The 144,179-nt window shown below is 42.7% G+C and overlaps 1 protein-coding gene and 1 pseudogene across 1 annotated transcript; one reads left to right on the top strand and one right to left on the bottom strand.

The window, feature by feature from the left end:
• Window positions 1-37,981: 37,981 nt before the first annotated feature.
• Window positions 37,982-128,004, top strand: LOC124554793 (ITG-like peptide). Its single transcript, XM_047128445.1, has 6 exons — window positions 37,982-38,106; window positions 62,187-62,379; window positions 85,460-85,583; window positions 122,606-122,749; window positions 126,828-126,916; window positions 127,038-128,004. Exons 2-6 carry the CDS (start codon window positions 62,209-62,211, stop codon window positions 127,176-127,178), a joined length of 669 nt encoding a protein of 222 aa, XP_046984401.1. The 5' UTR covers window positions 37,982-38,106; window positions 62,187-62,208; the 3' UTR covers window positions 127,179-128,004.
• Window positions 73,686-73,803, bottom strand: LOC124557591 (annotated as a pseudogene).
• Window positions 128,005-144,179: the final 16,175 nt, after the last annotated feature.

The following is a 144,179-nucleotide window of genomic DNA, read 5'->3' as shown; positions in this document are numbered from 1 at the left end:
CAGCATCATCCGCGAAAAGCCGCATGGAACTTCCGACACTATCTACTAGGTCATTTATATATAATGTGAAAAGCAATGGTCCCATAACACTCCTCTGTGGCACGACAGAGGTTACTTTAACGTCTGTAGGCATCTCTCCATTGAGAGCAACATGCTGTGCTCTGTTTGCTAAAACTCTTCAATCCAGCCACACAGCTGGTCTGATATTCCGTAGGCTCTTACTTTGTTTATCAAGCGACAGTGCGGAACTGTATCGAACGCCTTCCGGAAGTCAAGGAAAATGGCATCTACCTGGGAGCCTGTATCTAATATTTTATGGGTTCAAATGGCTCTGAGCACTATGGGACTTAACAGCTGAGGTCATCAGTCCCCAGAACTTAGAACTTCTTAAACCTAACTAACCTAAGGACATCACACATATCCATGGCTGAGGCAGGATTCCAACCTGTGACCGTAGCGGTCGCGCGGTTCCAGACTGAAGCGGCTAGAACTGCTCGGCCACTCCGGCCGGCTATTTTCTGGGTCTCATGAACAAATAGAGCTGTTTCCGGAATCCATGTTGATGCCTATAGAGTAGATTCTGGGTTTCCAGAAATGACACGATACGCGAGCAGAACACATGTTCTAAAATTCTACAACAGATCGATGTCAGAGTATAGGCCTACAGTTTTACGCATCTGCTCGACGACTCTTCTTGAAAACTGGGACTACCTGTGCTCTTTTCCAATCATTTGGAACCTTCCGTTCCTCTAGTTGATAGAATACAATCTAATGAAAGATATACTCAGATAGACGTACGTCGTTGAACATTTTACACAATCGCTTCCCTTCCGCCACTGCGTTATTACAACACGTACTGCTTTGAACTGTAACACGGCTGTTGCGAATCCCGTGAGCAAGTCAGTTTCTCCCGCGGCCGGGGCTACAGTTCGCTTTGTGTGTTAGGGGGGCGCCGTGTTTTTGGATGTGCTGCAGAGGCGCGGAGCGCTCCAACTTGAGGCGCCGGCGGCGCTTGGCACAGCTCAATGGTTCTCAGCGTCAGGGAGCGCCTCTCCTGCCGCCACCACTGCGCCACACGCAGCGCTTCCTCTGCACTACAGCGCTGTTTCAACTCCAGAGACCTCAAAGTGGTGATTAACACCACACGAGGAACTCGCACACCGTCAAAATACATTATGTAAATAGTAAGCACTGTTTGTTTTAACTAGGCTGCTGCGTTAAATAAAAGTGAATATTATGCCGCGAAGCAATGTACAGATTGAAAGTGCACCACAACAGAGATACTTATCAGTGACTGTGAGGACTTTATACCGTGTCAACTTTCACAAAGTAATGCGCTTGATGCATTACCTAGACTTGAAACAAAAATTGTACTTGTTGTACACCAAAAGTGTCGTCAAACAGGTAAATGTCGCAGGAAGAGAACCGCCCGCCACCGAAATTAGTTGGTATTAAGAGGTGACCTGCTTGCTCGTAGTTACTATCCAGCCACACATATAGGTTTAGGTAGAGTTACACACTACCAAAGATACGGTTCTGTAGCTTTGGTGACGTAGTAAATGTTAGGATTACCAGTAGTATGGGTAGCACTGGTAAGGATAGAAACGTAAATGAATGTGTGAAAGAGAAATTGGGAGCCGACGACTCCTCTTCGTTTGTTTGTTTGTTTTGCACATAATTAGCGCAAAGAAAGTTTATGTAATTATTGTTGTTATTTTGTACTCAGCAGTACGTTCTTCATCGTGATCAAAGACGATAGTTTCCTTTATGATTGATAAGTACGTAAGTTGTTAATGAATAACATGTTTTGTATAAGCTCGACAAAGTATTGAAGAAATGGTTGATGCTTTTGTTTTGCGTTTTTTATACGAGGGTAATACCAATTTAAGGTTCAAAAATGGTTCAAATGGCTCTGAGCACTATGGGACTTAACTTCTGAGGTCATCAGTCCCCTAGAACTTAGAACTACTTAAACCTAACTAACCTAAGGACATCACACACATCCATGCCCGAAGCAGGATTCGAAACTGCGACCGTAGCGGTCGCGCGGTTCCAGACTGTAGCGCCTAGAACCGCTCGGCCACTCAGGCCGGCCCAAATTAAGGTATCCTATTTTTTTTATAAGTACATAGACCTGTTTATTTCTATAATGGTTTACATCAGTTTACAGCTTGAACATATAGCTATTTTTCGACATAATCACCATTTGTATCGATGCAGTTTTCTAGACGCTGTGGCAGTTTTTGTATGCTCATGTCATACCACCTCGCCGCCATGCTGTTCAGAAGGTTATTAACCTCTTCTTTCACCTCGTCGTCGGAGCTGAATCGGTTTCCGGCCAAATGTTCTTTTAACCTAGGGAACAGGTGATAGTCACTGGGCGCCAAGTCAGGACTATAGTGTGGGTGGGTGATTATGTTGCACTGAAAGTGTTGCAGGAGAGCAACGGTTTGCTTAGTGGTGTGTGGGCGAGCGTTGTCATGGAGAATGTGTACGCCCTTGCTCCACATCCCTCTTCTCCGATTCTGAATTGCCTGTTTGAGTTTTTTCAGAGTCTGACAGTACCTGTCAGTGTTAATTGTGGTCCCAGTGGTTCAGCTCCGACGACGAGGTGAACGAAAGGGGTTCATAACTTCCTGAACAGCATGGTGGTGAGATGGTATGACATGGGCATACAAAAACTGCCACAGCGTCTACAAAAATGCATCGACCGAAATGGTGATTGTGTGAAAAAATAGCTAAATGTTCAAGCTGTAAACTGATGTAAACCATTGTAGAAATAAACAGGTCTATGTATTTATTAAAAAAATAGGAGACCTTCATTTTGGGATTACTCTCGTTTTACCTTTTTTCAGAATTTTACGTTTTCTAGCACTTTTTTTGTTCTTGTTTTTACTACAACATACCTTTGTTTCACGTTACAAAACAACAATTTGCAAATAAAACCAGAACAAAACATTAACACCTTCAGTTTTGTTGTACTGTTTACTTTTAAGCAACAGACGGGAGAACAAGTATGTAGAACAAAAATGTTTCGTAGGTTATGCTGTCCTTTATATATCCTCACTCAGTTTCTAGACGGTTAATCGCTTCCGTTTTCTAGGAGAATGTAGTAAGACACCGATCGCATACACAAAAGAATCAATCGAAATGCGGTAACGCCCGATAGGTATGCAACACACCGAAAGTACGGTTAACGTGGTCGTGCGACTAGGGCCTCCCGTTGGGTTGACCGTTCTCCGGATGCAAGTCTTTAGATTTGACGCCACTTCGGCGACTTTCACGTCGATGAGGATGAAATGATGATAATTTGGCCAACACAACACGCAGTCCTTGAGCGGAGAAAATCTCCGAACAAGCCGAGAATTGAACCCGGGTCCTTAGGATTGACATTCTGTCGCGCTGACCACTCAGCTACCGGGGGCGAACGTTAACGTGTTTACGATCTGAATTGACCAAGACTACTAGGAAAACTACAGTAGTTCAAAGTGACCGCTTTATTCACACCTGCAAGTAGAATCGAGTCAGATGCTTCGAAGGTGACGCGGTGTGGCATCACCTTCATTGGATGTCGTTTGTTAGCGGGAGCGATAGGCAAGCGAGGTGTAACGCCACAAGTGCTCTCCGAGCGTTCTTTTCTAAGGCCATGTTACACGTTGTCAAACTCGCATAATAGATTATAGTGACTGCATAGAGGAGAAATGGGAAGTTTAGGTAATATTTAATCTATGTACTATTGGTTACTATTTAACTGTATTTTCTGATAACGTGTTCTGTAATTTCGTATTTAAAGTTCCAGTTTTTTGAAATAGTAATCAGTAATGAAAGAAAATTTTACTTCATTTAACCCTTGTGTTATTCTATTCAATACTTTACTGTAGATAGATTTTAAACCGAGAGATGGGGAGATGGGAGCCAATGGAGAGTATCTGCTACAATCGTTTCATCAAATGTAAGTATCGCCACCTCAAGGTATCGAGACTTTTCCTTCGACACTTTTATGAGCAGGATAGTTTTCTTACGATAGGGTAGAGTCGTGCAGTATCGGCCGGCTTACATTATCGGCCAATACTGTGATTTCCCTTTCCGTCTCCAAATGGCTAAAGTATACAGTAACCAGGAGAAGCGTGCGTATTCATGTGCACTGAAGTACAACACCTTCCTCCTCTCTTCATTGCTTTGTCTGCTCTGAGTGCTTCATGGTCTTGCTGTAGCTCTTAGCGCTCGGGAGGTATTTAGAGGCCTGTGGTACCCATTTTTAAGGTAAATCATTAATTTCGTTGCTATGTTTCGGTCACCGCTCTTATGCCGGGAAATCTTTCATCATAATTTCCATAAAAGAACGTATACGCTATGACTAGATCCTATTACGTGTCTCTCGTGCAGTTCAGGTCACCCGATTGTCTTTCAGTATCGGCCAGAAGTAATATCAGTTTTTAAATCATATTTTCTTCTTCTTACTTCTCTTCGGATTGAAATGGAGGAAAAAGAGAAAAAAGTAAGAAAAAATGGAGTGAATACTCCATGAAAATGCTGTGAACAAAGTTATGCCTAACAAAATGACAGCGAGGGAGGCAGCTGAAGCGTTTTCAACAATTAAGAAAGGAAGATCGTCACCGAAGCAGGAAAAAATAAAGTCTGAAATAAAATTGAAGAAACTTGAACTTCAGTAGGGTGTTGCTAAATAAAATAAACACGCAAGGAGTGGTCATGGGTAGCCAATTACAAAGCAGTGAAGAAAACTGTTTTTTACTGGAAATAATGAGTCAACGCAAGAGACTGGAAAGTGCATTATGTGCTGGAGGCATTTAAAGAAGACTGAGTGCTGAGTACCCAGTGCAGAGGGCGGACAAATGTTGGACGTGTGGATCAGGAGACTATTTTGCACTTTACATGCGATCTCTGTAAAACAGTGAGCTGAAATAGTACCAATAAGTTCCCATGTTTATGTGTTCTGTTACTATTCAATAAGTATCAGTACAGTGTATTATTAACAAACGATATTATCACAGAAAAGACAATAGCCGATACTGCAAATCTCTTTCCACAAGATTTGTAACTATAGCTCTTTCACTTTAGATGTCTTTAAGTACTATTAATAAAGAACAAAAATTATTATACTGTGCTATTCATAGAACATTTTTTTAGGTGAGAAAATAGTACGTTTATATTCCCATTAACGAGCACAGTTACTGTGTAAAGACAAAAACCTTACGCTGCGCAATACTCTCCCCTACAGTATCGACACTTTTAATGCGATACCGTGGTGATAATGTTACTCAGACAGTGGTTCAAAAATCAAAGTGCATAGCATTTCAGTGCTTATATTAGTGAACTAAAGTTTTATTACGTGTTACTTTCACAGATTATGCGGCAGTAGAATAATTGATTTTAAAAAATACGAGCGGAAGCACGGCAGTGGTGGGTGTTATTCCGGAGCCAAGGTAGCCTCTGTGGGCCGGAAACCCATGTTACACCACAGAGGATGGGGTTGTCTATGTCCAAGGCGTACCAAAAGCACCATGGTAAACAACAGCTATTTACGAGGGCTGTCCAGAAAGTAAGTTACGATTGATCGCGAAATGAAAATCACAGTGAAAATCGGAAATGTTTCATTTGTAACAGTTAGCTACATCTTTCAGCTACTTCTCTACGTAGTCGCCGTTCTGACTCAGACATTCGTCGTAGCGTTGTACCAACTTTGCAATACCCTCATCATAAAAGGCAGCCGCCAGTGCTTTCCGCCAATTCCCTACGCTGGCCTAGAGCTCGTTGGCTGTGCCAAAATGTTGTCTTCATAACCAGCGGTTCGTTTGAGCAGAGATGAAACTCAGTGGGAGACAATTACGGGCTGTGTTGTGGATAAAAAAAATTTCCAATTGAAACGATGCAGGAACATCTTCATTGCCCCTGCAGAATGAGGCTGAGAATTGTCTTGAAGAAGAAACCGCACGACAGTTATGTAATGTTCGTTGCATAGCTTCGGGGGAATATTCTCACCAGGCCCTCGTACTTGGCGGGAGACATTATTTTCTATAACATCTTTACGCGCTCACTAAGAGCTCAGGAATGAACAGAGCGACATAATTCTACCTAGAGTCATACTAGAGACACTGCCCAACACATCTTTGCAAAGCTTTATCGGATTTTCATAGTCGTTTCCATTTTGCGACCGATCGTAACTTACTTTCTGGACAGCCCTCGTACATACAAGATAATGGAAACAGACCTTCCGAGCACTACTTCCTGCAGGGGGAGCTCGAGCCACGGCCTGCAGGAAGTATCACTACCCCACACCAAAACCTGATTGGATGGAGACAGTTTTTTTTATGGCTCTGAGCACTATGGGACTCAACATCTTAGGTCATAAGTCCCCCAGAACTTAGAACTACTTAAACCTAACTAACCTAAGGACATCACACACATCCATGCCCGAGGCAGGATTCGAACCTGTGGGGCTAGAACCAGCCCCAAAGTTCAACTCCGGATGTCGATCTCGTGGACTTCGACCGCTGAAGATTACGTCTTCGTCTCTTAATTAGACTTTTACTTGTGTGTGTGTGTGTGTGTGTGTGTGTGTGTGTATGTGTGTGTACATGAATAAAATTGTGTTTGTGAAAAATTGCGAATTGTCAGTCGCAACAGTGGGTGAGGAAAGAAGGCCTGGCCTACCGCAGAGTTGAGAAAATCCTGCGAGACGAAGTGTGTCGTCTAGTGGGATAAGCAGGAGTTGATATTCCGGGAAATCATCCCAGCCCGGCGGCAGTCCTTTTAATCGGGGTAAGGCAGGAGCGGAAGCTCAGAGAAAGACCGACGGACAATTACCGGGCCTGTCGCGTTCGATCGCTTAGCTCTTGGAGCGGGTTAAGTTGCGTGAGCGGGTCAGCTCTTTGAAGCTGTGCAGCTGCAGCGGCAGCGGATGTGCTATCAATGAAATTTTTCTCGCATGTTTTTTTTACTGACAATGAAGTCCACTTTGAACAAAACCCCCCAGACTGTATCGAAAAATTTAGAAATATTTCACCCTCTTTAGCACAATGCGACGGTAATGTGAAGAGTTTAAGGAACAGCGCAGAGGTGTCAATATTGTCACTAAAATTTGTCTTCGTTATTGTGGTAAAAGCTCTGCAAGACAAATACGGGGTGTTCAAAAAATCTCTCCGCAGTGCCGTATGATTGTTAGCCGCGCGTGCCGTATACCACAGTGTATATACCGAAATGAAACTCAGTGAAATACAAGTTATTAATTTATTGAATATTCATTTTTACTTACAAATTTTCTCATTAAATGTTGAAAATGTCCCCCCTGTTGTTGACTACACAATTCAATTTGTCTAATCGTGTTTCCAAACACAAGCTGTAACATTTCTTCTTTAACAGAAACAGTGAACGTGGATATTGCACTTTTCAATTCATCGATGGATTTTGGGCGGTTTTTATAGACAGTTTCTTACGTTACAACCCAGAAGAAAAAGTCAGGTGGTGTTAGGTCAGGCGTTCGTGGAGGCCAAATTCCCTGTGAAATTATGCGATCACCAGAAACATCAGCAAGCAGTGACATTAAAGCGCGAGCTGTATGCGCGGTTGCACCATCTTGTTGAAAATAACAGTTCAGTATTTCACTTTACACAAGTTCCTCATGAATGGGTACAGAATATCACTGCAGTATCGTTGGCGTTTATTGTTTCGTTGAAAAATATGGACCCACAATCCGACGTCTAGAAATTGCAATCCAAACTCCTATTTTCACAGAATGAAGTGGTTCCTCATGAATACACAATGGATTTGCAGTACTCCACATACGAGAATTTTGCGAGTTCATGTACCCGGATAGATGAAACCAGGCCTCATCAGTGAAAAACGTTTCAATAAGAATATCCCTTCCATTTTGTTGAACGAAATTTTTGAACCATTGACAATAATGCAGTCTCCTGCCATGATCAGTATTTTTCAGTTCTTGCACGACTGTCACTTTGTATGGGAAAAGTTCAAATTCTTTCCTTTCAGTTGTATGGGCCGTTCCGACACTAACATAGATTTCCTGGGCGAATTTTCTTACTGACTTGTTCGGACTCATGGACATTTTATCGGAAATATCGAGTAGTTTATCCTCAGACAAAACGCTAGGACGACCACTTCTCGATGCATCTGTCACTGAACCCGTACTTCGAAATCTGTTAATCAAATCTCGCGCAGAATCACGATGTGGGAGTGTTGTCTCCTGGAAAACTGAATTAAATGTTTGACTAACTGAAACTGTGTATTTACTGCCAGCTTTGAACACTTGTTCGACTCAAAACACACGTTCTTCAATGGTTAGCATTTTAACAGTGATAAAAACGAAACAAACGAACAAAGGAACTAAAACGTTCACGTCAACACGTAACGACACACACCAACGATACTACTGACGCTGGCTGAGATAAACAAACAGCGGAATGTTGGGAGAGTCCACTTGAAGGGAAGTAACCCAGGCTATCGAACAATCATACGGCACGCGCGGCTAACAATCATACGGCACTGCGGAGAGACTTTTTGAACACCCCGTATTAACTTGAATATGCAAAGGTAGTCGTACTGTGCTATGTGTATTTCGTTCAGACACTTTGGGTTACTGTGCCGTCAGAAAATCTCTTTTTTTAGGGGGGGGGGGTGTATTAATCGGCGAAGCAAATTCTTTTATAGTTGGCGAAGGTTTATAAGAAGTCAGCTTCTTCTTTTTCAACATTTAAGAAAAGTACTTCTGCCGTGACGGTCCTTCTTCTTTAGATTATCCACGTGAAAGGGATGACATGCCGAGCGTAACAGAATCTTTGCACAGCTGTGCGATTCAATTCATAGTATGTGTGAGATAATAATAGATAACTATCACCATATAGGCATGCACCATTCCACGCCTTTGTCAACCTCTGTCTGCTCTACATACACTTCAGTTATGACGTGTTCAAGTTGCAACAAGTTGGTTACGCTGAAGAGAGTTAAGCGATAATGCAGACATATTGAATGAAAATTGAAAACGTTCTTTTATAACTACGCAGATGCATGAGTTAAAATTTGCAGCTTGTGTATTCTATTGACGAATCCTTTATTTCTTCGTTGATTTCGATTTAACACGCTCACCTATCTCGTCTCTACTGCGGACGTGTGAGTAGAAGACAACTATAGAATATAAGTGCACCGTTCTACAGAAAGTATTGTCGATGATTTTTTTTTTATTTAAGGATACATAAACTTATTATCATCAGCATTCATATCATATTAAGTGTGTAAAAAATTAAATGTCTAGCTCTTTTCGTTCATATTAATCAACCCAACAGCTGATGACGAAGATGACGGCTCACCGAGTGATGTCGACGAACTGCTTCTGAAAGACCATAAAATACCAGACAGGGGATGATTCTAGGAAGTATCATTTTCAAATCAAATGGTTCAAATGGCTCTGAGCACTATGCGACTTAACTTCTGAGGTCATCAGTCGCCTAGAACTTAGAACTAATTAAACCTAACTAACCTAAGGACATCACACACGCCCATGCCCGAGGCAGGATTCGAACCTGCGACCGTAGCGGTCGCTCGGCTCCAGATTGTAGCGCCTAGAACCGCACGGCCACGTATCATTTTCGTATGATGCATTAAATACAGAAACATTGATACCATAAAACAATGAGTTACGTTCAATTACTTTAATACTTTCAGTCACTTTCTAAACCCACACTACACGTATATATTTTCTTGTAATTGTTATAAATCGTGATCTGTGTGGTCCTAACCTGCTAAATAATTTTTGCGATTTCATATAAAATGATCATAATGTTTCACCATTTTTATCATAACACTTGCTTTCATAGGGCGATAAGCTGTTAACGGTTTCCAGACTAACAAGGGGAAGGCCTCAGACACGGCCAACCGATTCGGCTCATATTTGGCGGGTCGCTTGTATACAACCTAAACCGAAGGAATCTAAGATATTTTGGGTCAACACCCTCGCGTTTTTGAGAAAATCACCCCTAAAGGTTATGACGAGCCATCGACTCAAAATTGGAGGGATCGATAAATAATTGTAAATAGAGCATTTTTCATCATCAGGTATGTGGTCCGCAAAAGCGAACTTTTCCAGAAATCGAGGTAAGAAACTTTTACAACTGCCGCTTCTGTACCCACATGGTAAACGCTTTTCGCCGACAGCAGCGATACCGCAACGCCCAAGGTAACTGGCTGCGAAACGGAGAACCCGGGTTCGAATGTTGAAGAAACCTCGCGGATGTTTTTCTTTTGGTTTGTATTTTTCATATATAAATTGATAGTGATAGGAGGGTTAATAAGGTAATCAAATCAATAAGGATTGATAATAATTGGGTAGGCAAATAAATTTCTCAAACCTCTTGGGATAGTAAACAACTAAAATGTTAATCCAGGTAACTTTTCAATGGCTCTTCCAGTCACTGTTACGTGTCCTCACTTTTCTTCGAACAACTAGTCATATAAATATTCGAAACAAATGTACTCACGGCACCAAGAACATCTAATCAATGCAATCTTTCGGCAGCTACACTGTTGCTTCCGAAGAGAAAACAAACTTTTTCGGGAATTAATTTTGATGCGTACCACGCATACGATATCATTGCCTGAAAATCGGTGCTGAAAGTTGGTTATGAATTATGCTATGAATAGTTATTTCATCCGTGCGGTTGTGCATTCCCGCTGGGTTTCCAGAAGCACACTGCAATTCTGAAGCCTCGAAATAAAGTTTTTAACCTGGCGATGGAAACAAACATCACACGGCTGGCACACAGGTGTACAGTTTGACGGTATCACTTTTATTGTGCACGTCAGCTGACCTTCGCCATCTATAAACATTGTCTCATATATTGTAGTATTAATATGTCCACTCCAGGAATCCAATATTAGATAAAACTTGTTATCAGAAACGTATGGTTTTAAAACATTCTCATGAAATGTTGTGTAAATCGCATTCGTCAGTTTCCCGGATTTGGAGCAGGTAATGTAAACATTTTTCAACGAGTCGGTTAAACGATTGACCTCTTCTATAACCCGAGGACCAAATGTAACATTCGTTTCGTGTAAACACAGGAAAACCTTAGGCAACACTTTTGCAGAGGCTGTGATGGCATATTGCGCGGTGTACGAATGTGTTAGTTTGTTTTTACTACCAACTGCAACAAGGGTTCGTTTTTCTCCCATATGCGATAACGTGCGTCGAATGTTCACCCGATACTCGCATCCTGTTTGATCGGTGTTGATCACGTAATCACGATTAAAACCGGTCATATGTGACGCCGTTTGCGTGCTGAAAAGAGCCGCCACTTTCTGTATATCTTCTATATTTTGTACCTCCTTATGAGAGACGTATTTAGTGATGTGCCGTTGACGAATTTTATACTCAGATATGAAATTTCTTGCCCAAGATAATGATGCAGCAAACGTAAAATCCTTGTTGGCCGTATACTGAAGCGCTGCAGCTGCAGCCCACTCCTGAAGTATTCTCGTTGTCACATTTTCGTTACGACAACGGGATTCGACATATCGGTTGCAGTTCCACTTATTTATCGCTGCTATTTATCGTATCTTGTCCCTCCTTTAACGATGTCACTTTTCCACAATTTCAAGTCCTTCTTTCTTTTTAGGACTGTTGTTGCTCCATTGTTTTGCAGTGTTTGTAAGTTCCAATTTGGATGATTCCTGGCTAGCGCTACCGCCTTTACTTTTACTTCAAGGGGTACAGCGCCGTAGTTCAATAGTTTAGTAACGCGTTCGTAATACTCATCGGGAACAGATGAAGCACATATTCCCAGTGACGTGGAGATTTCCAAAGTGTTATGACCATTTTGCGATTCACTAGTCGGGATATCTTCCACTGAATCACCTTCTGCTTAGTCTTCGTGGTATAATACTTGTATCAACAAAAGTCATTTCGTTCGTCAACTCCAAAAATCGCTCGACGATAGCCGCTCCTATCAATCTGGAACGCCGAGAAACAGAACTGCCTGCTTCCGGTAGTGCATTGATGATGCATCTGTCTTGCAACACTCACAAACCAAAACACAGCGTCGGTAACTTCCCGCTTGCCAGCGTCTGTGACAGGCTCCCAACTACACTCCTGGAAATGGAAAACAGAACACATTGACACCGGTGTGTCAGACCCACCATACTTGCTCCGGACACTGCGAGAGGGCTGTACAAGCAATGATCACACGCACGGCACAGCGGACACACCAGGAACCGCGGTGTTGGCCGTCGAATGGCGCTAGCTGCGCAGCATTTGTGCACCGCCGCCGTCAGTGTCAGCCAGTTTGCCGTGGCATACGGAGCTCCATCGCAGTCTTTAACACTGGTAGCATGCCGCGACAGCGTGGACGTGAACCGTATGTGCAGTTGACGGACTTTGAGCGAGGGCATATAGTGGGCATGCGGGAGGCCGGGTGGACGTACCGCCAGATTGCTCAACACGTGGGGCGTGAGGTCTCCACAGTACATCGATGTTGTCGCCAGTGGTCGGCGGAAGGTGCACGTGCCCGTCGACCTGGGACCGGACCGCAGCGACGCACGGATGCACGCCAAGACCGTAGGATCCTACGCAGTTCCGTAGGGGACCGCACCGCCACTTCCCAGCAAATTAGGGACACTGTTGCTCCTGGGGTATCGGCGAGGACCATTCGCAACCGTCTCCATGAAGCTGGGCTACGGTCCCGCACACCGTTAGGCCGTCTTCCGCTCACGCCCCAACATCGTGCAGCCCGCCTCCAGTGGTGTCGCGACAGGCGTGAATGGAGGGACGAATGGAGACGTGTCGTCTTCAGCGATGAGAGTCGCTTCTGCCTTGGTGCCAATGATGGTCGTATGCGTGTTTGGCGCCGTGCAGGTGAGCGCCACAATCAGGACTGCATACGACCGAGGCACACAGGGCCAACACCCGGCATCATGGTGTGGGGAGCGATCTCCTACACTGGCCGTTTACCACTGGTGATCGTCGAGGGGACACTGAATAGTGCACGGTACATCCAAACCGTCATCGAACCCATCGTTCTACCATTCCTAGACCGGCAAGGGAACTTGCTGTTCCAACAGGACAATGCACGTCCGCGTGTATCCCGTGCCACCCAACGTGCTCTAGAAGGTGTAAGTCAACTACCCTGGCCAGCAAGATCTCCGGATCTGTCCCCCATTGAGCATGTTTGGGACTGGATGAAGCGTCGTCTCACGCGTTCTGCACGTCCAGCACGAACGCTGGTCCAACTGAGGCGCCAGGTGGAAATGGCATGGCAAGCCGTTCCACAGGACTACATCCAGCATCTCTACGATCGTCTCCATGGGAGAATAGCAGCCTGCATTGCTGCGAAAGATGGATATACACTGTACTAGTGCCGACATTGTGCATGCTCTGTTGCCGGTGTCTATGTACCTGTGGTTCTGTCAGTGTGATCATGTGATGTATCTGACCACAGGAATGTGTCAATAAAGTTTCCCCTTCCTGGGACAATGAACTCACGGTGTTCTTATTTCAATTTCCAGGAGTGTATATATTACAGAGCTAGTTGAAGGGTGTACATCCTCCATTATTCAGATTATGCACCTGAAAGATATGACACAACAAACAATAACTAGTTACTGCGGCATAAACAGACGAGCTAATTACTACAAACTACATACAGTACTCGTCATATATAACTCACGGAAGAACACTGTATTCATTCACAAAACGTATTTCATTCGGCGCATTAACCATGAAAAAGTCATTACATGCATCCGCGAGGTTGGCGGCAGCCTAATGACGGAAAACCACTCTTTCAGATTGACTTCTATAAGGCTCGTGCTGGACACCTTTACTCTTCCAGCTTCACAACTATGATATGACGAAGAGGCAACCGGGACAACAACTCTCGCCGCGTCCATTTTCTCCCGAGCCCCGCTGTAAACAAGCGTCGCGCGACTGGCTATCTGTGATCCCTCGTAAGGAATTCGCAGCACTCTTACTCGAAGTTGTTTTCATGTGACATGTCTTGTAAGTTTAATACTTTACTAACTCACGGCGTTTGGGAAATTAGTTTGCCTATCTTATTATTATCGTTCCTTATTGATTTACTTACCTTATTAACCCTCCTATCCCTATCAATTGAGATATGGAAAAATACAATCGAAAATAATAACATCCGCGAGGTTTCTAAGAGATTCGAACCCGGGTTCTGCGTTTCCCAGCGAGTTACCTTGGCTGTTGCGCTAGCGGCGGTGTCGGCGAAAAGCGTTTACCACGTGTGTAGAGAAGCAGCAGTTGTAAAAGTTTCTTTCCTCGATTTCTGGAAAAGTTTGCGTTTGCGGACCCCATATCTGCTGATGAAAAATGCTCTATTCACAATTATCTATCGATCCCTCCAATGTCGAGTCGATTGCTCGTCATAACCTTTAGGGGTGATTTTCTCAAAATTGCGGGGGTGTTGACTCAAAATATCTTAGAGTCCTTCGTTTTAGGTTGTACACAAGTGACCTGCCAAATTTGAGCCGAATCGGTTGGCCGTGTCTGAGGCCTTGCCCTTGTAAGACAAAGTCAACTTCTTTCAACGAAACTCTGATCGATCGTTGTAAGGCGAAAAAAGTTTTAACGTTGAATAGTCTTGTGATATACACTTTCGGGATGTCACCAAGCTAAATTTTTCACTGTAATCTGACATACAGCGGTGCGAAATATAATGAGACGGATAATACGAGGTCTTCCAGGAGCGCTAGTGTTGTAAGATTCGCAGGAGAGTTTCTGTGGAGTTTGGAAGGTAGGAGACGAGGCACTAGCGGTACTATTGTCCGGTGGGTGTTTGAATTCAGAGTCGTGGCGCAATTCACGAATCAATTAATAAATTTCGTGAAACGTGAACTGTTCATGACAAGACGAGTAAACGACGATGTACAGTGCTGAAAGAAGTTCATCTCGATGACATTGAACACCGCCTTCGAAAATCCCATAAAATTTCTCTTAGACGTCATTCATAGCTAACCAAATTTCTTGCGCTTCTGTACAAAGTGCTGCTAAGTTACTTGGGCTAAGGCACTGTAAAGTAATAGTAGTGCAAGAACTTAAACCTGGTGGTCCCCCGCAAATGTCAGGTTTTGTGAATGGGTTTTGAAACAAGTACATGATGGTAAAATGGATCCTAACCTCATTCTGTTTTCAGACGAAGCTTGGTTCCATTTACACGGGTATGTTCATTCCCAAAGCTGTCGACACTGGAGCTCCAGTAGACCTATTCTGTTTCACGAGGAACCCTTTCACTATCAGAAAATTGAAGTGTGATGTGCAGTTAGTGGTGACAGAATAACGGGCACAATATTTTTAATTACCCAGTTAACAGTGAAAGATATACTCATAACATTTTTCTACCATTTTTAATGAACTGAGTGAAAGAGAAGGAACGTTTACGTTTTTTCAACAATATTTGGCAAGGGCTCATATGGCCAATGTTTCTCTGCACGCAATTCACGAATTGTTCCATGACGGAGCCATTATCAACAATATCTTACGCGCTCGAAGTCCCGATTAATCCCGTGCGATTTGTATTTGTGGGGAGTACTAAAGGAGAAAATGTACACAACAAATCTGCACACGTTACAGGAACTCAAGGATAATATCCGCGAGTCAGTTAATTCAACTTGTCAGAGGGTATTACATTGTGTGATGAGTAGTTTATAGAGTAGATGTTAGAAATGCGTGGAAAACAATGGCAGCTATTTTCAGCATCTCTTTTGCGTGACATCGCTGGGTACAACATTCATTTGCATATATTTTAAATTTAATACTGCGGTAATAGACGGACGACATGTCATCTGATTTGCCGCACGATGGAGTACTCGGTGCGTGTCGTCTACCGCGCCTTGCGTGCGGTCATCAGATAAATGGAAGACCCTGTATATCTAGCAATTAAAGCATTAGCTCCCACGCCAAAAGTTTCAAATCCCTCATTCCCCACACGTTCCGTGTAGTTTTACAAAAAACACTGTTACTCATGATTTTTTGAAGATTCGTCTATGGCTGTATAGAGAGAGCGAGAGAAAGAGAGGCGGTGAAGAAGAGAGAGAGAGACTGCATTCCAAACACAGAGAGAAATGAATGTCAGATGTCCACATCTGCATGCCATACAATTTCTTGGAAAGCATACCTTCCGCAAGCGCGTCCAGATAAGCGAATACATGATGCAGTTTCCAAGTAGGAACTGCTCGCTTCAGCCTTTACCATTAGAGGTAAATGACATCACTTTGTGGGACGTTTTTGATCCCTATTTACAATCACTTCTTTAAATTAATTCTATTATATTATTAACCTACGATATCTACTGTATAGATTGGAAGTGCGGCCATCCCTCAGTCGATCGATACTTTCAAAATGGACCTCAGCAGGTCTCGAAACCAGGACCTCGAGATCCTAACGCTGGACTGATGGGTGCGTCAGAGATTACGTAGCTCTCCTATTCGCGTCTTGCATTAGCCAAACGGAAAATTGACTAGCGATCCTGATCAGAGTTTGAAGATGCGTCGAACGCTGGTGAAATCATCTCAGTACATTCGAACTCACTGAGTTGTATTCTTAAATTAAAAAGGAGCATGAATTATAGAGAGTTTTTGATTCCGTGTATCACAGGGACGACCCTAAGAAAATGCATTTGATGCATGAATGCAAATGCTGCATGTCGCTTCCGCTACCAACGTCGCGATACATAAATTGCGCAAAGGAATTACTTGATTATTTACAAGATGGTGGTGTAGTTTTATGAGTTCATGCTGTCCTGCTACCATACGCGAAGAGAATTTTTGGTGATACTACATTACTGGCCATTAAAATTCCTACACCACGACGATGACGTGCTACAGACGCGAAATTTGACCGACAGGAAGAAGATGTTGTGATATGCAAATGATTAGCTTTTCAGAGCATTCACACAAGGTTGGCACCGGTGGTGACACCTACAACGTGCTGACATGAGGAAAGTTTCCATCCGATTTCTCATACACAAACAGCCGTTGACCGGCGTTGCCTGGTGAAACGTCGTTCTGATGCCCCGTGTAAGGAGGAGAAATGCGTACCATCACGTTTCCGACTTTGATAAAGGTCGGATTGTAGCCTATCGCGATTGCGGTTTATCGTATCGCGACATTGCTGCTCGCGTTGGTCGAGATCCAATGACTGTTAGCAGAATATGGAATCGGTGGGTTCAGGAGGGTGATACGGAACGCCGTGCTGGATCCCAACGGCCTCGTATCACTACCAGTCGAGATGACAGGCATTTTATCCACATGGCTGTAACGGATTGTGCAGCCACGTCTCGATCCCTGAGTCAACAGATGGGGACGTTTGCAAGACAACAACCATCTGCACGAACAGTTCGATGACATTTGCAGCAGCATGGACTATCAGCTCGGAGACTCTTGACGCTGCATCACAGACAGGGCACCTGCGATGGTGTACTCAACGACGAACCTGGGTGCACGAATGGGAAAACGTCATTTTCTCGGATGAATCCAGGTTCTGTTTACAGCATCGTGATGGTCACATCCGTGTTTGGCGACATAGCGGTGAGCGCACATTGGAAGCATGTATTCGTCATCACCATACTGGCGTATCACCCGGCGTGATGGTATGGGGTGCCATTGGTTACACGTCTCGGTCATCTCTTGTTCGCATTGACGCCACTTTGATCAGTGGACGTTACATTTCAGATGCGTTACGACTGGTGGCTCTACCCTTCATTCGATCCCTGCGAAACCCTACATTTCAGCAGGATAATACACGGCTGCATGTTGCAGGTCCTGTACGGGCCTTTCTGGATACAGAAAATTTTCGACTGCTGTCCTGGCCAGCTCATTCTCCAGATCTCCCACCAACTGAAAACGTCTGGTCAATGGTGGCCGAGCAATTGGCTCGACACAATACGCCAGTCATTACTCTTGATGAACTGTGGTATCGTGTTGAAGCTGCATGGGCAGCTGTAGCTGTACACGCCATCCAAGCTCTTTTTGACTCAATGCCCAGACGTATCAAGGCCGTTATTACGGCCAGAGGTGGTTCTTCTGGGTACTGATTTCTCACGATCTGTGCACCCAAATTGCGTGAAAATGTAATCACATGTCAGTTCTAGTATAATATATTTGTCCAATGAATACCCGTTTATCATCTGCATTTCTTCTTGGTGTAGCAATTTTAATGGCCAGTAGTGTATGATAGTTGTCAACCGCGCTAGTGGTAGAATTTGACGTCCTACCACAAGAACATCTTACCAACCATAAGGCCAGCATGGGAGTGCGATGCAGATTGTAATGTGCAGGGAACCATCATGAATCGCGATGACTTCAGTTTAATCATTGTCTTTGAGTTAAAGTGTCATCTCATTTCGTATTTCATTTAGTTCTGTACTATACTGTAGCAGTTCTTTCTGTATATGGTCCAAATTTCATCGAGCTTTGTTACTGGGCAGTGATATAGGCCTATCAAGTGGAAGTTACTCTCGTCTTTCATTTTTGCGCAACAGTGTGTTAATGGGCTTTCCCCCTCTCCGTGTTACAAACGACTCGTATTTATCAAGAAAGAAGACGAAGTAAATATCGCAGAATTCGAAATAAGAGTAGCTGCAAACATTAGTAACTTATAAGTAGATATCGCAGGACTAGCGAATTGATAAAAACACTTAATTTAAAAATTCTACAGCAAGTAGTTTTCTTTTAGAGCATGCAGACATAAGAGCCCTATAGTTATCAATCATGTACAACCGCTTACTCGACGAAACATACGTACCTAAAGAACAGAAAATTGCACACGTCACACCAATACCTAACAAAGAGTAATCTGCTGAATTACAGACTCATATCACAGAAATCTATTGCCACAAGGATTTTAGAACATACACTGTGTTCGTACATTACGTATTAAGAGGGTGTACTGAAGAGTAATGTCTCCGAATTTTTTTGCGTGAAAACTCTTATGGCTTTTTAAATAAACCAATCGTTATTAACATTCTACATCTTTATTCTTCATTTGTACATTTTTGAAGCCTTCTGTGGCTAGAGGGCTCCGAATTGTAGCGTTTAACATGGCGATGTGTAACGTAAGTATGCCGGTGCGGGAGAAGCAGAGTGCTGTAATTTAGTTTCTAATTCGAAGAGTTCATCCACACATGGAGCATCCCCTCCTTCAGCATGATAATGGCAGACCACACACGAGCGCTGCGACCTCTGCAACAATCCGAAGCCTTGGATTCACTGTCATCGATCGTCCTCCATATAGTCCCGACTTGGCCTCATCCGATTTTCATCCGTTTCTATAACTTAATGTACACCTTCGAGGACACCGAAGAAGCGGTGCAAGCAGACTGAGGTTGTTGCTCCGTCAAAAAAGTCAAACATTCTACAGTAACGGTGTCAACAAACTAATCTATCGTTGGAACAATTTCTTCGTCGCCAGGATGACTATGCTGAGAAATAACTATGTACAGACGTGGACAAAACGAGCGAGACCCCTCGCCTTTTCGTTATGCTGATCCGCAAAGCTTTAAAGTCTGTTACACAGCATAGCAGGCAAGGCGACGAAGTGCTACCAACATACTATGCAAGTTCGCTCAGCTGATGTGCTGAGATAGCTAGCACTGGAGAAAGTCGCGTTTCGAAGACGCCATAGCAACGTCTGCCACCACTTCGTGAAAAACGAAATACCTCAAGTATAAGCCAATGTGTTGTATTCGCATATCTGTGAGTATGACTTGGATCTAAAGTGTGATTATGGATAGTACGTATGCTCAGATTGCGAATCTAATATCATGAATAAAGACAAGGGGAAATGAATTAGGCGTCCTTCCTCTTCTGTAACATCAAATATATTTTAGTTATTCTTTCTTAAATGAACTGCGCAGAAAATCATTCACCAGAAGTGAATAACTTCTTAGAAACACCAGATGATATCAACAGCTTGCCGGCGTGGGTTAGCCGTCCTGTCAACGGCGTCATATCGTGGACCGCCGGCTCCTTGCGCCGTCAGTTCGAATCCTTCCCCGGGCCTGGATGTGTGTTAGGTTAGGTAGGTTGAAGTAGTTCTAGGTCTAGCGGACTGATGACCTAAGCAGTTTGGTGACATAGTTCTTAGAGTCATTTTTTGACCTTTCGCGTAAATTTTCTTTACATAAACGGCCGTATCTTTAGGTTGTGTTGACATAGCTCACCTTTTTACACCACCAAGGGACCGTATACCGCAGGAAGTGCGGTACATTTCCGCTTATTATGTCCACCCATACTCGAGGTAAAAGGGTTTTAAGGTTTGGGTGGACAGATAGACGGTCAAGAAAGTGAGACTAGTAGGGTTCCATTTTTACCGATTTACGTGACGAAATCCTAACAGCGAAAATAGCCACCACAGTTACTGAAGATGAGGGCCGTATAATAATTTCCCCTACTCTTTATTCGAAATGTTCCAGTTGCAGTCGATACATCAGCATATTAATTGTAGCTACGCTTTCGATCCAAATCACGTTTACAGGAAATCAAATAAAATCCATTTGCCTGTACACGTTGTAATTCAGATCCCACTATTAATGTCACCGCGTTTTAGATGTGCGAGCATTCCCATTGCTAGCTACCTCAAGGAACACTTCGGCTAAAGAACGTTTTCTGGCTGTGGCACGTCTAATGGAGAATTCGAAACATTGTAGAATACGTTTGGCAGCTACGTCGTCGTTTATTTCCTGGGGTGGTGCGGAATTATCCTACTAAATGTACTCGCTAATAACAGTTTTTTGTTATTTCGCTAACATTCCTAATGATTGTCACATAAGCGGTGACATAGAGGTAGACAATTCATGTTTTTGAGTCCAGAAAGCTCTGTGCAACAGAAACTGCAGACAATTTTGCTATTTTCGTTGCGAAATTGCCGGTTTATTCATTTCTGGGGTAATAATAGAAGGCTGTTTGCCTGGGTTGTCTGCTAGCGTAGTGAAATGTGTTTGCAAGTGCAAGGGAGGTCTGGTTTGTTTTCGGTTCTAATCTCGATGGAGGCAGATAGACTATCAGTAAAGGAATTTTAAGAAATTCTCACACCCCCAAAACGTTTTATTGCTACCTTTATTCTGTACCGGCGCCCCGTGGATGTCGATATGAAACTGTTGTAGAATTTCATACTTGTTACTGCCTACTTTTTCTGCTTCTGTCAATAATTGAATTGACTTAAGTGTGGCACTGAATGATTTTTAACTGAATTTCGTTATGAATGTTCACGCATTGCTGAATTTGCCCACTTTCATGGTAGGTCAGCAACGGTAATCCAGTATGACTGGTCTGAACGTTGACACAGACCATTTCGCGACCGAATGCGCATAATATTTTGCTAATTCGTAACGATCTGGGATACTTTGTCTTACTAAAACAGTTATGTTATCTCGATAAGCTGAAATTCATTTTTGTTAGTACAGTTGATACTAATTAGCGTTTCTTCTTTTATTTATATCTTATATTTAGGTGTTGTGGTTAAGACACTAATCAGCATTGATATAGTCTTACACATGATTGAAAACAGTCTGACAAATTTCGAATGGTTTTCCAATTTCACGCCTGTGCATAGTATGTTGGTAGCACTTCGTCGCCTTGCCTGTTATGCTGTGTAGCAGACTTTAAAGCCGTGCGGATCAGCATAACGAACAGGCGAGGGGTCTCGCTCGTTTTGTCCACGACTGTGCACATGGAGAATACAGATACAAAATATTAACAACATTTGTTTTATTTAAAAAGCTTTAAGAATTTTCACATAAAAAATCAGAAGCATTGCCTTTTAGCACTCCCACGTACTTCGAAGTAAACAGTTTATTGACACTGTCAGCACAGACTCAGAAAATACCGTTCTTGTGAAACGCAACTAGGTCTTTATACACACAAAGTAATGAGTGTTATCGACAGACGATATCAAATCGGTTCCATATTTCCAGACTTACGGAAGGTTTTTGACGCCGTTCCTCACAAGCGACTTCTAATCAGGTTGTGTGCCTACGGAGTATCGTCTCAGTTGTGCGACTGGACTCCCCGTAGTAATCGACGGAAAGTCATCGAGTAAAACAGAAGCGATATCTGGTGTTCACCAAGGAAGAGTTATAGGCCCTCGCTGTTTCTAATCTATGCAGAGTTAACATCAACAAAACCGACAAACTCCACGGACGGTTTTCTATACTATGCGATCAAAAGTATCCGGACACCTTCAAAATCATAGGTTTTCCATATCAGGTGCATTGTGTTGTCACCTACTGCCAGGTACTCTATATCAACGACCTCATTAGTCATTAGACATCGTGAGAGAGCAGAGATATCCACGGAACTCACGGACTTCGAACGTAGTCAGGTGACTGGGTGTCACTTGTGTCATACGTCTGTACGCGAGATTTCCACACTCCTAAACAGCCCTATGCCCACTGTTTCCGATGTGATAGTGAAGTGGAAACGTGAAGGTACACGAACAGCACAAAAGCGTACAGGCAGACCTCGTCTGTGGACTGACAGAGACCGCCGACAGTTTAAGAGGGGAGTAATGTGTAATAGGCAGACATCTATCCAGACCATCACACAGGAATTCCAAATTGCATCACGATTCTCTGCAAGTACTATGACATTTAGGCAGGAGGTGCGAAAACTTGGATTTCATGGTCGAGCGGCTGCTCATAAGCCACACATCACGTCGGTAAACGCCAAACGACGCCTCGCTCGGTGTAAAGAGCGTAAGCATTGGACGATTAAACAATGGAGAAACGTTGTGTGGAGTGACGAATCACGGTACACAGTGTGGTGATCCGATGGCAGGGTGCGAATATGGCGAATGCTCGGTGAACGTCATCTGCCAGGGAGTGTAGCCAACGGTAAAATTCGGAGGTTGTGGTGTTACGGTGTGGTCGTATTTTTCATGGAGGGGGCTTGCACTCCTTGTTGCTTTGCGTGCCACTATCACAGCAGAGGCCTACATTGATATTTTAAGCACCTTCTTGCTTCCCACTGTTGAAGAGCAATTCGGGGATGGGGGTAGCATCTTTCAGCACCATCCAGCACCTGTTCATAATGCACAGCCTGTGGCTGAGTGGTTACATGACAATAACATCCCTGCAATGGATTGGCCTGCACAGAGTCCTGACCTGAATCCTATAGAACGCCTTTTGGATGTTTTGGAACGCCGACTTCGTGCCAGGCCTCACCGATGGACATCGATACATCTCCCCAGTGCAGCATTCCGTAAAGAATGGGCTGTCATTCCCCAAGAAACATTCCAGCACTTGGTTGAACGTATGCCTGCGAGAGTGGAAGCTGTCATCAAGGCTGAGGGTGGGCCAACACAGTACTGAATTCCAGCATTACCGGTGGAGGGCGCCACGAACTTGAAAGTCATTTTCAGCCAGGTGTCTGGATACTTTTGATAACTTAGTGTATCTCGAAATGTTGGAAAAAAAAGTCCTATGAGCATGTGTCTGGAAATGGACGGTGTGCGTGCAACGACAACAAATCGTCCTGGAACAAAGTACGGAGCTGCGTTGCATCTACGTCACAATACATGTTCAAAGTGGCCTCCATGGGATTGCAGGTCTTAGGGATAATAACGATTGCCATGCAGGATACACATAGAATGAAATTTTTACTCTACAGCGGAGTGTGCGCTGATATGAAACTTCCTGGCAGATTAAAACTGTGTGCCGGACCGAGACTCGCACTCGGGACCTTTGCCTTTCGCGGGCAAGTGCTCTACCAACTGAGCTACCCAAGCACGACTCACGCCCTGTCCTCGCAGCTTTAATTCCGCCAGTACCTCGTCTCCTACCTTCCAAACTTCTTCGGTAGCTCAGTTGGTAGAGCACTTGCCCGCGAAAGGCAAAGGTCCCGAATTAGAGTCTCGGTCCGGCGCACAGTTTTAATCTTCCAGGAAGTTTCAGGATACACATAGTCGTACTTTGGCTTACACCACGTTGGGGACCACTTGCCTGTAGCTTGTACTCGTCCCAATATCTCGTAGAAACTGGTCCTCCAAATATGGTAAACACGCAGTCCATCGCCTCCCTGTACGTTCGTCTGTTTGAAAGGACCCATGATCACACAAATGCCCAAAGAGGGATTGAAATGTTGTATGATGTGGTTGGTGTCTGTGGGGTACTTGATTTGTTTTAGCCGTTCTGCCCCTCGACCGTTTCACTTTCTGCTTAACCGTGCATAATACCATTTCGGCTTGTTCCAGACATGAATACCGGACCACTCTGCTGCTTTCAGTACGCTGCGTCAGTCACACAGCCGGCAACACACAAGGAACACACAGCACGTTGTGGAGAAACTTCCGTTCGTCAGCGCCATCTACCATGACAACGATTCTTCCGGACGCATGTTCGTAGGACCTTTTTTTCTCCATCTCCAGTAAGGAATCCATCCCTGCAGTTTGTCGGTTTTATTAATGTTCAACCTGTATAAGAGTCGAGGGGCATGAAAGGGAAGCAGTGGTTGGGAAGGGAGTGAGACAGGGTTGTAGCCTCTCCCCGATGTTATTCAATCTGCATATTGAGAAAGCAGTAAAGAAAACAAAAGAAAAATTCGGAGTAGGTATTAAAATCCATGGAGAAGAAATAGACACTTTGAGGTTCACCGATGACATTGTAATTCTGTCAGAGACAGCAAAGGACTTGGAAGAGCAGTTGAACGGAATGGACAGTGTCTTGAAAGGAGGATATAAGATAAACGTCAACAAAATCAAAACGAGGATAATGGAATGTGGTCGAATTAAGTCGGGTGATGCTGAGGGAATTAGATTAGGAAATGAGACACTTAAAGTAGTAAAGGAGTTTTGCTATTTGGGGAGCAAAATAACTGATAATGGTCGAAGTAGAGAGGATATAAAATGTAGACTGGCAATGGCGAGGAAAGCGTTTCTGAAGAAGAGGAATTACTTAACATCGAGTATAGATTTAAGTGTCAGGAAGTCGTTTCTGAAAGTATTTGTATGGAGTGTAGCCATGTATGGAAGTGAAACGTGAACGATAAATAGTTTGGACAAGAAGAGAATAGAAGTTTTCGAAATGTGGTGCTACAGAAGAATGCTGAAGGTTATATGGGTAGATCACATAACTAATGAGGAGGTATTGAATAGAATTGGAGAGAAGAGGAGTTTGTGGCACTATTTGACTAGAAGAAGAGATCGGTTATTAGGACATGTTCTGGGGCATCAAGGGATCACCAATTTAGTATTGGAGGGCAGCGTGGAGGGTAAAAATCGTAGCGGGAGACCCAGAGATGAATACACTAAGCAGATTCAGAAGGATGTAGGCTGCAGTAGGTACTGGGAGATGAAGAAGCTTGCACAGGAGAGGGTAGCGTGGAGAGCTGCACCAAACCAGTCCCAGGACTGAAGGCCACAACACCAACAACCTGCATAAACGATTTAGAGGACAGTCTGAGCAGTCCTCTTAGATTGTTTGCAGATGATGTCATTAACCTTCTAGCGAAGTAGTCAGAAGATCAAAATCAATTGCACCGGCCGGGGTGGCCGAGCGGTTCTAGGCGCTACAGTCTGGAACCGCGGGATCGCTACGGTCGCAGGTTCGAATCTTGCCTCGGGCATGGATGTGTGCGATGTCCTTGGGTCGGTTAGGTTTAAGTAGTTCTAAGTTCTAGGGGATTGATGACCTCAGATGTTAAGTCTCATAGTGCTCAGAGCCAAAACCAATTGCAAAATGATTTTGATATTATATCTTTGTGGTGTGAAAAGTGTACGGTCATCCAAATGTGTACTAAAAGCAGTCCGTTAAACTTCGGTTACACCATAAATTACACAAGTCTAAAGGTGTCAGTTCAACCAAATATCTAAGTATTACAATTACAAACAATTGAAATTGGAACGATCACACAGAAAATGTTGCGGCGAAGGCGAACCAAAGACTGCGTTTTGTTAGCAGAACACTTAGGAATGCAACAGGTCTGCTAAAGAGACTGCCACCATTGCGCTTGTCCGTCCTCTCCTGGAATACTGCAGAGTCCTATAAGAACCGTAAAAGATAGGATTAACTGAGGACATCGAAAAAGTCCAAAGAAAGGCAGCTCGTTATGCATTATCGAGAAACTAGGGACAAAGTGTCACAGATATGATACGCGAGTTGCGTGGCAATCATTAAAACAAAGGCGTCTTTGTTTGCAGCGAGATCTTTTCACCAAATTACCATCTCCAGATTTCTTCTCTGAATACTAAAATACTTCGTTTACGCGAAGCTATATAGGGAGAAATGATCATCGTGATAGAAGAAGAGAAATTAAAGCTCGTCCGGAAAGATTTAAATGCTCGTTTTTCCCACGCGCTTCACGAGAATGGACCGGTAGAGGAATAGTCTGAAAGTTGTTCGATGAACACCGTGTCCGGCACTTAAGTGTGAATTGCTGAGTAGACAAGTAGTTGTAGATGAAAATACAAACTATGAATGTTCTGCGAGTATATTACAATGTTCACTTTTTTTCTTAATTTTGCAGTGTTAAATGTAATGTAAAAAAATCTTAAGGGAGGACGTTCATGAAATTGACCGACAATTTAAATTTAGAGTTTATTTTTTATTTATTAGTTGAACTGATGGACAATAAGTACACGAAGTTTCAATGATGAAATCGCAACCGAAGTACCTGGAAAATAACCTTCCTGCCACTCCCACTTCTTGAAGCAACACTCAATATACAGGGTGGTCCATTGATCGTGACCAGGCCAAATATCTCACGAAATAAGCGTCAAACGAAAAAACTACAAAGCACGAAACTTGTCTAGCTTGAAGGGGGAAACCAGATGACACTATGGTTGGCCTGCTAGATGGCGCTGCCATACGTCAAACGGATATCAACTGCGTTTTTTAAATAGGAACCCCCATTTTTTATTACATATTCGTGTAGCACGTAAAGAAATATGAATGTTTTATTTGGACCACTTTTTCCCTTTGTGACAGATGGCGTTGTAATAGTAACAAACATATGGCTCAATTTTAGACCAACAGTTGGTAACAGGTAGGTTCTTTAAATTAAAATACAGAACGTAGGTACGTTTGAACATTTTATTTCGGTAGTTCCAATGTGATACATGTACCTTTGTGAACTTATCATTTCTGAGAACGCATGCTGTTACAGCGTGATTACCAGTAAATACCACATTAATACAATAAATGCTCAAAATGATGTCCGTCAACCTCAATGCCTTTGGCAATACGTGTAACGACATTCCTCTCAACAGCGAGTAGTTCGCCTTCCGTAATGTTCGCACATGCATTGACAGTGCGCTGATATATGTTGTAAGGCGTTGTCGGTGGATCACGATAGCAAATGTCCTTCAACTTTCCCCACAGAAAGAAATATGCTATTCAATACCGCTTCAACCGCGCGCGAGCTATGTGCCGGACATCCATCATGTTGGAAGTACATCGCCATTCTGTCATGCAGTGAAACATCTTGTAGTAACATCGGTAGAACATTACGTAGGAAATCAGCATACATTGCATTGTTTAGATTGCCATCGATAAAATGGGGGCCAATTGTCCTTCCTCCTGTAATGCCGAACCATACATTAACCCGCCAAGGTCGCTGATGTTCCACTTAGCGCAGCCATCGTGGATTTTCCGTTGCCCAATAGTGCATGTTATGACGGTTTACTTTACCGCTGTTGGTGAATGACGCTTCGTTGCTAAATAGAACGCGTGCAAAAAATCTGTCATCGTCCCGTAATTTCTCTTGTGCCCAGTGGCAGATTTGTACACGACATTCAAAGTCATCGCCATGCAATTCCTGGTGCATGGAAATATGGTACGGGTGCAATCGATGTTGATGTAGCATTCTCAACACCGACGCTTTTGAGATTCGCGATTCTCGCGCAAATTGTCTGCTACTGATGTGCGGAATAGCCGCGACAGCAGCTAAAACGCCTACTTGGGCGTCATCATTTGTTGCAGGTCGTGGTTGACGTTTCACATGTGGCTGAACACTTCCTGTTTCCTTAAATAACGTAACTATCCGGCGAACGGTCCGGACACATGGATGATGTCGTCCAGGATACCGAGCAGTACACATAGCACACGCCCGTTGGGCATTTTGATCACAATAGCCATACATCAACACGATATCCACCTTTTCCGCAATTGGTAAACGGTCCATTTTAACACGGGTAACGTATCACGAAGCAAATACCGTCCGCACTGGCGGAATGTTACGTGACACCACGTACTTATACGTCTGTAATATCGTAGTTATTACGTAGATTACCGTGATCAAGAAAGTACTACACTGTAACGTATTGTTGTGCTACAGAAAAGGCTGTCTCATTGTAGCTATACCATAGAAGTTACTACTAAAACATGTTTTACGTTCCAGAAGAATTCAGAAAAACTGTCTAGGTATAAAATAGATACAGCGCAAAAGCAATAATATAAATTGTGTCACTCATTAATAGCGTCGTGATATAATCGTGTAGCTGTCAAATAAACTGACCACTACATCATCTGGTATATCTCATAAAGTACTTTAAATCCAGAATGTACTTTCAAGTAAACCAAAATGTTGCATTAAAATCTCATTAGCAGTACCGGTATATGTTCTAAGTATGTAAACCTTATAGTCGTTACGTAATCGTGCAACGAACTAGGAAGAATGTGCATACAGTAACACTTTGCCGTCTGTTCACTACAAAAATGCATTCGTAATTACTGTCTAAATAAGTTCCCTTGGTTCTTGACTGGATAGTTAACTTTAAAACATTGTTGCATGTTAACAGTTTCTAAGTGTGACAAAGCGTACTAGTAATGTGAAGTGAAAGATTTTATGGCAAAGACTAAGCTAAAAAGCAGATTATCTCTCAATAAACGGTTTTACATGTGAAATGTGGTGTAATCCTTTACTCTTCCTAGTACGCAGAGTTTCAACTTCAACGCAACTATCATGTGGTATACGTTGGATTCTGTAAGGTCCATTGTAAACTAGAAAGAATTTGTGACTCAAGTGTTTCTTCTTATGTGACAATGAATGAGCTTTAATGAGAACTTTCTGACCAATATATAGTTTCTTTGCATTTGCTTTACCGTGTAGTTTTCTCCTTTTGTCTGCAGCAGAATTTATATTTTTAATAGCCAAATAAATTATGTCTTTGTGTCGAAGTTTACGTGTATTCAGAAAAGGTACAAGCTCTCTGATTCTGTTCGATGGTTCTTAATTCTTCAGTACAAGAATAGGTAGTAAAGCAGTGGAGTCATGAGGCATTTATTTCATTCAGCACGTTTTGAAATAAGTGTCAATATCTGTCCCAGTATTGATGCTTTCTGTGACAATAAAGTCTGCAAAGCTTATTGATTTCTTTCATAATCCGTTCAGACGGGTTACAATGTAGTGAGTACAATGAAATAAAAACAGGTTTGATTTAATGATTCCGAAGCACGCGTGACCAAACAGCTGATCTGAATTGCGGTCAGTTACCTGAAATGACTTTAGCAACGTGGCCAACTTCACGTAAGAAATTTTTAACAAAGGCGTTGGATGCAGACCGTTCAGTGGATTTACGTAACGGTGTGAAAGAAACAAATTTTGAAGTAAGTTCAGCAGCGACTAAAACGTACGAAAATCCATTCGATGTTCTGACAAGGGGTCCCAAGAGATCAACAGCAGCAAATTCTTTTACTTTAGAAGGAATGATAGGAAACCACGGAGCACGATGTGAGATAGTAGATGGTTTAGCATTTTGACAGAGTTTACAAATATACAAGATTCTTCGAATTCTCTTTTCCATATTGTTAAAATAACAAGTCGTCCGAAGAATATGATAACATTTTCGTGGACCAAAATGTGCGTAGCTGAAATGAATGTACCAAATGAGCTTATTAACAAAATCGTCAGCAATGCAAAGTACCCATAGCTTGTCATCAACAGTGCAGCGTTTCAGGAGTATGTTGTTTCTAACCAGGTAATAATGCCGAATCTGCGTGTTTGCTCTTTCATGCCATTTACTTTTAATGTCTTACCAAATTGGATCCTTATCTTGTTCATGAGCAATGTCCTTTAAAGATGTGGTAATGAAGTTTTCAAAGGCGACTTTCTGAATGTAAAGAATACCGAAATTTTTTTTCGAGGTTGCCTTCTGTGTTACTTTTCACAAGCCCGGCCGGTGCACGTGGCAGAAACTCATTAGTATCAAATATGCCGTCGATATCATCCCTGTCAATACATGCAGAGTGATTGTTAGTGTCAAACTCTGTCAAAAGTTCTGACCTAGTGTCTAATTTCCTCGTCATGGTTTGAGAGCAAATCTTCAAATTTCAAAACTATTGACACCTTCTTTCTCTAAACTTATTTCAGCATCGTGAAAATTTAAGATTGCTTTGTATTCATTCAAAAAGTCTACTCCCAATATAATTTCTGTTGACAATAATGGAACGATGAGGAAGTTCATAGAGAAACTCTGGCTTTGACAAAAGAATTCTAAGTTGGTATGTTGGTGTACATCTACACTTTTTCCAAAGATTGCACCTTGTAATTTAAACTTACGTAACGGAAGTGTGGGGCAAACGTTCGATTTGTTGCATTTGGTAAAAGCTATTTCACTAATTACTGAAATTGGATCGCCAGAGTCAAGTACTTCCGTAAATTTTACGTCATTTACTGTAATGTGAATTACAGGCTATATTGTTCTGTTCTACGTCGTGTTCCTGGAATAAGATGTCTCTAATGTCTTCCATTTTTACGTACTTAATAGCCACGGCAGCTGCGTCGTCAACTTCATAAGTACGTTTTGTGGCTGCTAGCGGTGTGAGTCATTGTCTACTGTCTCTTTGTTGGTGCGCGTCGTTATTGGGATTAGGAGACCTAAGTTCTACAAATTTACCTTGCCGAGAGGGCCCTGCCCTGTTTGAATCCCGCCAGCTCTGATGAAATTCAGGTCTGTCGTTAAGATTATATCGTCTATCGTCATGTCGGTAGTTTCTGTAATTTCTTTCTTGTCGGTCACGTGGTGGAGAATTTCTCCCTGAGTCGTAACTGCACGGTGGACTGTTGCGTCTGAAGTTGTTCTGTCTCCCTTGACAATAATAGTTCTGGTTCCCATATTGTCTGTTTTTATGATTGTCTCTGTTATAGTCATTACCGTGGAGAGGTGATCGTTCCCTCTAATTATTATTACTCTGCCAACGGTTGTCATACGGGTGGTGTCTGTTTTGGTCACGATCTGCGTTGTAAGAATAGCCTTGTCGTGTCCAGTTATTGTTTCTGTCGTCACGGAATTGTGACGAATGTGACCTGTAATTGTTGTTCTCCTGGTTTCGCGTCCCGCAATTGTCGGTGTCAATTTCCAATTCTTGTAAGAGTCCCTGAAAAGCTTCAATGTCGTCTTTGCAACGTCCTACCAAAATAATATGTCTTAAATGTTCAGGCAATTTGATTAAGCGAATGCGGATGAGATCTGAGGAGCTGTACGGGTTTGACAGGTACTCATTCACGTGCAACTTACGTCTTCAAAATATTTGACAAGACTGGAAAATTCAGATTGTTTCATCATTATGATGCTATGTTTTACTCGGTCGTGAGTAGCTTGAAACCAATATGCTGATTGAAGGCATGATAAAATTTTCCTTCACTGTGACAGTCGTGAATGACCGATCGCATTCTTACAGCTGGTTCATTCTCTAAATAGCCACACATAAATTCTAATCTGTGCTCTAATGACCAGTTGGGAGGAAAACAATGAGAGAATTAATGTAGCCACGCTTGTGGATGAATGTCATTGCCAGAATTCTTAAATGTTTTGATTTTACGTGTAGTAATGAACAGCTTATAGTCATAGTCATCGTGTCGGCGAGTCGCATGTCGGTCATTGTTACGTCGTGTCGGCGGTTCCATCTCAAAATTCGGTGCACCTTGCCAATTTCTTTCATAATTTCCTAAACGTCCTGTGTTATTATTTTGTGGTTTTTCCGTATTTCTAAGTCCCTCTTCGCGTGTTGGAGCGCGAGTCTCCTCTGAAATATGTAATTCTTGTATTACTTGTGCCAACTGATCTTGTACTTCACGGATTTCTCTTTTGTGTTACGTATTAATTTGATTTTGATTTTGTTTGAATTTCCTAATTAGTCTATACAAGGGTGATGTACTTGAGGACAATATTATGGAAATGGAAGAGGATGTAGATGAAGATGAAATGGGAGATACGATACTGCGTGAAGAGTTTGACAGAGCAGTGAAAGACCTGAGTCGAAACAAGGCTCCAGGAGTAGACAACATTCCATTAGAACTACTGACGGCCTTGGGAGAGCCAGTCCTGACAAAACTCTACCATCTGGTGAGCAAGATGTACGAGACAGGCGAAATACCCTCAGACTTCAAGAAGAATATAATAATTCCAATCCCAAAGAAAGCAGGTGTTGGCAGATGTGAAAATTACCGAACTATCAGTTTAATAAATCACAGCTGCAAAATACTAACGCGAATCCTTTACAGACGAATGGAAAAACTGATAGAAGCCGACCTCGGGGAAGATCAGTTTGGATTCCGTAGAAATGTTGGAACACGTGAGGCAATACTGACCCTACGACTTATCTTAGAAGGAAGATTAAGGAAAGGCAAACCTACGTTTCTAGCATTTGTAGACTTAGAGAAAGCTTTTGACAATGTTGACTGGAATACTCTCTTTCAAATTCTAAAGGTGGCAAGGGTAAAATACAGGGAGCGAAAGGCTATTTACAATTTTTACAGAAACCAGATGGCAGTTATACGAGTCGAGGGGCATGAAAGGGAAGCAGTGGTTGGGAAGGGAGTGAGACAGGGTTGTAGTCTGTCCCCGATGTTATTCAATCTGTATATTGAGCAAGCAGTAAAGGAAACAAAAGAAAAATTTGGAGTAGGTATTAAAATCCAGGGAGAAGAAATAAAATCTTTGAGGTTCGCCGATGACATTGTAATTCTGTCAGAGACAGCAAAGGACTTGGAAGAGCTGTAGAACGGAATGGACAGTGTCTTGAAAGGAGGATATAAGATGAACATCGACAAAATCAAAACGAGGACAATGGAATGTAGTCGAATTAAGTCGGGTGATGCTGAGGGAATTAGATTAGGGAATGAGACACTTAAAGTAGTAAAGGAGTCTTGCTATTTGAGGAGCAAAATAACTGATGATGGTCGAAGTAGAGAGGATATAAAATGTAGACTGGCAATGGCAAGGAAAGCGTTTCTGAAGAAGAGAAATTTGTTAACATCGAGTATTGATTTAAGTGTCAGGAAGTCGTTTCTGAAAGTATTTGTATGGAGTGTAGCCATGTATGGAAGTGAAACATGGACGATAAATAGTTTGGACAAGAAGAGAATAGAAGCTTTTGAAATGTGGTGCTACAGAAGAATGTTGAAGATTAGGTGGGTAGATCACGTAACTAATGAGGAGGTATTGAATAGGATTGGGGAGAAGAGAAGTTTGTGGCGCAACTTGACTAAAAGAAGGGATCGGTTGGTAGGACATGTCCTGAGGCATCAAGGGATCACAAATTTAGCATTGGAGGGCAGTGTGGAGGGTATAAATCGTAGAGGGAGACCAAGAGTTGAATAAACTAAGCAGATTCAGAAGGATGTAGGTTGCAGTAGGTACTGGGAGATGAAGGAGCTTGCACAGGATAGAGTAGCATGGAGAGCTGCATCAAACCAGTCTCAGGACTGAGACCACAACAACAACAACAATAATTTGTTCGTACTCTTCTGCGTCAGTGAAGGCTACCGGTCTTGTGTCATTCAGATTATCATCTACCTTCGTACATAAATTATTTAGCTGATCCGAAAGTTCGACTACTTTCTCTGATAATGAACTGATGTCCCCCATGTGTCTTTCTGAACCAATTTTCAGAGTATCTACTGTGCCCTTTAAGTTTTCCAGAGTTTATGCTAGTTGCGTAACCGAATTGGTATATGCAACTGAGTCAATTTTAGTCCTCAAGGTCTCGTGATTTTCATGAACAATGGTTTGCAGTACTTTTATTGCTGCTTCGTGATTCTGTAATGCATTTTCATGCCACGAAAAAAATAGGTTGAAAATGCTCACAAATTTGTGTTTTTACGACATTGCAGACTTTTTGACATTTCGATTCGATGCTATGTAGCTGAGTAGCTAAATCTTCACGTGTTTGTTGAAGTGTTTCTATAATTTGTTTCTGATTTTGTTCCGTTTGTTTTTGATTTTGTTTCATTTGTTGCATTAATTGCAATAATAATGTATTAGTGTCTGGAATCTGTTCCTCTTTGCTTTTCAGCAGTGCATTTGCACCGGCAACATTCGCATTTTGAAAAGCAGAAAATGTGTCTTGACTTAACTGAGGAAAAGGTGAGGACGCAAAACCTGAATCTACGGTATTTGCAAGATTGTGTCCTGTCATTTCGGGTTCCTGAGGTGATCTGTTGCCGACCGATCGATCGACAATACTACCCTGTTCACTAGCTGTTTCACTGTATACACGATTATTTATTGCCTGGTCCATTTCCCTATGCACAATTACCAAATTACTATGTTGAACATTAGTTAATTCATTACACGGTGACGCTAACACACTACTCTCGTCTTCACTGTCATTTCTCAGTTTACTTTGGAGCCTATTATTACGTTTTTCACACGCCATAATTGTAACAATATTTCACACGGTAACACAGAAAAGCACAATTTGATGAGTAAAATAAGAAAACACATTAAAATAGCACTGAAAATAATATCTAATTAATTGCAAGCACAGCTGCGAAATACTTGGTGCAAATCTACATGTATGCCACAACTGTTTTACTGTACAACAATGAAAAACTACAACCACAAATGAACTTCTCTCTACAATTACGCGCTAGCAATAAACAATAGCTACACTAATTACACAAACTACAAGAAAAAATCAGAAGATTCCAGTGAGGTATCCTCGGCTAAAGGTCGACATATGTAACGTCCCCTTAGAAAAATTTATAAATGACTGTGCTGGTAAACCTCTACGATATTTGATTTTCAAAAAGCTGAGCAAAACTGAACGTAGTCAGACATTTCTCTCTTTACTTATTCTGATCAACAGTAAACTGACACACAATATATTTTTAGCGCAACGCAATCTGACTTTCAATAATCCCTACAAAAGAATGGCCTTGACTAACAATAACCTATACCTTACTTGAATCACTTACCTCACAAAAATCTTTGTTACTCGAACTACTGCAATACAGCGAGTGCCAATACTGCCAGCTAAATAAAAGATTCTAACTACTGAAGGCACTAACTACTGATAGGCATAGTTAGCAAATGAAAGATTTTGATAGAGAACAATGTATTTACCTTAATATTGTTCAAAAGTCATACTATATATATGAGTTCATGACATTCAGTCTTACTAATTTCCTTTTTCTGATAGACACACGTCCAGATCGTCCGCTCTCAAAACTCTGCCATCTCTCTCCCCACATCCACCACCGCTGGCGGCTCACCTACAACTGAGCAACGCTACGCGCTGTTCACATCCAGCTGCCCAACACTACAATAGCAAATATTCCAACAATGCAAACCAGCCACAGACTGCACACAGCACAGTCAGTGATTTTTACACAGAGCGCTACGTGGCGTTACCAACATAAAAACCTAAACAGCCTACTTACAACTCAAATATCAGATTTGATTTGAAACAAGATATCAAATAATTTCGCGTACTATGTGGGTTATTCCAGTGACCGGTGTAAAGACTACAGCACTGCTCACGAGCGTTACTGTTTTTTGATTACGCTGTTTCCTTCTATTACTATGCCTATGAAGTACTGGACTCGCCGGTTCGACTTTGTTTGAAACACAGACCTTTGAATAAGAGATCTTCTTTCCTGTGATCTGAAGTAGTCCAGTTACTGAATCGGACACCTGTTGCCCCGTCTCCATCAATAGGGCAGGAGTGTAGCGTTCGTCGTCACGACAGAATATTTGCGCCATTGGAAGACACGTAAATGTTTTATTCCAAGTTTCACCGCACTTCTCCACTGTTTCCTGTGTGGTAGCATGTGAGATAACATCTGCGTCTAAATATACGGCATACATCAAGATAGCTGTGTTCCGTTTCTCGACAGAACATTGCGGAAGAAACGAACTGCGCGCAATTTTAAACCTTTCTTTTCTCCCTTGAGCCTTTCGAGCGTTCGTTATTTTTATGCCTCGGATCTTTGCGAACAACTATAAACGATTAAGTAACGTTTATGAGTGTGGAATTCCATTGATAACGTCAGCTCCCGAATGAGCTTTAGATGTTTTGATAGATTTCATTAATTCTGTGGTTGGATCAAGTAGTTACCCCACATGGAGCGCGCCTCTCCCACACACACACACACACACACACACACACACACACCAGGTATCTCTCCTGAGAGTCGTCTCTTGTATTTGGGCAGATATTTGTAATCACAGGTCTTCAGGGTAGCCTCAAGATGGAGAACCGAATCTACATTTTTCGTTTGTACTGGCCGTCGCTTGAAACAGGTTATGTATGAAATTAGATGTATCTGTCTATGCTGATATACAGGGTGTCACAGAAAAACACCGAGAAAAGACTTAGGGACAGGTTCCTTACACCAAAAGACGAAAGAAACGTCAGTAAAACATGGATTCTAAAATGATAAATGAAAGGCACCAGTTTGCTTTTGTTCTACAATATTACTTTTATTGTTAACAGGTTTTCGGCTTACTAGGCCATCTTCAGACATTTACTAAATGTTTGAAGATGGCCTAGTAAGCCGAAAACCGGTTAACAATAAAAGTAATATCGTAGAACAAAAGCAAACTGGTGCTTTTCATTTATTATAATGTTGTTCTACCAAGAAGCGACGGAAGATTCTGTTAATATGGATCTAAAATGCATATCTTAAGAGCTATGATCACTTGTTCACCTTCGATACTACGAAATATACCTCCTCCACTTTAATGTCTTTGCTTGCCACTCAATCGGAACGCCAGCAAGAGGATTGTAATTTCTTATCTATTGAAAATGAAGCTTATGAAGGTTAGCCAACTCTGATTCAATTTTTGTTGGCAAAAAATCGCCTAAAACAAAGAATTTCATGACGTAACAGAATTTGATGACGTAACGGAATTTCATGACGTAACGGAATTTCAGTTATTAATCTTCACGAACCACTTGCAACAAGTGTGCTTTAAAATACCGAGTAAATAAAAGAGTTGTGTACGTCAGATTGCCAAATTGACACCAGTCTTTTTACGTAACAATCACCGACGTGTCAAAAACAAAATTTTATGGTTTTCAACGCCACCACTGTGCAATACCGAGACATATCTGCCTCGCCATCATGCAACCGCGCCCGAGATGGGGCTCGAACCCGCGACCTCTGCTTTGAGAATCATCGATACTGCTCCTAACGAGGCAGCCCCGGATGTTAGCGGCTTACTACCTCGGAGAAGTGTCGAAAACTGCCTCTGTGTTAGCCGACAGCGAGATGGGCCACCAGTTACTTCACGGGTGGTCAGCCGTGCGAAAACAAAGGGAATCGACTTCCCACAAACGAGACAGGACGTCTCAAAAATCTGCTGCAAATTTATATTTGATACGTCAGAAAAACGAGGAGCCCCTATCAGGGACATTCGTAATTAGGGAGGATCCTGGACATACGTCGTTAGGGCGGAGCAAGCTAATAATAGAACCGAGCTCCCACCCTCGCGTGTACCGGGGGCTGCAGCTAGTTTCAATCAATAACTGCGACCCCGGCAGCGCAGATCAATCTGATGAACGTTCTCGACTGCCATTCGTCGTGAGCACCTGAAACTCGCTCGCGATTGATTCGGCACCTGGCGCGCATCGCTGCTATTCGGCGGGACCAGATCGACGCGGAGGTGCGCGAGTGCGCATGCGCGGCGACCGCTGGCCCGGGGGCGGCGCGCCCGGGCAGCCCGGGGTGGCGGAGCGTGGGCGGTGGCTGCCGGCCTATATAAGTCCGACGCCGGCGCCGGGTCGGCCGCAGTCGCTCGACGCCCTCCACCGGCTCGCCACCGCAGCGCCCGCTGCCCTCTTCCCTGAGCAGCGCCAGCTGCCTCTTCCCTGAGCAGCGCCAGCTGCCCTCTTCCCTACACAGGTAGGTCTTACAACAGAGCACCTAACTTGTAAATCCGACAGCTTCCACCTTTCAATTGCCACGTGCAACAGTCCACTACATTTGCATTCTTAGCTCGCACGCCACCTTTCAGATGGTGGATGGTTTGAATTACTACTGGTCTTTTCAAAAACGGGTACAAGAGAGAGAGAACAGTCATTTTGCTTGCATTCACTGGTTATCCGTCCTTTTTCTGCAAAAATACTTTTCTGAAATAACAGAATTATTTGTAATTTGTTTGAAACAGTAGCTTTCAGAATTTAACGCCTCACATTTCTATAGAAGAATATCAACTCTCGTTTCAAGTAATGTGCTTCGAAATAGTAACTATTCCTGAACGTTACAGAATCATTGCATATGTTATCTTAATAACGAAGATTTTACCAGATACTTCTTGTGACGTGAATCTCTCTCTTCCTGCACCCGTGGTAGATAATCTAACTGGTGACAAATCAGGAAGTGCGTCTCGAATATTTTCTGTCAGAGTAACTTGATATAGCTGTCAATAAGATATCACACTAGTGACATACGATCTGCTTCACAGATCTTATAAACGTTCGCATAATTCTTCTTACAGTGTATTTAAAAGAGCATATAACAATTAAAAACTGAATGAACAGAAAAAAATTGTTATTTCCATCTCACAAATGTATGTTCTTTTGTTTGTTTAACTTCAAAGTCTTGCATTTCAGCACCAGATACATTTTTCTTCTAGTTTACGCTGGTTCGAGGCAACACAAGGTAAGTTCTTAGAATAAGCCGCTCGTATCATTCAACTGTTATATTGAATTCACGTGCAGAAATCCTCGAGTCTCTGTTCCATTTCCATTCATAGAAATCAGTATATTCACGGGCATGCACGCAACAATCAGAAAAATGTCTTAGCAGATTCTAAAAATATGAAAAAATTGAAATATGAATGAGGTAAATGTGGCTGGCTGGTAAACTGAAAAACATTGTATGAGCCAGCTACTGTACCAACTCAATATAATCTCAAACTCAAGTAAAAACTCAGAATTTTAGTTAAAATGTGAAAGTGATTACTAGTAATATTTGCTTAGTATCTAACAGGAAACAAATGTGTTTTTAAGAAAGTTTTCATAAATGGCTGTATTAACACTAACATGATCTCTTAACTTTCATCTCTCCCGAAACTTGATTTTCAATGCAATAGTAAAGTTAAAGTAAGTGAAATGAGAATCACCATATATTTTCCATAGCAGTCTTTATGTTGACTCATTAATTAATAACATGCCAGAAAAGTAAAGTGCACATCAACCAACTGGAAGTTCTTTGTCAATGTTTCAATTGCAGCTTCTTCGGACATCGACGCAGAATGCAGAGGTCTACAACGATGGGTTTGATCAATGCTAGTTCTACAAGGCAACCTCGTTCTTCTAGCAATAAGCAGAAATGTCTTTTTATAACACAGTAACAGAATTTTTAAAACGCAATTCGAATCGCATAGGGCTTATCGCAATTTCAGCTTACAGCAAGCGGCAATCTAAACAGGTCTCATGTGTACTGTAAAACAGAGCTAAGTGTTGTATCTGCTTTCAATTCCCATGAGAGCACAAGAAGGGCATCTGTTAATAAATAGTAATGACAGCCTAAACTAATTTTATGCTAGTTTAATCTTGTAACTCACACTGGAATGTACAGAATTCTCGAAGAGATTCGACTCGAAGAGAGAAGCAATGAAAACAAATTTCCGCTTTTCTTTGCCCGTTTTAGCCAATTGGAGGCCCTGACAAGGAGTCTGATACCAATGTTTCATTTGCTTGTAAATTTCTTAGCTGTCCCCAGATGCATTTCTTTCAAATTCGTTTAATTCCTCATCTCATGCGCCATTTCGTTTCCAAGTGACCTGTCTCTGCATTTATTGTTTTTTACTCTCGCTTCGGTAAAAATCTTAGACACACTAAGATACATTGGTGAAAAAATTCACACATATTTCTCTTTGAACCAAAGTCTGAAGCTGAGCGTCTTCTTGAGACGTTATTTCTCTCTCTCTCTCTCTCTCTCTCTCTCTCTCTCTCTCTCTCTCTCTCTGCCTCTGAGCGTCCCTCCCTAGTTTTTCTTAAGGTATTCGCAGCTATACATCTCTTCAGAAGAGTAAAGTTTCCAACAGTGAGAGAGGCGATGACACAATGAAACTTGTAGTTGGCGTGGAAGACTTTTTGGGATTATTCAGATTGTTCAGCACGTTTCATCAAACGTCAAAATATCAGTTTCAAACCTGGTTTCACTCACAGTCAAGAGCCCCTTCTCCTCAATAAATGAGAGATTTTTTGCGATTTTTCGAAAAAAATAATGACGAAATTAACGTAAATCTGTTTGCACATTATTTATTGATTTTTGGGCGCCATTTTCTGATTTTTGTTAAGAAATTCAGTCATCACTAAGCACACCGTCAGAGACGTTAAAGCTGCTCTGACAAAAACGAAGTGATTCCAGTGCAGTCTCCGAATCAAATCTGAAATAAAAATAAATAAATAAATAAAAAACAGTTTTCTTAATTTATAGGATATTCCGCGTGGAGTAGTAGCACGGTTTATTGAAATTTCACAAAATAATAACATGACGGACGTTTCGACAGAGATGTTGCCTTGTCGCGTGTTTTTGGTCACGTATGTTGCAGTAATTAATAAATAAATTCAAATAAAAAATTAGTTTATTATTCTTTGCGGTCACACCCGACGAATAATTAAGCCAAATTTCTGAAAGATATCTTATTAGTGTGCTCGCCATCCATTTCGTCAGCTTGAAATACGCTGTATCTCAAGCTGACGGAATGGATTGCAGACACACAAATAAAGATATCTTTTTGAAATTTGGCTGAATTATTTCTCGGACATGACTCCAAGGAGTTATGGGCTATTTTTTATTTTGGTTTATTCATTAGTTATTATAAAAAACCGTGACCAAAAACACATGACAAAACTACATCTTTGCTTCGGACATCCGCCATTTTATTATTTCGTCAAATTTCAAGGAACTGTATTATTACTACGTGCGCAATATCATGTAGATTAAGAAAATTGTTTGATTATTGATTTCAGATATGAGTTGCAGACTGCAGGACGTTAGGTCGTGGACACGGTTAGTTTCTGACAGAACAAATTTAACTCTTCAGATGAGGTGCTTAGTGAAGACAGAATTTCTTAAAAAAGGAAACAGAAAATGTTGTCCAAGAACCAGTATATAATGAGCAAAAAGATTATATTGATTGCTTCATTAGTTTATCCAAAAAAATTGTAAAATTCTCTTACATTGTAGACTGGCTGAGGAGAATGGGTCCTTTATCCACCGACATCGATCCTTTCAGTTCACATTTCGAGGCAGAATGAGAGACTGGCTCCAAAATTGTAAATATTCGAAAGAATGAAAGGTCCCTTTTTTTACGATCTGTGCATAAGAAATATATACATTGCGCAACACAATTACGGGATCAGTTTCTCGAAAAGCCGTAATTGCCTCCCATTCAGCGCATAAGTTTAAAATTTGCCTCAAATGTGCCTGTAACATTTCTCTTTAATGGCACAAAAGCGTGGCACCCTGAGACGCCATCCTCGGGCTCTGCGACGTTTCAAACAGCAAGACACCGACACAAGCGGGAAAAAAACCGACAGCTCAAAAGTTCATGTGAGCAGTAAGGAGACTAATAATGTCACTCTGACATCAAATTTCTTCACAATTCCGCTCAGCGTGACCGCTGACGTGTCACACGATGAGAAGATCTTCACAGTCTCTCCTACTCACATTTCATCCCCTCTTTTGACGTCTCGGCGATGGAGATCAGAACCGCGACACCCAGCGTTGAAATGACGCGGTTGTCTTATGGGTGTCGGAGGGAAACATTTGAGAAACAGCGCCGGTCAGAATCTTCACGAAAGGCCTCAGGGTGTGGCACAAAGGGAGACAATGAAACCACTCCTTCCTCAGGGGTGTTGGTTCCCACACATTTCACGGTTAAAAAGACCGTTCGCAGTGTGATGAGGAACAGCAATATGTTCTTGACAAACTTTGACACAACTGATACCCCATTACGTTTTCACCTTTCTCCAAGGACATTGTGGGGCTGCATCCCCACTGTACATAATCGCACCCCTTCGGAGTGCAGCACGACTACAGTTATTGCTTTCTTGTGCAGTTTGGAACCAGTACGGACCGTTCGAAACCATTCGACGAAATCTGAACGTAATTCGAATCAGTAAGGGTACTTACCTTTTACAACCATCCTGTTTTCCGCCCTTCTGTGGCGTGATCAGGCCAGATTGAAACATTAACATGCGCCTGAATAGATCGGCAAAGGTCTCTCTAAGAACCATCCAGTTCGGCACCCACACACCTGTGTTGACCATGTTACAAATATACACGCCGGAAAATTTGACATCAATTCAGCGTGGTAGCTGCTCTAGCGCCTGAAAACGCGCAAATCCCACCCAATGGGTAGAGAAGGGATTGCGTAACCCTCAGGCACTAGAACAGCCGCCAGGCTGACTGTGTCGAAATTTCTGAAAGTATATTTCTAACGTGCTTAACTGAGGTGCGTGGATGACATCGAAAGCGTTACCGAACTGGAGGTCCTCAGAGAGACCCTCTGCGGATCTATTCACGCATATGTTAATGTTACACAACAGCTTGATCACAACACAGGAGGACGGAATGCGGAAGTGTTGAAAAAGTGCAAGTAGCCTTTGTTGCTTCGGATCACGTTCAAATTCGTCGAATGGTTTTGAACTGTTCCTAACGGCTCCAACCTGTAAACGAGAGCAAAAATTGCGATCGCACTGCACACCAGAGGGGTACGACAATGTTCAATGCGGATGCACGCCCACAATATCCTTATAGAATGGTTGAAACGTCCGAGGGTGTCAGTAGTGTCAAAGGTTGTCGAGAACATCTTCCTGTTACTCAGCGCACTGCGATCGGTCTTTTTTAAGCTTGTAATGTGTGGGGACCAACGCCCCAGAGAAAGAGGAGGTTCCATTGACGACCTTTACGCCACCTCCTGAGACCTTTTCGTCGATTCTGAATGCCAGCGTTTCTGAAATGTTTTCCTCTGACACCCGTAAGAAAACTATGTGATTTCAACCCTGAGTGTCGCGGTTCTGACCTCCATCGCAGTGACGTCAAAGGAAGGGGTGAAACGTAGGTAAGAGAGGCCGTGATGGTCTTCTCATAGTGTGACACCCCCACAGTGGTGTTGGGCAGAATTTTGATGAAATTTGATGTCAATGTGGCATCATTAACCCACCTTACCGCTCACATGAACTTCCGAGCTGTGGCCTTTTTTTTTTCGCATGTGTTGACACCTTGTTGTCTGAAGCATCGCCGAACTCGAGGGTGACGTCACAGGGGGCCACGCTTTTACGCCATTACAGAGGAATCTTTTAGGCACCTTTGAGATAAATTTCATACTTATGCATCGGAGTGGAAGGCAGCTACGACGTTTGAAAAAAGTGATCCTCTAATTATTTGGCGCAGTGTATATGTTTCTCAAGCAACAATCTGAAAAGGTACTCAAAAGGAGATATTACATTTCTTCATAAATCCTTTATTCGTTCGATTGACTGTGTATTTACAGCCAGTTTCTCACTCTGCCGCAAAGTGCCAACTGAAACGATCGTTTTCAACCAATTAAGGGCCCATTTTCCTCAGCCGGCCTATAATATAAGCGATTTTTGGGATTTTTTTGAAAAACTAATGAAGCAATCAACGTAAACCTTTTTCCACAATATTTATTGATTCTGGGAAAATAATTTCTGATATTTTGAAGAAATTCAGTCATCATTGAGATCCCGTGCGAGGAGTTGAATTTTCTCTGTCCAAAATGAGCATGACAGAAGTCCTGCATTTGCAAATGTTACCTAAAACCAAACAATCTTCTAAATGCATTCAATATTGCACAAGGAGTAACAGCAGAGTATTTTGTAATTCGACGAAACAATAAAATGGTGGACGTCTGAAACAAAAATTTAGTTTTGTCATGAGTTTTTGATCACGTTTTTTGTAATAACCAATGAACAAAGTAAAATAAAAAATTAGCCTATAACTCATTGCGGACATGTCCGAGGACTAAAGCAGCCAAATTTAAAAAAAAGTTATGTTTATTAGTGAGCCCGCAATCGATTCCGTCTGCTTGAGGTACAGTGTACATCAAGCCGACGAATTGGATTACGGACATACTAATAAAGATATCTCTCTAAAATTTGGTTGAATTACTCCTCGTGTATGTCTTCAAAGAGCGATAGGCTAATTCTTATTTTAATTTATTCAGTAGTTACTGCAAGAAAGAGCCAAAAACACATGAAAAAACTACATCGTTTGAAACGTCTACCATTCTATTACTTCGTCAGATTTCAAAAAATCTGTGCTATTACTCCATGAGCAGTATTCTATGGATATAAAAAATTCCTTCTTTTTTATCTCAGATAAAATTTGCAGATTCCATGACTTCTGTCATGGACACATCTCATTTTGTGCACAGCAATATTAACTCCTCAGGTGGTGGGGGGGCTTCAAGATGACTGAATTTCTCCAAAAAATCTGATAATGTTGTCCAAGTATCAACAAACAGTATGAAAAAAGATTTACGTTGATTGCTTCATTAGTTTCTGGAAAAAAGGTTGTAAAATTTGCTTCTATTGTAGGCTAGCTGAGGAGAACGAATCCTTAACCCATCGTCAACAATCGTTTCAGTTCACACTTCGGGGCGAAGCGAGAGGCTATAAAATTACAAATAATGGGCCGAATCAAAGACTTATGACGATACGTAAGGTCTCTTTTTTAAGAACTCTTCAGATTCTTGAAAAGAAGCATACACACTACACTACATAATCAAAGGATCACTTTCTCCAAACGCCTTAATTAACTCCCATTCCAGCGCATATGTTTGAAATTTGGATCAAAGGTTCCTACTGTAATGGTACAAAGAGTGGGACCCATCGACGTTATCTTCGCGATCGGCAACGCTTCAGACCGCAAGGTGTCGACAAATTCGAGAAAAAAGCCCTATCACGGGAGTTCATGTAAGCTGTAAAGTGGGTTAAGTATGTCACATTGGCATCAAATTTCATCATAATTCTGCTCTACGCCACCGTGGGCTTATCACACAATAAGAAGGTCGTCACAGATCCTCTTACTCACATTTCCTCTCTTCTCTTGACGTCTCTGTGATGGACGTCAGAACTGTGACTCCCAGCGTTGAAGAAACGCTATTTTCTTATGGGTGGCCGAGGAAAATATTTCAGCCACACCGCCACTCAAGAGTCGCCACAAAAAGGCCTCAGGACGTAGCATAAAGGGCGTCAAAGAAACCACACTTTTCTCTGGTGCGTTACTTCCCACACAATCCACGGATAAAAAACGGTGTTCGCAGTGTGAAGAGCAACAGAATGACGTTCTTGACAACCTTTGACACTGTTGACACCCTCGGACTTTTCAACCTGTCTCTAAGGGCAGTGTGGGGCTGCATCCCCGGTGAATGTGTTCGCACCGCTTTGGAGTGCAGAGCAGCGCAATTATTGCTCTCGTGTACATACTGGAACCACTACGGACCGTTCAAAATGATTCGACGAAATCTGAACGTGAACTGAAGCAGTAAGGGTACTGACACTTTTCAGTCTTGATGTTTTCCACCCACTCATGGCGTAATCACGCGGGAGTGCAACATGAACATGTGCGTGAATAAAATGGCAAGGGTCCCTATAAGACCCCTCAGTTTGACACTATTTTCGGTGCCACCCACACAACATTTTTGAGCCTGTTACATGTGTACCTGTCATAACCTTTGACACCAATTCAGCCTGGTGGCTGCTCTAACGTCTGAAAGTATGCAAACCCCACCCAAAGGGTGTAGAACGGTTTGCCTAGCCCTCAGGCACTAGAGCAGGCACAAGGCTGAATCGGTGTCGAAATTTCTAAAGGTACATTACTAAGATGCTCAAAAAAGGTGTGTGAGTGACACCGATGGTGTTGCTGAACAGTGGGATAATGGAAGGATCCTTCGCCGATCTATTCACGCACATATTAATATTGCACTCTCGTGTGAGCACGCGGCAGGAGGATGGAAAACAGCTGTGTGGAAGAAGTGTAAGTACCCTTTGCTGCTTCGGATCACGTTCCAATTTCGTCGAATGATTCTGAACGGTCCCTAGTCGTTCTACTTTGTACACGGGAGCAAAACTTGTAATCGCTCTTCACTCCAAAGTGGTCGGAACCACGTTCGATAGGGATGCAGCCTAACACTGCCCTTAGAGAAGAGTTGAAACGTCCGAGGATGTCACCAGTGTAAAAGGTTGTCAAGAATATCTTCCTGTTCCTCATCGCACTGCGATCGGTCTTTTTTAACCTTGTAATGTGCTGGGACCAACCTCCCAGAGAAAAAGGTGGTTTGATTAACGCCCCTTATGCCACCTCCTGAGGTCTTCTCGTCGATTCTGAGCGGCAAAGTTTCTGAAATGTTTTCCTCGGACACCTATAAGAAAACCGTGTGATTATTAGCGCTGGGTGTCGCGGTTTTGACCGCCATCGGAGAGACGTCAAAAGAAGGAGTGAAATGTGGTAAGAGGGGCTGTGACGACCTTTTCAGCATGTGACACGTTCACGTTGGGCAGAATTTTGATGAAATTTGGTGCCAATATGAAATCATTAACCCAGTTTACAGCTCACATGAACTTCGGTGCAGTGGCTATTTTTTTCGCATGTATCGACAACGTAGTGTTTAAAACGTCGCCTGGCGTGATGGTGAAGTCGCAGGGCGCCACACTTCTGTACCGTCGCAGAGGAAAGTGGAGGCAACTTTAAGCGAAGTTTCAAACTTATGCGTCGCAGTTTGAAACAGTTACGGGGCTTCGAAAAAGTGATCCTTAGTTTAGAATGAAATTTTAACTCTACAGCGGAGTGAGCGCTGATATGAAACTTCCTGGCAGATTAAAACTGTGTGACGGACCGAGACTCGAACTCAGGATCTTTGCCTTTCGCGAGCAAGTGCTCTACCGACTGAGCGGCCCAAGCACGACTCACGCCCCGTCCTCACAGCTTTAATTCCGCCAATACCTCGTCTCCTACCTTTCAAACTTCACAGAAGCTCTCCTGCGAACCAGCAGAGCTTCTGTAAGGTTTGGAAGGTAGGAGACGAGGTACTGGCAGAAGTAAAGCTGTGAGGACGCGGCCTGAGTCGTGCTTGGGTAGCTCAGTCGGTACAGCACTTGCCCGCGAAAGGCAAAGGTACCGTGTTCGAGTCTCGGTCCGGCACACAGTTTTAATCTGCCAGGAAATGACCCTTAATTGTTGTTGCGTAGTGTACATGGAAAAGAGCTCTGCCTCTAAATTTCCAGTGATTCAATACAAGGCCATCGAAGTCAATACGCTGTCAATCAGTATGTCCTAATTTAGGTACTTAAATAATTTCTGGTGTCTGCCATGATGTTTTTCAAACAGGCCACAGCGTTCAGATTTCAAGAGCCATTTAGCAACAACGGTAAGTATATCACATACAATTAACAGCTAGATACATCTTGAGGCTACTACGCATCACAGAATTCAACTTTTTGCAGCGTTTGTCACCTCAGCAGGGAAGCATCACTGGCTTATGTGCGAATTCACAGGTTCTTAATGGCATGATGATACCCATCTCATTTTCGATATGTTCAAAGAGTGCCACACCTTGCAGCATTAGTAATAAATAATTTCGAAAAAAACGTCGGAATCAACGAGAATAGTGCAAGAAATTGATCATGGCCTTTCCGGGGGAAACGACTAGGAATTCAGCAGAAGTAGTTTTAGAAACCTACAGAAAACGTAAATCTGGATGGCCGGACGAGGATAACTGCAGAACCCATCGAGAGCTACCCCAAGCTTTTACAACAGTGCAATATCTGATCGCTACAGAACATTAAGTCATTTCACGCTTTTGAGAATATACTTGAATTAATTTCAAGTGACCGATCCCGGCGCTACAGCAATGATCGGCACGTCCCGCCTTCCCAGCACCCTTTGGATGGTGCAGTCGTTCCACCCGACAACATGGCCGCCACCCGAGCTCCGGCGACGGACGCCACAGAGACGAGTACGTCTCTAAAACACCCACTTCACTCCTTCATTGTACCGACTGAGATCTTCGAATAGGTCCACGCTCCCACTAGCCGTTGCCTGACAGTGAAGAACACGTGCTCAAACAACGCTCGCCCTATCGGCGCAAACGTCGTCGCTGCTGGCTCACGAATCCTCAAGACACTCATCCGAGTCAGTGCGGACGCCGTCCAACCAGCCGACGGTCCAACGCCGATCTTGCCGCACGGCACTAGCGATGACCAACACGTTTTGCCGGATGTGCAACCAGCTCAAGCCGCCAAGAACATAGTACCCATCTGTCTTCCTGCGGACACCTAATGATCTCTCTCACCAAGACGATGTTCACATGGACATTGTACTGACCCTCAGTACAGGGGCGTCTCATGGGATGACGATATGGAGGACGAAATGCCTCCTCCACAGCACTGTCTACGCCTCCAACGAGGTTGCTCGGTAATATCGGAAACGACGCATGGCGGCCTTAGGGACCCTATTCTACATCACCCCCAACGCTGGTAGACGCGAGTCCACCAATGCTACCACAGACGTACCGATTCGCGACATCGAAAATCAACGTGACTCACGCAGCAAGAAAGCTGCAGCTCCTCTGCGATGTGCTTCATACTTCTGGCGTCGACGTCGCCCTTCTTCAGGAAGTTGGTGATGCCACGCTACAACCAGTTTACAGCTGTGACTCATATAGGTCTGTAGGCGGGGTGTGAGTGGCCTTTTAGATATGCGTATGCATCCTGGTCGCAGATATGATACTCCTCCTGCCCAGCCGAGGCATATCTGTAACCATTTTTTACATGTGCGTCATCAATATCTATGCCCTGTCTGGCTCCACGAATCGTCGGCAGCGGTCCAAGTTGGTAGCAGACGACGTGGCTTCCCTGTTTTCCAGCTACTATGATCGCTTCGTTGAGGACGGCAATTTCAGCTGCGTCTTCCACTCAAAGGACCCGACACCTGGTTATTCACCATGCCGGAGGCTACATATCTTGGTCAAAGACTTTCATCTCACTGACGTTTGAGATATGATTCATGCTGACACGCCTGATTATACCCATTATACAGCACATTCTGCGAGCAGAATCGATGGTTTTGTGTCTCCGTCCACGTTGGAAACGAAGTCTCTCAAGTAGAACGACTGTACCACCTCAGTCAGCCTGGTGCTGCAAAGGGTCCTGAGTGCTTAACACTTCCCTGTTTGGAGATCAGCGCTGCCGACAATGAATAGCCACTACATGGGGCTCGTGCATAAACCGTCTCCCATGGTAGGTGTCAACATTACACTGGTGACTTAAGTGTGCAAAACCTGCAATCACAAAGGTCTTCGTGCAGCGTGACAAGAAAGCAGCAGCATGCCATTGGGACATCACCAATCTTCGCTACACCGATCCTCGCGAGCTCGATGCGGTCTTCCCATCACCTGATGTCCATGGGGAACACCAGCATGCTAAAGCCTGGATTCTCATTCTTCAGCGTGAGAAACTGTAGAGTGTCGACGTGCGTTCGCGACAACAGAACCTTCTACACTAGGAATCGCCGTCCACAGTCAACGTTGGATCTGAGCATCGTCGTCGACGTCGACTGTTCGTCTCTACCCTCACCACCTCCGATAGTACTCTCCACACAAAGCAGGCGGCGGTGTTGTCTGCCTTTGGCGGTCACTACCACAACTTTTACGACGACGATCCGATGGCGGGGCCAGTTCCTGACGACCTCCATCCCACTCCTGAATGGACCCTCGCCATTGCAGAGTAGACACCAATGATGTCTGCGATAACAGCAGACGAAGCGGCGAACGCGATGGACAAGGTGGCAAAGACCAAGTCGCCAGAACCAGATTGTCTGCCGGTGGAGTTCTACCGGGCATTCACCACCTTGCTGGACGAAGATGCTTCGGGAACTCTTTACTCCGTTCTTCTGGATACCAGCCGAGTTTCTCACTGGCGTTCTTTTGTGCCTGAGCCATCGTATACCGCCCTCTGAACTTAATGAATGCAGATCATAAAGTCTAGACGTGCCTCTTAGCGGCGCGCATAAGCACTGTCTTAACTGTGTTCCCTTCATCAGAACAGACTATCTGTGGTTGTAGGGCTACCTTCAAACTGCCTTGGGGGAATGCCGTGACCTCATTGCGATAGCTGCAGGTGTCACCATTTGAGAGAGGGCATGTAGCAGCGCTCAAAGATGCCAGTTGGAGTAATCGTAGATACGCTCGACATTTAAATTGGAGCGATGCCACTATTAGACGATATCGGCAGGAATGGCCGAACACAGCGTCAGGAAGGAAGCGGTCGATCTAGAGAGACGACAGAACGTGAAGACGGAGCAATTGTCAGATAGTCCCGAATTCATCATTATCATCGATCCAACTTACAACTGGTGCTCAGTGACAACAAGGACCGTTAATGGGTGGATCACAGAAAGGGGACTGAGCTCATGGCGCCCCTTGCGCCAACTACCTCTGTACACCAACAAGTATGTTGTTAGTGGTGTCGGGCACATTCGGCCTGAGATCTCATTGACTGCAGTGGAACTGTTTTCAGTGATGAGTCCCACTTCGAACTGAGCCCCGATGACCAGCGAAGACGTATCTGGAGACGCCCCAGTCTATTGAGGAATACCAACCTGACTGTCACCTTTGATTGTCATCCAAGGCACTTTTACAGCACAGCGGTACGTCGGCGATATTCTACGTCCCGTTTTGTTGTCCTTCATGACAAGCCATCCTGAGTTTACATTTCAGCAAGGTAATTCCCGGCCGCATGCAGCAAGATTTTCTACGGCTTGTTTGTATGTTTTCCAGAGTCCAACTTGGCCAGCAAAGTCGCCGGATCTCTCCCCAGTTGAGAACGTTTCGATGGCAGGGCCCTCCAATCAGCTCGGTCTTTTTGGCGATGTAACGCGCCAATTGGACGGAATTTGGCAAGGCCCTCCAATCAGCTCGGTCTTTTTGGCGATGTAACGCGCTAATTGGACGGAATTTGGCACGATATTCCCCAGGAGTACATCCAGCAACTCCGTCACCCAATGCCAAGCTGAATAACTGCTTACATAAGGGCCAAAAGTGTATCAGTGCGTTATAGACTTGCTCGATTTGTGAAACTGTTTCTCTTGAATAAATCATTCTATTTTTTTTCTCAAATAGTAATAATTCTTCTATACATGTAAGTCACATCTACTGATTTCCGTTCCACTCGCATAATTCTTTTGTGATTCGTCGTTTTTTATGCCTAAGGGTGTATTATTATGGAAAGAACGAGGTCTTTACCACTGAAGAAAAAGTAAAGTATTAACTTGAGTAATATTTAAGTACGTGAGTTCAGAGTTGCTGCTGCACAAGAGAGCTTTTTCAGCAAGTCGAATTTCTCATTTCGTCCAGCAGGTGTCTTCCTCAGTGTTTTTATATGTAAATATCTAGATTAGTTCATTCGCCTACCAGCAATAATGAATAACAGACACACTACTTAAATTATAATTAATGGATTTTTGCAATCATAATGGTTGGGATGGGCAGATTCTGATCATACACGTGGTAGCAGCCAGTAGATATCAGTTAATTCTCAAAAGTATGAGGACAAGCCTGACACTGGACGAAGTGGCACAGTGTTTAAGAGCACAGTTCAAATCCGCATCCGATGATACTGGTTTGAGTTTCCCATGCGTTTCTCAAACCGCATTACATTCCATTCAAAAGGACATGTCCAACTTCCTTGTCTTCTTAGGTGTGTTCCATGTCTAATGACCTGGTCGTGGATGATACGTTCAATTCTATCCTTATTTGATTTCTGCCACAGCAGACAAATTTTTGTACTGCTTCTTATTCCAAAAACGCAAAGAAAGATATCGGGATATTCATTGTGCCCAACATGGGTGTTTGCCTTGTCGTGTTATGTCAGTATCTCAATCCACTGAGCTGAGTCCCAAGCGAATGGCCTTCACACGCATAGGTCTATGAGCCTAGACTGCATTTATAGTGATGAGCCAAATCATTACGACCACCTGCTTAACACCCCACCTTTGGAACAAAGTACAGCAGCATTTCTGCGTAACATGGATTCGGAAAGTAAATGGTATGTGTCTGCAGATATGTGGGACCAGATGTCTACAAACAGATCAAGCAATTCCCATAAATTGCCGATTGGGGGTTTCTGGGCAGGAGCTGGTGCCCTATAGTGTCAGCTCAGATCAGGTGACGTTCACGCTTCCCACGCCCGGGTTCCCGGGTTCGATTCCCGGCGGGGTCGGGGATTTTCTCTGCCTCGTGATGACTGGGTGTTGTGTGCTGTCCTTAGGTTAGTTAGGTTTAAGTAGTTCTAAGTTCTAGGGGACTGATGACCATAAATGTTAAGTCCCATAGTGCTTAGAGCCATTTTTCAGATCGGGTGATTTTAGAGCCCAAAACATCTACGTGAGTTCACTATCATGCTCCTAAAACCACTGTAGCACAATTCTGGCCTTGTGACACGGACTGTTATCCTACTGGAAGATGCTATCCCCGTCGGAGAAGACATCAAGCATGAAGGGAAGCAGGAGGTTCGCAACAATGTTCATGTAGTCCACAGCTGCCATGGTGCCTTCGATTACCACCACAAATCCCCTGAAAACCCAGGTAAATGTCACCCACAGCATAATACTACCCACACAGGCCTGGGTCCGTGGTGCAGTCCATGTTTCGAGCACCCATTCTCCAGGATGGCAGGGTATTTGGGCAAGAGCATCCACCTGGTGTAACGAGAAATGTTACTCATTCGACCAGATGACAAGTTTCCACTGGTCCGCTTTCAAATCTCGATGGTCTCGTGCCCACTGCAGTCTCAAATGACGATGTCGTGGGTCAACATGGGTACAGTAGATGTCGATCATTGAGGAACCCCAGGTTCTACAATGGATGCTGCATGATGTGCTCTAAAACACTTGCGCTGGTACCATCTTTGTACCCTGTCGTCATATTTACCATAGATCTTCCACATCCCACTTTACAGAGTGGGCAAGCCTCCGTTTTTCCTGTTCCATGATGAGATATTGGGGTCCAACAACTTATCGCCTGCTTTTGGTTTTATTGTCCTTCAAAAACTTTCCGTAGATTCTGACGACAGTAGTGTGCGAACAGCCGACCAACTTCACTGTTTGCGAGATGCTCGTTCCAAGGTGACAGGATATAGCAATCAGCCCTTTGTCAAAACAGCTTATCTCGGTGGATTTCCCCATTTGTGGCCCGCATTCGCACTACTCCATCCGAACAGGCCTTGGAAGGCCCAGCGGTACCGACCGGCCGCCGTGTCATCCTATCAGCCCAAGGGCGTCACTGGATGCGGATACGGAGGGGCATGTGATCAGTACACCGCTCTCCCGGCCGTTTCCAGTTTTCATGATCGGAGCCGCTACTTATCAGCCAAGTAGCTGCTCAGTTTGCCTCACAAGGGTTGAGTGCACCCCGCTTGCCAACAGCGCTCGGCAGACCGGACGGTCACCCATCCAAGTGCTATCCCAGCCCGACAACGCTTCGGTGATCTGAAGGGAACCGGTGTAACCACTGCGGCAAGGCCGTTGGCGTATTCCCACTAGAATGTCCCTAATTCGTCTGTGTTGCGCTTATATACAACCCGTACCGTGTCACGTGCTCCCAGCATAACCAGGTGGTACTGAATCTCACGATTGGCGGTGGTCGTAATGATATCAGTGTACTTCCACATTACAGTACATGAATAAAATGTACTGCACCCAGGCCATTTAGAGAAACGTGCAATGGTCGTTTGGTCAAGACACACATTAACCCCAACCTCCGCCGTTCCGCCGATTTTGGGCCTATCAAGGCATGAGATTTTCCAACATTACATGACGTCTGGTTTGTTAAGACCATAGGCTGGCCACAGTCTGCCGTCGGCAGTGATACAGTCACGCGCCAGAGATCCAATAGCGGGACACATGAGCGTGTTGTGTTTATTTCGGCCACTGCTAAGTGCCATCTTCCTTATAGATCAACCTAGCACACAGCTATCGCAAAACGACTTAACGATTTACTTTTTGTTCAGACTTACCCCGTCACAACTTCGCGACGACGTTAAAATACTACCACAGGATCCCACTGGCATCCTCCTGTTCATAGTAGTACACGATTAATGACTCAGCGTGCGACATGGTGCCACAGGAGGCCTAACACGGACTACTTTTCTGTCATTACCGTAGATCACGCTGATCTCGATCTACCAACGTCACAGATAATCGAAATGCTGTTAGAACTACCAAAGGACGCCATCATTACGGCGCTCCGACCCTACGGCAACGTCGTGGAATGTGTCGCCTAATACGGGTACAATTCCGAACTTACCCAGTCTTAACTGTTGTCAGGCATACTCGTATCGATCTGCAGACTCACGTGTCCTCCTGCCATAGTATCAAAGGCTGCCATGCCATCATAATATATCACTGTCAGCCCCGCATCTGTTTCAATTGCGGGAAGAAGAGCCATATGCGGTCTGACTACGTCCAACGACGTGTCATCCAGTTCCCGTTGTCAGAAGACTCCATGCGACCAGCCCGTCGTATGGACTCTCGTATCGGCATGCCCCGTTACCCCACCACCCTTCGGATGGTGCAGTCGCTTCACACGGCTGCATGGCCTCCATCCAGACTACCGCGATGGACTCCCCAACATCCCCTTGATTCCTACATTGTACTGACTGAGGCCTTCGTACAGGGTCGACGCTCCTCCTTGCCGTCGTCCGACACTGTGAAACACAAGCTCAAACAACGGTCCCCGCATCGGCGCAAACGTCATCGCTGCTGGCTCATGGGCCCTCAAAACACTCTTAGCGAAGACGATGGAGACGTCGCCAACCCAGGCGACAGTCCAGTGTAGATGTCGGCGGACAGCACTAGCGATAACCAACACGTTTTGCCCGATGCGCAATCAGGGCAGGCCGCCAAGGACATAGTAGCGACCTGGGTGCAGGTTTGCATGCCTGACTCCCTGCTCATGCCTTATAATCTCTCTCAACAACACGACATTCAGAAGGACACTGGACTCTCCCTCGTCACAGGCGCGTGGGGTGATGACGTGGAGGACGAAATGCCTCCTCCACAGGATTGTCTAATTCCCCCCAAAGAGGTTGCTCATTTATATCAGACTCGACCCATGGCGGCCATCGAGATGGACTCTCCTTGTGGTCTCCATTCCACACCGTCCCCAGCGATGGTAGACGCCCGTCCACCGCAGCTAGAACAGACATACTGGTTCACCACATTGAGCATCAACATGACGAGCACCGCAACAAAACTGCATCTCTTCTGTAGCATGCTTCAAGCCTTTGATGTCGCGTCGTAATTCTTCTGGAAGCTGGTGTTGCCACGCTACCTCCAGTTTATGGCTATGACTCATAGACGTATGTAGGAACCTCTGTTTTCCGGATACTATGATCTCTTCGCTGTGGCCCACGATTTCAACTGCATGTTCTACCCGAAGAACCAGAAGCCTGATTATACCCATTACACAGCACATTTTGCGAGCAGACTCGAGCGCATTTATCCACCATAGAAACGAACTCCTCGAAGCAGAAATATGATCCCTCACGTTTTATGACCATTGTGCCATACTCAGTCGGTCTGGCGCATCAAAGGTTTCTGGAAACTTAACACTTCCCTACTTGTAATCCCACACTGTGAACAACGTATTGCCAGTACATGAGCGTCTGGTGAAAATCATCTCTCACAGTACACGCCCATGTTGCACTGATGGCTCAAGTGTGAAAAACCTGCAGTCACAAAGGTATGTGGTCAGACAGCAGTGGTGTGGCATCGGGACACTATAAATTTTCACGACACCGTCCCTAGAGAGCTTCACGTGCTCTCCACAATATCTGATGTCCACAGGAACTCGCAGCGCACTAAAGCCTGCCTCCTCACTCTCCAACTCGATAAACCGTACGTCGTCATGGTGCGTTCTCCATGATAGGACGTTTTATATGAGGAATCGCCGCCCACGGTCCACACTGTATTTGACTATCGTCGTCAACGTCGACTCTTTGTCTCCACACTCACCACCTCCGTTGGTACTCGCCAGACAACGCAGGCGACGGCGTCCTCTGCGTTCATCGATCACTACCACCAATTTAACGACGACGATCCAATGGCAGCGCTCCGCTCCTGAACGAAAGCTCACCATTGCAGAGTCGACTCCAGTGAACGAGGTGCTGGGTATGATGGACAATATCTGACTGGTGTTCTTTTACCGGTGCTTAACGATCGGTAGTTAAAGGTCTCCGCATACCGCCCCCTTACATTAATGAACACAGAATATAAAATCTATGTGCGCCCCTTTGTGCCTTTGCGGTACACATACGCACGATCTTACCTATGGTCCTTTCACCAGAAGAGACTTCACGTGGTTGTGGAGCTACCCTTCAAACGGCTTTGGAGGAATGCCATGACCTCATCTCGATAGCCACGGTCAGTCGGCTATGGGTGGCGCTGGTCTTCATTGCTTTTACAAGTGGCTTTGGCCGCGTTCGATAGCCATTCCTCCTGATGATCGCGACTCGCATCTAGTTACCGCCACTCTTTGTGGACGCCATTCATCGGTTATGCTTCCTGCTGTCTCCAAGATCCAGGTCAACTGGAGACTTGTTAGACCGATTTCTACACTCTGCTCTGTGCGTCAAGGATGCCCCATGTCCATGCAACTGTATGCCATCGCACTAGAGTCCCTCACTGCTGGTATTACAACTCGACTACTGGGTCTCCCTTCGCGTGGTCCTACCTATCGCTGGACGGCCTATGCAGATTATTTCCTACTTCTCACCCACTCCACAGTGAAACTCAGTGATACCATCCACTGCATCCAACAGTACGGACATATTTCTGGTAGTATCCTTAACGTGCGCAAGTCGATGAAGATGCATATCAGGAACATATCTCCCTGTTTTTATACCATATCGCAACTTATTTCGTCGAACTCAGCTATATTCGGAACGATATCCTGGTCACTCAACTTCTCCCCGCGATGGACTTTTATCTTTTGTTTATATCGTCCATCCCTTGCATCCCGATGCAGGTACAGCACACAGATGTTAACTAAATTGCCCAGACCAATCACGAACTATTGTGACGTGGTAACATGGAGCACTGCCATCCATAAAAATTCCATAGTTGTTTGGGAACATGAAGTCCATGAATGGCTACAAATGATCTCCTGGTTTCCAAGTAGCTGACATAACCATTTCCAGTTAATGATACGTTCTCACCACAGCATACCATAATGGAGCCGCCAACAACTTGCACATTTGACAACTTGGCTCCATGGTTTCGTGGGATCTGCATCACACACCACCAACTGAAATCGAGACTCATCTGACCAGGCGACGGTTTTCCAGCCGTCTAGGGTGCAATCGATACGGTCACGAGCTCATGAATGGGGGATTTTTGTACTTTCTCAGTTACTCCTCAGTGCTCTGTATTTTTGAGATCTTATTCAGCTTTATGCACAGTACTATATGGATAGCTACTGTGCTTGCTGTGACAGGCACAAGGACAATTGGTTGTTGACTGTAAACAGCTGGAAGCTGTGTTGGCCACAGGAGACAGGCTTCTGGCCACATCTCAAAGCTGCACCGATGTCAGGGCGCTGGTGATGAGACTTCCGACATCCTTGGTCTCGTTGGAATCTTCTGGTGATCAGGATGTCCCCGCATCTCCTGATAAGCAACAGCTGACTGGTTCGTGTTGACTCGAGAGTGAGAGTCAGACAGTGGTGGGTTCACGTGTCACCGGGCAGAATGCGGGGAGGAACGAGCCACACGGCTGACTCAATACGCCTTAGCATCAGGTACAATGTGCTACACAGTGTTAATAATACTTCTGAGCCGGCACGGGATGTCTATTTTGTTGGACCAGCGGCCGATTTTCCTGCCGAGTCTGGATAAGTGTAGAGGACAGATATGCTAATCATTGGGAGGTCCAATGTAGGGTGGGTAATGGAGTCCCTCAGGGAAACAGCATGCTGGGCTGGAAAGACTGCCACTGTGCACTCGATATGTTTGCCGGGACTCTCGTCCACGACATGAAAGAGGCTCTGCTAGCAGCTATAGAGCACACTGGGTGCACCAGATGCAAATGATGGCACATGTCGGCATGAATGACGCCTGCCTCTTGGGTTAGTATCGCTTATTGAAGGTTCCTTTCAGAGGGTGGCTGATTTGATGAAGGCAACTAGCACTGCACGGTGCGACGGTATCGGATACGAAGTTTTCGACCTCCGCTATTGGGTGGAGAATTTTAGGGTTCCCCTTAATAGGTCAGTCGTGCGCAACAAGCAGGAAGCGGCTACTGGAGAACGTGTGGCGTGCACATGGGGTATTTTTAGGTTAGACAAATCAAACGTTGGAATCAGGACGCATTGCCTGCTAGAATAAAAGTTACATAAGCCACAATGATGAATATAGAAAATGTTAATATTATGTTAGTAAACTGCAAGAGCATCGAAGGAAAGATTCCAGAATTATAACACCCATATAGTATTAGCAAACAGAAAGTTGGCTGAAACTGGAAGTGAACAACAACGAAATCCTAAGTTCAGATCAGAATATTTATCGTAAGGATAAGTTAGTCGTCAATGGTGGAGGCGAATTTATTGCAGTAAAGAACTCGATACTATCTAGCGAGGTTATCACGGATTCCGAATGTGAATTACTCTTGGTCAAAACGGTAATCAGATGCTTTTATAGAAAGCCTGGGTCTGGAGATGTAGTGGTAGAGACCGTCAGAGAGAACTTGACGAATATTGTTAATAATTTGCTTGATCATGCCGTTGTAATAGGGTGTGACTTCAACTTACCAGCTATAGATTCCGAGAGTCTTGTCCGAAAATTACTTCGAGCAGCTAACTAGAGAAACAGCTCGTGAAGGTAACGTCTTAGACCTCCTAGCGAGAAGCAGCCCTTGACTAAACGAATCAGTTAACGTAGAAGAAGGCACCAGTGATCAAAAGCTGTGATAGCAATTATGACTACAGGCTTTACAAGGAATGTTAAGAAAGGCAGGAAAATACACTCCTGGAAATTGAAATAAGAACACCGTGAATTCATTGTCCCAGGAAGGGGAAACTTTATTGACACATTCCTGGGGTCAGATACATCACATGATCACACTGACAGAACCACAGGCACATAGACACAGGCAACAGAGCATGCTCAATGTCGGCACTAGTACAGTGTATATCCACCTTTCGCAGCAATGCAGGCTGCTATTCTCCCATGGAGACGATCGTAGAGATGCTGGATGTAGTCCTGTGGAACGGCTTGCCATGCCATTTCCACCTGGCGCCTCAGTTGGACCAGCGTTCGTGCTGGACGTGCAGACCGCGTGAGACGACGCTTCATCCACTCCCAAACATGCTCAATGGGGGACAGATCCGGAGATCTTGCTGGCCAGGGTAGTTGACTTACACCTTCTAGAGCACGTTCGGTGGCACGGGATCCATGCGGACGTGCATTGTCCTGTTGGAACAGCAAGTTCCCTTGCCGGTCTAGGAATGGTAGAACGATGGGTTCGATGACGGTTTGGATGTACCGTGCACTATTCAGTGTCCCCTCGACGATCACCAGTGGTGTACGGCCAGTGTAGGAGATCGCTCCCCACACCATGATGCCGGGTGTTGGCCCTGTGTGCCTCGGTCGTATGCAGTCCTGATTGTGGCGCTCACCTGCACGGCGCCAAACACGCATACGACCATCATTGGCACCAAGGCAGAAGCGACTCTCATCGCTGAAGACGACACGTCTCCATTCGTCCCTCCATTCACGCCTGTCGCGAGACCACTGGAGGCGGGCTGCACGATGTTGGGGCGTGAGCGGAAGACGGCCTAACGGTGTGCGGGACCGTAGCCCAGCTTCATGGAGACGGTTGCGAATGGTCCTCGCCGATACCCCAGGAGCAACAGTGTCCCTAATTTGCTGGGAAGTGGCGGTGCGGTCCCCTACGGCACTGCGTAGGAACCTACGGTCTTGGCGTGCATCTGTGCGTCGCTGCGGTCCGGTCCCAGGTCGACGGGCACGTGCACCTTCTGCCAACCACTGGCGACAACATCGATGTACTGTGGAGACCTCACGCCCCACGTGTTGAGCAATTCGGCGGTACGTCCACCCGGCCTCCCGCATGCCCACTATACGCCCTCGCTCAAAGTCCGTCAACTGCACATACGGTTCACGTCCACGCTGTCGCGGCATGCTACCAGTGTTAAAGACTGCGATGGAGCTCCGTATGCCACGGCAAACTGGCTGACACTGACGGCGGCGGTGCACAAATGCTGCGCAGCTAGCGCCATTCGACGGCCAACACCGCGGTTCCTGGTGTGTCCGCTGTGCCGTGTGTGTGATCATTGCTTGTACAGCCCTCTCGCAGTGTCCGGAGCAAGTATGGTGGGTCTGACACATCGGTGTCAATGTGTTCTTTTTTCCATTTCCAGGAGTGTATTTTTGCTTAGCAAGAGGTACAGAATACAAACTGCAGAGTATCTCAGTAATGGGCATCAAATATTCAGTGGTGAGGATGAAGATGAGGAAAACAAATGGATAAAACTCAAAAGCGTCGTTCAATATGCATTAGAGCAAGGTCTTAAGGAATGGGAGAAACCCATCGTGGTTTAACAGGCGTGTTAGAAAACTGCTACTTAAACAAACAGAGCTTCATCACAGATTCAAGAGAAGTCAAAATCTATCTGATAAACAAAAGCTGAAAGAAGCGAAAATGAGCGTAAGGAGGGCAATGAGAGAAGCGTTCAATGAGCTTGAAAGTAAAATCTTGTCACTTGGTCTGAGTAAGAACAGTAAGAGGTTTTAGTCTTACGTAAAATGAGTAAGCAGTTTGAAATACTCTATTCATTGACTCGGTGACCGTACTGACACCGAAACGGAAGACAACAGAGATAAATCCGAAACACTGAAGTCGGTCTTCCGAAATTGTCTCACGGCGGAAGATCGTATCATGGTGCCTCCTTTCAATCATAGTACGAGGGCGCTGATAACCTCGTTGTTGTGAGCCCTAAAACACTAATAATCATCAATCATAGTACGAAAATCGGAATCGCAGTTATTGAGATAACCGGTGGCGGGATAGAAAAGCAACTATAATTGCTTAGTAGTGGAAAGACATCAGGATCAGATGAGATACCTACAAGATCCTACAAAGATTATGCGAAACAACTTGCGCCCCTTTTAGCAGAAGTTTATAGTAGAAACCTCGAGGAATGAAGGGTACCTAGCAATTGGAGGAAAAAACGCAGGTCATTTCCGTTTTGAAGAAGGGTCGTAGGACAGTTGCATATAGTTGAAGATCTACACCGTTGACGTCAGTCTGTTGTAGTAGTATGGGACACGTTTTATGCTCAAGAATTATGTCGTGTTTTGGAGAGCCAAAATCTCCTCTATAAATTCAACGCGGATTCCGGAAACAGGGATCTTGCGAAACTCAGCTCGCTCTGTTCGTCCATAACATCCATAGCGCTCAAGTTGATGCCATGTTCTTTGACTTCGCTCAGCCGGGTTATCTCCACTGCTGCTGCCAGATCTCCAGTGTTGCTACCGGAGATGGGAGCTCTGTGTACTAGACTTCACACCTGTGTATACCAGTAAATGCGTATTCTTCCTACTATACTGTATACTGGATGCACAACAAGCAAAATTTCGTTATTGTGACTTCGTCTGGTGTTGCAATTGTAATGGTCAGTCGTGTACTTGTGGAACACTTCTCGCATTGTCTACAGTCACTAGAACGCACAGTTTAGATGCCATATAGTCCTATATCTGCAACTTTTACGATGTTCTTCATTCAATGTCATTCTTTGTGCATGCAGAAACATGTCGTTTAAATACACTTTCAGGGTTCTGTCCAGTTTGCAGTTGCTGCTAGAGACGAACGACTCGCCAGAGTACCATTGTTGACGGTCTGTGAAACCGAGAACTGGTTTCTTTCTTCCGCAGGGAAAGCGACTGTGACGTCAGCATGTGGCTGATTGGGAGGCTCGTGCAAGTGGTGGTGGTGCTCGCGCTACTGAATGGAGGGGCACTCGGCTGGGGCGGGCTCTTTAACCGCTTCAGCCCGGAGATGCTGAGCAACCTGGGCTACGGCGGGCACGGCTACGGCGCCTACCGCTCCTCGCAGCCTTTACTACAGGTAAAACACTCTATCCTCTCAAAATTCATTAATTTGGAAACTTCCCGGTAGATTAAAATTGTAAGGCACACTTGGGCCCAAACCAGGAACAGTGCCCTCACACAAAGAGCTGTCAAGGCACGACTCACGACCCGTCCTTACACCTCTACTTCCACCAATACTTCTCTTTCCTAACATTTGTTTCACTTTTCTTCCATTTTTCCATTCGAATCTGGACATCTGCCTTCTGCGAGTTTCTCTCTACCAAACGAGCAATCCGAAAATTATTAGAGCCATATGCGAAGCTTGAGTCCATCTATTCTATTCTTACAAACAGCCTCCGTACCCGAGGTCGATAACGCACGTTAGAAAGAGTCAGTTCCTCTTCACCAAACCGTCCATCTGTATTCAAAGTTAACCCTAAAACTTCCGCAGAAGCTATCACACTGGACTCGCATTCGGGAGGACGACGGTTCAATCCCGCGTCTGGCCATCCTGATTTAGGTTTTCCGTGATTTCCCTAAATCACTCTAGGCAAATGCCGGGATGGTTCCTTAGAAAGGGCACGGCCTACTTCCTTTCCTAATCCGATGAGACCGATTACCTCGCAGTTTGGTCTCTTCCCCAAAAACAACCCAACCCAACCCTAAAAATTCTCTGACATCTGGAAAAGTCGGTGTTTCTCGGTTCTTCGGATTTGAGCCTTAATTTCGGCAATGACCTTGATAGAGTTCGAGAAAACCAGGGTATTTGCAAGCCCTCTCTGTCACCTGGATCACCAGACAGAACAAACACGTGCCCTAAAACCAGTCGTTGGAGTGAACTGGATGATGTTGGCTGGCAATTAAGGCACAGGTCGCACATTCAGAACAGTGCGAAGGGGCTCGCAGTGATTGCGGGCTCTGGTTCTGAGCACTATGGGACTTAACATCTTAGGTCATCAGTCCCTTAGAACTTAGAACTACTTAAACCTAACTAACCTAAGTGATGTGTTGGCAGAAGAGCCAACACCGTGTTGCTAGAGGAGGCCGAAATGCACGCTTTTAAGCTCACGCAGACTGGCGTGAGGTCTGGAACAATTAAAGGGGTTGAGTCTAATAAATAAAGTACGGAGTTGCTTGAATACTTAACTTTAATCCATAATTGGAGAACATCGCTCTTGGTGATTCATTAATTATAATCTCAATATAAACTGGTAATGGCGCCTTTCCTAGGTCGTAGCAAATGACGTAGCTGAAGGCTATGCTAACTATCGTCTCTGCAAATGAGAGCGTCTTTGTCAGTGAACCATTCTTAGCAAAGTCTGCTGTACAACTGGGGCGAGTGCTAGGACGTCTCTCTAGACCTGCCGTGTGGCGGCGCTCGGTCTGCAATCACTGACAGTGGCGACACGCGGGTCCGACGTATACTAATGGACCGCGGCCGATTTAAAGGCTACCACATAGCAAGTGTGGCGTCTGGTGGTGACACCACACTAAGGACATCACACACATCCATGCCCGAGGCAGGATTCGAACCTGCGACCGTAGCAGTCCCGCGGTTCCGGACTGCAGCGCCTAGAAACGCACGCAGTGATTGCGCTGGATGCGCATTTGGTAGTATAGCGGTTAAAATCCAGCCATCTACGTTTTGGTTGTCTTTGTGTACTGGTGTAGATGGGAGTGAGCGCGTGGAGTTTTGGTGTAGGTGGAGTGGATGGGTGGAAGATGCAGGCAGCCAGTGGCTGACCATACAAGTTATTGACTTTCTAAATAGACGTGCATTCCAAATACGCTCCCACGAGTGCTGGGGGTCAGGCGGAGAACGATGAACCTCCGATCGAGACGCGCCATTGTCAGCGCTATTTGTCCACGCGGCTCGGCAATGAGTAACCACGCCTAGCTGCATATTCCAAGTTGTTTCGTAGTACCGTGTTACGCGACCGCGCGTTGGCTCACGGAACTGTGAGCGAAGTGATCCAACATTCAGCCCAGGGATAGTCCGTGGCGTTGTCTAGGGCCAAACCCCAGACCAGTAGCTGGAAAGCGGTGGCTAGTATTGGCGGACCCCAATGGCTCGGGGATGGGAGCCTCTTATTTCGACCTTCTGCCCGTCTAAACTACGGTTGGACCACCGGGCTCGCGGTCTCGTCGAGATATTGGAAGAACGTTGGCGGCCTCGCGGCGGAGGCCTGTACAAAGCGGACGCCGATTCGTAGCGCAGCTGCACCCGTGATCAGCCTGGTCACACAGCTAATTTTCATACACAACAGGTCACGCCATGTTGCTCCAGGGGTCACGCAGCTCGCCAAGCGCCGCCAAAAGGTCTCGAACACTACTCATTGCCCCAGCTGGTTGCGGAAGTGCTACCCTGGCGTAATGCTAAACCACCGCATGGTACTACTAGCCTGGATTTCAGCACCAGGCTCTGGCATGGTCCAGCGTCATTACACGTGGTTTCCCTAAATCGCTTGTGCTCCCTCTCTAATGGAGTCGTCGTTGAGAGGATGTTGAACTCTAACCTTGCTTCCTTCCATCGAGTCGCAAGGAGCGGGGTTCAAATTCTCGTCGGTGAACTAAGATTGAGCTTTGTCTTAATCGATTAAGGTGAATTTCGCGATGGTTCATTTGAAAAAGACGCAGTCGATTATCTTCTCTACCCTTACTCTAGCCGATATTGTGCCAAATTTCATATGACTTCGTCGTCCACGGGACGTTAATATTCCTTCCTTAATCGGTGTCGCCTATATCAATTAGCTATCCTTAAAATACAAGGAAAAATTAAGGCGTCATCGTACATAAATCCAGAAAACCCCCCTGGGTCTCCTAGATAACAGTTCCACAGTACATTTTTGTACTCTAACCTTGTGTTAACCTTGAAACACAAAATTCCTTACCGAGAGAGGTGGCGCAGTGGACTCGCACTCGGGAGGACGACGGTTCAAACCAGCGTCCGGCCATCCAGATTAGATTTTCCGTTACGTCCCTAGATCACTTCAGGCAAAGGCCGGGATAGTTCCTTTGAAAGGGGACGACCGACTTCCTTCCCCATCTTCCCCTAATCCGATGGGACTGATGATATCGCTGTTTGGTCCCCTCCCCCGAATCAACCAACCAACAAAGTTGCGTGATAAGTCCAGGAGGTTTCCGTGAGCACTAACTCTCCCAAAGTAAAACACTTTCAGTTTGACAATACATCAGTTCTTCTCTTCGCCGGATGAAGCAGATTTGCTTTTAAGGATGGCTCGTCCTTTATAAATTCTTCGATTTAGTAACTTTCTTTATCGTTTATACATCAGTCTTTAGACTTTCCAAAAGGAAGAAGAGAATACCTCGATAATCCTGTGGGATTTCACGGAATGTCCAGAACGGATTAAGTGGCTGCTATGTCAGTTACCTTAGCAAGGATAGAATGACAACTGATGCTATCAATAGGAACTTTGCGTGACTGTACCTCTCCAGCCTTGTTGTTTGCTAATTACGGCCATGAAAATTTTCTTACGAGACGATTTTTAAAGCGAATAATTTGCATCCTTATCGTTGCTGGCGTAGCTCTGCGAACGCTGCTGTTAATCTCACGCAACGTGACGCTGCACGCGAAGTGGGCGGCTAATTCTTGGCCTTGGAAGCCGTATCTGAGACAAAAATTTCGTGTCACCGTTTTACTGCAACTCCTTCTCGAATCAGCCTCCGGATCTGCTCCGCCCTTTCAGGAGAACTTTACGAGTTTCATGTATTCGCTTCGAGCAGTCACTTACCTTGCATGTACGCAGAGTAGCTCAAATCGAGAACAGCTTAGCTACCAAGTCACGAAACAGTAACGTGGTAACCGAGTTTGTGCTGGACGTATGGTCCCTGGATTCGAAGATTACGTTAATCCATTTCTTTCACCTTAACCGATAGAACGGGCAACCATTTATGAAAATGCAAGAGCATATGTTACGTTAATTATGGCAGAAATAATATTCACCCTTCATACCACCTCCTGTTTCTGTATCCTTTTGTTCCAGTTTGTTTCCATTGTAAAGTGTCATTTACTTTAACGATATAGATTTTTCTAACAATATTCTCCCATCAGCGTCTGCGTTTCAAACTCGTATGGTACATGAAGTTCAAAAATCATCAAAATGGTGATCAAAAAGTTCTCTGACTGGTAGCAAGGTCTTTTCCAATCTTTAAAGTGACTGAACTATAGGAAATCGTGGTGTAATACTAAGTACGTCTACCCTTGGGTATATTTGCATGTTGAGTTGCAAGTCGGAGTAAGAAAGTGGTAGCCCCTCCATTACAATTATGGACAGTGAACCTTTGATTTTATAAGATTTCGTTCATATCACTGACCAAATGTTGCAGTACAAGAGAAATAATTGTAATGTTAGTTTTAGCACAACAAATTAAATATCAGTCTATAAATTTCTACCTCAGAGAATCAGGTTTTCGCGAAATGTAATGCTGTGAGTATCAAGTTTTTTTTTCATTGGTATACACTACAGCATTACTGATTTATTCATTATGCATGAAAAGGTCCATAACCCATAAATATTGGACTCTAATTTTATCATTTAGAGGAAGTTCGATTATGAATCGCATTAATATTAAGCACACAGAAGAACGTTTCCTGACTTGGAGGGATAAACTATTGAGCACTCCGACGCACTTGAATGATTCATGAACAACGTCGAAGAAGTGTTATGAAACGGTGTTATTGGTTTTTTTTAGAACACCAATGCAATTTTCAAGATAACTTAAGTTCTGATCAAAGACTTTGAAACTGCAACTCAAAATAATATCAACGTAGATGACAGAGAAGATAAAGGACGACCAGTGCAAACTTCGAGTGCTATGATTGTGTCTTTGCTATCAGAACGAATAAAATTCCGGAGAAAAAGAATGTTACCTGAAATCACAGAGAAAAGAAAAGGTCACCAATAACTGATTAACTCCAGCAACTGAAATAACTATACAGTAAGTAAATACTCATCGCTTTAGTTAGAAAGCTGGTTCATATTTTACTAACTGAAGGCGTTAGTTGCTGTGAAAATTACTTTGCTTCGGTATTATTTTGGACTACTAATTTTTTAGAATCATTATCATTATTCTGGCTAATATAACTTTCTCACTGGACACATAGCTTGTAGGTTAGTAAATAATGTAGTGAAAATTGCAATCTACTCGTGAGTGCCTTAAAATCAACCAAACTTGCAGTAAAATGTCAAATAATTTGGGCCATAGAGTTCAGTGTTGACTGGACTGATGTAACACTAAAGGCCCAGTCAACGTACTCTCCAGTTTATTTGAATAACTTGGTATCACTGAAGGGTCAAATAAACTGGTGGCGAAGAGAACAACAGATCATACACTACTAGTCATGAAAAATTCTACATAGTCTTTCAGCACGTGCGGATACAGGGACCAGTATTCGAATTGGAAATATTGGGAGAGTCATACTTCCTTATTCACTCTCTATATATATCTCTCTCTCTCTTTCTCTTTCCTTCCCTCCCTCCTCCCCCCCCCCCCTAAATATAACTTGCCGTCATCCAAACTTTTAATATGTCACAGACGCCTACGATTTCAATAATAGTACCAAAATGTATGCAGTGTTTTAATTTAATAATAATAAATTGCTTAGTCACAGTAAAGTATATAATAATAATAATAATAATAATAATAATAGTAATTCCTTGCATCTGCACATAGTGTATTGCTTTAGCATAACCTCAAAGAACTTGCTATTCAGAGAACTGCACCATCTGAAAACAGTGTGTTGAAAATTTGAAAATTGCATGTGTCATGCACTTTAATTAAGATCTCTGATAGCAACGAACAACTTTGAAGACGTCATAATTTACACTTGCAATCACCATTACAAGCTGTTTACTAAGCACTAAGACTGTCGAAACATCTCTGCAGATAGGCAATGCGAGCGTGTAGAAGAGAGGAATGTGTTACCTTTCAGTACTTTCCATCAATGTTCGGGAAGTCAGTCCCCTGTTTTTTCACCCTTAGTGAAGGGTCTTTTCCTTTATGTATTTCCTTACTCCACTTCCCGCGATTTGGCGGTTATTCCTGTAGAAACTCGAACTACAAACATCAAAAAAGTTGTGCATCATCCCGGTTCCCAGAACTCCTGAAGATAGACGTTGACTGTGGATGTTGTATCACAGACACAGTCCCTTTGACTGTTCAGAGATGTAACTAAAGCCTCCCAAAGATGGAAAAAATCATGCATGATCAGCGCCTATTATACGTAGAGGGTCCGACAGCCTATCAGTTCCAGTCAGTCCACCGGGAACACGGCTCGTGTTGTCTGTAGTTCAATCATGCGTAGACGGTCAGTAACACGGTTCGATCGCGTCCACATTGTTAGCTTGTGCCAGCAAGGGCTCTCAACAAGGGAAGTGTCCAGGCGTCTCGGAGTGAACCAAAGCGATGTTGTTCGGACATGGAGGAGATACAGAGAGACAGGAACTGTCGATGACATGCCTCGCTCAGGCCGCCCAAGGGCTCCTACTGCAGTGGATGACCGCTACCTAGGGTTTATGGCTCGGAGGAACCCTGACAACAACGCCACCATGTTGAGTAATGCTTTTCGTGCAGCAACAGGACGTCGTGTTACGAATCAAACAGTGTGCAATAGGCTGCAAGATGCGCAACTTCACACCTAATGTCCATGGCGATGTCCATCTTTGCAATCACGACACCATGCAGCGCAGCACAGATGGGTTCAACAACATGCCGAATGGACCGCTCAGGATTGGCATCACGTTATCTTCACAGATGAGTGTCGTATATGCCTTCAAACAGACAATCGTCGAAGACGAGCTTGGAGGCAACCCGGTCAGGCTGAACGCCTTAGACACTGCCCAGCGAGTGCAGCAAGAACGAGGTTCCCTGCTGTTTTGGGATGGCATGATGTGGGGCCGACGTACGCCACTGGTGGTCATGGAAGCCGCCGTAACGGATGTACGATACGTGAATGCCATCCTCCGACCGATAGTGCAACTATATCGGCAGCATATTGGCTAGGCATTCGTCTTGATGGACAACAATTCGCGCCCCCATTGTGCACATCTTGTGAATGACTTCCTGCAGGATAACGACATCAAAAATGGTTCAAATGGCTTTGAGCGCTATGGGACTCAACTTCTGAGGTCATCAGTCCCCTAGAACTACTTAAACCTAACTAACCTAAGGACATCACAGACATCCATGCCCGAGGCAGGATGCGAACCTCCGACCGTAGCGGTCCTGCGGAACCAGACTGTAGCGCCTAGAACCGCACGGCCACTCCGGCCGGTGATAACGACATCGCTCGACTAGAGTGGATAGCATGTTCTCCAGGCATGAACCCTATCGAACATGCCTAGGATAGATTGATAAGGGTTGTTTGTGGACGACGTGGCCCAACAACAACTCTGAGGAATCTACGCCGAATCGCTTTTGCGGAGTGGGGCAATCTGGGCCAACAGTGCCTTGATGAACTTGTGGATAGTATGCCACGACACATACAGGCATTCATAAATGCAAGAAGACGTTCTACTGAATATTAGAGGTACCGGTCTGTACAGCAATCTGGATCACAACCTCTGAGGGTCTCGCTCTATGGTGTTACAACATGCAGTGTGTGGTTCTCATGAGCAATAAAAAGGGCGAAATGATGTTTATGTTGATCTCTATTCCAATTTTCTGTACAGGTTTCGGAACTCTCGGAACCGAGGTGATGCAAAACTTTTTTTGATGTGTGGATACCGGATTTCTTGTTGACAACACGTACAGTCTGCTTACGGATATGTGTATTTACCTGGCTGTCATGCTAGCGGTCAGCCCGCGAGCACATCTACTTGGCAAGCCCTCACGTACAGCACTTTAGAGTACACCTGTTAAACGTTGCTTGTAGTTTCTAGTATCCGTTGCCGTTTTCGAGACACTTAGTTTTCATGCCACTCTACTGTCCGAAAACTAGCTGTGAATTTGGAAATTCGTATATTTAATCGGCAAGCATGTGACAGCATGCGTACCTAAAATGCTCTAAAACGTCGATAATAAAAACTGGATTTTCCGGTGCTCATACATCGGGTTCTACTGGTAATAAAAAAGTAGGGTCAAGTGTTTTGGACATCCCTTGGGCTAGGGACAATTTGTATAATCAACAGAAGGATTATCTTAGTGTCAATATCCTACAGTACAGACTCAAAGTATGAATATTTCACACTTCCTCCTGCTTAGGCAAATCGAGAAAATAGGTTGGTTCTTTTTGCATTTTATGTGGTCTAAGGTGACCTTGATGGGACTTACGGGACTGTTGGGTATGAGTGAGTTACAGTTACAAAAGCGTAGTTAGCGAAATTCAGCGTCTAGTCTCAGAAAAACAAAAATATCCGTGTGGTAGTGGAGCAATTGGTTCGGCTCTGTTAGAAAGAGCAGCTTCAACTTTAAAAGCAGCAGTTGTGGTGTCACATGGGCGCCGTAGCGCCGCGATGGCCAACGCAGAGGATGCAGCAGCGTCCGTTTGGCGGGCCATAGTCCATTATAATGCTAAAGAGTCGGCCGTTTGGCGGGCCAAGGTCCAACGTAATTATTCGTTGGTTTGCGAACACTGGACCTGTGCACTTCTTACTTCAAAGGCACGTCCAGTGTTGTGCAAGAAGCTGCTCCGCAGTAGACTCGCTCGCTCCAAGAGTGTCAACGCCCTCGACAGCCTGAAATCGAACACTGTCATATCAAGAAATGACAATGACAACATACTGATAAAACAGCGTGAATCCGCTCCTCTCTCAGTACGATTGTAAATTCTTGCTAGGTGCAACGTGAAGCCATCGGACTTCTCTCGGTCAGTCCTAAAATAGCAGCAAAGTAATTGTCACCAGAAACATCACGATTACTGTCGTCTTCCGTACGAACGTCAGGAGCTGTGCCCGAAAACAAAGAAGCGGTATCATCAATAAAACGAAAACTACTATCAAACAGATGAGAAGTGCGATATTTTGCGCATCGGGAAGACAGACAGTAATGAAATGCGGCTGCACATAGGCAACGCTTTTCTTGGGTGTACACTGATGGAAAAAAAATCGCAACACAAAATATAATTAATGTAGAATAATGAAATTTCGGGAATACATTCCTGTAGGTGATTAACACTGCAAGATCACAGGTTAACGTAAGAGTGAGATAAGCCATTGCAGATGTGAAATGCTGGTACGTTAGTAACCGGTGTAACTGCCAGAATGTTGAATGCAAGCACGCAGAGGTTCGTGTATTGTGTTGTGAATGTGCCGGCTGTCAGTTTGTGGGACAGACGTCCATGACTGTTGCGCTTGGTCGGCCAATACAAGGACAGTTAATGCTGTTCGTTGATGACGCTGGAGTTTTCATCCGATGATGTCCCATATGTGCTCGATTACACACAGATCATGTGATCGAGCAGGCCCAGGCAATATGTCGACACTCCAGGCGCAACCAGCTTTCATCAGAAGATACAAGGGACTTCCAACGTGCCCTGCAATGAGCTCTCGCTTTACACCACTGAAGTCGCAGATGCGATGGTTTAACTAACTCCTCCCGAACAGGCCACGAAGGCCCAACAGTACCGACCGGTCGCCGTGTCATCCTCAGCCCACAGGCGTCACTGGATGCTGATATGTCCACATTTACATCTACATCTATACTCCGCAAGCCACCCAACGGTGGGTGGCGGAAGGCACTTTACGTGCCACTGTCATTACCTCCCTTTCCTGTTCCAGTCGCCTATGGTTCACGGGAAGAACGACTGCCGGAAAGCTTCCGTGCGCGCTCGAATCTCTCTAATTTTACATTCGTGATCTCCTCGGGAGGTATCGCACCCTCTCGAAACCTGGGCAGCAAGCTACACCGCGATGCAGAGCGCCTCTCTTGCAGAGTCTGCCACTTGAGTTTGCTAACATCTCTGTAACGCTATCACGCTTACCAAATAACCCTGTAACGAAACGCGCCGCTTTTCTTTGGATCTTCTCTATCTCCTCCGTCAACCCGATCTGGTACGGATCCCACACTGATGAGCAATATTCATGTATAGGTCGAACGAGTATTTTGTAAGCCACCTCCTTTCTTGATGGACTACATTTTCTAAAGACTCTTCCAATGAATCTCAACCTGGTACCCGCCTTACCAACAACTAATTTTATATGATCATTCCACTTCAAATCGTTCCGCACGCATTCTCCCAGATATTTTACAGAAGTAACTGCTACCACTGTTTGTTCTGCTATCATATAATCATACAATAAAGGATCCTTCTTTCTATGTATTCGCAATACATTACATTTGTCTATGTTAAGGGTCAGTTGCCACTCCCTGCACCAAATGCCTATCCGCTGCAGATCTTCCTGCATTTCGCTACAATTTTCTAATGCTGCAACTTCTCTGTATACTACAGCATCATCCGCGAAAAGCCACACGGAACTTCCGACGCTATCTACTACGTCATTTATATATATTGCGAAAAGCAATGGTCCCATAACACTCCCCTGTGGCACGCCAGAGGTTACTTTAACGTCTGTAGACGTCTCTCCATTGAGGACAACATGCTGTGTTCTGTTTGCGAAAAACTCTTCAATCCAGCCACACAGCTGGTCTGATATGCCGTAGGCTCTTACTTTGTTTATCAGGCGACAGTGCGGAACTGTATCGAACGCCTTCCGGAAGTCAAGGAAAATAGCATCTACCTGGGAGCCTGTATCTAATATTTTCTGGGACTCATGAACAAATAAAGCGAGTTGGGTCTCACACGATCGCTGTTTCCGGAATCCATGTTGATTCCTACAGAGTAGATTCTAGGTTTTCAGAAACGACATGATACGCGAGCAAAAAACATGTTCTAAAATTCTACCATAGATCGACGTCAGAGATATAGGTCTATAGTTTTGCGCATCTGCTCGACGACCCTTCTGAAGACTGGGACTACCTGTGCTCTTTTCCAATCATTTGGAATTTTCCGTTCCTCTAGAGACTTGCGGTACACGGCTGTTAGAAGGGGGCAAGTTCTTTCGCGTACTCTGTGTAGAATCGAATTGGTATGCAGTCAGGTCCAGTGGACTTGATTCTGTTGAGTGATTTCAGTTGCTTTTCTATTCCTTGGACACCTATTTCGATGTCAGCCAGTTTTTCCTTTGTACGAGGATTTAGAGACGGAACTGCAGTGCGGTCTTCCTCTGTGAAACAGCTTTGGAAAAAGGTGCTTAGTATTTCAAGGAGGGGCATGTGGTCAGCATACCGCGCTCCCGGCCGTATGTCAGTTTCCGAGACCGGAGCCACTACTTCTCAATCACGTAGCTTCTCAGTTTGCCTCACAAGGGCTGAGTGCACCCCGCTTGCCAACAGCGCGCGTCAGACCGGATGGTCACCCATCCAAGTACTAGCCCAGCCCGACAGCGCTTAACTTCGGTGATCTGACGGGAACCGGTGTTACCACTGCGGCTAGGTCGTTGGCAATGCGATGGTTTGGGGTCAGTGACATGCACGCTACAGGGCGTCTGGCCCGGAGCCGTCCCTGAAGTAATTGATTTGTAACAGTTCATTGTGTCACTGTAATGCCAACCGTAGCTCAAGTTGCTGCTGCAGATGTAGTATGATGAGCCAGAGTCACACGCCGTACTCAGGGGTCACCCGTCTCGATAGCTCCTCGTGGCATTCCGGAGCGCGGTCTTCACGCGACCGTACATTCTCGTGACCAGTCATGTACAGTACCTACATCCACGTCTTTCTGCAGTGTCTACAAAGCTTCTCGTAGCCCTATCGCACCATCTCATTCAAACTCAGTGAGTTTGCCACGAGTATGAACGCAATTTCTCCCGAGTACGTCATCCTGTACGTTAATCACTGCGCTATTTCTCTCTTTGCCACGGGACAGAAAATACAGGGTGTTACAAAAAGGTACGGCCAAACTATCAGGAAACATTCCTCACATACAAAGAAAGAAAATACACTCCTGGAAATGGAAAAAAGAACACATTGACACCGGTGTGTCAGACCCACCATACTTGCTCCGGACACTGCGAGAGGGCTGTACAAGCAATGATCACACGCACGGCGCAGCGGACACACCAGGAACCGCGGTGTTGGCCGTCGAATGGCGCTAGCTGCGCAGCATTTGTGCACCGCCGCCGTCAGTGTCAGCCAGTTTGCCGTGGCATACGGAGCTCCATCGCAGTCTTTAACACTGGTAGCATGCCGCGACAGCGTGGACGTGAACCGTATGTGCAGTTGACGGACTTTGAGCGAGGGCGTATAGTGGGCATGCGGGAGGCCGGGTGGACGTACCGCCGAATTGCTCAACACGTGGGGCGTGAGGTCTCCACAGTACATCGATGTTGTCGCCAGTGGTCGGCGGAAGGTGCACGTGCCCGTCGACCTGGGACCGGACCGCAGCGACGCACGGATGCACGCCAAGACCGTAGGATCCTACGCAGTGCCGTAGGGGACCGCACCGCTACTTCCCAGCAAATTAGGGACACTGTTGCTCCTGGGGTATCGGCGAGGACCATTCGCAACCGTCTCCATGAAGCTGGGCTACGGTCCCGCACACCGTTAGGCCGTCTTCCGCTCACGCCCCAACATCGTGCAGCCCGCCTCCAGTGGTGTCGCGACAGGCGTGAATGGAGGGACGAATGGAGACGTGTCGTCTTCAGCGATGAGAGTCGCTTCTGCCTTGGTGCCAATGATGGTCGTATGCGTGTTTGGCGCCGTGCAGATGAGCGCCACAATCAGGACTGCATACGACCGAGGCACACAGGGCCAACACCCGGCATCATGGTGTGGGGAGCGATCTCCTACACTGGCCGTACACCACTGGTGATCGTCGAGGGGACACTGAATAGTGCACGGTACATCCAAACCGTCATCGAACCCATCGTTCTACCATTCCTAGACCGGCAAGGGAACTTGCTGTTCCAACAGGACAATGCACGTCCGCATGTATCCCGTGCCACCCAACGTGCTCTAGAAGGTGTAAGTCAACTACCCTGGCCAGCAAGATCTCCGGATCTGTCCCCCATTGAGCATGTTTGGGACTGGATGAAGCGTCGTCTCACGCGGTCTGCACGTCCAGCACGAACGCTGGTCCAACTGAGGCGCCAGGTGGAAATGGCATGGCAAGCCGTTCCACAGGACTACATCCAGCATCTCTACGATCGTCTCCATGGGAGAATAGCAGCCTGCATTGCTGCGAAAGGTGGATATACACTGTACTAGTGCCAACATTGTGCATGCTCTGTTGCCTGTGTCTATGTGCCTGTGGTTCTGTCAGTGTGATCATGTGATGTATCTGACCCCAGGAATGTGTCAATAAAGTTTCCCCTTCCTGGGACAATGAATTCACGGTGTTCTTATTTCAATTTCCAGGAGTGTATGTTATGTGGACATGTGTCCGTAAACGCTTACTTTCCATGTTAGAGCTCATTTTATTACTTCTCTTCAAATCACATTAATCATGGAATGGAAACACACAGCAACAGATCGTACCAGCGTGACTTCAAACACTTTGTTACAGGAAATGGTCAAAATGTCCTCCTTTAGCGAGGATACATGCATCCACCCTCAGTCACATGGAATCCCTGATGCACTGAAGCAGCCCTGGAGAATGGCGTATTGTATCACAGCCGTCCACAATACGAGAACGAAGAGTCTCTACATTTGGTACCGGGGTTGCGTAGACAAGAGCTTTCAAATGCCCCCATAAATGAAAGGCAAGAGGGTTAAGGTCAGGAGAGCGTGGAGGCCATGGAATTGGTCCGCCTCTACCAATCCATCGGTCACCGATTCTGTTGTTGAGAAGCGTACGAACACTTCGACTGAAATGTGCAGGAGCTCCATCGTGCATGAACAACATGTTGTGTCGTACTTGTAAAGGCACATGTTCTAGCAGCACAGGTGGAGTATCCCGTATGAAATCATGATAACGTGCTCCATTGAGCGTAGGTGGAAGAACATGGGGCCCAATCAAGACATCACCAACAATGCCTGGCGAAACGTTCACAGAAAATCTGTGTTGATGACGTGATTGCACAATTGCGTGCGGATTCTCGTCAGCCCACACATGTTGATTGTGAAAATTTACAATTTGATCACGTTGGAATGAAGCCTCATCCGTAAAGAGAACATTTGCACTGAAATGAGGATTGACACATTGTTGGATGAACCATCCGCAGAAGTGTACCTGTGGAGGCCAATCAGCTACTGATAGTGCCTGCACACGCTGTACATGGTACGGAAACAACTGGTTCTCCCGTAGCACTCTCCATACAGTGACGTGGGCAACGTTACCTTGTACAGCAGCCACTTCTCTGACGCTGACATTAGGAGAATTGCCTCGTCCATTGCAGGTGTCCTTGTCGTTCTAGGTCTTCCTCAGTCGCGAGTCATAGGCTGGAATGTTCCGTGCTCCCTAAGACGTCGATCAATTGCTTCGAACGTCTTCCTGTTGGGACACCTTCGTTCTGGAAATCTGTCTCGATACAAACTCACCGCGCCACGGCTATTGCCCTGTGCTAATCCATACATCAATTGGGCATCTGCCAACTCCACATTTGTAAACATTGCACTGACTGCAAAACCACGTTCGTGATGAACACTTACCTATTGATGCTACGTACTGATGTGCTTGATGCTAGTACTGTAGAGCAATGAGTCGCATGTCAACACAAGCACCGAAGTCAACATTACCTTCCTTCAATTGGGCCAACTGGCGGTGAATCGAGGAAGTACAGTACTTACTGACGAAACTAAAATGAGCTCTAACATGGAAATTAAGCGTTTCCAGACACATGTCCACATAACACCTTTTCTTTATTTGTGTGTGAGGAATGTTTCCTGAAAATTTGGCCGTACCTTTTTGTAACACCCTGTATATGAGGAACACATCTGACACCTCTGTTGTCTGACGCCATGACGGAAAAAATATCTTATTGCGACACGTGGCGACGTCACGAAATACGAAACTTTCTTGAGATTTTTTTCTACATTGGTCTGAAACATTAGTTTTTCTTTTGTACCTGTGTTAATTAAGTATGTACCACTTTTTAAGTTCCGCTTTTTATAGGTCCCTGATCTGTTATTTTTGTCTGCTGCTGTCTGTCCCCTTAGCTGTGTGGTCAGCGCCTGTGACTCCCATGCAGAGGGCCCGGGTTCGATTCCCAGCCGGGTCGGAGATTTTCTCCGCTCGGGGACTGGGAGTTGTGTTGTACTCATCATCATTTCATCATCATCGATACGCAAGTCGATCAATGTAGCGTCAACTATAAAGACTTGCACCTCGGCGGCCTAACTTCCCCAGGTGAGGACTCAGTACCATACGATCACATGTCCTTCATTACTTAAGGCAGTAAATGAGTACACTGCACAAAAAATTAGTCTACCAAGGTATCATCTGCGCATAGCGTTAAACGTCTCATTGGACTGCCTGTGCAGTCATCGCCTTGCAATATTTGTGTAGTGTTGGCAGAAGAGCCAACACCGTGTTACTATCGGAGGCCGAAATGCACGCGTTTAGTTCTCGCAGGCTGGCGTGAGGAGGGAAGGACTATACTGACGCGAGGTCTGGGACATGACAAGGAATTAGAATTCAGAAAGCGGACGTAATTAGTGAGATACTTAACTTTAATCCATTAATGATGAACGTCGCTCTTGACGGTACATGAGTCACAATATTATCTGTTCAGAAAACATTCTTGAAGAATATGGCGCCTTGCTAGGTCGTAGCAAATGACGTAGTTGAAGGCTATGCTAAACTGTCGTGTCGACAAATGAGAGCGTATGTAGACAGTGAACCATCGCTAGCAAAGTCGGCTGTACAACTGGGCCGAGTGCTGGGGAGTCTCTCTCTAGACCTGCCGTGTGGCGGCGCTCGGTCTGCAATCACTGATAGTGGCGACATGCGGGTCCGACGTATACTAACGGACCGCGGCCGATTTAAAGGCTACCACCTAGCAAATGTGGTGTCCGGCGGTGACACCACAATTTGAAAAGAGGCAAAATCGCACGTCGTTGAAGTGCACTACGTACCTCTAGTCGGCTACTGACCTATTTCTGTGTTGCTTGTCCCGTTGAAGGCACGCAGCTTTATGTGCCGCTGCACGACACCTGACTCATAACGTCCATTATAAGCATATCCCTCCGCAAAATCCGCTCGTAAACTGTTTGAAATGGACCTGCGTTCGCTGGCAGTAGTAATTCCTGTTGGGTTTGAAGCCGATCGTCACTGGCAAGGTGTGGTACCCTGCTCGTTTTGCTTGTTACACGACTTGGGGTGGTACACCATTCACTATAGACACGATGCAGAGTCCACGCTGATATTAGTAAATCGGGTAACTTCAGATACAGTATGGTCATGGGCACGTCCAAACACAAAAGCTCCGTTCTGTCACGCATCTACATAGATACGTGTCAGTGCGATGATTCCATACAATCGTCTGGCACATGCACGCCACATAACTGCCATACATAGCTTACGTCAGCAGTACCAGATATGTAGTGATCCAAAGCCACCAATATGCTCATCTATGAGACAGGGAGGGGAGGTTATGATATTGTGGCCAGTAAGCTCCCGTGGACGTAACTTGCCTAATTCTCCTCATCCCCGTTGGCAGGCCTAGCACAATGGTTAAACCACTAGACCCGTAGCCTAGAGAAGACAGTTTCAAATCTTTGTCCGATCATAGCAATTTAGGTTCCTTATGGTTTCACTTTGGACCAATGCCGCAACAGCTTCTTCAGTAAGAAGGGGGATAACTTTTTACCACGTACGAGATCAACATTTTAACCATTACAAATGGTCGATTCCGACGAGATTAAATTGTATCATTCCTTTTCTTTTGTGACTAGTAAGGGCAAGACGCAGAGCGGGCCCTTCCCTCAAATTCGTTCTCTGTTCAGTGTGATTTAGTAAACGTTGCTGACAGTGCTCAAACATCTCATTAAGGTTATGTAGGCCATACTTAGGCGAGTGTGTAAGAACAATCTATGATTTTCCGTTGTAACTGCAACATTGTTACTATGACGCGTTCTCCCTGCACATTCGTTGTTACATCGTTTGTCGATGAGCAAAACTATATCCCTATCCCTGACGACAATTTTCTGTAAAATTAAAAAACATTATTTTTCGTCACGTACAATGACTTATTTAGGGATCGCCACGCTCCATTGCGCAAAACAACATAATTTTCATAAGTGCCTACAGTGCAAATCCAGCCCTTCGTATTCGTTATATTCAGGAGGCTATGGTCGTAAGCTCTGTTATTAATTCCGTGTTTTTTACTCGCTTAAAACGCTGAGTCAAACGTTTTCGGTTTAAGTTTGACATGTAACTGCTACAACGTTAAATCTGTGAATTGCGACGGTATTGTTGTCGGTGGCTATGAATCCAGAACAGTAGGAATAACACCAAGTGCCTTCTCTCAACTTTATTGGTGGGTAAAGCACAATTTTCTGCCGCAACTAAAAAATCTAGAAAGCTAAGTGGTCTCATACCCCTTTCTGTTGAAAACAAATAACATTATCAGATTACACGGAATAATTACATTTCAAAAACAGAATGGCCCAAGGGGGCCGATTGAGCCATTTTCGTACCCTTCTACGGATACAAATGTAATTTCATTGAACGGTTTACCACGTGTTAAGTACACAATGGCGAATATATTTAAGTGATTAACACTGAAAGATCACAAGGTAATGTAAGCGCGAGATAAGCCATTAAACAAGTGTAACCACCAAAATGTTGAATGCAAGCACGCAAACGTGCGTACTTTGCGTTGCATAGGTGCCGGATGTAAGTTCGTGGGATAAGCTCACTGCCTGTTGCACTTTTTATGTGAGTACAGGCACAGTTAATACTGTTTGTGGATGACGCTAAAGATGTCGTCCGACTATGGCCCACAGACCAGGCGATTGGGCAGGCCGAGGTAACACGTCGACACTCTGTAGAGCGTGTTGGGTTACAACAGTGGTATGTGGGTGAGCGTTATCCTGTTGGGAAATACCCCTGAAATGCTGATCATGAATGGTACCACAATAGGCCGAATCACCTGATTGACGTACAAATGTGCAGTCAGGGTGCGTGGGATGACCACGAAAGTGCTCCTGCTGTTATACGAAATCGCACCCCAGACCAGGTATAAAGGTCGAGTGGGTACAGTACCCAGACAGGTTTGCTGCAGATCGTCAACTGGTCTCCCTCTAACGAACACACGGCCGTTGCTGGCACCGAGGCAGAACCAGCTTTCATTAGAAAACACAACAGACCTCATCCACCCTGCATCCTGCCCTCCAGTGAGCTCTCGCTTGGCACCACTGAAGTCCCAAATGAAGGTGGTTTAGGGTCAGTGGAATGCCCGCTACAGGGCATCTGGCTCGGAGCTGTCCTTGAAGCAACTTATTTATAATAATTCGTTGTGTCACCACTGTGGTGCCAACTGCTGCTCAAACAGCTGGTCCAGATGCAGTACAATGCATCAGAGCCGAACCCCGAACACGATGGTCTTCCCTCTCGGTTCCCAAATGGCTCTGAGCACTATGCGACTTAACTTCTGAGGTCATCAGTCGCCTAGAACTTAGAACTAATTAAACCTAACTAACCTAAGGACACCAAACACAGCCATGCCCAAGGCAGGATTCGAACCTGCGACCGTAGCGGTCGCGCTGTTCCGGACTGAAGCGCCTAGAGCCGCACGGCCACTCAGGGCCGGCTTCCCTCTCGGTAGAGCCATGTGGTAGTCCGGAGCCCGGTCTTCTTCCGACAGTACATCCCCATGACCACAACTGCCAGCAATCATGTACAGTGCCCACATTCCTTTCAAGTCTTTTTGCAGTATCGCAGAAGGAACATCCAGCTTCCCGTGCCACTGTAACACGATCCCATTCAAATGCAAGGAGGTGTTGATAATGGTGTTTTTGTTACCTTAAAGACATTCTTGAATAACATCAACTCACCACGTCCAATCTCAAAGGTGACTAACGCTCACGGCCCTTACAGCATGTATTTAAAGTACTTTTGATTTGCATTCTCATAGTGGTGCTACTAGCACCACTCTTATGCGACTGGGGCGAAATTTAAATAAACATCATCTTTCAGTCGTAGAAACATGCTTACCAACTTTCGTTCATGTAGCATAACTCCTTCTTCATATTGTAATTTTCTCCCTTCCCTATATTTGTCCCTATAAAAGGAACTAAACATTCGTCTCTGGCGATTAGTTCATTATCTCAAATTGCTCAGTTTAGGATTCTCTACATTTACAGGAAAGAGGCTGCAGTTATGAGAGTCGAACGATATAAGAAAGCTGTAGTTCTACATCTACATTTATATCCACATACATTCCACGCAAGGCACCGTATGGTGCATGGCGGAGGGTACCTTGTACCACTACTAGTCGTTCCTTTTCCTGTTCTGCTTGTAAATAGAGCTTGGGAAAAACGACTGTTTATATGTCTCCGTACGAGACCTAATTTCTTGTATCTTCGCTGTCCTTGCGCTAAACGTATGTTGGTGGCAGTGAATCGCTCTGCAGTCAATTTCAAATGCCAGTCCTCTAAATTTTCTGAACAGCGTTTCGCAGAAAGAAGAAAAAGAAGTAAGACAGTGTTGTAACCTCTCCCCAGTATTCTGTAATCAGTACACTGAGCAAGCATTAAAGGAAACAGAGGAGATATTTGGAAGGGACTTAGAGTTCAGAGGCAAGAAATAAAAAACTTTGAGGTTTCCCGATGACACTGTAACACTGTCAGGAACGGCAAGATCTTGGAAGATTAGTTGAATGAAATGGATAACGTCTTGAAGAGAGGTGATGAACGCCATCAAGAGTAAAGAGCAAGTAATGGAATGTAGACGAGTTAAATCAGATGTTGATAGATTTGGATTACGAAATGAGACACCAAAAGTAGTAAAAGAGTCTTGCTATATGGGTAACAAGATAACTGACGATGGCCGATGTTGTGAGGATACAAAATGCAGATTGGCTTTTCCAAGAAAAGCGTTTCTGAGAAAGAGACTTTTGTTATTATCGGATGAAAATTTAAATGTTAGGCAGTCTTTTCTGGGCGAATTTGTGTGGAATTTAGTTTTGTATGAAAGCGAAGCGTGATCGATAAACAGCGCAAACAAGAAGAGGATAGAAGCAATTGGAACGTGGTGCTATACGAGAAGGCTGAAGATTAAACGAAAAGATAAAATAAGTATGGAGTTACTGAATGCAAATGAGGAAAGTAGAAATTTGTGGCACAGCTTGACTCAAAGAAAGGATCGGCTGACTGAACACATTTTGCGGCATGAAGGACTCGCCTGCTTGATAATGGAAAGATGTTGATAAAATTTGTAGCGAGACACCGTGGCACGAGCACAGTAAGCAAGTTCAGATGAATGTATGTTGCAGTAGTCATGCCGAGATGAAGAGGGTGAAACAAAATAGACTAGCGTGGACAGCTACATCAAATCAGAATTACGACGAAAGACCACAACGACAAGACGCTAGGAAGGTAGCAGCGGAGCCGTATCATTACTCCATCTTTTACTCCACACGCAGATGGAGGGCAAGAAGAACAGTTGCCTGTCCCGCTGTGCACGAGATCGAACTTCACTCATTACACCAATTCTGGCATTCCTCCTTATGTGTGATGGAGTCTAGTCCTACACTGTGGCGACAAAAGACATGGGATACCGATTTACACATATACCGATGGCGGTAGTATCGCGTACACAAGGTATAAAACGGCAGTGCATTCGCGGAGCTGTCATTTGTACTCAGGTAGTTCATGTGAAAAAGTTTGCGACTCCCATGACGGGAGTTAACACACTCTTAAAGCGGAATGGTAGTTGTAGCTAGACGCATGGGACATTCCATTTCGGAAACCGTTAGGGAATTAAATATTCCGAGAACCACAGTATGAAGACTGTGGCCGGCCGAAGTGGCCATGCGGTTAAAGGCGCTACAGTCTGGAACCGCAAGACCGCTACGGTCGCAGGTTCGAATCCTGCCTCGGGCATGGATGTTTGTGATGTCCTTAGGTTAGTTAGGTTTAACTAGTTCTAAGTTCTAGGGGACTAATGACCTCAGCAATTGAGTCCCATAGTGCTCAGAACCATTTTTTTTTTTAAGACTGTGCCGACAACTCCAAATTTCAAGCATTACCTCTCACCGCGGACAACGCAGTGACTGACGGCCTACACTTTAACGGCCGGGATCAGTGGCGTTTGGGTAGAGTCATAGCGCTAACACACAAACAACACTGCGTGAAACAACCGCAGAAATCAATGTGAGACGTACGGCGAGCGCAGTTGTCAGGACAGTGCGGCGAAATTGATGGGTTATGGTAGCAGACGACCGACGCGAGTACCTTTGTTAACAGCGCGACATCGTCTGCAGATCTTCTCCTGGGCTCGTGATCTTAGTTGTTGGACGCTAGACGACTGGAAAACCGGGGTCTAGTAAGGTGAGTCCCGATTTCGGTAGGTAAGAGCTGATGGTAGGGTTCAAGTCTGGCGCAGACCCTACGAAGCCATGGACCCAGGTTGTCAACAAGACACTGTGCAATCTGGTAGTGGCTCCATAATGGTGTGGGCTGCGTTTACACAAAATTGACTATGTCCTCTGGTCCAACTGCACCCATCATTGACTGGAAATTGTTATGTTCGGACTCGTGGACTTCATGTACGAAGGCTGTCCAGAAAGTAAGTTACGATCGGTCGCGAAATGGAAACGACTATGAAAATCCGATAAAGCTTTGCAAAGATGTGTTGGGCAGTGTCTCTAGTATGACTCTAGGTAGAATTATGTCGCTCTTTTCATTCCTGAGCTCTTAGTGAGCGCGTAAAGATGTTATAGAAAATAGTGTCTCCCGCCAAGTAGTACGAGGGCCTGGTGAGAATTTTCCCCTGAAGCTATGCAACGAACATTACATAACTGTCGTGCGGTTTCTTCTTCAAGACAATTCTCAGCCTCATTCGGCAGGGGCAATGAAGATGTTCCTGCATCGTTTCAATTCGAAATGTTTGGTTACCCACAATACAGCCCGTAATTGTCTCCCACTGAGTTTCATCTCTGCTGAAACGAACCGCTGGTTATGAAGACAACATTTTGGCACAGACAACGAGCTTTAGGCCAGCGTAGAGAATTGGCGGAAAGCAATGGCGGCTGCCTTCTATGATGAGGGTATTGGAAAATTGGTACAACGCTACGACGAATGTCTGAGTCAGAACGGCGACAACGTAGAGAAGTAGCTGAAAGGTGTAGCTAACTGTTACAAATGAAACATTTCTGATTTTCACTGTGATTTTCATTTCGCGATCAATCGTAACTTACTTTCTGGACAGCCATCGTATATAAACAACAATGGAACGTTTGTGTATTACAATGCACCATGTCACCCATCCACAATAGTTGGTAACTGGTTTGAAGAATATTCTGGTAAATTCGGGCGAATGATTTGGCCGCCCATGTCACCCATTATGAATCCCATCGAACATCCATGGGACATAAATGAGATGCCAATTTCGAACAAAATCCTGCGCCGGCAACACTATCGCAATTATGGACGGCTATAGAGGCAGCATAGCTCAATATTTCTGCACGGGACTTGCAACGGCTTGTTGAGTCCATGCCAGGTCGAGCTGCTACAATAAGCAGGGTAAATGAGGTCCGACACGGTATTAAGAGGTATGCTACGTCTTTTTTCACCTCAGTGTATGTTCCTCGACTCCTCTTGGAAGGTTTTGCGCTTGAATTTTAAGAGCGGTCTCTTTTTTGCCATACGTGAGTCTTTGCTTTACCTCGTGCCACTGAGTTTGTCGTGTTTAAGATACTGAATTGCTGCAGCATTTTTTTCATCCTCATAGACACCATAAGACTCAGTTGCCTCATATGTAATCCTTGGGAAACTAGGAGCATCCCCTGCGTTACAGCTGGTGGGTGCATTGAACTGGAAATTCCAAAGCACCGTTTCTTAATAGCACATACTCTACTGTCTTCACGGATACATTTCCTCGCATAATTCCCTTATTACAATTTCTTACAATCATAAAACACATTTGTAATGCTCTTACGTGTCCATGAAATACAGTATGCAATGAATAACAACGTGAATAATACTCTTTTCTGTTTCAGAGGTTTCACAATCCGGTGGAGGTCTTCCAGGAGCTACAGGAAGATGAGGAGCCCTGCTACGGGAAAAAATGCACTTCCAACGAACATTGCTGCCCGGGAACAGTCTGCGTGGACGTAGATGGAAGTGAGTATATTACTCACTGCTGCTGGTCTCATCACTTTCGTAGCTTCCGTAGACACCCTCTAGGCTGCCACAATGATTCTCGTCTGTATATGCACTGAAACGACATGACGTCACACTGACTTAAGTACATTCGAGACTAGTCCAGTGTAACTAAAACCGTATCTGTAAAGAAAGTCTTACTGATGTGTGGCAGTGTCACTTTCTTTTGTAGTCACTTCAATTCTACATGGTAACCAATGCTGGTAGTTGAGGGTACTTCTCAAACAACCGCCATTGTTCATGGCTGACAATGTGTGACAGCACTCGCTACCACACATATAAACTTCTTATAGTTGTCTCTCTATCACAATAAATAGCGACTTAAGGGCAATTTGTCATTCGTAACACTGAGACAACTTTTCATCTGTCCTCGGTGTAGGAAGCCGCAGGAGGAATTGTATGTCGGATGGCACTGAAAGAAATGCATACTCTAGAAAAGTTATCGCAGCGAGAACTCCATTGTAAGTCCATACTCTATCCCATACCACAACGAAATTAATATTCCTGTCAGGTTCTATCGAGACAAGTTTAGGTTATCTTCTATTGCAATCCTCTTACCAGTTTTCAAATTTTCCTTTTAAATATTCTTCATGGAAGCTTTTTCATTGACACTCTGCGGTACTTTATCACACCGATCAAGCACGTTCTTCGTCCGAAAAGATGAAAAATCGTAGCGTTAATGTAACATTTAAAAAGGTACTCCTATACCCTACATTTTGTATTCCAGCTCAAGTTAACATTTTACTACAGCTGTGTTTCTGTGCTTCTACATATACCTCTACAATAGACGAAACCCATAGGCAGAATAGTGGAGGGTCGACTGTGTACCAATATCATTTTCCCTTTTCTTCCCCACTGGCGGGTACTGACGCGAGAAGAACAACTGTAAGCATGCCTCCAAGATCTGATCGACTTTTTTTTCAGATTTCATCACTATCATCATTACGCAAAGTCTGTGGGAGTAAGGAATATCTTTCTGATACGTCTTGGTTAGTGTATCCTTGATCTTCCGAAAACCCATACTGCTTAAACAAATTCTTGCGGAATGGCATAACTTGTCTTTAAACATCTAACACCTCATCGGTTAATAAAGGCTCCCAGAGTAAAAAAATCATACACAAACGACCAACAAACGAATTGTGTATACGATTTTCATTTTGGATGGACAGTGATTTCAAATAATGCTATTGCAATCAGTATCTAGTTATTTCGCCAATTTACGAGAAAATCCTACAGTTACGTACGCAGAGCTCACTTTGCAAACTTTGCACCAAGCAGTGTTCAACAGTTCTTCGGGAGGGATTTAAAAACAATCTTCAAGTGAACTATATAACTGCGTCGAGGGAGCAGCCCCATTTGCCGCTATGCTATAGGAGACATGGTTCCATAACTCCCTCATGACATCATTTGGCATCTGTTTTATAGCCAATAGTCTCATTAGGAAGAACCAATATCCACAATTAGTGAGAGTCGATATCAGTGCCTAATGCTTTCACAAGAGACCCTTCTAATTTAGACGGCCTCTGTAATCATAATATGAAGTACCTCTGTCTTCTATAGTGTTGTGGAGCAAAGTGTGGGTGTTCAGCTGGAGAAACCATCATGAACTAATTTTCTCACATTGTTTATCTCAACAACATGCCGAATGTGCTCACAATCTGATAAAACAACAGCACGAAGTGGCACAGTGGTAAGACAGTAGACTTCCTTGCCATGTCTCCCTATACCGAATATCTACTCTATCTGCAAAAATATCATCGTTGTCAATATGTTAAACAACAATCACCATTCTCCTTTTCCTGAAACCTTCCATAATCCCAAATGAGGTTTCCCTCTGATATTTATTTCATTTCAATTTATTACTTTAGGTCGGTTATACAACTTGAGCCACATACTGAAAAACAGCTTAGTGACAATATGTAACTACAGTGTCTATGAGGAACATTATCTGGAACATTATCTTACAGGTTATGTATCTTCAAATATTTTGCAATCTTTTGTGAATCCGATTCTCTTCGCCTTGCAGTTCCTTTTAATTTCATTTATAGCTACATCTTTTTATTTTGTTTTCTACAGATATGTGATAATGACAATGTCTGAAACTTATTATACTGGAGTAGTAAATACACCTTCATCACACTGAACGACTTTACCCAAGGCTACCTACTTTAGATTTAGCAGACTTCACGTATGTTGTAACGTGGTTCCATAACAGCTGCCTGACTTCATGTCGCAACTACGTTACAGCCAACTGTTTCATTAGGAAAAACTAATATCCACACTTAATGAGAGTAGCTCTAAGTGCCTAAAGATTTCTCAAGGTTCACTTATACTTTAGATGGTCTCTGTAGTCATAATATGAGGTATGTCTGTCCTCTGTAGTGTTGTGGGGCAACATCATTCACACTCTTTAATGCCACCACTAAATTATTTCAAGTGCGTATGTTCAGGTGGAGGAATAATGTTGAACTAGTTTTCTAGCCCTGTTATACTTAATGAAATGACGAATGTACCTACACCCTGATGAATATACCGAGTGAGGTAGTGCAGTGGTAAGACAATAGACACGCATTCGGGAGGACAGAAGTTCTAATCCCTGTCTGGCCATCCACATTTATATTTCTGTGCTGAGCCTAAATCGCTTAGGACAAATACATGGATGGTTCCTTTGAAATGAATATATCTGACTTCCCTGCAATGCTTCTCTAATCTCAGCATGAGCTCCATCTCTAACGACCTCTTTGTTGTAAGGGTGTTAAACCCTCATCTTCATTCTCCTTCATAATCCATACCCAGGTTGTCGAGTTGTGAGAGTTATCATTATCCCGTTGGTATGTGATATTCTCTGTTGGTGTGGCTGTGTATCAGTCTGGTGGGAAGTGTGAAGTGTGTGAGTGGCTTGCCTCACACAGAATATAGGCGCCGAACAGATGCAAACTTATTGATGTGGACATCCCTAGATGACCACATCCGAGACGAGGTACAGCTGACGAAGGATCTGTGGGTCAGATGGTACGTATATGCTTACAATTTTCATGACATGGAAGTGGTAGTTTATCACTTATGAGGACATGCCCATTTTTTTGAATTATGATTGTGCTGTGTATACCATGTCGGTCATTCTATGCTGAAAATTTTCACTTTGTTTCATATCAAATACTTATGAATATATTGTGTCTGTGTGATTTTTTGCGATATGATACATTCTTGTTGGTGCCTTCAAACTTTATTCACCGACATTGTTGTTTGTGCCAAGTGTATTTTCTTGTCTTTGTGTCATTTCATTGTGTTCACTTTTTTTATGTCCCCATATTGTTTTTAGTGCTACGCCTAAGGCTGGTGCATGCAAGTCATTAGGACTTAACCGGCCAGTGGCACTGTCCCTCCTTTAGGTTAAGCGCTCAAAGGCTGAAAAGACTGGTGCATGCGGGTCAATGACCTAACCGGTCTCGGGAGAAAGCATGTAATACAGTTAAACTTCGTTAACCCGAATCCGAACGCACCGAAAAATCAGGAGTTCGTGTTAAAAAAATTCATGTGAAGTGAAAAACAGATTTTAATAAGTATACATGTACAGCAGTACACTAATGTGTAATACACTACACTATCACTCACGTTATTGTAGACTTATAACACTATAAAGTGACTGTAATATCCAAGTACTCACAAATCATTCACATTACCTCTGGGAAAATATTCGGTCTTTGTTCGCTGATGTTCATGGGGACGATAATATTTCGTAATTTCACAACCGATTTTAATGATAGCTTCCGTAAACCCAGCACTGACGTCAGATGTTGAAGCGAACCGTTCTAATCAGTCCAAGACTGTAAACGTCTCCCGATGGGTACGTGCAATGGTATCTGTATTCTCTCCCTCTTCACGTTCTTCTGATGGACCTTATTGCACCTCGTTTACAGCTTTTGGCACATCCAATTCCACACAAGCACATACGACAACATCATCTTCTACACTAAAGAATTCTTCATAACTAATCCCAGGGTTCGCAACGTCCTGCAGAGTTGTCCATTCATCAGGTGAAGTAGAATCTTCTAACTCGTGGAAACCATCAGTGTTGCTACGTCTCCAAGCTCTGTTAAAGCACTCTCATATTTGATGTGGGGATACTGAGTTCCAGGCTGCTGCGATGGCATTTATTGTGTCAAGCACATTCCAATTTGGGGTTGCAATATTGTTTTCAGCTGCGCGAATTACAGCTCTTACAAGTCACTTACGATAGGCTCTCTTTATGAGAGAGATTATGCCTTGGTCTAAAGGCTGAAGGCGGCTTGTGGCGTTGGGTGGAAAAAACCGAACCTTTATTTTTTGTAGGTTCAGATCATGAACGTTATGGGCAGTACATCTGTCCAATGTAAGAAGAACTTGTCTATTTTGAGCAATCATTCGACTGTTTAAACGAAGAAGCCACTTGCGAAATGATGTGCCACCGATCCAACCTCTCTTGTAGTAAGACTAGGTAAAATGTCCATATTTATGTTTTTAAAACAACGTGGTATCTCGGATTTACCGATAACCCACGGACAAAATTACTCACTGCCGTCCGCATTACAGTACAACAGTCACACGTTGTTTGCTTCTTGCTCCACCGTGACGCTTATCATCTTTTATCCCCAGGGTGTGATTTGGAAAAAGATTGTAGAAAAATCCAGTTTCATCCATGTTAAACACATCACATCCCTCACTCGGTTGAATTCATGCAACCCGCTGTTCGCACTTTCTTCATCAACTTTATTTGCTTCACCACAAATTTGTACAGATGAAATTGAGAGTCTCTTTTGGAACCGATACAACCGAGCTGCAGAACAACGGAAGTCTTCCATGCCCTTATCTTTAGCAATATCATTTGCTTTTGACTGAATCACAGGGCCAGTTAAAGGTATGTTAGATGCACGCATATGATTGAACCATTGTATCAGTAACGTCTCGATGTCTTCATACTTAGCGGTACGAAGTCGTTTAGATTTGTTTCCAGAACCTGATGCCACAGCAGTAATAATTATTTCATGATTCTTAATAATCGGAAATAAAGCAGATTTAGCTATTCCAAATTGCTCTGCAATAACTGTTTCCCTTGGTACCGCGGTCCACATCATCTAGAATCTTAAGCTTTAACTGTCCATTTAGAACTGTCTGTTTCCTCTTTGCCATTTTCGCGTGGTACGGTACCGGTTGTAACTGTAGTTTGTATTCAGTATTCCAACTTGATACAGCTACAAGTAACAGAGCCCCTGTCAAATCTGGCACTGAGTGCATTCCTAAATGCTGCTGCTCACATTATTGAATGTCTTACAATGTACAGCATACGCTGATTGTTGAGGTTATAACCGCGGCAACAGACATACTATACGTTAAAAAAGATTCAACAATAAGTATTATTAGCTTTGTAACTACATTTCCTACATTCAATTCGCAAATAACATTACGCTTTAGAATACTTTAAGATCGGAAGTTTGTGTTACAGTGAAATTTAATTACGCTCGGAACTGATACAGAGTTCATAATTCGCCTTAACCGAAATTCGTGTTAACCGATAAAACATACCATAAGAACTAAAGTATTCCTGGCGAGACCAATATTTTTTTCGCAGTAACCAAGAATTCGTCTTATTCGAGTTCGCGTTAACGAGGTTATACTGTACGTTAGTTTTAAGGCCGATATTTAACTTTTCCATGTGCATTTATATTATGTGTGTTTATTATTTCACAATATTTCCTGCTGTGTCATGTTATTGTCGTCTTTCCATTGTTTATTGCGAATATTCATACTTTCCCTTGTTCAATACCTGTAAGTGTGTTCTTATATCCGTGTCGTATTGTTTGGCGTGTTATGTCCTTGTTATTGTTTGGAATGTCGTTTCTTATTTTCTATAGCTACATGGAAAGGGAAGGTACTAATAGTTTGTACAGCGTTGTGTGTTCACCGTTCTTATGCTGTGGGACTGTTGTAGCAGCAGTCTCCTGTCGACAGGAAAAGACTTTTGTAGAAATATCTTGACACCCTTGAGTCAACGTTTTCCATCTTGTATGCCAGCTATTACATGCAGACTATCAATATGTGCTGCCCACAACGAGCTGATTAGGTCTCTGAGGAAAAAACATTTTCTGGTACCAAGCTGACTTTCATATTTTAGCAACATACTTTGGACGTTGCCATTATGAGATATATGTACATAAAATGTAGCTATATATGAGATAACACCTAGCTACAAAACCTAGGTAATCATACAAATAAAAGTATTAAATATAAGTAGAAGACACACACAAATCCTAGATAATGATAATTCGTCAAATTGTTCCCTATATGCTGGCTTCAATGAAGGTGTTATATTTTTATATTTTGAGATCTGTCAAATAGGAGAACTATCATCATTGAAAGTGTCTCTCTCTGATATTTATTTCAATTCAATATACTACTTAAGCTCGGTTATACAATATGAGCCACATACCGAAAAGCAGCGTAATGCACCTGACAAATTTAATTTGTCAATCAACGATAATCTGGTAATTTATGGCCAATGTGCGAGCGTTGACGTAGACAATAGTAGCAGGTGTAATGTAGGTCTCTGACTGCTGCATGGAAGCCCCCCAATTATAAAGGGCGAAAAAATTAGAGTGAAGGCAGTCGCTTGGTCTGGATCTATTGTTAGTACAAGCACTCAGGGTAGAAGACGCACGCCACATCAAACTGTTTATACTATATCAGGCATATATGGAAGAAAATATGGGGCAGTAAATGCTATATCCTACGAGTGATAATCCGAGGAATTGTGGCTTATTTGCCAGTGCTGACGAAAGCGAAATTGGTGACTGAAAGGTGGGAGTATGAGGGGTGGATGGAGGGTCCCACATAATTAAAAAAAATAATCATTCAAAAAGTCAGTCGCAGGGGGTACGCTGTTACTAGGTGCAAGTAGCGGAGAGGAAAGAGCCACCCCACATGGAGACACATTCGGCAATAGTGACTGCTTGAGCCAAACTATACCTCAACTTCTTATTACAAAGGTCACCAAACGTTTAATTTTTGGCAAGCTAATGCTTCTAATCGTCAATATCTAAATACTTGTTATCCTCAAACCCATTCATTATGCCTACTGAAGTTGTCTAGGTGTGACTCGTCGTTATACAATTTGGTACATGGGATCCAACATTGTTGGTGTGTGTGTTCAACAAGTTGGTTCGACACGTGTCATTAGTCTCACACAGAATATCAGTAGCCAGAACATGTATCTTAGTACAACAAATAAGCACACATTTATCGTTGTGCTTATGATTCTTATTACTACAACATTTAAGTACAGTATCTATGAGGAACGTGATATTACAGGTTATGTCTCTTCAAATGATTTGCAAACTTCGGTGAGTCCGATTTTCATCGCCTTGCAGTCCACTTTAATTTCATTTATAGCTACAACTTTTTATTTTGGTTTCTACAGATATGTGATAATAACTATGTCTGAAACTTATTATACTGGAGTAGTAAATACACCTTCCATTCACTGAACGACTTTATCCAAAGCTACCTACACCAGATTTTGCAAACGTCACGTATGTTTCAACACGGTTCCATAACAGCTGCATGACTTCATGTCACAACTAAGATACAGCCAACTGTTTCACTAGAAAAAACTAATATCCACACTTAGTAAGTGTAGCTCTAAGTGCCTGAGAATTTCTCAAGGTTCACTTCTACTTTAGATGGCTCTGTAGTCATATTACGAGGTATGTCTTTCTTCTGTAGGTTAGTTGGACAACATCACTCAACTTCTTTAATGCCACCACTAAATTATTTCAAGAGCGTGTGTGCAGGTGGAGAAACAATCTTAATCTAGTTTTCTAGGCCTGTTGTACTCAACGAAATGACGAATGTGTCTATACCCTGACGATTATACCGAGTCAAGTCGTGCAGTGGTAAGACACTGGACTCGCATTTGGGAGGAAGGCAGTTCAAATCCCTGTCTGGCCATCCACATTTACATTTCTGTGTTGAGCCTAAATCGCTTAGGACAAATGCATGTGTGGTTCCTTTGAAATGAATATATCTCTCACTTCCCTGCAATGCTTCTCTAATCTCAGCATATTCTCCATCTCTAACGACCTCAATGTTCTCAGGGTGTTAAACCCTAATCTTCATTCTCCTTCCTCTGACAAATTTTCATAATCCATACCCAGGTTGTCGAGTTGCGAGAGTTATCATTATCCCTTTGGTATGTGATATTCTCTGTTGGTGTGGCTGTGTATCAGTCTGGTGGGAAGTGGGAAGTGTGTGAGTGGCTTGCCTCACACAGAATATAGGTGCCGAACAGATGCAAACTTATTGATGTGGACATCCCTAGATGACCACATACGAGACGAGGTACAGCTGACGAAGGATCTGTGGGTGAGGTGGTACGTATATGCTTACAATTTACATGACATGGAAGTGATAGTTTATCACTTATTATGACATTCACATTTTTTGAATTGTGATTGTGCTGTGTATACCATGTCTGTCATTCTATGCCTGAAAATTTTCACTTTGTTTCATATCAAATACTTATGAATATATTGTGTCTGTCTGATTTTTTGCGATATGATACATTCTTGTTGGTGCCTTCAAACTTTATTCACCGACATTGTTGTTTGTGCCAAGTGTATTTTCTTGTCTTTGTGTCATTTCATTGTGCTCACTTTTTTTATGTCCCCATATTGTTTTTAGTGCTACGCCTAAGGCTGGTGCATGCAAGTCATTAGGACTTAACCGGCCAGTGGCACTGTCCCTCCTTTAGGTTAAGCGCTCAAAGGCTGAAAAGACTGGTGCATGCGGGTCAATGACCTAACCGGTCTCGGGAGAAAGCATGTAATACAGTTAAACTTCGTTAACCCGAATCCGAAGGGACCGCAAAATCCGAAGTTCGTGTTAAAAAAATTCGTGTTAAGTGAAACACACAGACTTTAATAAGTATACATGTCAAGCAGTACACTAATGTGTAATACACTACACTATCAATCACGTTATTGTAGACTTACAACACTATAAAGTGATTGTAAAATCCAAGTACTCACAAATCATGTACGTTACTGTGTGGAAAATATTCGGTCATTGTTCGCTGACGTTCATGGGAACAATAGTATATTGTAATTTCACAACCGATTTTAATAATAGCTTCCGTAAACACAGCACTGACGTCAGATGATGAAGCGAACCATTCTTATCTGTCTAACGCTGTAAACATCTCCTGACGGGAAAGTGCAATGGTATCTGTTTTTTCTTCCTCTAGACTTTCTTCCGATGGCCTTTCTTGCACCTCATTATCAGCTTTTGGCACATACAGTATTCCTGGCGGGAATAATATTTTTTGCGCGAAAAACAGAGAGTTCGACTTATTCGAGTTCTCGTTAACGAGGTTATACTGTAAGTTAGTTTTAACGTTGATATTTAACTTTTCCATGTGCATTTATATTATGTGTGTTTAGTATTTCACAATATTTCCTGTTGTGTCATGTTATTATCGACTTTCCATTGTTTATTGCGAATATTCATACTTTCCCTTGTTCAATACCTGTAAGTGTGTTCTTATATCTGTGTCGTATTGTTTGGTGTGTTATCTCCTTTTTATTGTTTGGGATGTCGTTTCTTATTTTCTATAGCTACATCCAAAGGGAAGGTACTAAGGGTTTGTACAGCATTGTGTGTTCACCTTTTATTTGCTATGGGACTGTTGTAGCTGCAGTCTCCTGTCAATAGGAAAAGACTTTTTGTGGAAATATCTTATCACCCTTGAGTCAACGTTTTCACTCTTGTATGCCAGGTATTCCATCCGGGCTGTCAATAGGTGCTGCCCACAATGGGGTGATAAGGTCTCTGAGGAAAAACCATTTTCTGGTACCAAGCTGACTTTCATTTTCTAGCAACATATTTTAGACATTGCCATCTTCAGATATCTGTACAAACAATGTAGCTATAAATGAAACATATAATAGTTACAAAGTCTAGGAAATCGTACAAATAAAAGTATTACAAATCAGTAGAAGACACATACAATTAGTAGCGAATAATTCCTGAATTGTTGCCTGTATGCTGGCTCCAACGAAGGGGTCTTTATTTTGACTTTTTGAAATCTGTCAAATAGGAGAACTATCATCATTGGAAGTTTCTCTCCGATATTTATTCAATTCAATTTACTATTTCAGTTCGGTTATACAATCTGAGCCTCATACTGAAAACCAGCGCAGTGCCCCTGGCAAATTTCATTTGTCTACAAGGATAATGTGGGTACTTATGGCCAATGTGCAAGCGTTGACGTAGACAATAGTAGCAAGTGGAATGTAGCCCTCTGACTGCTGGGTGGAAGCCCCCAAATTATAAAGGGCGAAAAACTTAGAATGAAGGCAGCCGCTGGGTCTGGAATTATTGTTAGTACAAGCACTCAGGGCAGAAGACGCACGCCACATCAAACTGTTTATACTATATCAGGCATATATGGAAGAAAACTTGGGGCAGTAAGTGTTATATCCTTCGAGTGATAATCCGAGGAATTGTGGCTTATTTGCCAGTGCTGGCGAAAGCGAAATTGTGAATGAAAGGTCGGAGTGTGAAGGGTGGATGGAGGGTCCCACATAATTAAAAACTAATACTCATTCAAAAAGTCATTCGCAGGGGGTACGCTGTTACTAGTGCAAGTAGTGGAGAGGAAAGAGCCACCCCTCATGGAGACACATTCGGAAATAATGACTACTTGAGCGAAACTATACCTCAACTTCTTATTACAAAGGTCAACAATCGTTTAATTTTTGTCAAGCTAATGCTTCCAGTCGTCAGTATCTCAATACTTGTTATCGTCAAACCCATTCATTATGCCTACTGAGGTTGTCTGGGTGTGACTCGTCGTTCTACAATTTGGTACATGGGATCCAACATTGTTGGTGTGTGTGTTCAAGAAGTTGGTTTGACACGTGTCATTAGTCTCACACAGAATATCAGTAGCCAGAACATGTATATTAGTACTACAAATAAGGACACTTTTATCATTGTGCTTATGATTCTTATTACTACAACATTTAACTACAGTATCCATGAGGAACGTGATATTACGGGTTATGTCTCTTCAAATAATTTCCAAATTTTGGTAAGTCCGATTCTCATCGCCTTTCAGTCCATTTTATTTTCATTTATAGCTACATCTTTTTATTTTGGTTTCTACAGATATGTGATAATCACAGTTTCTGAAACTTATTATACTGGAGTAGTAAATACAACTTCCATTCACTGAACGACATTACCCAAAGCTACCTACACCAGATTTTGCAAACGTCACGTATGTTTCAACACGGTTCCATAACAGCTGCATGACTTCATGTCACAACTAAGATACAGCCAACTGTTTCACTTGAAAAAACTAACATCCACACTTAGTAAGTGTAGCTCTAAGTGCCTGAGAATTTCTCAAGGTTCACTTCTACTTTAAATGGCTCTGTAGACATAATACGAGGTATGTCTTTCTTCTGTAGGTTAGTTGGACAACATCACTCAATTTCTTTAATGCCACCACTAAATTATTTCAAGAGCGTGTGTGCAGGTGGAGAAACAATCTTAATCTAGTTTTCTAGGCCTGTTGTACTCAACGAAATGACGAATGTGTCTATACCCTGACGATTATACCGAGTCAAGTCGTGCAGTGGTAAGACACTGGACTCGCATTTGGGAGGAAGGCAGTTCAAATCCCTGTCTGGCCATCCACATTTACATTTCTGTGTTGAGCCTAAATCGCTTAGGACAAATACATGTGCGGTTCCTTTGAAATGAAAATATCTCTCACTTCCCTGCAATGCTTCTCTAATCTTAGCATATTCTCCATCTCTAACGACCTCAATGTTCTCAGGGTGTTAAACCCTAATCTTCATTCTCCTTCCTCTGACAAATTTTCATAATCCATACCCAGGTTGTCGAGGTGGGAGAGTTATCATTATCCCTTTGGTATGTGATATTCTCTGTTGGTGTGGCTGTGTATCAGTCTGGTGGGAAGTGTGAAGTGTGTGAGTGGCTTGCCTCACACAGAATATAGGTGCCAAACAGATCCAAACTTATTGATGTGGACATCCCTAGATGACCACATCCGAGACGAGGTACAGCTGACGAAGGATCTTTGGGTGAGGTGGTACGTATATGCTTACAATTTACAAGACATGGAAGTGATAGTTTATCACTTATTATGACATGCACATTGTTTGAATTATGATTGTGCTGTGTATACCATATCGGTCATTCTATGCCTGATAATTTTCACTTTGTTTCATATCAAATACTTATGAGTATATTGTGTCTGTCTGATTTTTTGCGATATGATACATTCTTGTTGGTGCCTTCAAACTTTATTCACCGACATTGTTGATTGTGCCAAGTGTATTTTCTTGTCTTTGTGTCATTTCATTGTGTTCACTTTTTTTATGTCCCCATATTTTTTTTTTTTAGTGCTACGCCTAAGGCTGGTGCATGCAAGTCATTAGGACTTAACTGGCCAGTGGCACTGTCCCTCCTTTAGGTTAAGCGCTCAAAGGCTGAAAAGACTGGTGCATGCGGGTCAATGACCTAACCGGTCTCGGGAGAAAGCATGTAATACAGTTAAACTTCGTTAACCCGAATCCGAAGGGACCGCAAAATCCGAAGTTCGTGTTAAAAAAATTCGTGTTAAGTGAAACACACAGACTTTAATAAGTATACATGTCAAGCAGTACACTAATGTGTAATACACTACACTATCAATCACGTTATTGTAGACTTATAACACTATAAAGTGATTGTAAAATCCAAGTACTCACAAATCATGTACGTTACTGTGTGGAAAATATTCGGTCATTGTTCGCTGACGTTCATAGGAACGATAGTATATTGTAATTTCTCAACCGATTTTAATGATAGCTTCCGTAAACACAGCACTTACGTCAGATGTTGAAGTTAACCATTCTTATCTGTCTAACGCTGTAAACATCTCCTGACGGGAAGATGTAATGGTATCTGTTTTTTCTTCCTCTAGACTTTCTTCCGATGGCCTTTCTTGCACCTCATTATCAGCTTTTGGCACATACAGTATTCCTGGCGGGAATAATATTTTTTGCGCGAAAAACAGAGAGTCCGACTTATTCGAGTTCTCGTTAACGAGGTTATACTGTACGTTAGTTTTAATGTTGATATTTAACTTTTCCATGTGCATTTATATTATGTGTGTTTAGTATTTCACAATATTTCCTGCTGTGTCATGTTATTATCGTCTTTCCATTGTTTATTGCGAATATTCATACTTTCCCTTGTTCAATACCTGTAAGTGTGTTCTTATATCTGTGTCGTATTGTTTGGTGTGTTATCTCCTTTTTATTGTTTGGGATGTCGTTTCTTATTTTCTATAGCTACATCCAAAGGGAAGGTACTAAGGGTCTGTACAGTCTTGTGTGTTCACCTTTTATTTGCTATGGGACTGTTGTAGCTGCAGTCTCCTGTCAACAGGAAAACACTTTTAGCAGTAATATCTTAACACCCTTGAGTCAACGTTTTCACTCTTGTATGCCAGGTATTACATCCAGACCATCAATAGGCGCTGCCCACAGTGGGGAGATTAGGTCTTTGAGGAAAAGTCATTTTATGGTACCAAGCTGACTTTCATTTTCTAGCAAAATACGTAGGACGTTGCCAGCATCAGATGTCTGTACAAAAAATGTAGCTATGAATGAAATATAAACTAGCTACAAAATCTAGGTAATCGTACAGATAAAAGTATTAAAAATCAATAGAAGACACGTACAATTAGTAGCGAATAATTTGCGAAAATGTTCCCTATATGCTGGCTTCAATGAAGGTGTCATTATTTTGACTTTTTGAAATCTGTCAAATAGGAGAACTATCGTCATTGGAAGTTTCTCTCCGATATTTATTAAATTCAATTTACTATTTCAGTTCGGTCATACAATCTGAGCCACATACTGAAAACCAGCGCAGTGCCCCTGGCAAATTTCATTTGTCTACAAGGATAATGTGGGTACTTATGGCCAATGTGCGAGCGTTGGCGTAGACAATAGTAGCTAGTGGAATGTAGCCCTCTGACTGCTGGGTGGAAGTACTCAAATTATAAAGGGCGAAAAACTTAGAATGAAGGCAGCTGCTGGGGGTGGATCTATTGTTAGTACAAGCTCTCAGGGTAGAAGACGCACGCCACATCCGCCTGTTTATACTATATCAGGCATATATGGAAGAAAGGTTGGTTGGTTGGTTGGTTGGTTTGGGGAAGGAGACCAGACAGCGTGGTCATCGGTCTCATCGGATTAGGGAAGGATGGGGAAGGATGTCGGCCGTGCCCTTTCAGAGGAACCATCCCGGCATTTGCTAGGAGTGACTTAGGGAAATCACGGAAAACCTAAATCAGGATGGCCGAACGCGGGATTGAACCGTCGTCCTCCCGAATGCGAGTCCAGTGTCTAACCACTGCGCCACCCCGCTCTGTATATATGGAAGAAAACTTGGGGCAGTAATTGTTATATCCTTCAAGTGATAATCCGAGGAATTTTGACTTACCTTCCCGTGCTAGCGAAAGCGAAATTGTGAATGAAAGGTGGGAGTGTGAGGGGTGGATGGAGGGTCCCACATAATTAAAAACTAATAATCATTCAAAAACTCAGTCACAATGGTTACGCTGTTACTAGTGCAAGTAGTGGAGAGGAAAGAGCCACCCCACATGGAGACACATTCGGCAATAGTGACTACTTGAACCAAACTATACCTCAACTTCTTATTACAAAGGCCACCAATCGTTTAATTTTTGTCAAGCTAATGCTTCCAGTCGTCAGTATCTCTATACTTGTTATCGTCAAACCCATTCATTATGCCTACTGAGGTTGTCTAGGTGTGACTCGTCGTTATACAATTTGGTACATGGGATCCAACATTGTTGGTGTGTGTGTTCAACAAGTTGGTTCGATACATGTGATTAGTCTCACTCACACTAAGTACCAGTAGCCAGAACATGTATCTTAGTACAACAAATAAGCACACTTTTATCATTGTGCTTATGATTCTTATTACTACAACATTTAACTACAGTATCCATGAGGAACGTGATATTACAGGTTATGTCTCTTCAAATGATTTGCAAACTTTGGTGAGTCCGATTTTCATCGCCTTACAGTCCATTTCATTTTCATTTATAGCTACATCTTTTTACTTTGGATTCTACAGGTATGTGATAATTACAGTTTCTGAAACTTATTATACTGGAGTAGTAAATACACCTTCCCTTCACTGAACGACTTTACCCAAAGGTACCTACACCAGATTTTGGAAACGTCACGTATGTTTCAACACGGTTCCATAACAGCTGCATGACTTCATGTCACAACTAAGATACAGCCAACCGTTTCATTAGAAAAAACCAATATCCACACTTAATGAGTGTAGCTCTAAGTGCCTGAGAATTTCTCAAGGTTTGCTTCTACTTTAGATGGCTCTGTAGTCATAATCTGATGTATGTGTTTCTTCTGTAGGTTAGTTGGACAACATCACTCAACTTCTTTAATGCCGCCACTACATTATTTCAAGTGCGTGTGTGAAGGTCGAGAAACAATCTTAATCTAGTTTTCTAGGCCAGTTGTACTCAACGAAATGACGAATGAGTTTATACCCTGACGAATATACCGAGTCAAGCCGTGGAGTGGTAAGACACTAGACTCGCATTTGGGAGGACAGCAGTTCAAATCACTGTCTGGCCATCCACATTTGGATTTCTCTGCTGAGCCTGAATCGCTTAGGACAAATACATGTGTGGTTCCTTTGAAATGAATATATCTTTCACTTCCCTGCAATGCTTCCCTAATCACAGCATATGCTCCATCTCTAACGACCTCAATGTTGTCAGAGTGTTAAACCCTAATCTTCATTCTCCTTCCTCTGACAAATTTTCATAATCCATACCCAGGTTTTCAAGTTGTGAGAGTTATCATTATCCCTTTGGTATGTGATATTCTCTACTGGTGTGGCTGTGAATCAGTCTGGTGGGAAGTATGAAGTGTGTGAGTGGCTTGCCTCACACAGAATATAGGTGCCGAACAGATGCAAACTTATTGATGTGGACATACCCAGATGACCACATCTGAGACGAGGTACAGCTGACGAAGGATCTGTGGGTAAGGTGGTACGTATATGCTTACAATTTACATGACATGGAAGTGATAGTTTATCACATATTATGACACGCCCATTTTTTCAATTATGATTGTGCTCTGTATACCATGTCTGTCATTCTATGCCTGAAAATTTTCACTTTGTTTCATATCAAATACTTATAAATATATTGTGCTGTGTGATTTTTTGCGATATGATACATTTTTGTTGGTGCCTTCAAACTTTATTCACCGACATTGTTGTTTGTGCCAAGTGTATTTTCTTGTCTTTGTGTCATTTCATTGTGTTCACTTTTTTTATGTCCCCATATTGTTTTTAGTGCTACGCCTAAGGCTGGTGCATGCAAGTCATTAGGACTTAACCGGCCAGTGGCACTGTCCCTCCTTTAGGTTAAGCGCTCAAAGGCTGAAAAGACTGGTGCATGCGGGTCAATGACCTAACCGGTCTCGGGAGAAAGCATGTAATACAGTTAAACTTCGTTAACCCGAATCCGAAGGGACCGCAAAATCCGAAGTTCGTGTTAAAAAAATTCGTGTTAAGTGAAACACACAGACTTTAATAAGTATACATGTCAAGCAGTACACTAATGTGTAATACACTACACTATCAATCACGTTATTGTAGACTTACAACACTACAAAGTGATTGTAAAATCCAAGTACTCACAAATCATGTGCGGTACTTCTTGGAAAATATTCGGTCATTGTTCGCTGACGTTCATGGGAACGATAGTACTTACTAATTTCACCACCGATTTTAATGATAGCTTCCGTAAACTCAGCACTGACGTCAGATGATGAAGCGAACCATTCATATCTGTCTAACGCTGTAAACATCTCCTGATGGGAAGGGGCAATGGTATCTGTATTTTCTTATTCTTCACTTTCTTTCGATAGCCCTTCTTGAACCTCATTATCAGCTTTTGGCATGTACAGTATTCCTGGCGGGAATAATATTTTTTGCGCGAAAAACCGAGTGTTCGAGTTATTCGAGTTCTCGTTAACGAGGTTATACTGTACGTTAGTTTTAATGTTGATATTTAACTTTTCCATGTGCATTTATATTATGTGTGTTTAGTATTTCACAATATTTCCTGCTGTGTCATGATATTATCGTCTTTCCATTGCTTATTGCGAATATTCATACTTTCCCTTGTTCAATACCTGTAAGTGTGTCCTTATATATGTGTCAAATTGTTTGATGTGTTATGTCCCTTTTTTTGTTTGGAATGTCGTTTCTTATTTTCTATAGCTACATCCAAAGGGAAGCTACTAAGAGTTTGTACAGCACTGTGTGTTCACCGTTTTTTTGCTATGGGACTGTTGTAGCTGCAGTCTCCTGTCAACAGGAAAAGACTTTTTGTAGAAATATCTTAACACCCTTGAGTCGACGTTTTCACTCTTGTATGCCAGGTGTTACATCCAGACTATCAGTAGTTGCTGCCCACAATGGGGTGATTAGATCTCTGAGGAAAAGTCATTTTCTGGAACCAAGCTGACTTTCATATTCTAGCAATATATTTTGGACGTTGCCATCATCAGATATCTGTACAAAAAATGTAGCTATAAGTGAAATATAAACTAGCTACAAAATCTAGGTAATCGTACAAGTAAAAGTATTACAAATCAGTAGAAGACACATACAATTAGTAGCGAATAATTCGTGAAATTGTTGCCTGTATGCTGGCTCCAATGAAGGTGTCATTTTTTTGACTTTTTTGAAATCTGTCAAATAGGAGAACTATCATCATTTGAGGTTTCTTTCTGATATTTATTCAATTCAATTTACTATTTCAGTTCGGTTATATAATCTGAGCCACATACTGAAAACCAGCGCAGTGCCCCTGACAAATTTCATTCGTCTACCAGGGATAATGTGGGTACTTATGGCCAATGAGCGAGCGTTGACGTAGACAACTGTGGGAAGTGGAATGTAGGCCTCTGACTGCTGGATGCAAGCCCCCAAATTATAAAGGGCGATAAACTTAGAAGGATGCAGTCGCTGGGTCTGGAATTATTGTTAGTACAAGCACTCAGGTAGAAGACGCACGCCACATCAGCCTGTATATACTATATCAGGCATATATGGTAGAAAACATGGGGCAGTAAATGTTATATCCTTCGAGTGATAATCCGAGGAATTGTGGCATATTTGCCAGTGCTGACGAAAGCGAAATTGCTGACTGAAAAGTGGGAGTGTGAGATGTGGATGGAGGGTCCCATATAATTAAAAACAAATAACCATTCAAAAAGTCAGTCGCAGGAGGTACGCTGTTACTGGTGCAAGTAGTGGAGAGGAAAGAGCCACCCCACATGGAGACACATTCGGCAATAGTGACTGCTTGAGCCAAACTATACCTCTACTCCTTATTACAAAGGCTAGCACCCATTTAATTTTTGACAAGCTAATGCTACCAGTCGTCAGTACCTCTATACTTGTTATCCTAAAACCCACACAATATGCCTACTGAGGTCGTCTAGGTATGACTAGTCGTTATAGAATTTGGTACATTGAATCCAATATTGTTGGTGTATGTTTTCAATAAGTTGGTGCACATGTATCTTAGTATAACAAATAAGCATACTTTTATCATAGTGCTTATGATTCTTATTACTACAACATGTAACTACAGTATCTATGAGGAACGTGATATTACAGGTTCTGTCTCTTCAGATGATTTACAAACTTTGGTGAGTCCGATTTTCATCGCCTTGCAGTCCAATTTAGTTTCATTTATAGCTACATCTTTTTATTTTGGTTTCTACAGATATGTGATAATAACTATGTCCGAAACTCATTATACTGGAGTAGTAAATACACCTTCCATTAACTGAAGGACTTTATCCGAAGCTAAGCTACCTACACCAGGTTTTGCAAACTTCACGTATGTTTCAACACGATTCCTTAACAGCTGCTGGACGTCACGTCACAACTAAGATACAGACAACTGTTTCATTAGGAAAAACCAACATCCACATTTAATGAGTGAAGCTCTAAGTGTCTGAAGATTTCTCAAGGTTCACTTCTACTTTAGATGGTCTCTGCAGTCATAATATGAGGTACGTCCTTCTCCTGTAGCGTTGTTCAACAACATCACTCAACCTCTTTAATGCCACCACTAAATTATTTCAAGTGCGTGTGTGCAGGTGGAGAAACAAACTTAATTTAATTTTCTAGCCCTTTTATACTCAATGAAATGACGAATGTACCTATACCCTGATGAATATGCCGAGTGAGGTCGTGCAGTGGTAAGACACTGGACTCGCATTCGGGAGGACAGCAGTCCAAATCCCTGTCTGGGAATCCACATTTACATTTCTGTGCTGAGCCTACACCGCTTAGGACAAATACATGTGTGGTTCCTTTGAAATGAATATATCTTTCACTTCCCTGCAATGCTTCTCTAATCTCAGCATATGCTCCATCTCTAACGACCTCAATGTTGTCAGGGTGTTAAAACCTAATCTTCATTCTCCTTCTCCTGACATATTTACATAATCCATACCCAGGTTGCCGAGTTGTGAGAGTTATCATTATCCCTTTGGTATGTGATATTCTCTATTGGTGTGGCTGTGTATCAGTCTGGTGGGAAGTGTGAAGTGTGTGAGTGGCTTGCCTCACACAGAATATAGGCGCCGAACAGATCCAAAGTTATTGATGTGGACATCCCTAGATGACCACATCCGAGACGAGGTACAGCTGACGAAGGATATTTGGGTGAGGTGGTACGTATATGATTACAATTTACATGACATGGAAGAGATAGTTTATCACTTATTATGACATGCACATTTTTTGAATTATGATTGTGCTGTGTATACCATGTCGGTCATTCTATGCCTGAAAATTTTCACTTTGTTTCAAATCAAATACTTATGAATATATTGTGTCTGTCTGATTTTTTGCGATATGATACATTCTTGTTGGTGCCTTCAAACTTTATTCACCGACATTGTTGTTTGTGCCAAGTGTATTTTCTTGTCTTTGTGTCATTTCATTGTGTTCACTTTTTTTATGTCCCCATATTTTTTTTTTAGTGCTACGCCTAAGGCTGGTGCATGCAAGTCATTAGGACGTAACTGGCCAGTGGCACTGTCCCTCCTTTAGGTTAAGCGCTCAAAGGCTGAAAAGACTGGTGCATGCGGGTCAATGACCTAACCGGTCTCGGGAGAAAGCATGTAATACAGTTAAACTTCGTTAACCCGAATCCGAAGGGACCGCAAAATCCGAAGTTCGTGTTAAAAAAATACGTGTTAAGTGATACACACAGACTTTAATAAGTATACATGTCAAGCAGTACACTAATGTGTAATACACTACACTATCAATCACGTTATTGTAGACTTATAACACTATAAAGTGATTGTAAAATCCAAGTACTCACAAATCATGTACGTTACTGTGTGGAAAATATTCGGTCATTGTTCGCTGACGTTCATGGGAACGATAGTATATTGTAATTTCTCAACCGATTTTAATGATAGCTTCCGTAAACACAGCACTTACGTCAGATGTTGAAGTTAACCATTCTTATCTGTCCAATGCTGTAAACATCTCCTGACGGGAAGATGTAATGGTATCTGTTTTTTCTTCCTCTAGACTTTCTTCCGATGGCCTTTCTTGCACCTCATTATCAGCTTTTGGCACATACAGTATTCCTGGCGGGAATAATATTTTTTGCGCGAAAAACAGAGAGTCCGACTTATTCGAGTTCTCGTTAACGAGGTTATACTGTACGTTAGTTTTAATGTTGATATTTAACTTTTCCATGTGCATTTATATTATGTGTGTTTAGTATTTCACAATATTTCCTGCTGTGTCATGTTATTATCGTCTTTCCATTGTTTATTGCGAATTTTCATACTTTCCCTTGTTCAATACCTGTAAGTGTGTTCTTATATCTGTGTCGTATTGTTTGGTGTGTTATCTCCTTTTCATTGTTTGGAATGTCGTTTCTTATTTTCTATAGCTACATCCAAAGGGAAGGTACTAAGGGTCTGTACAGTCTTGTGTGTTCACCTTTTATTTGCTATGGGACTGTTGTAGCTGCAGTCTCCTGTCAACAGGAAAACACTTTTAGCAGAAATATCTTAACACCCTTGAGTCAACGTTTTCACTCTTGTATACCAGGTATTACATCCAGACCATCAATAGGTGCTGCCCACAAGGGGGAGATTAGGTCTCTGAGGAAAAGTCATTTTATGGTACCAAGCTGACATTCATTTTCTAGCAACATATTTAGGACGTTGCCATCATCAGATGTCTGTACAAAAAATGTAGCTATGAATGAAATATAAACTAGCTACAAAATCTAGGTAATCGTACAAATAAAAGTATTAAAAATCAATAGAAGACACGTACAATTAGTAGCGAATAATTTGCGAAATTGTTCCCTATATGCTGGCTTCAATGAAGGTGTCATTATTTTGACTTTTTGAAATCTGTCAAATAGGAGAACTATCGTCATTGGAAGTTTCTCTCCGATATTTATTCAATTCAGTTTACTATTTCAGTTCGGTTATACAATCTGAGCCACATACTGAAAACCAGCGCAGTGCCCCTGGCAAATTTCGTTTGTCTACAAGGATAACGTAGGTACTCATGGCCAATGTGCGAGCGTTGACGTAGACAATAGTAGCAAGTGGAATGTAGCCCTCTGACTGCTGGGTGGAAGTACTCAAATTGTAAAGGACGAAAAACTTAGAATGAAGGCAGTCGTTGGGTCTGGATCTATCGATAGTACAAGCACTCAGGGTAGAAGACGCACGGCACATCCGCCTGTATATACTATATCAGGCATATATGGAAGAAAACTTGGGGCAGTAAATGTTATATCCTTCGAGTGATAATCCGAGGAATTGCGGCTTATTTGCCAGTGCTGGCGAAAGCGAAATTGTGAATGAAAGGTGGGAGTGTGAGGGCTGGATGGAGGGTCCCACATAGTGAAAAACTAATAATCATTCATAAAAGGCAGTCGCAGGGGGTACGCTATTACTAGTCCAAGTAGTGGAGAGGAAATAGCCACGCCACATGGAGACACATTCGGCAATAGTGAGTGCTTGAGCCAAACTATACCTCATCTTCTTATTACAAAGTCCAGCAGCCGTTTAATTTTTGACAAGCTAATGCTTCCAAACGTCAGTACCTCTATAGTTGATATCCTCAAACCCATTCATTATGCCTTCTGATGTTGTCTAGGTATTATTACTACAACATGTAACTACAGTATCTATTACGAACGTGATCTTACAGGTTATGTATCTTCAAATGGTTTACAATCTTTTATGAATTCGATTTTCTTAGCATGGAGTTCATTCTAATTCCATTTATAGCCACTTTATTTTATTTTGTTTTCTACAGATATGTGATAATCACAGTTTCTGAAACTTATAATACTGGAGTAGTAAATATACCTTCCATTCACTGGACGACTTTACCCAAAGCTAACTACACCAGATTTTGCAAACTTCACGTATATTTCAACACATTTCCATAACAGCTTCATTACTTCATGTCACAACTAAGATACAGCAAACTCTTTCATTAGGAAAATCCAATATCCACACTTAATGAGTGTAGCTCTAAGTGCCTGATGATTTCTCAAGGTTCACTTCTACTTTAGATGGTCTCTGTAGTCATAATATGAGGTATGTCTGTCTTCTGTAGAGTTGTTGGGACATCACTCAACCACTTTAATGCCACCGCTAAATTATTTCAAGTGCGCGTGTGCAGGTGGAGAAACAAACTTAATTTAATTTTCTAGCCCTTTTATATTCAACGAAATGACGAATGTACCTATACCCTGATGAATATACCGAGTGAGGTCGTGCAGTGGTAAGACACTGGACTCGCATTCGGGAGGACAGCAGTCCAAATCCCTGTCTGGCCATCCACATTTAGATGTCTGTGCTGAGCCTAAATCGCTTAGGACAAATAAATGGATGGGTCCTCTGAAATGAATATATCTGACTTCCCTGAAATGGTTCTCTAATCTCAGCATGTTCTCCATCTCTAACGACCTCTTTGTTGTAAGGATGCTATACCCTCATCTTCATTCTCCTTCATAATCCGTACCCAGGTTGTCGAGTTGTGAGAGTTATCATTATCCCTTTGGTATGTGATATTCTCTATTGGTGTGACTGTGCATCAGTCTGGTGGGAAGTGTGTGAGTGGCTTGCCTCACACAGAATATAGGTGCCAAACAGATGCGAACTCATTGATGTGGACATCCCTAGATGGACACATCCGAGACGAGGTACAGCTGACGAAGGATCTTTGGGTGAGGTGGTACGTATATGCTTACAATTTACATGACATGAAAGTGATAGTTTATCACATATTATGACATTCCCATTTTTTGAATTATGATTGTCCTGTGTATACCATGTCGGCCATTCTATGACTGAAAATTTTCACTTTCTTTCATATCAAATACTTATGAATATATTGTGTCTGTGTGATTTTTTGCGATATGATACATTCTTGTTGGTGCCTTCAATCTTTATTCACCGACATTGTTGTTTATGCCAAGTGTATTTTCTTGTCATTGAGTAATTTTATCTTGTTCACTTTTTTATGTCCCCACATTGTTTTTAGTGCTACGCCTAAGGCTGGTGCATGCAAGTCATTAGGACTTAACTGGCCAGTGGCACTGTCCCTCCTTTAGGTTAAGCGCTCAAAGGCTGAAAAGACTGGTGCATGCGGGTCAATGACCTAACCGGTCTCGGGAGAAAGCATGTAATACAGTTAAACTTCGTTAATCCGAATCCGAAGAGACCGCAAAATCCGGAGTTCGTGTTAAAAAAATTCGTGTGAAGTGAAACACACAGATTTTAATAAGAATACATGTACAGCAGTACACTAATGTGTAATACACTAAACTATCAATCACGTTATTGTAGACTTATTACACTATAAAGTGATTGTAATATCCAAGTACTCACAAATCATGTACGTTACTGTGTGGGAAATATTCGGTCATTGTTCGCTGATGTTCATGGGAACGATAATATTTCGTAATTTCATAACCGATTGTAATGATAGCTTCCGTAAACCCAGCACTGACGTCAGATGTCGAAGCGAACCATTCTAATCAGTCTAACGCTGTAAATATCTCCTGACGGGAAGGTGCAATGGTATCTGTATTCTCATCCTCTTCACTTTCTTCCGATGGCCATTCTTGCACCTCATTATCAGCTTTTGGGACTTTCAGTATTCCGGGCGGGAATAATATTTTTTACGCGTTAACCGAGAGTTCGTCATATTCGAGTTCCCGTTAACGAGGTTATACTGTACGTTAGTTTTAAGGTTGATATTTAACTTTTCCATGTGCATTTATATTATGTGTGTTTATTATTTCACAATATTTCCAGCTGTGTCATGTTGTTGTCTTTCCATTCTTTCTACGAATATTCCTATTATCCCTTGTTCAATACCTGTAAGTGTGCTTTTATATCTGTGTCGTTTTATTTGGTATGTTATGTCATTGTTATTGTTTGGAATGTCTTTTTTTATTTTCTATAGCTACATCTAAAGGGAAGGTACTAAAAGTTTGTACAGCGTTGTGTGTTCATCCTTTTTTTTTTTTTTCTATGGGACTGTTGTAGCAGCATTCTCCTGTCGACAGGAGAAGACTTTTTGTAGAAACATCTTAAAACCCTTGAGTCAACGTTTTCACTTTTGAATGCCAGGTATTACATCCAGACTGTCAATAGGTGCTGCCCACAATGGGGTGAATAGGTCTCTGAGGAAAAGTCATTTTCTGGTACCTGCTCACTTTCATATTCTAGCAACATATTTTAGACGTTGCCATCATCAGATATCTGTACAAGAAATGTAACTATATAGGAAATAAAAAATAGCTACAAAATCTAGTTAATCGTACAGATAAAAGTATAAAAAATCAGTAGAAGACACAAACAATTCCTAGCGAATGATAATTCGTGAAATTGTTGCTCATATGCTGGCTCCAATGCAGGTGTCATTATGTTGACTTTTTCAGATCTATCAAATAGGAGCACTAACATCATTGGAAGCTTCTCTCTGACATTTATTCAATTCAATTTACTATTTCAGTTCGGTTATACAATCTGAACCATATACTGAATAAACCGTAGTGCCGCCGACAAATGTCATTTGTCTACCAAAGATAATCTGGGAATTTATGGCCAATGTGCGAGCGTTGACGTAGTCAATAGTAGCAGGTGTAATGTAGGTCTCTGACTGGTGGATGGAGGCCCCCAAATTATAAAGGGCGGAACAATTAGAATGAAAGCAGTCGCTAAGTCTGGCGCTATTGAGGAATTATGGCTTATTTGCCATTGCTTTAGAAATAAAAATTGGCGATTGAGGCGGAAGTGTGATGGGCGGAGGGAGGATCCCACATAAATAAAAAGGAATAATCGTTAAGAAAGTCAATCGCAGGGGGTGACGTTGTTACTAGTGCAAGTATCGGAGAGAAAAGAGCCACGCTACATGGCACCACATTCATCAATAGTGACTCCTAGGGCCACACTATACCTCAACCTCTTATTACAAAGGTCAGCAATCGTTTAATTTATGACAAGCTATTGCTTGCAGTCGTCAGTATTGAAGTTAATGGCGGCTGCCGCTCACATAACTGTGTAGAGTGTGGCAACACAATTTCTTCCCTAATCTGAACTTGTGTCCTGTCTCAAATAACTTCGTCATATTAAGACTGTTGAACTCTAATCTCTATACTTGTTTTCCTCAAACCCAAACATTATGCGTGCTGTGGTTGTCTAGGTGTGACTCGTCTTTATCCATTTGGTACATGGGATCCAACATTGTTATTTTTGTGTGTTCAGCACTCTGGTTGGACATGTATGATTTTTCTCACACACGCAGAGTATCAGTAGCCAGCACAAGTTTCTTAGTATAACAAATAAGCACACTTCTATCAGTGTGCTTGTGATTGTTACTACTACCACATGTAGCTACAGTAACTATGAGGATCGTGATCTTACAGGTTATGTATCTTCAAATGATTTGCAATCTATTTTTAATTCCGATTTTCTTCGTCTTGCACTTTATTTTCATTTATACCTACATCACTTTGTTTGGTTTCCTAAACATATGTGATAATAACTATGTCTGAAACTTATTATACTGGAGTAGTAAATACACGTTCCATTCACTGAACGACTTCACAGAAGCTACCTACACCCGATATTGCAAACTTCACGTATGTTTTAACTGCTGCATGTCTTCATGTCACAACTAAGATACAGCAAACTGTTTCTTTAGGAAAAACCAATATCCACATTTAATGAGTGTAGCTCTAAGTGCCTAAAGATTTCTCAAGGTTCACTTCTACTTTAGATGGTCTCTGTTCTCATAATATGAGGTATGTCTTTCTTCTTCTTTCTTCTCTGCGGTCGTTGGACAACATCATTCAACCTCTTTAATGCCACCACTAAATTATTTCAAGTGCGTGTGTGCAGGTGGAGAAACAAACTTAATTTAAATTTCTAGCCCTTTTATACTCAACGAAATGACGAATGTACCTATACCCTGATGAATATACCGAGTGAGGTCGTGCAGAGGTAAGACACTGGACTCGCATTCGGGAGGACAGCAGTCCAAATCCCTGTCTGGCCATCCACATTTAGAAGTCTGTGCTGAGCCTAAATCGTTTAGGACAAACAAATGGATGGGTCCTTTGAAATGAATATAACTGATTTCCCTGAAACGGTTCTCTAATCTCAGCACGTTCTCCATCTCTAACGACCTCTTTGTTGTAAGGGTGCTAAACCCTAATCTTCATTCTCCTTCATAATTCGTACCCAGGTTGTCGAGTTGTGAGAGTTATCATTATCCCGTTGGTATGTGATATTCTCTGTTGGTGTGGCTGTGTATCAGTCTGGTGGGAAGTGTGAAGTGTGTGAGTGGCTTGCCTCACACAGGATATAGGTGCCGAACAGATGCCAACTTATTGACGTGGACATCCCTAGATGACCACATCCGAGACGAGGTACAGCTGACGAAGGATCTGTGGGTGAGGTGGTACGTATATGCTTAAAATTAACATGACATGGAAGTGATAGTTTATCACTTATGACGACATGCACATTTTTTGAATTATGATTGTGCTGTGTATACCATGTCTGTCATTCTATGCTGAAAGTTTTCACTTTGTTTCATATCAAATACTTATGAATATATTGTGTCTGTGTGATTTTTTGCGATATGATACATTCTTGTTGGTGCCTTCAAACTTTATTCACCGACATTGTTGTTTGTGCCAAGTGTATTTTCTTGTCTTTGTGTCATTTCATTGTGCTCACTTTTTTTATGTCCCCATATTGTTTTTAGTGCTACGCCTAAGGCTGGTGCATGCAAGTCATTAGGACTTAACCGGTCAGTGGCACTGTCCCTCCTTTAGGTTAAGCGCTCAAAGGCTGAAAAGACTGGTGCATGCGGGTCAATGACCTAACCGGTCTCGGGAGAAAGCATGTAATACAGTTAAACTTCGTTAACCCGAATCCGAAGGGACCGCAAAATCCGGAGTTCGTGTTAAAAAAATTCGTGTTAAGTGAAACACTCAGATTTTAATAAGTATACATGTACAGCAGTACGCTAATGTGTAATACACTACACTATCAATCACGTTATTGTAGACTTATAACACTACAAACTGATTGTAATATCCAAGTACTCACAAATCATGTACGTTACTTCTTGGAAAATACTCGGTCATTGTTCGCTGATGTTCATGGGGACGATATTATTTCGTAATTTCACAACCGATTGTAATGATAGCTTCCGTAAACCCAGCATTGACGTCAGATGTTGAAGCGAACCATTCTAATCAGTGTAACGCTGTAAACATCTACTGACGGGAAGGTGCAATGGTATCTGTATTCTCATCCTCTTCACTTTCTTCCGATGGCGATTCTTGCACCTCATTATCAGCTTTTGGCACTTTCAGTATTCTGGGCGGGAATAATATCTTTTACGCTTTAACCGAGAGTCCGACTTATTCGAGTTCCCGTTAACGAGGTTATACTGTACGTTAGTTTTAACGTTGACATTTAACTTTTCCATGTGCATTTATATTATGTGTGATTATTATTTCACAATATGTCCTGCTGTGTCATGTTATTGTCGTCTTTCCATTCCTTTTACGAATATTCATATTTTCCCTAGTTCAATACCTGTAAGTGTGTTTTTATATCTATGTCGTATTGTTTGGTGTGTTATGTCCTTGTAATTGTTTAGAATGTCCTTTGTTATTTACTATAGCTACATCCAAAGGGAAGGTACTAAAAGTTTGTACAGCGTTGTGTGGTCACCGTTTTTTTGCTATGGGACTGTTGTGGCAGGAGTCTCCTGTCGACAGGGAAAAAGTTTTTGTAGAAATATCTTAACACCCTTGAGTCAACGTTTTCACTCTTGTATGCCACGTATTACATGCAGACTATCAATAGGTGCTGCCCACAATGGGGTGATGATGTCTCTGAAGGAGTCATTTTCTGGTACCAAGCTGACTTTCATATTCTAGCAGCATATTTTGTACTTTGCCACCATCAGATATCCGTACAAAAAATTTAGCTATATATGAAATAAAAACTAGCTGCAAAATCTAGTTAAGGGTAAATAAAAGTATTAAAAATCAGTAGAAGACACATACAATTCCTAGCGAATAATAATTCATGAAATTGTTGCCTATTTGCTGGCTCCAATGAAGGTGTCATTATTTTGACTTTTTGATACCTGTTAAATAGGAGAACTGTCATCATTGGAAATTTGTCTGTGATATTTATTTCAATTCAATTTTCTGTTCACTTCTACATAAGATGGTCTCTGTAGTCATAATATGAGGTATGTCCTTCTTCATCTTACTCCTGTGGGGTTTTTGGACAACATCACTCAACCTCTTTAATGCCACCACTAAATTACTTCAAGTGCGTGTGTGCAGGTGGAGAAACAAACTTAATTTAATTTTCTAGCCCTTTTATACTCAAAGAAATGACGAATGTACCTATACCCTGATGAATATACCGAGTGAGGGCGTGCAGTGGTAAGACACTGGACTCCCATTCGGGAGGACAGCAGTCCAAATCCCTGTCTGGCCATCCACATTTAGATTGTGCTGAGCCTAAATCGCTTAGGACAAATAAATGGATGGGTCCTCTGAAATGAATATATCTGACTTCCCTGAAATGGTTCTCTAATCTCAGCATTTTCTCCATCTCTAAAGACCTCTTTGTTGTAAGGATGCTAAACCCTCATCTTCATTATCCTTCATAATCCATACCCAGGTTGTCGAGTTGTGAAGGTTATCATTATCCCTTTGGTATGTGATATTCTCTATTGGTGTGGCTGTGCATCAGTCTGGTGGGAGGTGTGTGAGTGGCTTGCCTCACACAGAATATAGGTGCCAAACAGATGCGAACTTATTGATGTGGACATCCCTAGATGACCACATCCGAGACGAGGTACAGCTGACGAAGGATCTGTGGGTGAGGTGGTACGTATATGCTTACAACTTACATGACATGAAAGTGATAGTTTATCACATATTATGACATGCCCATTTTTTGAATTATGATTGTGCTGTGTATACCATGTCTGTCATTCTATGCCTGAAAATTTTCACTTTGTTTCATATCAAATACTTATAAATATATTGTGTCTGTGTGATTTTTTGCTAATTGATAAATTCTTGTTGGTGCCTTCAATCTTTATTCACCGACATTGATGTTTATGCCAAGTGTATTTTCTTGTCATTGAGTGATTTTATTGTGTTCACTTTTTTTATGTCCCCATATTTTTTTTTTTTTAGTGCTACGCCTAAGGCTGGTGCATGCAAGTCATTAGGACTTAACTGGCCAGTGGCACTGTCCCTCCTTTAGGTTAAGCGCTCAAAGGCTGAAAAGACTGGTGCATGCGGGTCAATGACCTAACCGGTCTCGGGAGAAAGCATGTAATACAGTTAAACTTCGTTAACCCGAATCCGAAGGGACCGCAAAATCCGAAGTTCGTGTTAAAAAAATTCGTGTTAAGTGAAACACACAGACTTTAATAAGTATACATGTCAAGCAGTACACTAATGTGTAATACACTACACTATCAATCACGTTATTGTAGACTTATAACACTATAAAGTGATTGTAAAATCCAAGTACTCACAAATCATGTACGTTACTGTGTGGAAAATATTCGGTCATTGTTCGCTGACGTTCATGGGAACGATAGTATATTGTAATTTCTCAACCGATTTTAATGATAGCTTCCGTAAACACAGCACTTACGTCAGATGTTGAAGTTAACCATTCTTATCTGTCTAACGCTGTAAACATCTCCTGACGGGAACATGTAATGGTATCTGTTTTTTCTTCCTCTAGACTTTCTTCCGATGGCCTTTCTTGCACCTCATTATCAGCTTTTGGCACATACAGTATTCCTGGCGGGAATAATATTTTTTGCGCGAAAAACAGAGAGTCCGACTTATTCGAGTTCCCGTTAACGAGGTTATACTGTACGTTAGTTGTAAGGTTGATATTTAACTTTTCCATGTGCATTTATATTTTGTTTGTTTATTATTTCACAATATTTCCTGCTGTGTCATGTTATTGTCATGTTTCCTTTCTTTTTACGAGTATTCATATTTTCCCTTGTTCAATACCTGTGAGTGTGTTTTTATATCTATGTCATATTGTTTGGTGTGTTATGTCCTTGTTATTGTTTAGAATGTCTTTTCTTATTTTAAATAGCTACATCCAAAGGGAAGGTACTAAAAGTTTGTACAGCGTTGTGTGTTCACCGTTTTTTTTGCTATGTGACTGTTGTAGCAGCATTCTCCTGTTGACAGGAAAAGACCTTTTGTAGAAATATCTTAACACCCTTGAGTCAACGTTTTCACTCTTCTATGCCACGTATTACATGCAGACTATCAATAGGTGCTGCCCACAATGGGGTGATGATGTCTCTGAAGGAAAGTCATTTTCTGGTACCTGCTGACTTTCATATTCTAACAACATATTTTGTACGTTGCCATCATCAGATGTCTGTACCAAAAATGTAGCTATATATGAAATAAAAACTAGGTACAAAATCTAGGTAATCGTACAAATAAAAGTATTACAAATCAGTAGAAAACACATACAACTCATAGCGAATGATAATTAGTGAAATTGTTGCTTATATGCTGGCTCCAATGAAGCTGTCATTATTTTGACTTTTTGAGACCTGTCAAATAGGAGAACTATCATCATTGGAAGTTTTTCTCTGATATTTATTCAATTCAATTTACTATTTCAGTTCGGTTATACAGTCTGAGCCACGTACTGAAAAGCAGCGTAGTGACCCCGACAAATGTCATTTGTCTACCAAGGATAATCTGGGAATTTGTGGCCAATGTGCGAGCGTTGACGTAGACAATAGTAGCAGGTGTAATGTAGGTCTCTGACTGGTGGATGAAGCACCCAAAATGTAAAGGGCGGAACAATTAGAATGAAGGCAGTCGCTAAGTCTGGCGGTATTGAGGAATTATGGCTTATTTGCCAGCGCTTTCGAAATCAAAATGCGTGATTGAGGTGGAAGTGTGATGGGCGGAGGGAGGATCCCACATAAATAAAAAGGAATAATCGTTAAAAAAGTCGGTCGCAAGGGATGACGCTGTTACTAGTGCAAGTATTGGAGAGAAAAGAGCCACCCCACATGGAGCCACATTCGGGAATAATGACTGCTTGAGGCCCACTATACCTCAACCTCTTATTACAAAGGTCAGCATTCGTTTAATGTTTGACAAGCTAATGTTTGCAGTCGTCAGTATTGAAGTTAAAGACGGCTGCCACCCACAGAACTGTGTAGAGTGTGGCAACACAATTTCTTCCCTAATCTGAACTTGTGTTCTGTCTCAAATAACTTCGTCATTTTAAGAATGTTGAACTCTGATCTCTATACTTGTTTTCCTCAAACCTATTCATTATGAGTACTGAGGTTGTCTAGGTGTGACTCGTCTTTATCCATTTGGTACGTGAGATCCCACATTGTTGGTGTGTGTGTTCAACAGTCTGGTTGGACATGTGTGATTAGTCTCACTCACGCAGAGTTTCACTAGCAAGCACCTGTACCTTACTATAACACAGAAGCACAGTTTTATCAGTGTGCTTGTGATTGATATTACTACATCATGTATCTACAGTATCTATGAGGAACGTGATCTTAGATGTTATGTATCTTCAAATGATTTGCAATCTTTTTTGAGTCCGATTTTCTTCGTCTTGCAGTTTATTTTAATTTCATTTATAGCTACTTAATTTTATATTTTTTTCTATAGGTATGTGATAATAACTTCGTCTGAAACTTATTTTAGTGGTGTAGTAAATACACCTTCCATTCACTGAATGACTTTACCCAAAGCTACCTACACCAAATTTTGCAAACTTTACGTATATTTCAATACTGTTCCATAACAGCTGCATGACTTTATGTCACAACTAAGATACAGTCAACTGTTTCATTAGGAAAAACCAATATCCACACTTACTGACTGTAGCTCTAAGTGCCTGAAGATTTCTCAAGGTTCACTTCAACTTTAGATGGTCTCTGTAGTCATAATATGAGGTATGTCTTTCTGCTGTAGGGTTGTTGGACAACATCACTCAACCTCTTTAATGCCACCACTAAATTATTTCAAGTGCGCGCGTGCAGGTGGAGAAACAATCTTAATCTACTTTTCTAGGCCTCTTATACTTAATGAAATGACGAATCTACCTATAGCCTGCTGAATATACCGAGTGAGGTCGTGCAGTGGTAAGACACTGGACTCGCATTGGGGAGGACGGCAGTCCAAATCCCTGTCTGGCCATCCACATTTAGATTTCTGTGCTGAGCCTAAATCGCCTAGGACAAATACATGCATCGATCCTTTGAAATGAATATATCTGACTTCCTAGCAATGATTCACTAATCTCAGCATGTGCTCCATCTCTAAAGACCTCTTTGTTGTAAGGGTGTTAAACCCTCATCTTTGTTCTCCTTTTTAATCCATAACCAGGTTGTCGAGTTGTGAGAGTTATCATTATCCCTTTGGTATGTGATATTCTCTATTGGTTTGGCTGTGCATCAGTCTTGTGGGAAGTGTGATGTGTGTGAGTGGCTTGGCTCACACAGAATATAGGTGCCAAACAGATGCAAACATATTGATGTGGACATCCCTAGATGACCTAATCCGAGAGGAGGTACAGCTGACAAAGGATCAGTGGGTGAGGTGGTACGTATATGCTTACAATTTACATGACATGAAAGTGATAGTTTATCACTTATGACGACATGCCCATTTTTTCAATTATGTTTGTGCTGTGTATACCATGTCGGTCATTCTATGCCTGATAATTTTCACTTTGTTTCATATCAAATACTTATGAATATATTGTGTCTGTCTGATTTTTTGCGATATGATACATTGTTTTGGTGACTTCAAACTTTACTCACCGACATTGTTGTTTGTGCCAAGTGTATTTTCTTGTCTTTGTGTCATTTCATTGTGTTCACTTTTTTTATGTCCCCATATTGTTTTTAGTGCTACGCCTAAGGCTGGTGCATGCAAGTCATTAGGACTTAACTGGCCAGTGGCACTGTCCCTCCTTTAGGTTAAGCGCTCAAAGGCTGAAAAGACTGGTGCATGCGGGTCAATGACCTAACCGGTCTCGGCAGAAAGCATGTAATACAGTTAAACTTCGTTAACCCGAATCCGAACGCACCGAAAAATCCGGAGTTCGTGTTAAAAAAATTCGTATGAAGTGAAAAACAGATTTTAATAAGTATACATGTACAGCAGTACACTAATGTGTAATACACTACACTATCAATCACTTTATTGTAGACTTATAACACTATAAACTGATTGTAATATCCAAGTACTCACAAATCATGTACGTTACTTCTTGGAAAATATTCGGTCATTGTTCGCTGATGTTCATGGGAACGATAGTATATTGTAATATATAATATTTCGTAATTTCACAACCGATTGTAATGATAGCTTCCGTAAACCGAGCACTGACGTCAGATGTTGAAGCGAACCATTCTAATCAGTCTAACGCTGTAAACATCTCCTGACGGGAAGGTGCAATGGTATCTGTATTCTCATCCTCTTCACTTTCTTCCGATGGCCATTCTTGCACCTCATTATCAGCTTTTGGCACTTACAGTATTCCGGGCGGGAATAATATTTTTTACGCGCTAACCGAGTACGACTTATTCGAGTTCCCGTTAACGAGGTTATACTGTACTTTAGTTTAAGTTTGATATTTAACTTTTCCATGTGCATTTATATTATGTGTGTTTATTATTTCACATTATTTCCTGCTGTGTCATATTATTGTCGTCTTTCCATTCTTTTTACGAACATTCATACTTTCCCTTGTTCATTACCTGTAAGTGTGTTTTTATATCTGTGTCATATTGTTTGGTGTGTTATGTCCTTGTTATTGTTTGAAATATTTTTTCTTATCTTCTATAGCTACATCCAAAGGGAAGGTACTAAAAGTTTGTACAGCGTTGTGTGTTCACCGTTTTATTACTATGGGACATTTGTAGCAGCAGTCTCCTATCGACAGGAAAAGATTTTTTGAAGAAATATCTTAACACCCTTGAGTCAACGTTTTCACTCTTGTATGCCAGGTATTACATACAGACTATCAATGGGTGCTGCCCACAATGGGGTGATTAGGTCTCTGAGGAAAAGTCATTTTCAGGTACCAAGCTGACTTTCATATTCTAGCAGCACATTTTGGACGTTGCCATCATCAGATATGTGTACAAAAAATGTAGCTATAAATGAAATATAAGCTAGCTACAAAATCTAGGTAATCGTACAAATAAAAGTATTAAAAATCAGTAGAAGACACATACAATTTGTAGCGAATAATTCGTGAAATTGTTGCCTATGTGTTGGCTCTAATGAAGGTGTCATTATTTTACTTTTTGAAATCTGTCAAATAGGAGAACTATCATCATTGAAGTTTCTCTCCGATATTTATTCAATTCAATTTACTAATTCAGTTCGGTTATACAATCTGAGCCACGTACTGAAAACCAGCGCAGTGCCCCTGACAAATTTCATTTGTCTACCAGGGATAATGTGGGAATTTATGGCCAATGAGTGAGCGTTGACGTAGACAGTAGTAGTAAGTTAAATGTACGTCTCTGACTGGTGGATGGAATCCCCCAAATTATAAAGGGCGGAACAATGAGAATGAAGGCAGTCGCTGTTTCTGGCGCTATTGTTAGTACAAGCTCTCAAAGTAGAAGACGCACGTCACATCAGCCTGTTAGTATTATATCAGACATATATGGTAGTAAACATGAGGCAGTGAATGTTATATCCTACGAGTGATAATCCGAGGAATTATGGCTTATTTGCCTGCGCTGACGAAAGCGAAACGGCGAGTGAAAGGCGGGAGTGTGAGGGGTGGATGGAGGATCCCACATAAATAAAAAGGAGTAATCATTAAAAAAAAGTCAGTCGCAGGGGGTGACGCTGTTAATAGTGCAAGTATTGGAGAGGTAAGAGCCACCCCACATGGAGCCACAATTGGCAATAGTGACTGCTTAAGCCACACTATACCTCAACTTCTTATTACAAAGGTCAGCAATCGTTTTATATTTGACAAGCTAAACCTTGCAGACGTCAGTATTGTAGTTAAAGACGGCTGCCACTCACAGAACTGTGTAGAGTTTGGCAACGTAATTATCGCTCATGTCTTTCCTAATCTGAACTTGTGTTCTGTCTCAAATAACCTCGTCATATTCAGGCCATTGTAACTACTGAGGTTCGTTAGGTGCAACTTGTCGTTAACCCTATGGCACATGGGTGCCTACGTTGGTGTGTCTCTTCACTGTTTTTGCGCTGCTGAACTGTGGTAGCAATAGTTTTCTGTCGACGGGAAACGACGTTTTGGTTATACATATTATGCTCTGTGAGTCACTGTTTCCGATAAAAAGGCACCAGGTGTGTCTTGTAGGCAACTGACACTCTGATTATCGGTCTTTTTTGAATATCATTATTTGTGACTGTTAGCGGAAATGTTTTGTTTCACTGATGCTTTCGCTGTATCATTACTTCATCAGCTGTGCATCATTATGCGTTTTCTTACTCATATGTTCACATGCTAATACGAACCTCGTTCATTAGTTATTATTATAATTCATGTTAATAGATTTTCCATTTGTTTCCACCCATAACTTTGCTCATCCATGTTTTCTCATTTGACTGTAACTATCTTTGTGGGTTCTAGTTATCTTTTAGTTTTCAAAACGACCGGCCCAATTGTTCGTTGGTATCTAATATACGTTAATGTGTGGCCAATGAACGTCTTTCACGTTGTGCAAGGCCAGCCACACTTTCATTTCCCTGCAATGTAGCTAATATTTAAAGTGGATACTTTCTGGATAACAGTGTCTCACACTTGGTTGTTGTTCCTATCTCAGGTACACAATCGCCTTTCCACGTTGAATGGCAGTGAGCCCGGCAAAACGCTATTTATGTTTTCTTTCATTGTCACATTGTAAATAAGAAAATTATCAGTTTTCCACAACAGCTACCTCTTCTAAGATTATTTCTGTGTTAGTGTCTGCATAAGAGAATTACAGTTCGAGTATTGCAAGCTTGTGTAATCTGTTCGTCAGATAACGCATGCCCTTTGTTTGGTGTCGTACCACTGTCTCAGTGATCTTCAACTTGACACAAAATTGTCAATATGAGGACTTACCTCGTCCTTTACCTGTGAGATTCTGCCCTATGGACGCTGTGACGTGATGAGCCCGCAGCAGCGGTGATATATTTTCAGTTGTAGGGTCCTGCCTATTCGCGTACGGGCTGAAACAGGGGGAGCTGTGCCGCCGAGACAGCGACTGCGAGACGGGTTTGTTGTGTGCAGACTCCGCAGATGGGCGCACTTGCCAGCCACCTCTCACCAACAGGAAGCAGTACAGTAAGTATTTTCTGATTATATTCCCCATTGTAGAACCCACTGCCTCACCTGTCTCCAACTCCTAAGCTCTACAGACCAGGGAGCGAAGGGCAACACTAGTAAGCCAGAGGACTCGCATTCAGGAAGACAACAGTTCAACTTCCCTAGAATCAATTAAGGAAATTGCCAGGATGGTTCCTTTAAAAATGACTCATTTGATTTCATTTCTCATCCTTCCTTAGTCTGAGCGTAAGCTCTGTCTGCTCTGTCTATAATGACCTTTTCATTGGTGGGATATTAAACCATTTTCTGCTCAACCCTTCCCCATTCCGCGTTGGAGCTTTGTCCCTAATGAGTCGTCGACGGGACGTTAAACCACTTCTTTCCCCATCCATCCCCAGTTCGAGTTTGGCCGCCATCTCTAATGATCTCGACGTCGACGGAACTTTAAACCACTTCCTTCCCCATCCTTCGTCAGTCCAATCTTGAGCTCAATCCCTAATGACCACATCACCATCTGGATGTAAAACCTTAATCTTCCCTCCTTCCACATATGAAAGACATTCTAAAATTTCTAAACCTATCACAAAGATGACACGAGGATGGCAAAATTACTGTGGGAAATGTTCGTTTAGTTACTTGTTTGTGGATCTGTGATAAATATTAAACCAGATATACCGATGAGACAAAATGTTATAACCACCTGCTTAATAAAGTGTTGGTCTACCTTGGGAACGCAATACAGCAGTGATTCTGCGTGATATGGATTCGGCAAGTACTTGGTAGTTTTTCGGAGGTATACAGCACCAGATATTTATGCTCAGATCACACAGTTCTCGCAATTTATGGGCTGGTGGTTTATGAATGGAGATCTGCAGCCAATAACATATTAAATATCTCCATCGGCTTCAGATCAAGCGAATTCAGTGGCCAAGACAACGTAAGTTCACTGTCATGGTCCTCAAACCACTGCAGCACGATTCTGTCTTCGTGATACGGAGTTAACCTGCTGAACATGCCATTGCCACTGGGAAAGAGATCAGACTTGAAGATATGTATAGGTGATACGCAGTAATGTTCGCCTAGTCCACAGCTGTGAGTGTGGCTTCGACTACTGCCACAGGTTCAGTAGAATTCCAGGCGATTTTTCCCCTTTTACATAATACTGCCCCCATTGGCCTCTGTCCGTAGCACAGTGCATGTTGCGAGCAGCCATTTACCTGGATAACAGTGTAACAAAAAACGTGATTCATCCGACCAGCCGACACTTTCTATTGACTCGCGTCCAAAATGGATACACCCATGCCCGCTGCAACCATAATTGACGATCAGATCACATCGTTGGATCGACAGCGGAACACTTAGGGGTCGTCTACTGCGAAGCCACATCTTCAATGTAATGATCTGTGACGGAGTGATCTTGAACAGCCGGCCGCGGTGGTCTAGCGGTTCTAGGCGCTCAGTCCGGAGCCGAGCGACTGCTACGGTCGCAGGTTCGAATCCTGCCTCGGGCATGGATGTGTGTGATGTCCTTAGGTTAGTTAGGTTTAAGTAGTTCTAAGTTCTAGGGGACTGGTGACCATAGATGTTAAGTCCCATAGTGCTCAGAGCCATTTTTGATCTTGAACACTTGTACCTGCACTACCTCTGTATTCTATCGTCAGATCTGCGACACATAGCCGTCTATCCCGATTTACAGGGCGGAGAGGACTCCGTTCTGTGAGGAGGCGTGGAGGTCCAGCACTGCGTTACCTGCCTGTACAGACACAGCCCGTAACGATAGTACCAGGCGCATGCGGGGAGGCTATGCTGCTACTCGTTTGCCGCGACATTGCTTCTCTTGCGCATGATCGTCGGCCATCTGGAATCTTAGACTATCGAAGGGCTTGCTGGTGTGGAAGCTCCTAGGCTCCGTCACGGATTCTGTCTGTACATTTTTAAAACTCTCAATAAAGGTGGGCAGGTGTCACCGAGGGTTTTGCCGAACTAAGCGGTCTTAGAGAGACCGTTTGCCGTTTTCTTCACGCGTGTATTAATGTTGCATCCCTCCCCCTGATCACGCCACAAGGGGACACAAAGTAGGAGCGCTGAAAAAGCGTAAGCACCCTAATCTGCTTCAAATCATGTTCAGATTTCGTCGAATGGTGTTCAATGGTCCCTAGTGGTTCCAATCTGTTCAAAAAATCAAATCGTTCTGAGCACTATGGGAATTAACTTCTGAGGTCATCAGTCCCCTAGAACGTAGAACTACTTAAACCTAACTAACCTAAAGACATCACACACATCCACGCCCGAGGCAGGATGTTCCAATCTGTACACGAGAGCAAAAATTGTTGCACTCCATATAACGGGTGCGAAAATGTTGATGGGGATGCAGCCCCATATTGTCCTTAGAGAAGGGTTAAAACGACCGAGGGTGTCAGCACTCGCAACAGTTGTGACCGCGAACTGTCTAGTTTGATGGCGAAATGTGCGAGAGTCGATATCCCACGGTAGGGGGTGATTGCATTGATGCCCTTTACGCCACCACGTGTGGCATTTTCTGAGCGGCGGTGAGTCTGGAATGTTTTCCTCAGCCACTAATAAGAAGAATGCGTGAATCCAAAGCCGGTCGAAATGGGATGAAATGTTGATAAGACGGGGTGTGACGACCTTTCGTCGATCCCGAGGGTGACGTCGCAGAGCGCCACACTTTTGCGCCATTACACAAGAAGGTTATACGCAACTTCGAGCCAACTTTCAAACTTAAGCGTTGCACTGGGTAGCAATTACGGGCTTTCGAAAAACTGATCCTTTAATTCTGTTGTTCATTGTTGGTGTTGCATTGTAACTGTCGGCGACAAGGATCAAACTGCGGTACGACTGCTTCTTTGACTTCTTAAACCGCTCGAAATGGCAGTGGGGATACTTTCTACATCTACGCTATAATAGCGATCATGATCCAGTCATACTAAAGCTATGTAGATCTTATCAAAAACAACAACTAAATATCTCTACACTTCAAATAACACGCAGACACAAATATGAATATTAAAAAGATTTTGTATATTGCAATTTTTACATCTTGGTGAAATTTTTTTTAGGGCATAATGCTTCACAAACCTCGTTTGGAGAAAATGACGCACCGAATTAACAATCAGAAATCTGGTAGCCATGGTTGTTAACGTTTGTTCTTTTTTTTTTCTTTATTTTTTACTAGGTTTTCCTCGGTTACTGGAGTGGTTTTCCGTTTCCATCAGTAAAATGTAATACATCAGCATCACGAGATAAAATGGAGCAAAGATTACTTTAAAATCAACTGCTATTACAACCTCCAAACCCCGCACGATTGTACGCTTAGGACGGGTGAGATGGTAACAGGGGAATGCAGAGATGACAGATCATTCTCGTAGAGTGCATTACTATTGTGTAGGAATGAGCAAAGCTTCCACATTGCTGCATTTTGGCAGCTGACACAACACGTGTCTTCCGAAATGAGTTTCTTCTGCCACAAGAAATTTAAAATGTCATTTCATATTTTATCTGAGAGACTCCGTGAATGCTTCAGATTATTAAGAAACTGTGCCCACTCTTTGTCCCTCCAAAGATATCGAACTTTATACGCTTGATTTTATACAAAAATTAAGTTTTACTTGTTTTTCAGTGCGATGGGACTTGATGTTGTGGTCTAATCTCGTCCTGTGTTTGTGAGGTTGAGTGTGAGGCGCCGGCCGCAGTGACCGAGTGGTTCTAGGCGCTTCCATCTGGAACCGCGTGACTGCTACGGTCGCAGGTTCGAATCCTGCCTTGGGCATGGATGTGTGTGATGTCCTTAGGTTAGTTAGGTTTAAGTAGTTCTAAGTTCTAGGGGACTGATGACCTCAGATGTTGAGTCCCATAGTTCTCAGAGCCATTTGAACCATTTTTTGAGTGTGAGGCGATGGAAATTTGTCAGCAACAATACATGTTGATCCCTTTTTAAAGTGTTTACTCTTTGCGATGGACTTGCAGCAGCGAATTCTCCGTGTGGTGACCGCTATAAAAGCTTTGATATCATTAACAGCTTAAACCCTTCATATATTTATGTCAGTCTGAAATTGACAATTGTATTTGTTTACAGGTGAAGACTGTACTATGAGCAGTGAATGTGACATCAGTAAAGGTCTGTGCTGCCAATTGCAGAGACGTCACCGCCAGGCCCCTCGCAAGGTTAGTGCAAGTTACAGTTACTTGCTACCCATTAATACAATCCGGAATTGCAAAAGAAAGTAATTTCGGAATTCAAGTGCGTGATGTGGCTTATCATGAATTTTGTCTGTTGCTCTTATAGGTTTGTTCGTACTTCAAAGATCCCCTCATCTGCATCGGTCCTGTTGCTGCCGACCAAGTGAAGGAAGACATAGAGCACACTGCAGGGGAGAAACGTATTACTGGGAAAGTGGCTTCATTTAATCATATTCGTCGCAAATAATTGGAAGACACATGATTACTTAAGGCCTATATAAATCATCTTGTGATTATGGCGTACACAAACAAAGAAAATATTCAAAAATTCTCTGGATTTTGAAAAGCATTACATAGAATGAATGAGTGTCCTTGCAGTAGTTAATCTCTGAAACTCCCCATGTTCATCGTAAACGTTCACAGGCTTAGAGTTTCATTTTGCATTGTTATTATGAGAGGATTTTGATAAAATTGTTGTAGTAAATAACAAGTTAAATAAATTTCGCGGTAGTCTGTTTTCCTTATCTCTGTATCCTTAAGTGCAGTGGATTTATTCAATAAGGAAGTCACTGAAATGTTTTGATAAGGAGAACAGTATTATACTGCTGCATTGTCATAGTACCTTTTAAAACTTTTTAGGAATGAAGTTCTATGAACGAAAAGCATATTATATTTCTACGAAATTACAAAGCAAGAATTCATACTGAACAGAAAAAACTTGTTTTTAAATATTTGATGAGATATTAAGCATAGCATGATTGTGAATCCCATTTCATTCACAACATGGTGCAAGTGTATGAGACACTACTCTGATGAAATTCACATTCAGCGTTCAAGTAAAAGATGGGCATTCGAAGCAACCTATGAAGCATTATAATATGTGACTAAAAATTCCTGGAAAGTTACTTCGACAAATCCTCTCATAACTTATAAAATTATGAGCTTCATTTAACACAAAAATGCTCTAATGACTGCTGCATATATATTACCAAGTCTGTCCTATACTCCCAGCAATCCCTGAAAATTTATGTATCTATGTTGATGTTCCTGTATGAATAAAATATATAATAAATCGATGTTTATATTTAATGTTGAGAATAATATAGACAACTGCTGACATAATGACAAAAAAGTGAAGTTACAGATGTGCAAGAGATTACAAATGCCACTGACAAAAACTACAGCATAATATCACAAGGTTATCTCTTAAAAGTATAGAACATCCTCATCGATAGTGTTCACTGTTCCTCTCGTCTATGGCCTCATTATAAGCTGTTGTGATATTTGAGAAATATGACTTTATTGCAACATGTTTCCACACAGTTGTCTTCCTTAATTTCATTTACAGTAAACTAATTGCATCAGTGAAGATATTATATGACTACATATTTTAATTCAATTATACTTTAAAATATTACAAGAAATTTATATGACTTAATATCTCTAAAACACTAACAAAAACATCCATTGCGATACATATCAAATAAAGAAAAGTATTTTTAAATATAATTTAATACTGAAATTTACATTTCATAAGATCTATTAAAGTTTAGTGTGAATTATATTTATATGAGGTGATGCAAAATGCTACATACTTTCCACAAACACATATCAAGGCAAATGCACGAATCAATATATTTTAACATATGTCATTATATACTGTTTATACATTTGAGTGAATTAAAGTATAAACATATGTACCATCCAAAAGACACTTTTTTAACATAAATCATAATTAATTTTAAAAGACAGCTTCATGGCATGAGATTAACAGATGTATAATTGTTATTTTTTCTCAGAGTATAGTCTTGACAAGAATGAAATTTAAGGAAAATTCCTTTGAAACCTGTCATATGTATTTTTTGTCATCAGTCTAATGTATGAAAAGTCTGTATTTTATTTTTCATATTCTGTGAAAATCTTTTCTATATTACAACATAGATTGTAACTTATTTTGACTAAGAGGGAAGATCATCATTCAGATTTAATGTATGTTAAACTTTACCATTAAATATATAACTTGAAGTAAATGTCCTGTTTTGCTTAACTCTATCCACAAAACATTATTCAGACAAAAATGAACATTCCTGCTTTCTTCTTTCATATATCTATGCCTCTCTATTGTCTTCCACAGTAACAATGTTGTGCCTGCACGATTATTAACAGAAGTATCAACTCTGTTTCACATTATAAAATCACTAATTTTTCGAAATCATTTGCTGATGATGCATCAAGAACAGGAGGCGAGCATTTCAGTAAGAAAGTGCAGGTATCATATATTTGGACACGCATTTACATTGTGGTATAAACTTTGTGGATCCCCTTCCTTGCTGCTTAATCCAAACAGGAAACAATCGAATAGTACTGTACTGTTTTCAGTTCGCCAGCTGATATATGTAATATGAAAATTATTCGCTATAGTCAGATACTCAGTGGTGTATATTCTGCAGTTAACACTGAACTGAAGTATTCTGCTTAGTATATAATCATAATGAACAATCATATATTCAAAAGCAATACAGACTTATTATCTTAAATAAATTTAAAATGCTCTAAACCATTGTACAGTTATGGGGATACAAGGAAGCTGTTGCATCCTGCGTGTGATGACAAGGTACAAGTGGTCGAGCGGTCAGGACTTGTGACTGGGCAACCATGGCTGACATTCAATGATAGAACAGGAGAGTTGGTCCAAGAAAGAGAATACATTTCATAGAACAGGAGATTTGGTCAAAGAAAGAGAAAATATTTCAGTGTATGGGATACAAAGGGCGTGCTTAGAGTAGGAAAAAAATCAATAATTTGGGTGACAAATATAATAATCAGCACACTGCAAAACATTGACACCTGACTTGGATTAGAACTGGATTAAGTACAATTAAAAACAGTAATAACATTCTCCATGTATTAGTTATGGGTAATAGTTGCACACAGTTCTACAGACTACAACATACCAAGACAGTTTCAATAAAAATGCAGAATTCCATTACCAAGTGCAAGAAATTGTGTACCATAAAACAAATGGAAACCTAATCTGCATTAACCAGTGTTAAAATACAGAAGTACAAAATCTTTTCTTTTATTACACAGCATATTCTCAGTCTAGGAGGTCGAACAAACTAAATAAAGTGGGCAACGAGAGGGGACGCGATCCATGCTAAGTTTTGTTGGTGACCGGTCATGGAGTGCAGTGCCAGAGGCTCTGCCTCCCAAGAAAAGACGCCAGCGCTACTCGAGGTCTGGTTCGTAAGAGAGAGAAGCAGCTGTGTTCTGCTCTGCAGAGCCCTCCAGCATCCACACACGTCACCTTCCTTCTACACGCACTACTGCCGAAACCAAAGGCGTGAATTCGCTATCAATTTCAACAGAGGGCTAAAGGCATCCCATGTCGGCATCTTTAACCGGACAGAACTGCCTTGATTCAGAAAGGTAGGCAATTTGTGTCTTGTGGGCACAGCCGAAGTTTCAATTGGATAAAACTTGTAAACATTTGGTTGGGGCCTTTAAAATAATTTTTTTCAATCAGTTCCCTAAAATATTCCTTAACTGGCTGCCACGTTGTACATGCTTCCCCTTTCCAGAGGAGTGGTGACTCACATTGTTTACAGAAGGATGTCAGCCAGTCCCTAGAGAGACGGTTTTCTCAAGCTGGGAACTTAAAAATTATATTGCTTTCACTTACATGTAGCCACATTCATCAAAATCTTGAGGTAAGTAAACAGTGAAATATTAAGTAGTCAAATTTTTTGCAAGGCTGTAGTGTTCTTAGTAATTCAGATAGTCGGAACTGTAAAAGAATGATTACAATACAGTAATGGAATGAATTTTGATGAATCAAAAAATTTATCTTAATGGCTTATGGTTTACACTGCTAAACACTGTGTAATAAATGGCTAGATATTGGTGAACTTAATCAGCACAGATATTTTAAAGTTTTACAGGTGCCCCTAGAAATTGGTAGTTGTTTGTGTTGTCTGGCTGCATAATGACACCAAGACAACAAATGTAAAATGCATCATCAACCTAACAGAACACTTAACTCCCTAAGAATCAATAATTTGGGTGACAAATATAATAATCAGCACACTCCAAAACATTAGAACTGGATTCAGTACAATTGAAAAACAGGAATAACATCCTCCATGTATTAGTTATGGGTAATAGTAGCACACAGTTCTACAGACTACAACATATCACGACAGTTTCAATAAAAATGCAAAATTCCATTACCAAGCGCAAGAAATTGTGTACCATAAAACAAAGGAAATCCTAATCTACATTAACCAGTGTTAAAATACAGAAGTACAAAATATTTTCTTTTATTACACAGCATATTCTCATTCAGAAAACAGAAAAATTTCTAATTTCTGGGTGCAAGCAGGTGGTTGATTTCCTTAGAATGCCGCGAATTTATACTCTACCATAATGATGGTGAGGCACAGTAGTAAAAACTAACAACTCATGAAATATATGTAGACTGTTCCATTTGAAGAAGTAGTTACAAGTTTAACATTAACGAGAGATGCTAAATTGATCCCGAGGAAAATACAATTCAATATTTAAGTTAAGCTGCTTAAAACAGCTGGAAGAAAGTAAAATACAATTCATAAAAGCAATCATTGATATATTAAGCCTCAACGTCGATTCCATTAGCTTGGACCACTTAAAAAGACAATGTACCGACAAAACACTGGAGTTACGGTTAAAATTAAGGGATAGCAAAGGCTACACAACGAAACCCATGAACTTCTAATATTAAAATCCTACCTACTCACTTTAAAATACTTTATATTACCTCATAGAGTAACAGTCCTTGAAAACATAGCACACTGTAGCATACTTGGGAGCACACAGCAAGAGAGACACAGCGAATTATTACACCTATATCAAAATTAACCTGTAGTTTCAACTAGAGAAATGGTAGCATAAACTAACCAGAGCATGTGATAAACTATCAATGCCTTAACTTGGATACATCACCGGAAATGGCCAATACAGCCAAATAATAGTGAAAATCTCAGAAAAACTAAAGAAAAAATATACCTGTTCACTTAAAAACCATTTTAAGTTACATCATGGGATTATAATGCTTATGCATATCAAATGCATGTCCATTATCTAACATAAGAACAATACTCCCTACCTCATCAGTGAACATTAAGGAAAACCATGGTCCACTAATTCAACACCACTGTAAGTCTCTTATGCCGAAAAACACATAAAAATTAATAATTCCCATTAATCTAAGAAGGTAAAATGTGAAAATACGCCAGGTAAGTACAAAATACGCTGACAGAAACAAAACGCAACACCAAAAAATAATTAATGTAGAATAACGAAATTTCGGGAATACATTTGTCTGGGCAAAATATTTCAGTGATTAATATTGCAAGGTAACAAATAAGTATAAGTGCGAGATAAGCCACTGCAAATGTGAAATTCTGATACATTAATAACCGATGTAACCTCCAAAATGTTGAATGAAGCTATGCAAACGTACATGCACTTGTTGTACATATGCCGGATATCACTTTGTGGGATGGACGTCCATGCCTGTTGCGTTTGGTCGATCAATACAAGGACGATAATGCTGTTTGTGGATGACAGTGGAGTTGTCGTCAGATGATGTCCCATATGTGCTTGATTGGAGTACATAAGGATTTGGTGATCGAGCTGGCTTAGGCAACATGTCGACAAGCTGTAGAGCATGTTGAGTTACAATATCGGTATGTGGGCGAGCGTTGTAAAACATCTGCTGGAATGCTGTCCATGAATCGCAGCACAACGGGTCGAATCACCAGACTGATGTACAAATTTGCAGTCAGGGTGCATGAGTTAACCATGAGACTGCTACAGTTCTCATATGAAATCACATCCAGGTATAGATTCAGTTGGTCTAATACGCAGTCAGGTTGGTTGCAGATCCTCGACTGGCCTCGTCCTAATCGACACAAGGCCGTCACTGCCAGGCAGAAGCAGTTTTCACAACAAAATACAACAGACCCCCCACCCTTCCCTCCATGACCACTCGCTTGACATCACTGAAGTCGAAAACAGTGGTGGTCAGGGGTCAGTGAACTCAGATCGTCTGGCTCAGAGCTTTCTTTGAACTAATCGATCTGTAACAATTCGTTGCGTCGCTGTGGTTTCAGCAAGTGCTCATACTGCTGCTGCAGATGCACCGATGCGCCAGAGCCATACACCGGAAACGATGGTCTTCCCTCTCGGTAGTGCACATGGCGTCTGGAGCCTGGTCTTCTTGCGACCTTTCCTATCCGTGACCACCGCTGCCAGAAGACATGTATAGTGGCTACATTCCTGGCAAGGTTTTCTGCATTATAACGGGACTAACATCCAGCATCTCGTAGGTCTATTATATGACCTCGTTTAAACTCAATGAGGTGTTGCTAAAGGCATCTTTGCCGCCTTAAAGGCATTTTTGAGTAGCATAAACTCACCATGTCCAACCTCAATGGTAACTAATGCTCACCACCGTGACAGCGTGTATTTAAAGGACACCAGATTTCCATCCTCACAGTGGCGCCACTATCGCCACTCTTACGCGACTGGCGCGAAATTTGAATAGATATAATCTTTCAGATGTACAGACATGCCTACCAACTTTCGTTTATGTTGCACAACTCCTTGGTGTTGAGATTTCTTTCCGTCGGTGTATAAGGTTACTGGCGTGGTAAAACACAACGCAAAAATCTAGACAGACACTCATCAAAAAAAGTTTTGCATCACCCCAGTTCCCACAACCCCAGAAGATGGACATTGACTGTGGATATTGTATCACAGACACAGTCCCTTTGACTGTACAGAGATGTCACTAAAACAGCCCAAAGATGGAAACAACCATGCATGAGCAGCGCCTATTGTACGGAAAGAGTCCGACAGCCGATCAGTTCCAGTCATTCCACCAGGAAGGAGGAGGTACACGACTCGTGTTGTCTGTAGTTCAACCATGCCTAGACGGTCAGTACCGCGGTTGGATCGCGTCCGCATTGTTACTTTGTGCCAGGAAGGGCCCTCAAAAAGGGGAGTGTCCAGGAGTCTCAGAGTGAACCAAAGCGATGTTGTTCGGACATGGAGGAGATACAGAGAGACAAGAACTGTCGATGACATGACTCGCTCAGACCGCCCAAGGACTACTACTGCAGTGGATGACCGCTACCTACGGATTATGGCTAGGAGGAACCGTGACAGCAACGCCACCATGTTGAATAATGCTATTCGTGCAACCACAGGACGTCGTGTTACGACTCAAACAGTGTGCAATAGGCTGCATGATGCGCAACATCACTCCCGACGTCCATGGTGAGGTCCGTCTTTGCTACCACGACACCATGCAGCGCGGTACAGATGGGCCCAACAACATGCCGAATGGACCGCTCAGGATTAGCACCACGTTCTCTTCACTGATGAGTGTCGCATATGCCTTCAACCAGACAATCATCGGGGACGTGTTTGGAGGCAACCTGGTCAGGCTGAACGCCTTGGACACACTGTACAGCGAATGCAGCAATGTGGAGGTTTCCTGATGTTTTGGGGTGGCATTACGTGCGGCCAACGTACTCGGTGGTCATGGAAGGCGCCGTAACGGCTGTACGATACGTGAATGCCATCCTCCGACTGATAGCGCAACCATATCGGCAGCATTTGGCGAGGCATTCGTCTTCGTTGACGACAATTCTCGCTCCCATCGTGCACATCTTGTGAATGACTTCCTTCAGGATAAGGACATCGCTCGACAAGAGTGGCCAGAAGGTTCTCCAGGCATGAACCCTATCGACCATGCCTGGGATAGACTGAAAAGGGCTGTTTATGGACGACGTGACCCACCAACCACAATGAGGGATCTACGCCGAATCGCCGTTGAGGTGTGGGACAACCTGGACTAACAGTGCCTTGATGAACTTGCAGATAGTATGGCACGACGAATACAGGCATGCATCAGTGCAAGAGGACGTGGTACTGGCTATTAGAGGTACCGGTGTGTACAGCAATCTGGACCACCACGTCTAAAGGTCTTGCTCTATGGTGGTACAACATGCAATATGTGGTGTTCATGAGCAATAAAAAGGGCAAAAATGATGTTTATGTTGATCTCTATTCCAATTTTCTGTACAGGCTCCGGAATTCTAGGAACCGAGATGATGCAAAACCTTTTTTGATGTATGTAATAATATTCTCGTCCTACTAGTAAAACTTCATATTAGGGAATGGAAAGACTCGACTGCGTCTCTTCAACTCATTAAATAAAAAATGGTTCATGGCCAGAATGTGATATGTGGCGACAGAAGCGCACGTTTGTAACCAGACTTCAGATTATACGAATGTGTGGTGTCTGTTCATTCGGACATGTCCGAAAAAACAGACACCACACGGAATATGCAAATGTGATGCATATTATGTAAATTGAAGATGGAAGGGGAAGAACGGAAAGGGAAGAAGCTGATCTCAGAAACATTGGGACTTTTATGCGGAAGCAGCGGCGACCAGAACGGAGGTCTCCTGCTGTGATATTCCTGGATGTGGCCGCCAGTAATTTATTTTGCTAGAAGCTCGCCTTAATGCAGCTTGATACACGCGAAGGATCATGTGGTACAAAAGTCGAGTGAGGAACAAGCGACCAGTCCCGTCGGAGAGTCCGCCAATTGTCGTGAACTTGCTTCTGATTGGTCGGCACATTCGGGTGCTAGGCGACAAAACGGCTAACTTCTCTTATTAATTATTTATATACCTTTCATTGTATTTAACCCAGTTTTTAGTGTGAGAATCTCTCATGATTACCCTACGAGTCTATAGTTCTTGTTAATTAAATTTCACTAGTTTTCAGAAACATAGGAGTAACGATATTGCAACCGAAGTGTTTCGGACACCTTCTGGTCGCTTTGGCGCGCCAGGGACACGACGTTCTTCGGCTGCGCTAGTCACTCTGTTTCTGGCGTTCTGGAAGGCCGGACATGTTGTAGTATATATCAGGAGTTGGATGGAAAAGCTATGTCGAGTGTTCTAAAAGACAGTGTAAAATGAGTGAATATTTAAATAATAACCAAACAGGACACATTAATGAGAGGTGTCGCCTACCATCATTGTCAGTACTACAAAACTTGCTCTCTGTAGACACAGAGACTAACCTGGGAAAGAGTGATCCCACAGAAAGCACACTCACAGGTTCGAGACGACAGCACAGCAGCCTCCGCCGAAGAAGATATCACGACCGACGAGCTGTCTTATGCGCTGGGAACACAACTTTAAGAGACGACAGGTTGGTAGAAAGAACGGTTAGAGACTCTTATTCAGTCTCTCCAGATCTCCCCAGCTTCCAGATGTGACTTCCAAAGGACACATAATTTAAACATGGTTACTATCCGTCAGCGAGAACTGTGAACTGGGTGAGACGTGAAAATCACAGTGACAACAGTGGACTGTAATGATTATCATAAAACGACCGAATCAGTAGCATATGAACAGTGAAAAAGATAAAAAGCGACACTGTGTGAACTGTGAAATTGTATATTGTTTGAACTTTTGTAAGTTTCTTTGAACTGTTAGGCAACAAAATTTATAGATGCCGCTAATTAATCCGCGTCGCGTAGTTGAAAGTGAAAACGCGAAAACGCAAGTCGAAGTGTAAAGTTATAAATATGTGCATGGTCCAAAGGGATTACGTTTTAATTCGCTGCTACGAGAAACAACGCTTCAAGGACCAAAAAATGGTTCAAATGGCTCTGAGCACTATGGGACTTAACTTCTGAGGTCATCAGTCCCCTAGAACTTAGAACTACTTAAACCTAACTAACCTAAGGACATCACACACATCCATGCCCAAGGCAGGTTTCGAACCTGCGACCGTAGCGGTCGCGCGGTTCCAGACTGTAGCGCCTAGAACCGCTCGGCCACCTCGGCCGGCTTCAGGGATCAGTTAGCAGAGCAGCGTACAGCAGGCGAGGCGGATGACTTGGAAGCAACAACTGTCGCCTCCAAGAGCTGCAGTCCAACGTCAGCGAGCTGCGAACGGCAGAGATAGGCGTCTGTGGTTGACTATGGCAGCATAAGACACTCAACACGACAAAGACAATGCGGTGAGCATCAGCATCGCGCCGGAGAAGAAGGTAGCGTGTACGGTAATCACTTTACAGCTAGCGGGAGGAAGCTAGCATTGACAACCATAGGGATTTTTAAGAATATTGTTAAAGTGTTTCGCAGTAATTTCTTTGATAACAAAATGTCTGGAGAAAGCAAAACGTAGTACAATCTTAGAACTAGACAGGCCGTGCAGCCTCAGGGTAATGAAACTGAAGAGGCAAGTCAATTGTAGGGCATGCCAGATGAAAGTAGTAATGTAACTGATAAGTTAAATAAGGTGAATGGTGATGTCAGAGGTGGTGACTGACACCACCATTACTATTGAATCAATAAGTAGAACAAGTAGATTAAGCCATGGAACAGCATCAGCTAATACATTGCCTAAAGAAGATAATAATAAAAGTATGGTTGAAATATTAATGGAGTTAGTATCCAGGCAAAAGAATTAAAAATAAGGCTAGAAGAAAAGACAGAACATGGGCAAAAAAATTAAAAATAAAGCTAGAACAGATAGAACAGGTGCAAAAAGGATTAAAGGAAGGGCAAACATTACTTGCTTATAAAATAGAAGCAACAGATAAAGACATAACAAAAATTAATTAGTTTAAAAGTTTAGAGAACAGGTTTGATTCTCATGAAACTAGAATAGGGTCTTGTGAGAAAAGAACTGAACATGAGAATAAGGAATGGGATCAAAAATTAGATAAGTGTAAGCAAGAGGTTAATCATAAGACTGATGATGAAGTAGCGAAAATAAATGATCTCATGCAAGTTGAAGATACTTTTGTATTGTCAGTTAAGAATGAAGCCATTAAATTAAGTAATGGTCAGAGTAATATAAACAAAACTTGCCAAGACACCCATGAAAGGCAAAACAAACAAGTCGTAGACTTAAAGGACGAAAATGTAGGCATTAGCCATAAAGTATCACGAATAGAACGATTCAGGGTCGTTTGAGAGAAATAGAGCAGAAGATAGAAAACATATCTCAACTAAGTGAGGTGAGTAAAAATATAGATAATATGGAAGTTGTGTTAAAACAAACTAGAAACATGGATTGAACAAGAAAAACGTAAGGGTGTTGTTCATATTAATGAAGTAGTCAGTAATGCAAATGCTTACAAATTTCATAACTTTTCTAGCAAAGGTAGCATACATCCCGTTACTTTCGTTCATCAGTTTGAGGGCATCATACCTGACAGCATGACAGAACAGCAGAAAATCAAATCTGCAACCAATCGTTTTGAAGGGGGCGCAATATCACAGGGAACAGGAGCCAGTAACACATGTAAAACATACCAAGAATTTGTTAGAGCATTCTTAAATCAATATTGGTCCACAATACACAAAACAGTATAAAAACAGAAAGATTTGAAGCTAGGAGCTTTGAAAACGGTGGCTGCGATAGTTATAAGGAGTTCTTTCAGCACTACTCGGAAAAGAACCAGCATTTAACTGTTCCTTTTCGTGGATACCCTTAGGGGGCAATAGCACTCATGGCATATCTAGGTAGCTGAGCCTACCAGACACCCAAATTAACTAAGAGTTTACTTCCATTCTTTTCATGCTGTTGGTTCCTCCCTCTTCGTCATTCTGAACTAAAATCTGTCATCTATCCTTCTTCTCTATTCAAGATAAAAATATACAAAAAGAGACAAAAAGGGATGAATTGAAACAAAAGACGTACTAATTGAATAGTTAAGCAACCAAACATAGACTATACTTATGTATAACAAAAGATAACATGCAGCATGAAGTTTTCAAAACAAGTACAGAACCTAGGCTATAAGACCTAAAATCATTATCCATACAGGCAGGAGAACACCCTATAAACTGTGTACAGAAACTTTTTATGTATGTTATGATACACAAAGAAATTACATAAACATATATACAGAGAAAACAATGTTCTACATTTCTTTATTTAACTAGGTTGGAGCTGACACAGAGGAAGAGGACGACGCCAAACCAAGTAAAGTGGACACAATTACAACAAACAATACACAATGGTCCTGAGACGATTAGATTGAACTTTATTAGCAACAATTGGTAGATGGTCTTCAAGTTATTACAAGCAGTGATGAGGTTTCCACTGCAATACATATAATAGGCGACGTGAGAGTCGGCCACACATTTTGGAATCAGTAGGCGAGGTATTTCTACCAAAGGATTATAATTAATTGTATCACAATGCAGAAATATTTCCCACACAGCTAATGAACACAAGACATGAATCTCACATAGGACACAGACAATAATAAGTAACTGAGGTACAAATACATAAAGCACATGAGAAATGTTTGTTATATTCATAGTGTTTACATGTTTGAGCAGCAAAGTCCATAATAAGCTACGAGCGAATTAAAGCAACAGGATTTGTTTTGCTATCTCTCTCTGTTATCACGATATAGGGTACCTTCAGTTCTCTCAAAACACCTAGGAATCTTGTTTGAATGCCTAGTTAAGTTATCGAATGAAATGAAAATAAAACCTGAAGTATAAAACGAGAGCTATTCTCATACACTTCCATTCTCAATACGTAGACGTAAGATAGCGGTGCGTCGGGCGCCGCTGGGATGATCCACGCCTGATGTGTAACGGCAAAACATTGACAGGTGGTGAGAGTGCACTGAGTGGTGAGTCAAGGTTAGAAAAACCAAAACAAAACATGATGAGACAATTCAAATGAAAGCCCTGTAGTCACCACAGCAATGACAAAGGCATTTTAAATATTATTGTATTTTATTCAATGCAACATTGTGTATATTGTAAAACTATGTAACGTCTATGTATGAATTTTATGTAAGGACACTTATATGCTGATATAATTTAAAGTATTTTTGAGGTTTGTGATAGTAAACAACATATATGGACGGCCTAGTGCTGGCATAAGTAAAAAAAATGTGAGTGTTATTAGGTAAAAGTAGATGGCACTGCACCGATGTTAGATAAAAAAAAGTGTTATTATGTAAAAGTTGTCGGCGCTGCGCTGATATTAGAGGCAAAATGCGTTCTGTGTAAAGATGGACAGCATTGTGCCGATAACATATATTGTTTAGTTCCTATCAGATATAAACACCAATAAGTGTAGTGAGTGTTTATGAGGAGATTTAATGGCCAAGTTGCCGATGTTTATTGTTCAATAACAAGACTACAGAAAATTTAAAGGACAGCTATGTGCTGAAAATCATAAATGATATTTTGTAGCAAGAAGAAATTCATGATGTAATGAGTGCATAGTTAAGGTTTTTTCATAGAATTAAGATGAGAAAGTACACTCCTGGAAATTGAAATAAGAACACCGTGAATTCATTGTCCCAGGAAGGGGAAACTTTATTGACACATTCCTGGGGTCAGATACATCACATGATCACACTGACAGAACCACAGGCACATAGACACAGGCAACAGAGCATGCACAATGTCGGCACTAGTACAGTGTATATCCACCTTTCGCAGCAATGCAGGCTGCTATTCTCCCATGGAGACGATCGTAGAGATGCTGGATGTTGTCCTGTGGAACGGCTTGCCATGCCATTTCCACCTGGCGCCTCAGTTGGACCAGCGTTCGTGCTGGACGTGCAGACCGCATGAGACGACGCTTCATCCAGTCCCAAACATGCTCAATGGGGGACAGATCCGGAGATCTTGCTGGCCAGGGTAGTTGACTTACACCTTCTAGAGCACGTTGGGTGGCACGGGATACATGCGGATATGCATTGTCCTGTTGGAACAGCAAGTTCCCTTGCCGGTCTAGGAATGGTAGAACGATGGGTTCGATGACGGTTTGGATGTACCGTGCACTATTCAGTGTCCCCTCGACGATCACCAGTGGTGTACGGCCAGTGTAGGAGATCGCTCCCCACACCATGATGCCGGGTGTTGGCCCTGTGTGCCTCGGTCGTATGCAGTCCTGATTGTGGCGCTCACCTGCACGGCGCCAAACACGCATACGACCATCATTGGCACCAAGGCAGAAGCGACTCTCATCGCTGAAGACGACACGTCTCCATTCGTCCCTGCATTCACGCCTGTCGCTACACCACTGGAGGCGGGCTGCACGATGTTGGGGCGTGAGCGGAAGACGGCCTAACGGTGTGCGGGACCGTAGCCCAGCTTCATGGAGACGGTTGCGAATGGTCCTCGCCGATACCCCAGGAGCAACAGTGTCCCTAATTTGCTGGGAAGTGGTGGTGCGGTCCCCTACGGCACTGCGTAGGATCCTACGGTCTTGGCGTCCATCCGTGCGTCGCTGCGGTCCGGTCCCAGGTCGACGGGCACGTGCACCTTCCGCCGACCACTGGCGACAACATCGATGTACTGTGGAGATCTCACGCCCCACGTGTTGAGCAATTCGGCGGTACGTCCACCCGGCCTCCCGCATGCCCACTATACGCCCTCGCTCAAAGTCCGTCAACTGCACATACGGTTCACGTCCACGCTGTCGCGGCATGCTACCAGTGTTAAAGACTGCGATGGAGCTCCGTATGCCACGGCAAACTGGCTGACACTGACGGCGGCGGTGCACAAATGCTGCGCAGCTAGCGCCATTCGACGGCCAACACCGCGGTTCCTGGTGTGTCCGCTGTGCCGTGCGTGTGATCATTGCTTGTACAGCCCTCTCGCAGTGTCCGGAGCAAGTATGGTGGGTCTGACACACCGGTGTCAATGTGTTCTTTTTTCCATTTCCAGGAGCGTATATGTTTAGTGTTAGTAAGTCAATGGTTTTGATTATTTTGGGTGATATTTTAGGAACAACAATTTCCTAGCTTATTTTTAAGAATCTCTATGAATAAGAGAGTAGGGGAGCTACTGAGAGACTGGAAACTATTTTTTTTTCAAATTTGGGACAAAATTTTCTCATTTCCAAACTTGTTAGTTATCTTCGAGAACAGGCAAGTTTTGGAAATCAGAGAAGGAGGAGGATGTGTGACATTCCTGGCTGTGGCCGCCAGTATTTTATTTTACTAGAAGCTCGCCTTAATGCAGCTCGATACACACGAAGTAGCGTATGGTACAAAACTGGAGTGAGGTACAAGCGACAGATGGTACAGTATGTACCAGTCCAGTGGGAGAGTCAGCGAACTGTTTCTGATTGGTCTGCACATTCAGGAGCTAGGCGCCAAGAAGCCTAACTCCTCTTATTAATTATTTATATACTTTTCATTGTATTTAACCCAGTTTTTAGTCTGACAATCTCTCTCTGCGAGTCTATAGTTTTTGTTTATTAAATTTCACTAGTTTTGAGAAACATAAGAGTAACGATATTTCAACCGAAGTGCTTCAGACACAGTCGGGTCGCTTTGGCGCGCCTGGGAGACGAAGTACTTCGGCTGCGCTAGTCAACCTGTTTCGGGCGTTCGGACACATAACTCTGTTTTGGGTGCTCTGGGGGGACGGACACGTGTCGTACTCTATATCGGAAGTTGAATCGAAAACTTACTGTACTATTAAGAAAGCTATGTTGAGTGTTGCAAAAGGCAATGTAAAATGAGTGAATATTTAAATAATAATCAAACAGGATACATTAATAAGAAGTGTCGCCTACCATCATTGTCACTACTATAGATCTTGCCCTCTGTAGATACAAAGACTAACCTGGGCAACTGGCATCCCATAAAAAGCATGATCACAGAAGAAGATCCCACGACCTATGAACTGTCTTCTGCGCTGGAGACATAACTTTAGAAGATGACAGGTTGGTGGAAAGAACGGCAGTTGTGTTAACTACTGCGCCACCCAGCCGCTGTGATTACCGCAAATGTACGGACTCTCTAGGTACTTACCTCGACCGACTCACATTCTCACCCAGCACCACGTATGTGCAGTCCCATCCGTGTCCTCCAAGATAACTTATTTTAGATTATATGAATGCGTGAGCTGACCTAGTCGACCTTGAAGAAGACATACGTAATTTTTAACACAGAGCTGATGGCACATACCGGTTCCGTCTCGTCTACAACGTCAGCAACAGTATGTAGAACAGAGTAAGAAAATACTGTCTGACGGCAGGTTAAACGTCAATAACAATTGATAGAGAGCGACAACAATTTTTTTCATGAAAGGCTCTTAACTTTTGTATGACAAAAAAAATAGAGTTTAAGGAGGCTTAGTTCAGGTCATTAAAATAGTACTCGTTTTAATCATCTTGATGCTGAAGCTCTTTTGTGTGTGTTTGCTTTAACAATAACATATGTTTTGAGTGGGGTCCGCCTTTAGCAAAACACAATTTTGTTTTTTGTCCCAGGCATGTTTCACTGCAGTTGCAGCATCATCAGTGTTTTTTTATTATTATGGCTGTTAAACATAAGGAATGTTCTTTACTGTTTAAATACATATAACTATTAGTTCCTAAATCGTAATTACAGGTTTTTGAAGAGCGCATAAAATTTTGTATTCATACCTTCTTACCACATGGTGTGGTTTTCCTGCTGTATTACGTTTTTACAGTGACTGTTTTTCTTTACAGTTTGTCACCTGTAACTACATACAACTCAATGTAGGTAAAACATTTACGCAAAAATTACGGATTAACAGTTCATGTGAAAGGTGTGTGTCTCTGTGTGTGTTATTGTGTATCTATTTACATTATGTTTAACTTACGGTTTCTTTTTTCGTCCTCTTCTTCATTGTCAAGTTCTATGTATTCAGTTGTCACTGTCACTGTCACTGTTTACCAGCTGTAATAACAAGATGACGGACAGTGCAACAGTAGCAGGTATGAAAACAAGATGGCAGACCGTGAAACAGTTGAAGATGTCATTGGCGGTTGTTTTGAATTTCTCAGAGAGGTGTGTGTGTGTGGGTGGGGGGGGGGGGGGGGGGAGTTCTATAGGTTGGTTTTATCTAATAATTCCTTGAGGGCAGAGAACAGAGTTCCATTCCAGAGAGCTGTGTATTCATTTATTACTCGCTTTCCTTCAACTATGGTTTTTTGTATTTGATAATTTTCTTAAATTATTAGTTTTGTGGGGGGGCTGTTGCAGCATTTGAGAGGTTTCAAATCTGTTTTGATGTCTGTTGGGCTATGTTTATTGTCCATAAGGAGTTCAGCAAATGTGGAATGACAGCTATTACTTTTTAATGCTCTTCTGTGTTCTGTGTATCTGGTATTAAAGTTTCTGCTTGTCTGTCCTATATAAACTGATTTGCA

This window comes from Schistocerca americana, chromosome X, assembly GCF_021461395.2.
Source record: "Schistocerca americana isolate TAMUIC-IGC-003095 chromosome X, iqSchAmer2.1, whole genome shotgun sequence".
Lineage (NCBI taxonomy): Eukaryota > Metazoa > Arthropoda > Insecta > Orthoptera > Acrididae > Schistocerca > Schistocerca americana.
This window is presented reverse-complemented; position numbering and strand designations above follow the sequence as displayed.

Excerpts from the sequence above, each read along its gene's own strand:
- LOC124554793 (XM_047128445.1), top strand. The coding sequence starts at position 62,209 with ATGTGGCTGATTGGGAGGCTCGTGCAAGTGGTGGTGGTGCTCGCGCTA. Across the intron at positions 122,750-126,827 it reads CACCAACAGGAAGCAGTACA|GTGAAGACTGTACTATGAGC; the intron begins GTAAGTATTTTC and ends ATTTGTTTACAG. Across the intron at positions 126,917-127,037 it reads ACCGCCAGGCCCCTCGCAAG|GTTTGTTCGTACTTCAAAGA; the intron begins GTTAGTGCAAGT and ends TTGCTCTTATAG.